At 33.6% G+C, this 144,179-nt stretch overlaps 1 long non-coding RNA gene across 2 annotated transcripts; it reads right to left on the reverse strand.

The window, feature by feature from the left end:
- Window positions 1-14,256: 14,256 nt before the first annotated feature.
- Window positions 14,257-71,746, reverse strand: LOC144291494 (uncharacterized). 2 transcript variants are annotated; one of them, XR_013358779.1, is made up of 4 exons: window positions 71,540-71,746; window positions 71,220-71,255; window positions 69,721-69,765; window positions 14,257-14,876 (listed from the first exon to the last, which is right to left on the reverse strand). It is a non-coding gene; the product is annotated as an uncharacterized LOC144291494 (long non-coding RNA). The 2 variants fall into 2 exon arrangements; XR_013358778.1 differs by lacking the exon at window positions 14,257-14,876 and adding an exon at window positions 58,971-60,606.
- Window positions 71,747-144,179: the final 72,433 nt, after the last annotated feature.

Below are 144,179 nucleotides of genomic sequence, written 5' to 3' on the forward strand. Positions count from 1 at the left end.
AATCTGAATTTTATGAGGACAATCCCACTGGATTTAACTGTGTCCTGGTTTTTGTTTCAAAAAAAGAAGAAAGGAAGAAAAGAAAGAAAAGAAAGAAAGAAAAGAAAGAAAAGAAAGAAAGAAAAAAAAGAAAGAAGAAAGAAAGAAAGAAAGAAAGAAAGAAAGAAAGAAAGAAAGAAAGAAAGAAAGAAAAGGGAAAGAAGGAAGGAAGGAAGGAAGGAAGGAAGGAAGGAAGGAAGGAAGGAAAGAAGGAAAGAAGGAAGGGAGGAAGAAAAAAAAGAAAAAGAAAAAGAAAGAAAGAAAGAAAAGAAAGAAAGAAAGAAAGAAAGAAAGAAAGAAAGAAAGAAAGAAAGAAAGAAAAACTACGCAAAATTGAAGCAAACTGGTCATTTATTTGATGACTCACTGAATTCCTGGAAGTAGGATTGACAAGGACACTAGTGAGGCTTCATGAGATTTCAAGAAAGGCAGAGCTGCACAGCAGCCACATGATGTCCTGGGGCTCCACAGTTGCAGCATATCGATCTCCTGAGAATTTGTTACTCAGTTTCTCAAATCCTCTCAATCATAGAAACTAATCTCTACCTCTCTGTGGTACCTTTGGTCATTGAATAAATTTGCTAAGGCTGCCATGACAACAGTACCAGAGACAAGGTGGCTTAAACAACTTATTTTCTCACAATTCTGGAGCCTGAAAGTCTAGAAGAGAGGCCTCAGAAGAAACCAACCCTATTGACATCTTATTCTTAGAATTCTTATAATTTGTATATGGCCATCTTCTTCCTGTCTCTTCACATGGTCCTCCCTCTGCATCTGTGACCAAAGGCCATTCTTATAAGGTATCGATCATATTGGATTAGGGCCCACACTAATGGTCTCATTTTAGTTTAATTATCATTTTGAAGGTGCTACCTCCAAATACAGTCACATTCTGAGGTATTGGGGGAAGGGACATAATTTAGCTCATAATAGTAACTCAGCTGAGATTTAAATTTCTTGAAATGTCAATCTGATTGACCAAGCACAGGTTTGCATTCCTATTCATGGACTTCAACTTTTTAAAAATATAGTATAAATTTTATCTTACAATTGGAAATGGATTCCCCATGTACCCAGGTGAATTAACCTGAAGTTTCATAGCTGGCATCATGTTCAGGATCTATGGATTGATTCTTTGTGTTTATCATGATCTTATCTCACTATTCTATTTTGCGTCTTGGAATCCATACTGTCACAGTATCTACTGCCAATATACCCTATTTAAAACAGCAAGGGGAAAAAACAAACAAAACAAAACAAAAAACCCCCCACAAAAACCAAAAGCAAAACAAAATAAAAAAACCCTGTGTACTTGCTTTCCACAAATATACCACAGCTTAGAAGGACATCCAGGTAAATAAAGTGCTGTTTTAGACATGTATTTATATATTCATAATTTATATTTACATCTTGTGGCAGACACTTGCAATGATTTATCAAGTAAAATGACAACTGAGAATTAAATTTGGATGTAGCAAAGTGGCAGTCACTAATGATCTTTAAAAAATAATGATTTAATATCCTATTATGATGGGTTTAAAAATAAAGTGGAATCTTATGTACAGTTAAATATAGAAAACTCTTAGGAGGACTTTTTTCTTCTATGGGAAAGAATATAGATGATTATCTAGAGAGAGAAATGAATTCAAATAAACATTTTATTTGTTTATTTTTAATAGTGGAAAAATTATCAAAAGTTTGAATGCTAATGGGAACCATCTAGTTGAGAGCAAAACCTAAGTAGTATGGGAGGAAAAAGGGGGGTCCTTTCTTTCTTTCTTTCTTTCTTTCTTTCTTTCTTTCTTTCTTTCTTTCTTCTTTCTTTCTTTCTTTCTTTCTTTCTTTCTTTCTTTCTTTCTTTCTCTTTCTTTTTCTTCTTCTTTCTTTCTTTCTTTCTTTCTTTCTTTCTTTCTTTCCTTTCTTTCTTCTTTCTTCTTTCTTTCTTTCCTTCTCTTTCTTTCTTTTCTTTCTAGCTTTTAACTTATTTACTTACTTTTTCTCAAAAAGTAGCATATTTATAGGGATCAAAATCCAGATGACACACAATAATGAACATTGAGAAGTCATTCCTATCCTTGTGCCCATATCCACACCATACTCTCACCCCTTGGAGGAAATAACTTTTGTTAGCTTTTAAAATATATTTGTTTGGTGTTTATTCATGTAGACATACAAAAATGTAAATATACATCTAAAAAGAGATATTTTCTGTAGTAATCATCTTAACTATGTGAGATCCTCCAGATTCTGGAGAATGTGTCTCCAGCACAATGGAGAAGGTAATACTAGAAGCCAGTGAGATCTACGTAAGGAGGTTTCATAGGGTTGTGTGCTTAGAAGAATACTTTAAGGTGGAAGAAAAAAAAGCTGTTTCAAGCACAGGAATAGAACAACAAATAATTCTTGACATTGATATAGGAACATCTCCAAAATATTTTCTGAAGGTTTTTACCTCGTCCATCTCTCAATCTGTAATCTAGGTGAGACAATTTTGAAACTAGAAAAAGTTAATTTTGAATAAATTACCTTTGTCCTCAGAGTTATTCTGTACAATATGTTTTTTTTAAAAAATCTATTTTATATCTATGGATATCTTTCTGATGTTGTCTTTCATTTGATTTCATGTGTTCTTTTGTTAAATATGGAATGCTTTTCTGGAAATGTTCATATGATCTTTTCAAAAAAACATGCATTTGAGAACAATGTCTGTAATTACTCCATTGTTACATTTTGTACCCCTTTCCTGAGTCTGACTCATTTTTTAAAATGTTTGACCATTGACTTCTTTGTAAGTCTAATGCTCCTTTTCTTTGACCTTACATCTGAAGGAGCCCTTGCTAGTCTCCTCCTTTGGAACTGCTTGAAAAATTTAAACCCTACAACTCTTTAACCCACCATAGCAACCTTTCCTCAGTCATACCCTCTACCTCCCATAAAGGCCCAACTCTGTCTCAGTCTTCACTCAAGCCAACCCTGCTTTTCCAGATATCTGCTGTGTGAAGAATAAACTTGATCTGAAATTATCTTAGTGGGTAGAGTGCCATCAGCCTTGACACCTGCTCTAAAAGTAACAGATCCATTTTACTTCTTACACGGTGACTGCAAAACACTGGGTATGTAAACAATTTATTGTTCTAGAATGTGAATTTCTGCTCTTAACCTGATAAATGGAAGAACGTTTTAAAAGAAACCAAAACCCCCAAATTATGTCTCTCGCATATAGCTATACAGTCGTGTGGTGTCTGTTGAACAACATATATAGAAAAACTGGTAATTACAGTGCAAACAAATGTTAAGATTTGGGATATTCTAACCCAGAGGATGAAATCAAACATTTTTCTTTAAAATAAAATTATATGTATTTAATATTTATATGTATTCAAGAACTGTATAGAGTGTGAGGTATAAGTAGGTGTACAATCATATTTGCATGTGCATATGTATATATATATGTGTGTATGTGGGTGTGTGGGTGTGTTATCCAAATGAGGGCACTTAAGAGAGCAAAGGAGAACTCTTCCAAAGTTTATGCTGATTCAAGAGGTATTTTGCAAAACTATCCAGAAAATCTGAATTTTGTGGTAATTTATACAAATCAGATTCAGATGTACCAAAACGCATATAATTTTGCCTAACTCTATCATCCCATGGTCTTTTCTTCATTTATATATTAATCCCTATGTTCGCATTAATTCATTTTAAAATGCTTTTAAGGTTTATTATTCCCTCTCTTTTACTACTGTCAACAAATACTATTCTGTGTCTAGATTACTAGATTGAATGAATATTTTGTCTCCTATCTTAAGTGTCTTTTTCTGCTTTCAAATTGCATACTACTTGTCAAATTTAATCTTCTTAAATTATACTTTTATCTCTTTACTCAAGAATAATTTCCCCTATTATTATATTATATTCCAATTCCATTAATCAAACTGAATTATCTTCCCCTTTCTGGCCTACCAATTCAAACCCCTTCTATAATTCACACCACTATTCAATTCCAGCTTCCCTGTAAGACCACTTCTTTATCTTTCCTGTTGCAGTTTCCATTAAATTCTCAAACATCTAGTGTCCCCCTGAGTATAGACTGTCCACCATACAACCAACCATTGTTGTTTCTCTCTAGCTCTCTTCTTTCTTTCTCTTCTTCCCTCCTTTCCTTCTCACCTCCCTCATTGTTAATTTCATCTCTCCAGTTTCAATCTCTAACAAATGTTTATTATTATTATTATTATTATTATTATTATTCTTTCAGCTAAGGCTCAAAACACAACACAGAAACTCCTTCATTAGAAAAAAAAATAGAGAGACTTACAGAATAATAATGTTAATAAAGGTAATGGCTGGGTTGCCTGGATGGCACATTCAGTTAAGCATCCGACTCTTGGTTTTGGCTCAGGTCCTGATCTGGGGTAGTGAAATCAAGCCCCATGTGGGCCTCCATGCTCGACAGAGTCTGCTTGTCCCTTTTCCTCTGCTTCTCCCTCTCCCTCCGCTCTTCCTCTGTGCTCTCTCTCTTTCAAATAAAGAATTAAATAAACTCTTAAAACACTTAAAAAAAAAGGTAATGGCTAATATTTATTGAACATTTACTATGTACCAGATTCTGTACTAAGACCTGTACAGGCAGCCATTTTGATTGCATTTAAATTCCATGGTTACTGTGATCATCTTCCTTTTATTCGTGATAATTTTAAGGCTTAAGGAAAGTAAGCATTATCCTCCAAGATCACTGAGAGCAAGCAATGCTATTCAAACCCTATTACAGTTGGCTTCAAAGACTGTGCTATTAAAATTGACAGCATGTTTGAAGATTATGTCAGTTAAGCCATATGCAAAGCATATGATGTAGGATTGGCAGCAAGTAGATTTTTGTTTTGTTTTGCTTGATTTTTTTTTCAAAACTGAATAGTAGGAGCTCAACTGATGCGTCATTTGACCAGACAGAGATGACAAATCTGAGCATTAGTTTATTTTCTAAATCATTTAGCATTCTTTTAGATTCAACTTCAAAATACATTATTGTCTAACTTTACCTTTGTGTTTAAATACTAATAAAGTTTAGTGAACTAGCCAAGTATCATAAGCAATGTAATAATGAAGTGTTCAAGCCTAAGAACTTAACTCACTTTGTAGTACAAAATTGCCATTATATCATCCCCTCCTATTTTTTCTCTTTTTCTTTTTTTTCCCCACTCCTCTTTAATATATGTTGAAGGCATAATGTTAAAACAGGTAGGGAAGTAATATTGGGGAGAATTAATATCTTATCAATTTTAAATGTATAGATTATGGTAATGGAAACTATAAAAGATGAGAAATATTGATGTAATACTATAAGCAAAATAGTTAACCATAATACAAATGACAACATAAAAAAATGCAATGTTTCTTAAACTCAATGGATATTCCTTCAGAAACACTGTCTCTGGCTATTAGCTGCTTAATTATTATTATTTTTACTTACTTTGATCTAATATTTTATAGAACACCTTTTTTGAAACATTTGATAAGAAATCAGTTGTGGTTTAACATTGGAGTGATTCCTCTTCCTGGAAGCATATCTTTTTTTAATATTTAGGCTAACCATACAATCATCTGGGTAATCTAACTTTTAAAAGTGGAAAATTATTTGTCTGTAGATGAATTAAAAAGATCACCTTATTCTTTGCATTGTTAAGAATTTTAATGCATATTTATTATTACAATCTGTGGTCCCTCATGCATTATTTAATTTCATTAGAGATAATAGGTAAATTGATACTCAGGACACTTTCTTTCATTCCACTCTGTCTCTATGCTGGCATGGAGGAAATATAATCAGCTTATAATCAGATAAGTATTATGGAATACATTGTCCTTTGTTTTAAATTTAGAGGTCCCTTTCAGCTTCTTTTCTGTACTGAAATGCAATAGCATTACTAGAACATTTTTAAAAAGAACATTTCAAACAACAGCTTAATGAGGAAAAGACAGCATTTAATATTTTCAGAAAAATCATTAAAATGTGCCTATGCTTTGAATTTTTCTCTCTGGTTTCTTATATAAAACATAATTAACTTTAGAATTATTTACTAAAATTTGGGCAATTTATAATTTTGTGGCTTTATTGATCAGGTCGTGATTAAGAGAGAAGTATCTTAGCTTTAAAATCATCACTACTCTTTGAGATAATTGAGTTCAATGCGGATTCAAAAGACAAATAACAATGAAAAAAACAAACACAACCTAAAGGTTAAAGCAGTAGTCTATCGCACTAAAGTCTTCAAGATAGAAATAACATTAACCAGGAAAGAACAAATGGTTATATAAGAATTTTTTTAAATGTACAGTCACCATACCCATAATTCTATTAAGCTTCATTAAAATGATAAAAATAAAATCATACTGTTATCTTTTAATATTTAGATATAATTTAAGACAATTTAGAAAATTCATTGCAAAAGAATTAGAAAATATACTTCTTGCAAGAAAATCTTGGAGGTTACTAGTACAACCCAGGAGTAGGGGGAGTAGTCCCTAGGTATTTTTAAAAAAATGTGTGTGTGTGTATACACACAAATACAGTTTATATAATTCTAGTAATATATATTTTAATTTTAAAAATTATCAATATTTTAAAGAGTTAAACATAATATAGAAATAATACTATCAAAAGTTATTTAATTATTTAAAAATATGCTAAGCAATAGATGATAGTCCACACTTCACACTCGTACAAATTCGAATAGACCATAGATATAAAAATTCAAATTTTCGTTTTGCTGTTTGAAATGCCAATTTTACGTGTTCACAAAGTTGTGGATACTTTAAATTGAAAACTATCAACATCTTTCAACCAAGTAAATTCAACCACATAAAAGTAAATAAACCCACATTCATACATATTCATATACATATAAATGTATGCAATTTATAAATATATATAAATTTATATATAATATCTGTGTATCCATATGCCTGTTCATTGCATAATTGTTCTGAATGATGAATTAGGGAACTGTTTACCAGTTGACCCATTCACACCATGAATACTATGTAGCCTTTATAAACATGAAGTAAACTTCCGTCAGCTGGTACCCAGATATATTTCAACATGTATTGTAGAGTGTAAAAAACAACATGCAGGGATCCCTGGGTGGCGCAGCAGTATAGCGCCTGCCTTTGGCCCAGGGCCCGATCCTGGAGACCCGGGATCAAATCCCACGTCAGGCTCCCGGTGCATGGAGCCTGCTTCTCCCTCTGCCTATGTCTCTACCTCTCTCTCTCCCTCTGTGACTATTATATATATATATATACATATATATATATATATATATATATATATGCAAAATAGTACTTATAAATATAACTGGTTTTGCCAATAAACGACCAAGAAGTGTTGTGTGTGTGTGTGTTTATAATTTTAAGAACATGGAGAAAAATAAGCCAGTCCTTATAAAGAGACATTAATATGAACATTCTATGTTTGAAGTGTTAGAAATTGGAATGGCAAAAAATAAAAGGATTAATGAAAACCTGTTGTTGATATTATATGATTGTGTTTGTGATATTATATAAATTATACACACATGTATGTATCTGTATGCTTAAAGAAAGGTAAAAAATCAAAATAAAACCAATGCATTTCAAACTAATCATTAACATTGCTCTTGATGACAATTCATGGAAAGCACTTCTCTAAATTTAAGAATTAAAGATACCATCTAACACTACTATTACCTAATATTTCTTGAAAGCTTTATTTCATAATTTTCAATATCAGTACTACTAACATTTGAGTGAGATTCTTTCTTGTTTTTGGGTTGTCTTGTGCATTGTAGGATGTTTAGAAGCATCCCCTCCTTCTCCAGTAGATAACAGTAGCATCTTCTGGTTGTGATAACCAAAAGTTTCCCAGCATTGCCAAGCTTCCCCAGGTATAAATATGTCACTGTAAATTATCACTCAGGTAGTATTAAGTAAAAATAAGAGTTGGGGTTTACAAGAAGGACAAAAAATTCTTCGCTGATTATTAGTGTTCTATGTGGAGAAAACCTGATCAACTATTAAAATATGAAAACTTCTATTAGTGCTGATATAGAATAAATAATTAAGAACTGGTATTTTCATGTTATATTTAAAAGCAGGGAGAAAATATGATGAAGAAAATATGCCTTTACCAAAAAGTTAAAAAAATATAATGGTGCTGTTGATGCAATGACGTGGTTAGAAATAAAATACAGAGAGATAGCTGTATTGGTACTAAGAGCTTAAGAGGTGACCCGATTCCTTCCCAGCTTCCTTGTATTAATGACATTGATTCCATGCCTCTCTAATGTGAGTTGAATGGACCACCAGAATGGTGGCATAACGTCATGAGAGAGAATGGGAGCAGGAGGATAAGAATTTACCTCCCATTTGTAAGAACTTATTGAGATATAAATTACATCTCATAAAATTCAGCCTGTAAAGATCATGATTCATTAATGTATAAAGTATTTACAGTTACATACCTTTCATCATAACCTAATTTTATCACATTTCATCATGCCCAAAACAAATCTTGTACCCTTGCAGATACTCCCCATTCTTGTTTTCCTACCACTAGGAATCATAAAATACATGACTATCCTCCTGCAATTAGCATAATAATTTTGGAATTATCTGTGTTGTAGCATGTATCAGTACCACATTCCTTTCTGTTGTCAAATAATATTCTATTGTATGGATATACCACATACTGCTTATCCATTAATTTGCCTTTTTTTAAAGATTATTTATTTATTCATGAGAGACACAGAGAGAGAGAGGCAGAGACATAGGCAGAGAGAGAAGCAGGGTCCATGCAGGGAGCCCGATGTGGGACTCGATCCCAGGTCTCCAGGATCAGCCCTGGGCCAAAGGCAGGCACTCAACCACTGAGCCACCCAGGCATCCCCCATTAATTTGTTGATAGGCATTGGTTTTCCCCACTTTTTGGCTATTATGTATAATGTTACTATTAATATTCACGTAAAAGTTTCTTATGGGCATGTTTTCATTTCCTTTGGGTAGATACTTAGGCGTACAATTCCTGGGTAATACAGTATCACTATGTTGAACATTTTGAGGAACTTCCAATCTGTTTTCCAATGTGGTTCCAAAATTTTATATCTCCATCAGTAATGCAAAGGGGTATCAATTTCTCCATATGTTTGACAATACTTGTTATTGTCAGTTTTTTTTTTTTATTACAATGATTTTAGTGGGATCTTCATTAGATCTGGTGGGATTCCATAGATTGGAATGTCCTGATTTTGATATTCACTTCCCTAATGACTAATGATATTGAACTTCTTTTTATATGCTTTTGACTAATTGTATATCCATTTTTGACAAATATATGTTGGATTCTTTGCTCATTTTCCAAATTGAATTGTCTTACTACTGAGTTTTAGGGGTTCTTTATACATTCTGGATGTAAGCCCTGTATTTGATATGTGATTTTCAGTTTTTTTTTTTTTCTCTCCTAGCCTTTGTAATGTCTTCTTTTGATGTTCTATGGAGCACAAAAGTTATTTATCTTAATATTGATTAAATCTGATTTAATAATCTCCTATTTTATTACCTGCACTTTGGGCATTATATCTAAGAAATCATAGCCTAACCTAAGTTCTCAAAGACATACCCCTTTTTAAGAGTCTTATGTTTTTTAAATAAGTGTTTTATACTTTTAACTTTTACATTCTACAATCCAGTTTGAGTTATTTTTTGTATATGTAAAGTAGCTATGTACATTCATTCTTTACTACGTGGATATCCAGTTGTCCCAGCATAATTTATAGCAAAGGTTTTTTTCTTTATCCATGGAATTTTCTTTGCCCTTACTTAAAAATTAACCATAAAGAGGTGTTTGGGTGGCCCAGTTAGGTAAGCATCTGTTTTCAGCTCAGGTCTTTTTCCTAAGGTCCTGGGATCCAGCCTCTAGGCTCTTGTTTCGTCCTCTCTCTTTCTCAGCTGCCCCTGCTTGTACTTTCTCTCAGTCTCTCAATCTGTCAAATAAATGAATACACAAACTCTTTCATAAATAAATAAGTAATAAAATTGACCATAAAGGTTAGGGTTTATTTCTGCACTTCCAAATCTATTCCATTGATCTGTGTCTATCCTTGTGCCAGTGTCATACTGCAGCTAGATAGTTAAGTTTAGGTATTAGGACATGAACTTCATTCTTTATTATTCAACTTTTATTATATTTTTATTTTCAACTTTTATTTTTCACCATATTACTTTATTCTTAACTTTATTTTTATTTTTCAGAAATATTTTGCCTATTACTTGATTTTCCACATGAATTTTAGTGTCAGCTTGTTAATTTAAGCAAACTAAAACAAAAACAAATGAACAAAAAAAGCCAAGGCTTTTAAAGGAATTGTGCCGGATCCATAGTCATAGATCAATTTGGAGATTATAGCTATTTTAAAAATATTAAGTTTTATGATCCTATTTGGAAATATTTGTAGTACTTAGATCATTTTTTTTGTTTCTTTCAACATATTTTTAAAATTTTTCAGGTACAGGTCTTACATTTAGTTTGTTAACTGTTTTCATTAATTCTTCATTATTTTAAAGCTATTGATGGAATTGTTTTCCTAATGTCATTTTCAAATTGTTCATTGTATAGAACTACAATTGCTTTTTGTGCATTATTTTGTATTCTTTAAGATTACTAATTTTATGATATTTAATAGTGAATTTCTTAGAATATTTTATATAAAATAAAGGTATAGTATTGACACACCCATTTGCTATTTACTGGTTTGAGAATAGACCCTAAAGAAGGAAAACTTGCATTCCATCTAAGCTTTTCTTCCTATGACACTATCAACCTAAGCTAAATTCTGTGACCTGCCTATGGCTTTTTTGGAAATAATAAAACAGGTGGGCCTGGATGACACAGTCAGTTAAGCATCCAACTCTCAGTTTCAGTTTAGGTCGTTATCTCAGAGATATGGAATGGAGACCCATGCCAGTCTCTGTGGTTGGTGTGAGCCTGCTTAAGACTCTCTCTACATAGGATGCCTGAGTGGCTCAGCAGTTAAAGCATCTGCCTTGGGCTCAGGGCATGATCCTGGGGTCCTGGGATCAAGTCTCCCTGCATGGAGCCTGCTTCTCCCTCTGCCTGTGTCTCTCTGTGTGTCTCTCAAAAATAAATGAAAATCTTTAAAATTAAAAAAAAAAGATTCTCTCTCTCTCTTGGGTAGCCCCAGTGGTGCAGCGGTTTAGTGCCGTCTGCAGCCCGGGGTGTGATCCTGGAGACCCATGATCGAGTCCCACATCAGGCTCCCTGCATGGAGCCCGCTTCTCCCTCTTCCTGTGTCTCTGCCTCTCTCTCTCTCTCTCTCTGTGTCTCTATGAATAAATAAATAAAATCTTAAATATATATATATATATATATATATATATATATATATATATATATATAAAAGACTCTCTCTCTTCCTCTACCCCTTTTTTCCTCTCTAATAATAAATAATCTTTAAAAGACAAAAGAAAGAATAAAATAAATATATTAACCTATAAGATAATAATAATAGTTCATGGAACAACATAATTACACTTAAATAAATTGAGCCAGAATCATGCTCCAAAATGAGAAGAAACTTTCCCCCAAAGTGCCAAATTTGATCAAGAGGTTTCTAACATTTTGGAACAAAGTGCATCTTAAATATGCAATGAATAGAGTAATGTTTATAGATACTGTTATTGTTCAAATAGTTAATCATCATCATTTGGAAGAAAATATAGTATCTGTATCTTATACTATAACCAAAGTGAATCCCCTGTGTAAAAAAAAGATGGCTTAATAACAAATTTGATGGACTAGAGTTCCATGTATAGTATCCATGTATTCAAAGGAGAATTTTATTGTATAAACATAAAACAAAGCAATTAAGTAGTTGTAAAAAAAAAAAAAAAAGAAACAACATTAAGAAAAGTATTCACAAAATATCTGAGTGACAAGGTGTTAGGGAGGAGGGGTCAGAATCCTAAAATGACCCACCTCAGGTTTCTTGCTTATTCCCTGGAAAGGTGAATATAGAGATACATAAGAAACACACTAACTAGGGATATTGTAGATGTAATTAAGGCAATTAGTCACTGAAGTCAGAGTTAGTAGAAGATAAATTATCTAGGAAGTCCTAATCTGATCATATCAGCCCTTTAAAAGTCAATGTTTTCTACAGCTGGTCACAGTTTAACAAAAAGTTGATGGTTTGAAGACTGGGGATCCCATTAAAAAGGAATGTGGTCACCCTCTAGAAGCTGAGTATAACTCCCATATGACAGATTGCAAGGAAAGAGGTACTTCAGTCCTACAGCCACAAGGAACTAAGTGAGTTTAAAAAAATATTGATTCCTAAACCTCCAGATAACATTCCTGAATGACTGACACACTGATTTTCCTCTCAGGAGATTTTTAGCAGAGAACTCAGCAAATCCTGTCCAGATTTCCAATCTACAGACCTGTGAAATAATAAATGTACCTTGTTTTAGTTTCCTAATGTAGTGATATATTTTAATTCATCAATTAAAAATAATAAAATGCCAAATACAGAACTATTATCAGTCAGGTGGGGCAAGCTGCTACTTCAACACTTTGCTTAAAAATCTCATCACTTAAACATCCAATTTTATCACTCACAAATTTGTTCTTTCACAAAACACTAAAAAAAAGTTTGAATTCTTTGCCACTTATAACAAGGATTATCTACCCTTCATTTTCCAACAACACATTTTTCTTTTCTGTCCAAGACTTCATCAGAATCATCCTTAACATACATATTTCTAGCATGCACCTCAAAACTCTCCCACCCTCTACCCATCACCCAATTTCAAAGCCACTTCCACACGTTTACGTATTCATTATGGCAGCATTCTACCTTCAATAACTGAATCTTAGTCAGCTTAGGTTGATGTAACAAATACCATAGGCTGAGTGCTTAAATACAGAAATTTATTTCTCAGTTTTAGAGACCAGGGTGCCAGCATGGTTGGGTCCTGATGAAATCTCTTTTCCTGGCTGGCAGAGGCTACCTTCTCACTATGTTCTCACAATACAGAGAAATTGGGAGAAGACAATATCTCTGGTGTTTCTCATAATAAGAGCACTAGTCCTTTAATGAGGACTCCACCTCCATGATTTCATCTAAACCTAATTATCTCACAAAGGCTCCATCTCCAAATACCATCACGATGGGGTTAGGGTTTCAAAATAGGAACAGAGAAGTGGGAGATACAATCCCATCCACTTGTCATGAAAATATCTTCCCCTAACTGCAATAATTCCTTACCAACTTATTTTTTCTTCCTAGCTCATATTTTATTTTTCTTCCATGCATTGCGTTTTATTTTATTTATCCCTGATTACAAACTATTTTCCTTAACTTTCCTTCTTAATGATACCATGGTGGGAGGAAGATCTATCAAACACATGCATGTGTCCTCCCTTAGAAGACATCAATTCGAATCAATGTACAAAGAGTGTTCTAGATTAATGAGGGCTGCACAATATAGCAACATATCCATACTATCCAGCAGTCATAACTGAGTGGTGGAGATAACATATATACACAAAAAATAAGAAACTCAAGATTGTTGTAAATGCTACAGAAAAGATATAAAGAAATTGCTATAGGAAACATGAAGGAAGGAAGCATTAATTATGCCTGGAAAAAAAGAGAAGAAAAGTAATATGTGAATTGAACCTTCAAATATTCTGATGAAAAATGAATCTGCTTCTTTTGTTCTTTAAGCTCTGTAGCTCCTCCTTCCCCCTCCCAAAGTGGACTCTCCATTTCCTCTCTAGTTCTTAGCTTCTTTATTCTGTTTCTCTCTGCTTCTATCTCTGACTGTTATTCAGATATGATCCACACTTGATCTGGCAACCAAACCTTGGACATCTTGGAAACAGCATTTTATCTATAAAAACACATGGAGGTGAAAATAGAAATATTTCTTGGAGACAGGAAGGAATTTACCTTCGGATAAGCTAGACAAGAGTCAAGAACAGGAATAAGTCCTCAGCCTGGGCTAGAAGTATACTTCAGTTTTTATGCAAAAATAGACATGGTCAGTCCTCCTGGTGGTTTGCCTCAGGAGTGTGGTGGAGTCTAATGAAAGTATCTGACTCAAGAATCCTTAGGAATCACATATGAAAAATAAAGAGCAGGGAACACATAAACTGAGCCACCTTAAGAAATCATTTTTTGTATTGTCTGTTTTAATTTCCTCATTGTATATATTATATAGAATTAATCTTTTTCACTTTTAAGATTTCTATGAAAAAAAGAAAACGATAGTAAAATTATATAAGAAAACCAATATTTTAAACATCTTTATAATTAATATACTATATAGATTTTTTTTTCCTTAGAGAATCTTATTGTGCTCCAACACACTGTGACAATCACACTGCAGGATTACAGGCTATTTGGAACTCAAAGGAATTTTATGAAATGTAAGCAGGGTGAAGAAAGAAATGTGTGAATCTGAAGTAAAAGTGATGACAGCATAATCAGATGATCTAGCAGGCCAGTGTAAGTTTGCTTTAGTAATACTTATAAGAGGATATGTGAAGGACAGAAGTTTAGAGAAAAAATACGTCTAGCACATAGTACAAATCATTACAAAAATAATAAAAATCTGTCATAATAGTTCCTGTTTTTCAAAGCTATTTTTATCAATTGAAAACATATGTAGGTAGGCCTGGGTGGCTCCGTCAGTTAACTGTCCAACTCTTGATCTCAGTTCAGGTCTTTATCTCAGGTTCTTGAGTTCAAGCCTCACATCAGCCTCCACACTGGGCATGGGGCCTATTTAAAAACAAACAAACCAAAACATATGTATGTCCACTACAAGGGTATATCATAAAACATCTAATTTTATAATAATATATACTAGCTACATGTGACATTAATAATATTAAAATCTTTCGAGCTTGCTTGTATAAACAATTTAAAGTTAAAATAAATTAATGCTAGCCACCAAAGAGTACCCCTTCTTTACTGTGTTACCATTCCAACCCTTTCAAGGAGTTTTTGCTGATCACTATTGTATGATTCATCTTTCACAACTGGATAACTTCTAATAAACTCATTCTTATTTCAAAAATCCCTTTTATGTTTACTTGTGAAAAATTGATTCTGAGCTTCCTTTTTGTTTTTCTGAAATCACAGGAATGTTAAATTAATGGCTACTTATAACAAGATAAATTACCACTGGTGATAAAACTATATAGATATTAATTTTAGAGATTCAAAATACATGCTTCAAAGCTATCTCATATAGATTAAAATATGAGCAAGCATTCATTTAACAACTACTAAATTATATTATACTAATTATAGTAATAATTCCAAGCATATATTTAAAAAAGAAAACAGGTTTCTTTTCTCGTGTTTTTAAAATAGAAATCATATTGTAAACATGATAGAAGTCTAAATTTCATTCTAAAAATAATAATAGTATGAAATCAATATCACATATTAAATGTGATAATACTCACAAAACAAACATTTTAAAAAACAAAAGACAGTATAAAAGTTATTGTTGGTTTAAACATTGCAGTGAACCAATCTAAATTAAAAGTAACTTTAATACTGAGGAAAAGAGTCTTCCACTTTCCTTAATTATGTAGGCAATTAAAAAGTCTTGCCTGTACTTAAGTAGTCAAAAGTTGATGAGTTTCTAAGATTAACAAAAATGGATCAGTATATGTATTGTGTGGTGATCCTTTTCCATTTCTGAGACTTTTAGCAGTATGCAGAAAAAAAAATTCCCTCGTGCTGACAATATCACATTAGAAACAAATTTAGAAACATGCTCACATTTTCATCTTTCTCGGGGAACTATTCTTTCATTGTGTGTTTAAGAGAATACTGTTTTATTTTGTAAATGAATCATTCTACCCATAAAACATCTATAGGTAAAAAAAAAAAACTTAATGTGTAAAAAATAAATAAAAACATACAATGTGAACATGTCGTATAAAGTGGTATTTTTAATTTGTTATTCATCAAGTTAGATTTGCCAAGGAATTGCAAATAATTCTATTTAGAGAATTGATTGTCATCTCTGATCTTCTGTTTCTTAGTTAATATTTTCCTAAATATTTCTAATCTGATTCAGAGAATATTACAGTTCTGCATCAGTGCTGAAGATAATCTTGCTTAACATTCTAATTTCTAATTTATTCAGCAAATATTTATCTGGTGCTTACTACATATTAGGAATCTTCTGAGCACAGCTAATACTATAATAAGCAGGATGACCTGCTTCTTTTTGGTCACCATTCCAGTGGTCACCATTTCAGGGGAAATGACAGCCAATGGAAAGTGGTAAGTGCCATAAAGAAATAGGAAAAAAAAAATCAGGGCCAACTACCAATATGGTGACATAGGAGACCCTAACTTTTCTGACTCCCAACAAAGATCAACAATTAGATAGCTATCCAGAATCAAAAACATCTCTAGGAGAACTTTAAATCTACTTAAGAAATTTTAGCAACACAATGGTACAAAAAAGTGAGAATAACTGCACAAGAAGAGAAGGAAGACAGCTTCATTTTGCCTGCACCATCCTATCCCTCAAACTGGCAGTACTCAATGCCAACAGGAAACTTTCCAGCTAGAAAGAGTATACATCTCCAGTAATGGAAAAGCAGGATGAGCAACCAGCTTTTTAGCATTTCAGGACACTGAAAAAGGTCCTACTTCAGTTTCACTCCTCCCATATTGGTGAAGCTACGATGTATAGGATGGCTAGGATCAGAAATAAAAGCAGGGGCTATTAATAGCAGCCATGCAGGGGAAGCAATTGTGGTCCACAGAGACGTGTTCTGCTAATTAATTCATTAGATTTTGCCATCGAAGAAGAATTGCCATAGCTACCACAGAACCCCTGAAAACTTCACCGGAATTCTTTTCACAAGTATCCCATTGAAAGACTTATGGTATACCATCAAGACAATGTAAGCATCACTGGAGTCTCCCAAAGAAAAGCATAGGAGAAAGGAGTAGAGAGCTTATTTAAATAAATAATGTCTGAAATATACCAAACATGGAAAGAAATCTGAACATCCAGTTTTATGAAGCTAATGGGTCACCTAAAAATTTCAGTCCAGAATAGTCTTCAAGACACATGATAATAAAGCTCTCTGAAAACAAACACAAAGAGAGAATTTTAACTCTCTCATATAAGAAAATACCCCTCACCACCACCACCAATAAGGCTATCAGTGGACTTTTCAACAGTAACCTTGCTGTCCAGTAGACAGTGGGAGAGTATTTTCAAAATGCTGAAAGAAAGAAAATGCCAACCAAGACCTCTTTACCCAGCAAAACTGTCCTTCAGACATGAAGGCAACATATTTTCCCTACTAAACAAAACCTGACATGTTCACCACTCTACTTGCCTTATAAAATATACTGAAAGTAGTTCTTCAAGCTGAAATGAAAGGACACCAATACCATGAAAACATGAAAATATCATACAAAGTGTTAAAGATAAGCATATGGTCAAATTCAGAATCCAGTAATGCTGTAATTTGGTGATGTATTAACAACCTAACTCTGGTATAAAGGTTAAAAGACAAAAGGATTAAAAATAGCTACAGCTACAACAATTTGTTATGAGGTACAAAAATAAAGATATGTAACTAATGACATCAAAAATGCAAAAAGAGGGGCAGCCCCAGTGGCCCAGTGGTTTAGCGCCGTCTTCAGCCCAGGGCATGATCCTGGAGACCCGGGATAGAGTCCCACCTCAGGCTGCCTGCGTGGAAGCCTGCTTCTCCCTCTGCCTGTGTTTCTGCCTCTTCTCTCTGTGTTTGACTGTCATGAATAAATAAATAAAATCTTTTTAAAAAATGCAAAAAGGAGGAGTTAAAAAAAACAAACCTTTCATATATCTTTGAAATTATTATTAGTATAAAGCAGACCATTATATATGTAACAGGTTTTATGTAAGCTTCGTGGTAAGCACAAACAAAAATGTACAGTAAATTCACATAAGATAAGGAGAAGGGAATCAAAGCATACCACTGAGGAAAATCATCAATTCATAAAAGAAGGCAGCAAGAGAGGAAGAAAAGAACAAAAGAATGTAACAAATCCAGAAAAAAAGGGGTTCTATTCATAAATTCTGACCTATCAATAATTACTCTAAATATAAATGAAATGAATTCTGCAATCAAAAGACACAAAGTGGCTGAATAATTAAAAAAAAAAAAAGCAACTATATGCTGCAAAAGAAGAAAACTGGATGACTTACTACCACTATACACAAAAAGAAATTCAAAATGATCCAAGACCTACATGTGAGACAAGAAACCATCAAAATCATGGAGGGGAACACAGGCAGTGACCTCTTTGACATTGGCCATAGCAACTTTTTTTCTAGGCATGACTCTAGAAGCAAGGGAAGCAAAAGTGAAAATGAACTATTGGTACTTCATCAGGATAAAAAGCTTTTACACAGCAAAGCAAACAATCAACAAACCTAAAAGGCAGCCTGAGGAATGGGAGAAGATATCCACAATGATATATCTGATCAAGAGCTAGTATCCAGAACCTATAAAGTACTTAACAAACTCAACACTCAAAAAACAAAAAATACAGTCAAGACATGAGCAGAAAGCATGAACAGAATTTTTTTGAAATAAAATATACAAATGCCTAACAGATACATGAAAAAATGTTCCACATCACTTGGCATCAGGGAAATACAAATAAAAACCACGATGAGATACCACCTCACACCAGTCAGAATAGCTAAGATTAAGAAGTCAGGAAGCAACAGATGTCAGTGAGGATGCAGAGAAAGGACAATCTTCTTGCATTGCTGGTGGGAATATAAACTGGTGCAGCCACTCTGGAAAACAGTACGGAGGCTCCTCAAAGAGTTGAAAATAGGGCTACCCTATGACCCAGCAATTGCCCTAGTAGGTATTTATCCAAAGGATACAAACATATTGATTTAAAGGGAAATGTACACCCCAATGTTTATAGCAGCAATATCTTCAATAGCCAAAGTATGAAAGGAGCCCAGATGTCCATTGACAGGACAAATTTAGAAGATTTGATATATAATATCGGAATATTAATCAGTCATTTAAAAGAATAAAATCCTATCACTTGCAACAATGGGGACGGAACTAGATGGTATTATGCTATGCAAAATAAGTCAGTAAGGGAAAGACAAATATATCATTTCACTTATATGTGGAATTTAAGAAACAAAACAGATGAACATAAGGCAAGGGAAGAAAAAATAAAATAAGATAAAAACAGAAAAAGAGGCAAATCATAAGAGACTCTTAACTATAGAAAACAAACGGGTGTTTGTTTTCCTTGGGTGGTGCAGCGGTTTAGCACCTGCCTTTGGCCCAGGGCACGATCCTGGAGACCCGGGATTGAATCCCACATCAGGCTCCCAGTGCATGGAGCCTGCTTCTCCCTCTGCCTGTGTCTCTGCCTCTCTCTCTCTCTCTGTGTGACTATCATAAATAAATAAAAAAACATAAAAAAAAAAGAAAAAGAAAACAAACAGGGTTGCTGGAATGGAGATGGGTGGGGAGATGGGGTAATTGGGTGATGGTTATATAGGATGACACTTGATGTAATGAGCACTGGGTGTTATATGGAATTGATGAATCAATAAATTCTATCCCTAAAACAAATAATACACTATATTATAACTAAATTTAATTTAAGCAAAAAATTAAAAATAATCAACAAGGAAATACTGGACATGACCTATACTTTAAATCAAATAGACCTAACAGACATACAAAACAGCCCATCTAACAGCAGCAGAATACACATTCTTTTTAAGCACTCATGAACATTATCTAGGATAGATGATTTGGTAGGTCACTAAACAAATCTTAGCAAACTTAAGAAGAATGAAATTATATGAAGTATCTTTTGCACCCACAATAATATGAAGCTAGAAATTAATGACAAAAAAATAGAAAATCCACAAATATATGGAAATTAAACAATATATTCCTGAACAACCAATAGATCAAAGAAAAAATCAAGAGGAAAATCAAAAGTATCTTGAGACAAATGTAAATGGAAACATTATATATCAAAATTTATGGGATGCTGCAAAAAGATCTTGCAAGAGGGAAGTTAAGAGTAATAAATACCTAACTTAAGAAAAAAGAAAGATCTTAATAACCTAATTTTACACCTCAAGTAACCAGTACAAAAAAAAAAAAAAAAAAAAACTAAAACTAAAACAACTTACTAAGCCCAAACATAGTCAAAGAAAGCATGAAATAACAAGAGGAAATAACAGAGCAGAAATGAGTGAAACAGAGACTAGAAAAAGAATAGATTCACAAAACCAAAAGGTTTTTTTTTTTTTTTTTAAGATCAACTAAATGGACAAACCTTTAGTTAGACTAAGAAAAAAAAGATGATCAAAAGAATAAAAATAGAAATGAAAGAAAGATATTACAACTGGAAACACAGAAATACAAAGGATCCTGAAACCAGTATGAGCAATCATGTGCCAACAAACTAGATAACCTAGAAGAGATACACTTGTAGAAATATACAACCTACCAAGAATAAATCATGAATAATTAGAAAATCTTAATAGGTCAATAATGAGTAAGACAATGGAGTCAGTAATCAAAAATTTCTCAAAAAAGAAAAGTCCATGATCAGATGGCTTCACCAATGAATCCTACCAAACAAAAGAATTAACATCAATGCTTCTCAAACTGTTGCAGGAGAAAGTTCACAATACCAGATGGAATTACGAAGACTAAACAGCAGTAAGTGAAAATATATTTTTTTAAGTGAAAATATTTTGCTAAAGTGATCTTACTTTTTACTTGAGATAGTATAAAATTCTTTCATAAAAGATGGTGTTAGGTTAAACACATACTTAAGCCCTAGAATAAATACATGTTAACACAGACACACACTTTTGGCTGTAAAAACAATAAAAGAGATAAAATATAATACTAAGAAATAATGAATTAATCCAAAATGTGTAATAAATAAAAGGAAAAAAGGAGCTGAAAATCAGAGGGGTCAAACAAAACAAAATAATAAAAATAAAAGAGTAAGACAGTATATCTAATCCAAATCATATAAAGTTACATTAAATGTAAATGGAACCATATCACAATTAAAAGGAAAAACTTGTGCAACTACATTTAAAAAGGAAGAGTAAGTATGTTAATCATAAGGGATGTATAAACATTTAAACAGTAGATTAACAGTAGAAGAGTGGAAATATTAATCCTGGCAAAATCTGAATGACTATAATAGTGTAGGAAAGTAGACATCAAAACAAGGACTCCCAGGAATGGGTATCAAGGGCTATTGTGTAATGATAAAATAGTTGATTATTTATGAGGATCTGCCAATCAAGTTAATTCCCCCTAATACAGAGATCTAAATATCTAAAACAAAATCTGAGGGAATTAAAGAGAGAACAAATTTATACCATTATAGTTGAATATTTCAATATCCTTATCTCTATACTTGATAGGACTCTGAAAGAAAAAAATATAGAACAGATATAAAACATCTGAACAATTACCAACTAACTTGACCCTTTGACAAAGAACATTAAAAACAATAACTGTAGAATGTACCTTATTCTCAATTGCACATGCAACATTTACCATTATAATCAAATGTGCATGAAACATCAGCTTGATCAATATAATTAAATGTGTTTACTTTCTAAAAAAAGAAATCCACATGTATATACAGAGTAGGTTTATTTTTAATAGACAAACTAAAACAGCTGGAATGCCCATCAAATGGTGAACCAATAATAAAAATGTGGCAAATTCATATGGAAGAATGTTACTCAGTATATGTGGGAATAAAATATAGATTTACACAACAACATGAATAAATAGGGAAAACACGTTGAAAAGAATTTAACTTTAAAAACTGTAATATTTCATTTATTGGAATTTATAGAAAAAAATAAAACTAGCTAATGTTGAAATAATTGGGGATATGAGTGTTTTCTGAGTGGAATTTTGACTGGGAGGGCCACAGGGTAGCTTCTAGGCTGACAGAAGTGTTATTTCTTGATAGGTTTCTATGTTTCACGAAGTCTATGCATTTTTTAAAAACCATTAAGATTTGTTCATTTCACTGTATGTTATATGAAACCTCAATTAAAATGTTTTTGTGTGTATGTAAAATTTTAAGGCATATGAGATTTTTTTTTATTTTTTTTAAAGATTTTATTTATTTATTCATGAGAGACACACAGAGAGAGAGGCAGAGACACAGGCAGAGGGAGAAGCAGACTCCATGCAGGGAGGCGGTTGTGGGACTAGATCCCGGGGCTCCAGGATCACACTGGGCCGAAGGCAGTGCTAAACCGCTAAGATTTTTTAGCAATAAAAATCTCTATACTGCTTAGATGTACCAGTTAATAATAATAACAGTATGACAGACTGATTCCTTATATATACTATATTAGTATCTGAGCAATATATATTGGTTTACATGTGCTATTTTCATGCATGTTTCAAAAATAGATATTGTGGATGTTTAAAATGGCAAATACTACACTAACCATATAGAATATTTTCAAAATGTTTTCAAATTATACATTAATACTTTTTTATTAAACGATCAGAAATTCAGCTAAATTATAGAGAAAGATACCCTAACTTTTAATGTAAAACCCAAGATAATATGCTACTATCATTTTACAAAAGTCTTTTTGGCAATTCTTTATAATAAAACCACTAATTTGTTTTAATTTAGATTTCTAAAATTAATTTAAAAATTTTTAATTGGTGGACTATGGCATCTTGAGAAATGATAATTACCTGTCCAATTGCAAAAGTAAAGTGCAATATTACATTCATTTGGCTTTCTTTAGTCTTGTTTCCTATATTCCTATTCACTCAAGCAATATTATTAAGTTCTGAAGTTGATTATATGGGTTGCTTTGTGAATAGGGACAAGCAGCATTTCAGAAAGCTAAAAATAATGTTCTATTTGGTTCTAAGTGAAATACTTACACCTATCATCCCTTCTAAAAAATATGCACTGAATATTAGAATTAAAACGTTCACTACTTTAAAACTGCTCTGGAAAACCAAAAATTAGCTTGGTGACAGTTAACATTTTAGATATTATCTTTAAAATAACAGCTTGAATATTGTGCTTCTCCCTTCACAAATTAAAGTCCTTTAAAAAGTTCTCAATCATTAACTTCGAGGAGAATAACAATACTTTTTCTCTTTTTTTCTTTTATGATTTGAGCTAAAACAATGTTAAAGCCATTTTCCCCCAATATATTATGTAATGTAAAAAAGGACTAAAATACAGAAACTAATTTTCATATGCAATTAACATTAGACCTTAAGAGTTATGTTTGTGAAAATATACATTAGTAATTGTAAGATAAAATGTAAATATTGGTTTTTCTTATTGACTATAATTTTGGCATGCATAACTGGAAATTTTTAATTAAACACTCCACTAAATTAATCTAACATATTCAATAAAATTTACATAACTTGGAAATTCTGTGAATTATGACATACATAATAAGTGGACTGCAGGCATAATGGAAAATCTTTTATAAAAATATGAAGTCTACAGGGTTTTCTTCTCACCCTGTCTCAGCAAAATCATTGTTTAAAAAATACTCTCAATTAAAATATTAGTCCTTGGCAATTTGTTCCCACAGAAGTAGTCTGATTTAGACTAGGATTGCCCAGGCGAATGTTTGTCCAGTATCAGCTACAAGTTCAGGTAAAGAATATGTGTAAGGTTCTCTAATACTGATGCCAGTTAAGCAGTTTAGATGAAGAGAAGCACACAATTGAGTGCTTTAGGACCTGGTTTCTTATCCTGTCCAGCAGGGCTTTCTATCCCATCCCTTCTAAATACATCCTGTAACATAATATAAAGCCATCAAACTTTTACAAATACAAGTTCTCTTCTTCTTCCAATCGTCCTTAGCCATCACTATTTTAAATATAACACCCTCTCTAATTCTCCGTCAGAAAGCACAGTGTCAGGAGGCAGAGATGTTAACTCCTAGAACACTTTGTTTATGGTAGAAGGGGACACTCGAATGTCAGGCAAGATTTACATTTTCCAGGTTTGTTTCTCTCTGCCAGCCTGCTCCAACCCAAATATCCTTCTGCCATCCTTCCACTGCCCCAATAACTGAACATCTGTTACTGTGTTCCTCTGTTTACTGTCTCTGGTCTTCAGTTTCAAAAACATAAGAATATAAAATCCCAGAGCTCAAAGAGGTAGACTGTTTTCCCACTAGGAAGTGTTGAAAATGTATTTTATAGGAGAGATAACTGAGAATTAAGTGTTAGAAAGGCAATGTGGAATTCTCAGTCTTAAAGACAGCCTAAAAGGATTAAATAGGAGTAACCATGAAGCAAGGGATAGGAATGCTTCTCACATTCTTTTTTGACCCATCTTAAAATAAAAAATACAAAACAAAACAAAACAAACAAACTTAAAACAACCCCCACTAGATTACTGGGAAAGTGAGGAGGAATGACTTTTGTGTCAAATGTTAAGCCTAATTATCCTTAAAAATTATCACTAACTGTGAAGTACAGTAATTTATTAGATATCAAACACATTCATCACAAAATTTAGGAGGTTTAAAAAGATAAAGCTGTAGGTAGCTAAATGAAGTGGTATAAACTGTATGAAATGGAAAAAAAAAATAAATCAAACTAGATTATCTGTAGGGAGAGATTAGAAAGAATGGGAACTTTGATATAAGGAAGACAAACTCATATTTCTTTTCATTAATTAACCAGGGCCTCTCTTGATGGTAATGGGAGCTGAATTCAGAGGAATTTAGCCTTCTGCATTAGGAAGCAGGGTAGTAAATTCAACAAATAGTATCCTTGTTACTAGTTAAGACATGGAGAAATTTCATTATATAGAAAATTATGTTCTTTATTATTATGTTTCCCACAATCATGTAAACCAACTTTCCTCATTAAATTAACACATAGGCCATATTTAAAAAAAAAAAAGGTTATTTATTTGAGAGAGAGAGAGAGAGAGAGTACATGAGCAGAGAGAGGATCAGAGGGAGAAGCGGGCTCCCTGCAAAGAGACCAATGTGGGACTGGATCCCAGACACACCCTGAGCCAAAGGCAGATGCTCAACCACTGAGTCACCCAGGCGTCCACACAGTCCATATTTTTAGGGAAAATTACCTCTCAGTTTCAGCTGAGATATTTTTAATATCAGCTTAGATATTTTTATTTTTATTCTTGTTGTTTCAAAATTTTATTTAAGTTCTAGTTTGTTAACAAAGAATGTAGTATTAATTTCAGGAGTAGAGTTTAATGATTGATCACTTACATATAACAACCAGTGTCATCACAAGTGCCCTCCTTAATGCCCATCTCCCAGTAACCCCATCCCCCAACCTGACTTCCCTCCAGTAACCCTCAGTTTGCTCTCTATAGTTAATAATAGATAAATTATATATATATATATATATATATATCTCCACACACACCCACATACATACATGTAATGGAATATTACTCAGCCATCAAAAAGAATGGAATCTTGCCATTTGCAATGATGTGCATAGTGTTAGAGTATATTATGCTAGGCTAAGTAAGTCAGTGAGACAAAGAAAAATGTCATATGACTTCATGCATATGTGAAATTTAAGAAAGAAAACATGAACATAGAAGAAGAAAAATAAAAAGGAGGGGAGGCCTGGAAACTTTTTTTAGATAGGGCTAGAACTTAAGATCAGTACTTCTATCTATTAACTGTAACATCCATTAGACTTGAGGATACAGGAGTTTCACTGGTGGCACAGAGAAGCAAAGAGATATAGATCCCACCTAGAGAATCATAAGCAGTTTAGTTATAATGAGATGCCCCAAATATAGAGCTCTATTACCATCAGCATAAAATTATTGGTTAAAAAGAAACTACTTAGAAGATAGGCCTAAGGAGATGGCCCTCACAAAAGCATGCTTACCACTGTAAAAACTATGTGGTATGTGCAAAATATAATGTATGAAAATAGTATAGGAAAATGGTGGTGGAATTATGGACTTAAGAGCTTCCTTTGAATCCAATAGCTTAAAGTCTAAAGAGTATGAGTCAAATCAATTATTTAACACATTTTCTATAAAATCAGAATTTGAAAACATACTATAAAATATTTTAGTTGCTTCAGAAAAACTTTAAATGATACATTTTTCATGCTGGACCTCATTTTATAATTTCTTGTATATGTATATACATTTTTTCTATTAGTCTATCATGGTTCTAGAGGCTAGAATTCTGAAGTGAAGGTGCTGGTAGGGCCAGGTCTCCCTAAGGTCTCAGGGAAGATCCTTCCTTGCTCTTCCTAACTTCTGGTAATTGTCATCAATCACTGGTGTTCTATGGGCTGTGGATACATCACTTCATCACTGCCTCCATATTACATGGCAGGTCTCTCTGATAATGATGGTTCAGTAGGTCCCCTGTTTCATCTAAGCTCTAATTCCTTTTCACCGAACTGCAGAACATTGAATTTATTTTGTCTGAAAGAAATGAAGAACTCTCTTTTGTGAGAAGATTGGTTATTCAGTAACACTTGAAAAGTCTTATTCTGAGTGAAAATTTGTCATATTATGAATTATCTATTAATATTGATCTCTCCGTCTTCCTTAATCTCTTTGTACTTTGAGCCTATAAGGACAGAGTACAGGTAAGGGTCTGATACAAACATCTTTTAGTCTGGCCCTGATGACAGTAATTTCAGAAAGTTATTTCAGACTGGTAGTTTTATAAGGAAAATTCTATATTGGGGTAAACTTAAACTTTTGAAAATGTACATTTTTGTTGTTGTTGTTTGTAAGAACTTGATTCCAGAAGAGATCTCCTCCCTATGTATCCTATCTACTGGGATTTAAAATTGGAGGGCGGATTGAAATTATAGACAACAAATCATTAGTTTGGGGCCAAGACACCAAGAAAGCAAGCAACATATATGACCAACCAGTACCTGATTCATTTTATGCCAAGTCCTTGCTACCTCTGCTCTAGACTCCTGCTTCTATAAGCTTAGATCATGTGCTTACTTTTTCTAAGTGGCATGATATTACTAAACATAATCTGGAATTACAGTGGTTACATTGGAGAACTTTTGATATGAACAAAATTGTTTATGAGATAGAAAAAAAGGGATCAACAACCTAACATAGAATGATCTGTATTTTCATTATGAGGGATCTTCCAAAGCAAACTCATATCATACCATTTTTAAAATATCTTTCTTTAAGATATCTTCAAAATACAACTTGAACCTGGTTTTCATCCCACCATTCCTCCTCCAAGTCTGTGATCTTCCATTATCCTCAATTTACAGCTTCCCTTTTACACTTTCTCATTTTCTCTTGGGTCAATCAGAAACATCCCAAATCCAATCTCCTCTTAAAGTTAAACTTGCTTAAAAGCAGGGCAAGACATTTATGATTTCAAGTCTAGTTTCAGCCTGAGCAAAGAGTCATTGTTGAAAATTTTATAAAACCTATACAAGAAAGGAAGAAATTTAAAAAGTATGATGTAATCAGTAAAGGAAGGCTCAAAAAGACAGAATAGTGACATTTTGCCATTGCATGGTATAAACAAGACATTTATAATACGGACATTACTTCTAAGACCACTAGAATTGTACAAGTTCCTGTAAATATATAAATACTTTGATATTCTTTAAGTTTCCCAAAGTAAAACATCTTTTAGTCATTTGTCAAGAACATGGTACATTATTTTCCAAGGAATCACTTTTCAATCTTCACGTTACTAAAATTTTTAAATAAAAATGTGAAATTAGAAAAGTGGGTATTTTTTTATACAGACTAGTATCAAATCAGGAAACTTCTCTCCAAATGGTGTGATATTTAGAAAGTAGGGTAGTTAGCTTAAATATACACTTCAGTCATTAAGTCTTAAGTATTATTGCATAGACACAGACCAAAAAATAATAATAATAAAAGATACCCCACTCCCAAAAATGATAATCCTACAAACAGAACTGGAATATTTGTTGTTCATAAATGTTCAACAACCATCATGGGGAACTTGATATCCAGTCTGCTGCTTCAAACAACAGCACAGATCTGGATCAAGCGCACACCTAGATAATAATGCCTGAAATTTCAATTTAGGAGAAAGAAAGAATGTGTGACAGAAAACTGAGATAATCTACTTAAAAGCAACTGATGGAAGTAAGAACTGTGGTGACCTATGTTGACATCACTTAATAGTTTGCACTCAGAATTCTTCAGCAGGATGATCAGATTTTAAACTAGTAAATAACTTCACTGTTTGCTTTAGAAGATTCTGCTAAACCAAATTTGTAGGCAAATAATGCATTCACTTGGCCAAGTGGTTTTCTCTTCTTGACAGCAGTTTCCTCAGCTGGACAAACTGTTCACTTTACAGGGCGAAAATTTGGTGACCACAATCCTCTTCAAGATTTTCACCCTACTGAGTTCACTGATCCTACATACTCTGTCAGGAATTTTCCCAGTCCTAATCAGTTTATGCAACTGCCCTGGAACCCCAAACTCTACAAATCTTTTACCAGATTTCTCCTTTGAGACATTACTCAGGCAATGTCATGGTAGTAATTCTTCTACATCACAGCAAAAATAATGAATCCAAATTTGATAAGATTTAGTTTAGTGATCTTTATTCAAATATGATGTGGAAAAAGATTATAATGTCCTATGGTGTTTTATCCATAAGAAAACTTAGCCAAAAATAAACTTCAGAGGCTCATTAAGAAAGCAAGGAAGTTTTCACTGGAGAGCAACATGCAAAAGAATGAAACTGGACCACTTTCTTACGCTGGAAAATAAAAATACACATACACAAAAATAAAGTCAAAATGGATGAGAGACCTAAATGTAAGATGGGAAACCATCAAAATCCTAGAGAAGTACATAGACAGTAACCTCTTTTACATCAGCCATAGCAACTTCTTACTTGATATATTTCCTGAGGCAAGGGAAACAAAAGCAAAAATGAACTATCTGGACTTCATCAAGATAAAAAGTTTCTGCACAGCAAAGGAAACAATCAACAAAACTAAAAGGCAATTTAAGAAATGGGAGAAGATATTAGCAAATGACATATCTGATAAAGGGTTAATATCCAAAAAGTTATAAAGAACTTACCAAACTCAACACTCAAAACCCAAATAATCTAATTTAAAAATGGGCAGAAGACAGGAATAGACATTTTTCCAAAGAAGACATACAAATGGCTAACAGATACATGAAAGGATGTTCAACATCACTCATCATCAGGGAAATACAACTTAAAAACTATAATGAGATATCACATCACACTCATCAAGATAACCAAAATGAACAATAGGAAACAATAGATGGTGATGAGGATGTGGAGAAAGAGGAAACTTTTTACACTTTTGGTGGGAATGCAAACCGGTACAGCCATTCTGGAAAACAGTATGGAGGTTTCTCAAAAAGTCAAAAATAGGACTACCCTATGACTTAGCCACTGCATTAGGAGGTATTTACCCTAAGATACAAAAATACGGATATGATGGGATACATGCACCCCAGTGTTTATACCAACATTATCAACAATAGCCAAATTATGGAAGAAGCCTAAATGTTCATCAACTGATGAATAGATAAAGAAGAGGTGGGATGTCTATATATATTGCTGGAGGGGAGGTAAGTGGGGGGATTGGTTAGATGGGTGATGGGTGTTATATCACTCAATCACTAAATTCTACTCCTGAAACAAGTAATATCACACTATATGTTAACTAACTGAAATTTAAGTAAAAACTTAAAACAAAAAAGAAGCTTTTCAATTTCAATATAATTCCAGTATGCTGTCTTAGGACTATTAGTTAATTGCTTATTAGTTAATTAAATAATTGATTGATTTTTTAGAGTGTAGGACTTTTGTTTTTTTTTAATAATTCACACCTGATTAAAGAGAATACACATTTTCCATCCTATTTATCAGTTGACTGCTGCAACCAACATAGAAATATTGGAATTATAGATTGCTCCAATTTCCTATACACATTCTATTATAACCAGTACTAACAATAGATGATATTCAACAAAAAATGAATTTTTCAATATTTTTCAATATAAGGCCTTTTCACTAGATGTATATAGATGGAGAGAGAGAAAGATGAGATAGATGATAGGTAGATAGAAAGACTTATAGATAGCAAGACAGAGAATAATAGTGTATTAATATATGCACTAATATATGTATACTTTATATATACATTATACATACATTATTATATACATGTATATACACACATACGCACACACATATATATATATATATATACACACAAAATACTGGTATAGATAATGGCATTTTTCATTTATACCAAGGCTTGACACTACCATTTAAGTTTGTTAGGGTGAACAGATATTAGCATGCACTGAGTGTCTAAAATGCCAATAATTTTAAAATGTAGATGCTGTATTTGTGTTCTATTTCAGAAGCATTAAAATGTTAAAACGTTTTATTATGGAGAATACACAGAAATCTAAATCATAGCTAATTTAACATAGCAATAGGTAATTAAAATTCCTTATCTATGGTCACGTAGAAGTTAAATGCTGATTTACAGTCAAGTAGAAAGAATAGTTAATTTTACATATAAGACTTCTAAGAGAGGGATCCCTGGGTGGCGCAGCGGTTTGGCGCCTGCCTTTGTCCCAGGGCGCGATCCTGGAGACCCGGGATCGAGTCCCACATCGGGCTCCCGGTGCATGGAGCCTGCTTCTCCCTCTGCCTGTGTCTCTGCCTCTCTCTCTCTCTCTGTGACTATCATGAATAAATAAATAAATAAATCTTTAAAAAAAAAAAAAGACTTCTAAGAGAAATATTCTGATGTTCTTTTGAAAATCACCAAATCTAATTTTTGACATGTAACTGATTTAAAGGGTTAATAAATTTGTAATGATTTGGTATAATAAAAAATACTTTTTGAAGCTTTCTCCTCTTCTTGAATCTGATGCTTATAGTAAAATGATTTCAAAGTTATAGGTTTTTTTAAACACAAATCACCAAATCGTATTCTTGTCAATATCTCTAATTGTTAACACAGATGAATTTCAGCATTTAATGCCACAGTGAATGAGGTGAATGTTTATTTGCTTTTGTGAAAAAATGCATAAATAAGTTAACCTATATGATATATGTCAGTGTTTGAATAATTCTATGATTCATTTTTCCAAATTTAGACACGTATATTTTCTAGTATCTCTACTTTTTTCCTTTGATATGAAAAATCTGCTTTGTGTCCATAGATTAAGAACAATACATCACTCATTGAAATATTTCTTTTACAGTGAATATGCAGGGGAAAAGAGCTTACTATAATGATAATGGCAAATGTTCAATTTTAGTTCTTATTCTTGGTGGAATTTATTTCTAATTACTAGCTTACATTACAAAATTTATTTAACATCATCAAAGTAGATAAAATAGGAGCTTTAATATATTCAAAATAAGAAAGGCTATCAGCCTAATGAGTAAAATAGGATAAAATTTGAGAACATAAAATGAGTTCATTATCAATGTTGGGGAGGAATTTTGCATATTATAAAAAGCATCAGCAATTAAGGCAGCATTCAATTGACAGAGAGTTAGGAGACATAGAACCTAAACCTTGCCATCATATTTTTTTTTATGAAAATAAACTTTCATTATAACAATCTGGGATGAATTATAAAATATTATGCAGTAGGACACAAGGCATTCATTGGAAAACAGTCATAACTTTACCATTATCTTAACATGTTGGTGCAATAGAAAGATGGCAGAGAGTTGTCCTTTAAAACTTTATTTTTTTAGAGGCCATGAAGTTTATAGGCAAATCTAAATGAAGTGAATTACAGTGATTTAGCTACTAATACTTAGACCTTTTTTCCTGTAAGAAAATGCCATTTAAACTCTGAAACCTATGAAAAATGAACACTGTTTTAAAGAAAATCATCATATTAATTAATGAAACTTGATGTGGTATGATATAAAGAATCTGTTTATGTCTTAGTTTGTGAACAACAGTTTTCTCTGGGATTAATCCAAGGCCGTAAGAATCTGGTTGTACCAACTAGGCTTACTTAATTAAATTATTTTAAAAGAGAACTACACAGCTAAGCTTGGGAAGAGTGATCATTGACCAACGCACAGCAAGCATATGGATGAAACTACAGGAATGGTGGTTACAACAAGAGGACAGAGATCAAGGAATTTAAGTTGGAGGACTGACAACATTCTACTTTTAAGCGATAGAAGTCAGAGGCCAAAATGGGTCTCATTGGGCTAAAATAAACATATTGGTTACACTACATGTTTTTCTGCAAGCTGCAAGGAATAATTTATTTTCTTGCCTTTTTCAGCTTCTACATTTCATCATCCTTCCATTCAAAAGTAAACAATGAATAACATGTTTTTCATATCGTGATACCCTTACATTGATATTCCTGACTCTCCCAACTTTATAAGGACTCTTGATTACATTGGGCACTCCCAGGTAATCCACTTCAAGATCCTTACCTTAATCATATTTGCCAAATCTGTTTTGCCATGTAAAGTAAGCATATTTATGGACCTTTTTTTTTTTTTTTTTTTTTAGAGGAGGTCATTATTCTCCCTACCACAGATATAAATGGGAAAGCAGATTTTACAGATCATAGGGTAAACATATGCTTTAGGCTTGATAAATACTTCCAGTTACCCAAGTTGTTTTGCTGATTTACATTAATTTACATGTGATTTATGGGATTCCCAGTTGCTTTACATCTTTAACAATACTTAATACTTCTAATATTTTTAATTTTAACTATTCTGGGTTTGTAATGGTACTTTATTTATTTTAATTTACAACTAACTTGAGAGAAATTACTTTGAGAACTTTTCATATGCTTAATGGAAACTTTTTGAAATTATATCTGTTCAAGTATCTTGATTATTTGTATTGTTTTTCTTATCTATTTCCCAGAGCTACTTATATATTATCAATATTATCTCTTTATATATATATATGTATGTATATATATAGCCTTATATATATGCTACATATATATATAGTAACTCTCTTCTCCCAGTCATTATAAATGCTATCTTTTGATGAAAATACATTTTAAATTTCATTAAGTACAAGTTGACAATCTTTTTTTTCTCCTTTACACTTACTGCTTTCTTTGTCCTGTTCAAGAGAAATTTGCCAATCATATTGTGACAATTTTTTTAGTCTTTTAATAAAAATAACTATATTTAACTGTACTGAATTTTCCAATTTGAAAGTAATTCTATTGTGTGTTTCCGTTATCAATGAAATTGATAAATCTCCACACTTGTTTTTTTCTCTGAATACTGTACATATTTCTCTTTCCTCTGACTATACTTTACATAATTATTAGCTTTCATACTCAGTGCCCTAAATATAATATTGAATAACATTTTATATCTTATCATTTTAAGAAAAATGCTTATTTTAATTAAGTTTTAAAAGTCCAGTCATTATAATTATTTATATCCATGTAAAGTAAAACATTCAAGGAGATATTACCAGTTAGAAATAAAATACTGATGTTCTTTTCTATTTTCTATTTTTATTATTTTTTTAGTCACTTTTTTTTTTTAAGATTTTTTATTTATTTATTCAGGAGAGACACACAAAGAGAGAGGCAGTGCACAGGCAGAGGGAGAAGCAGGCTCCATGCAGGGAGCCTGACACGGGACTGGATTCCAGGTCTCCAGGATCAGGCCCTGGGCTGAGGGTGGCGCTAAACCGCTGAGCCACCTGGGCTGCCCCTGATGTTCTTTTTTAAACAGCAATACAAGCTTCATTCCTGAACTCCAATGATGTGTTTCATTTAGTATGATTTTGGTGACAGATTACAGAAATACCATTTCGAAATAGCTCCAATAATACAAAACTACATTATTTCAAAAATGGCAAATGGAATACAGTCAGCTCTAGAACTGAATGATTCAATAACTCTTGTGTGTCAGTTTGGACACAGAGTCTTTCTTATCTTCTCAATGTCATCTTTTTTTTTTCTTTTCAATGTTATCTTTGGTTTTAGCTTATCCTTAGGTAATTGTTGATGTTCCAGTACCAATGGAAAATTGTTCAAACAAAAAGAAAACACTCTATGTGTTTATAGTCTAGAAGTAAATGGTGCTTGAGTAAACATACTTTTATATATCATTGACCAGAAATATGTCACAAATCCCCTTTTGAATCAATTTGCAATGAACAATATGGTAGTTGGGTGTATAGCTAAATATTTTAGGCATTTACCTATTAATTTAATTATAAATAGTAAATATGATGTAATAGACTCCAATTTTTTACCTAAACTCCAGCCAGTTCCTTATTCTCCATTTCTAAATGGATTCTGGGAAATATTTGACCAAATAAGATGCTATATATCTGTATCTATGTCTATATAATCTATATATATATATATATATATATATATATATATATGTAGTATTTCATTGAAAGGCACACACTCATAGTACTATCTAACATTATGTCCAGTTATTATAACCTGTTATTATTCAATAAATTACATTCATCCAACATTTTTACTTGATTTTTTATTTTTTTATTTCCTCTCATTGTCTTTCTTGATCATAGTAGAATTGGTTTCTATCTATAATCTTGTCTTAATCTATTTGATATTTTACTAGCATTTCTTCTACAGAAGAATGTATTTTAATCACTTCAAAAATTCTGAAAATTGTTAATTTGATTAAGTAAATATATTCTCAAAATTCACATGAAATAATTTAGATAAGTAAATAATTGCTAGTAAAATGATATTTTTAACAATTTTATTCACTGTTTTAATAAAAGCAACATTACAAAATAAAACCACATCTTATAAATCAGAGTGAAAGTGGTAATAATAAAAATACTAATAACAAAATATCTATTAGAGATGAACTGAAGTAATCTCATACATGGCTGGTGGAAATGTCAGCTATTACAATTGCTATATCAACACTGAGAGCATGCAGTAATAGCTGTTAAAATAAAAAAAAATTAAATAAATAAATAATTAAAACTAGAAATTTAACTATTGGAGATCTATGCACTATAAATAAAATCAGAAATATTGACAATATAGGCATTTTTATTGCATTATTGCTCAAATTAAAAAAAAAAAACAACCTAAATTAAGACACCTGAATGTTTATTAATAGAATCAGGACTGAGAAAAATATATGTTTGATATATGCTTTATACGATATGTACATATATAAAATGTAAATATTATAGTATATACTATTAAAGTATAGGAAAATATGTGGAGACCCAAAATTCTGGATTGGGTAACAAATCTTTTTCTCACAGAGATCTTATTCCGATTCTCTATGACCCAATTCTACAAGAACCAAGCAATGAAAACTAGATGTGCCTGTGAGTACAGTAGTTTACACCACACAGGGAGAACCATAAAATCAGGAAGCTCCGAGCTTTACAGGAGCCTCTAACTCCTGTGAGAAGATGTTTGTATTACCCTTTGTAATGTAAGTAAATATCTCCAGAGAAGATGTCACTAAATCTTACCAAAATACTCTGTCTTTAACTTCCAAGTACTGTTAGTCATTTGATCATCCTTTATCCTAATGCCAGAAAGTGGAGCTCTTTGAGCCAGTTCAAGGTATTGTTTTCCTTGCTTCTACATTTGAATGTAAACCAGTAAGTGATATATTATATGCTTGTACTTCACCAGGCCATGTGGGGATTAGCCAGAGACAATTATCTTAACAGCGAAAGAGCTACAGATAGCTGCTATTGAACAAACTCCACTCCCATTAGCCACTAGTTGGTAGATCAAGATGTAGCATGAGCACCTCTACTCTCTGATGTTCAAAATTTTTAGTATATGGTTGATGTGCTACTGGTGGTCAAGTCTGAAGTCGCAGTGTCAGAAGATCTGTGATGTAATTATATTTCTCCAACAGAGCTTCTTAAAAATCTCATTAAAATTCAGATTCCTCCTTTCCAATGAAATTGGGACTATGTGGTAGATTCACAATGCTGAATCTCTCTGATATTCAAGGGAAATGTTTTGTCTTTTTGTACCGCTGAGCACCTTATTGGATACCCTGGGTATTGGAGATAGTATAGCTCTACAACTGATGATTTTGCCATTTCCACTCTAAGATTCCCCTTGGAATTTTTTTTTTTTTCCCCTTGGAATTTTGGACTTAAGGCGTCCCTAATGTGGCTAATAGATGCACTACTTTTATTTTTTTAAACGATTTATTTTTATTTATAAATTTATTTTCTATTGGTGTTCAATTTGCCAACATATAGAGTAACACCCAGTGCTCATCCCATCAAGTGCCCACCTCAGTGCCCATCACCCAGTCACCCCCACCTCCCGCCCACCTCCCCTTCCAACACCCCTAGTTCGTTTCCCAGAGTTAGGAGTCTTTATGTTCTGTCTCCCTTTCTGAGATTTCCCACACATTTTTTTCTCCTTTCCCCTTTATTCCCTTTCACTATTTTTTATATTCCCCAAATGAATGAGACCATATAATGTTTGTCCTTCTCCGATTGACTTATTTCACTCAGCATAATACCCTCCAGTTCCATCCACGTCGAAGCAAATGGTGGGTATTTGTCGTTTCTGATGGCTGAGTAATATTCCATTGTATACATAGACCACATCTTCTTTATCCATTCATCTTTCGTTGGACACCGAGGCTCCTTCCACAGTGTGGCTATTATGGACATTGCTGTTAGAAACATCGAGGTGCAGGTGTCCCGGTGTTTCACTGCATCTGTATCTTTGGGGTAAATCCCCAGCAGTGCAATTGCTGGGTCGTAGGGCAGCTCTATTTTTAACTCTTTGAGGAACCTCCACACAGTTTTCCAGAGTGGCTGCACCAGTTTACATTCCCACCAACAGTGCAGGAGGGTTCCCCTTTCTCCACATCCTCTCCAACATTTGTGGTTTCCTGCCTTGTTAATTTGCCCCATTCTCACTGGTGTGAGGTGGGATCTCATTGTGGTTTTGATTTGTATTTCCCTGATGGCAAGTGATGCGGAGCATTTCCTCATCTGCTTGTTGGCCATGTCTATGTCTTCCTCTGTGAGATTTCTGTTCTGTCTTTTGCCCGTTTCGTGATTGGATTGTTTGTTTCTTTGGTGTTGAGTTTAAGAAGTTCTTTATAGGGATCCCTGGGTGGCGCAGCGGTTTGGCGCCTGCCTTTGGCCCAAGGGCGCGATCCTGGAGACCTGGGATCGAATCCCACATCGGGCTCCCGGTGCATGGAGCCTGCTTCTCCTTCTGCCTGTGTCTCTGCCTCTCTCTCTCTCTCTCTCTCTGTGACTATCATAAAAAAATTTAAAAAAAAAGAAGTTCTTTATAGATCTTGGAAACTAGCCCTTTATCTGATACGTCATTTGCCAATATCTTCTCCCATTCTGTAGGTTGTCTTTTAGTTTTGTTGACTGTATCCTTTGCTGTGCAAAAGCTTCTTATCTTGATGAAGTCCCAATAGTTCATTTTTGCTTTTGTTTCTCTTGCCTTCATGGATGTATCTTGCAAGAAGTTATTGTGGCCGAGTTCATAAAAGGTGTTGCCTGTTTTCTCCTCTAGGATTTTGGTGGAATCTTGTCTCACATTAAGATCTTTCATCCATATTGAGTTTATCTTTGTGTATGGTGAAAGAAAGTCGTCTAGTTTCATTCTTCTGCATGTGCATGTCCAATTTTCCCAGCACCATTTATTGAAGAGACTGTCTTTTTTCCAGTGGATAGTCTTTCCTCCTTTGTCGAATATTAGTTGACCATAAAGTTGTGGGTCCACTTCTGGGTTCTCTATTCTGTTCCATTGATCTATGTGTCTGTTTTAAAAAGTAGCTATTTACTTATAACTGAGCTTTTATTGATACCTGACCCCCAGAGTCCTTTTTACTCTCTGGCCTGAAATTCTCCTTTGTAGTGGGTCAGCTCAACTCTATAACTAACAAGCTAGGAAGGAACCAAATATCTTTGCTTGAAAGGTGAATGATACACTTAAAAAATATAGCCTGTTTGGCCCAAATAGCATCATGGCTTTACATGCTAAAAGGGTATCTATTAGTTCACTAGGGAGAATTTATGTTCTATCTACTGCATTGCCTGAAAAAAAGCTACTCGGTCAATTGGATCCCCAGTTCCCTAAGGTTTTCCTAAATACCCAGTGGCTTGCTGCTTGATGATTTTTTTTTTTTTTTTTTTTTGAGCTGAAATCCAAGTCCACTGGTTTTGTTTCAGCTGGGGGTGTGGGTTATTTGGCTCAGTGAATGTCTCTCTGACTCTGGGACTGTTTCAAAAAGTCTCCCTTTTTGGGGGCTATTACTGGAAAAAAACTTATTTAACTGTGTGGTTAAATAGATTAAAATATACCTTCTCTGAAGATTAAAACTGAATAAACAAATCATAGCTGCTGAAGGAATTGTCTGGAGCATTCAGATACTCATGGTAAAGATTAGTTCTCTGAAGAAACTGACTACAACCTAGTACTAAAAGAAATGACTGTTTCTGTGGCAGAGGTTACATCTATATGTTATATTTATGACCACTGCCAAAAACCGACCTGTTTGTCTCATGATGGTGAGACCAAATTGCAATTGGGAATTACTTCCTTCCACTCCTGGCAGATTGACTAACTATTCAAGTCTCATCTCTTTGTGGGACTGCTGGTGATGCCTCATAAGTGTGTGTGTGTAAGTATACATATGTACATATACATATATACATGTGTGTGTATATAAACACATATAGACAAAAAGTGAACAGCCATCAGTCAGATGCACTGCTTGGAGTTCCTCCCACTAGGAGAATTTCTCTTCACCATTGTTTTGTTTTGTTTTTTAAGATTTTTTTTTAATTTATTCATGAGAGACACAGAAAGAGAGAGGCAGAGACACAGGCAGAGGGAGAAGCAGGCTCCATGCAGGAAGCTTGATGCAGGACTCAATCCAGGGACTCCAGGATCATTCCCTGGGCTGAAGGCAGGTGCTAAACGACTGAGCCACCCAGGTATCCCCCCCCCCTTCACCATTGCCCATGGATGCCCCAGAATTGGGCTGTAGTACTACAGCTGTCCACCTTTCAGTGGTACCTATATATCTTGCTGAACCATCTGGAAAACAGGCCAGAATCTTCCCTTCTTTTGTCAAATTATCATAAGGAACTCCCTACGATGCCATAGATGCAGGCTGTGGGAGAGAAGGCAGTAGAAGGAAAAGGGGACCATGGGCATTTGGGACATTACTTTGTGTAACTTACTTGTGTCTTCATATCCGGATCAAGCCTAATCATATATATATATATATATATATATATATATATATATATATATATATATTCCATTTAATCCTGTAGTCCTACTGTGCACACTCAAATTTATGACTCGGTGAGTCAAGTAATACCCAGTTCATAAAGGGCAGCTTAGGTCCCATGATAACTTGCTGAGTCATGGTTAGCATCTAGTTTCTACTAAGGCCCAGTAGCAGGCCAAAAGATGTTTCTAAAATGAGATTAATTACTTTTAGAGGATGGCAGAGCTTTGCTTCAAAATTTGAAGGCCTGTGTTGTGATTCAACTGTAGGGATCTGCCAAGATGCCCGCAGCATCCTTATATACCACTGCAAGTCCAAACACCATTAGAACTACTGAATCATATTATCCAAGTGGTTAGAGTTGTTTGCACAATAGCCTGGACTTATTGCAGAGCTTCCTCTCATTCTCTGTTACACTTAAAACTAGTAGCTTTTTGGGTCACTTGGTAAATAGCCTGGAGTGATATACCCAACTGAGCAATATATTACCTCCGAAATCTAAAGTGGTCCACTGGGCTTTACACCCCTATTGATTATAGGAAAAGTCAGATGCAAAAACTTATCTTTCACCTTAGAAGTCGTATCTGGTCATTCCCCATACCTGGACCTCTAGAAATTTCACTGAGATGGAAGGCCCCTGAACTTTTTTTTGGATGTATTTCTTACCCTCTGACATGCAAATATCTAAGCAATAATTCTAGAATAGTTGTACTTCTTGCTCACTAGGTCCAATTAGTTTAATGTCATCAATGTAGTGGACCTGAGTAATATCCTGTAAAAGGGAAAGGAGATCCAGATCAATGTGAACTAAATTACAATATACAGTTGAAGAGTTGATATACCCCTGGGATAAACAGTGAAGGTACACTGCTGGTCTTGCCAGTTCAAAAAAAAAAAATTTGTCTAGTAGTTTTCACTAACAAAAAAAGAAGGAAAAAACATTTGCCAAATCATGAGCTGCCTATCAGGTACCAGAAGATTTGTTAATTTGCTCAAGAAATGAAACCACATCTGGAAGAACAGGTGCAAGTGGATTCATCATCAGTTAAGCTTAAAATAATCCACTGACAGAATGCCTGGGTGGCTCAGGCATTTAAGTGTCTAACTCTTGGTTTAGCTCAGGTCCTGATCTCTATTCTCAGGACTCTGAGATCAGAGGCATAGGGCTTTGAGCTCAGTGGGGAATCTGTTTGAGATTCTCTCCCTCTGCACCTCCCCGATGCTTGCACATTCTCTCACTCTCTCTCTCTAAAAATAAATAAATACATCTTTAAAAAAATAATCCACTGTGGAATGATTGATCTATCTTCTGCGGAAGACAAATAGGAAAGTTGTATGAGGATGTGTGGGAAATCACTACTATTGTATTTCTGGAGGCCTTAATGGTGGCAATAATCACTGCAATTCCTCCAGAAATGTCATACTGTTTTTGTTTTACCATTTTCCTGGCTAGAAGCAGTTCTAGTGGTTTCCATTTGGCCCTTCTCACTACATTAGCCCTCATGCCACAGGGAGGGAGGCAATGTGGGATTCCAAAAGCTGCTGAGTATGTCAGCTCCAATTATGTGTTTTGGAACTTGAAAAATATGATAGCACCCTTTGTAAGAGAGACATGAACTAAAAGTTCACTAATCACCTGACCTCCGTAAACTTGTATGATGAATATAGACCACAGTGACTTTTGAGTCTGGAATTAAACATCACATGACCTTTTAAAGGAATCATCCGCTGTATTTATTTACTTTCTTATATTTTTAAAATTATTTTTAATCACTTTACATCGTTCACTTAAGCTTTTATTTTATTAGTTTTTTCATTTTAATTTAATTTATAGGTTGTTTATTCCCTTATTTCTTAAAAAATCCTGAATTTTTTTTCTGTTTCTGTATGTTTTTATTTAAATTATTGAGACTTTTAAAGTTATACCAATGTTTTCCCTTTTTTTTTTAAACAAAGCTTTTGGTATAAAGCATTTTATTTTATATTACTCACTAGGTAGTTTACAGTTGCTCTTATAATATCTTCATTTGTAGAAATATAATTTCATACTATGATTTTCAACTATTCTTAACGTCTATGCAATTAAGACGTCTTTGGCCAACTTTTTGCTTTTATTTCAAATTATATTGGATTATGTCCTAAGTATATGATCTACAATGTAACCACTTTTATTCAGGTTGTTCATGTTTGCCTGTTGCTGAGATTTTCTTTAAGAAAGTGAGAATTATATTTTTTAAAAGAAAGTCTTTATGTATAAACAACATGGATTTCTTTTAATGAGTGGTATTACCTATTTTATCTCTGATGCTAGGCCTTCATTAATTGTGCATTGTGTGTGTGTGTGCCCACTTATTAGAGGTAGCCCTTTTTACCTGAAAAACCCTTTCAATATTTCTAAGCCTGGCTTCTGCTTGCTATTTTAATTTGCATAATATTATTTTCTCTATGTTTTCAAACTGCATTTCTTTAAGTGTTCTTTCTGTAAGAAAATTATTACTACTTTTATACTATCACTGAGAAATCCAGCCTATTCATATTTAGTGTAGGAGGTGGAGCAAGATGGCAGAAGAGTAGGATCCCCAAGTCACCTGTCCCCAACAACTTACCTAGATAACTTTCAAATCATCCTGAAAACATATTTAGTGTAATACTTGATGTATTCGACTATATTCTTCTCATCTTAATTTGTGTTTCTATTATCCACACTTTAATCTCTCATTTTCTGTTAGATCATCTTGCTAATTATTCCAAGTTGTCAATTTGTTTACTTAAAAGCAATTTTGCATATTGTCTATTCAATTAATGCTTATCTTCAACTGATACATCCATAAATAGAGCATAGTTCCTTATTCCAAAGAAGTTCTCACTTATTTCTGCCACCATGATAACCCCTTTCTCCTGGCATCTTGCTCTCCAATAAATTGATACCCTGACTGTGCTGACTTTGTCTTCTCTATTCTCCTCACAATTCCCCAAATAAAAGAATAAAAGGTCTTTGGGTCCTTCTTAATTCCTGTCCACTGGTATGAGTTTATGAGAGGTTTTTTTTTGTTTTTGTTTTTTGTTTGTTTGTTTTTTACTTTTTAGATCATTAACACATTTACCTTTGAATTTTTATTGCTTTTATGAAGTCCTTATTTAGCACTTATATTACATTTTCCAAGGAAAAATTTCTTTTTACCTTTAACTATATTTATATTACAAGGATTAATGACCTTCATTACGTACTACGTTCTTTATCTTTCAGTATTTTGTGGTCTTCATTCAGATTCATCTTTTGCTTTGTTAAAATAGCCTCTCATAGTTCTCAGTTGAGTTATTCAAGGGCTAATAACTCCAAATACTTCTGTTTCTCTGCTTTCTGAAGGCTGAATAATACTATGATTGGTTATATAATTATAAACAGAAGCACATAAGATCATCCTGCTCTAAGAATACCCTGAACTTTTTCATACGCTACAGATATCCAATTCTGAAAAAATAAATCATACTGTATTGTTAATTTAACTTTGAATAACTATTATAGAACTTTACTAAAAAAAAAAAGAAGAAGAAGAACTTTACTAATGAGAGTAGAAGACAAACTGATTTCACTCCGTTGCTTATCTGGAAAATAATGAGAAGTGGCAAAAATTCACAGATTATAAAAACGTCTGAATGCAAAGGGCTGGAGTAAGGAGGGGAAAATAAAATCTGCTGGAATTATAATAATTGTTCTTTCTTTGGTTTGTTTTAATATGTTGAATAAAATCTCTAACTCCAAACAGTATATAACCATCATTCAATAATACTTTGAAAAACATTGAATGTAAATTCAATCTTCATATTCTCTACCACTAGTCTAGATTTTAATTTCTAGATCTCTAAACATGATACAGACATTTCAATTCACACTTACATATTAAAATAAATAAGTATAAGGTATGAGGTTTTTTATTCACTTATGTATTTTATGTGAATATACATTATAACCTCAATTAATACCCCTATCTGGGCCAGATTCAACACACATATATGTCATAAGGCTAAAATATAATTCAAATGCTACATATGTCCTTTGCAAAACATTAAACCATTAGACTCTAGTTTCAAAATAACAAATAAAATGAAAACCAAAATTATTCTGTAGTTTTTCAGATATTCTATTTACACATTTTCTTTGGTTATGTTCAGTATGTACATAGACATAATGCTTTTAATGTTACTGTTTAATTTACTAACATTTAGATTTCCCATTCTGCCTCTTGGAAATATAGATACTTTCTTCAATATAAGAATCTACATTCCTTTTTATTAAATTACGTATAGTAAGGCTGATTAATTATATTAATTTCAATTCTATAAATTCAATTGCTTTAAAAGAAATAGCTCATTATTTTGTGTTTCCCCTAAGAACACCTTTTGGTTTCAAAAAAACTAAAGTGCTTATCTTTTTAATCTGTCATTTGAAATTGTAAGAGTTTTTCAAATCAAATTATCTTGATCATATGGAATACTGTATTGCAAAGAGTGTAGTGCCATCTATTGGGTAACATTATTCCCAAGTTGTACTCATGTTTTTCATTTTGTTTTCTTTTATTTTAAGTATATTTTAATAAAATCTTAACATACAATAAAAGGGGAAGAGAGCTCATCATTTACCTATATCTTCATTGTTTCCACATACACATAAGAAATTATGTTTGTTGTTTGTTTGATGATTCCATAGTGTTACTGAGTTAACTACCACCAGAGCTAAGAGTAGAGAAATGAGAGAGACTTCGTAAATAATGCCTAAGAAATTGGAAAGACTAAATTAGTGAATCTCTCTCATGAAGAATAATTAAGGATTAAATATATTTATGACATTGAATTCATATCTACAGAGATATGATCTTAAAAATGTGGATATTATTATCAGGCTTAGCCAAAAAAATATGATTTCATAGGGAAGGTCATACAGTAATCCTGCATGTAAATATGAATTTTTTTTGTATAGAAAAGGAGGCACAAAGAAGGAAAAAGATTCTAGGGTACGGAAATATTTCAGAAAGATAGAAAAATGTATATTCTTAGAGTTGGATCAGATCATCTCCACCCTTTATATGGAAATGTTAGCTATTTTTCTCTGTCCTTAATGTAAGAATTGAAAATAAATTATTTTGTTTTATGATTGTAATACCTTCTAGGCAGGATAACAGTTCTGGCAGTTTAGCACAACAGATGCTGACTGCTGACTTTGCTTTACCTGAGCAGCTTCATTCCTTGTCATACTACATTGAGGTTCTTATTTTATTGAAATCTTGAGATGAATAATGTGTCCCAAAAGGTAGGAAATGAAGAAGAATTCACATACTCTAGTAAGGTCTCTTCTTCTGTAATAGCACTGCAGCATAGGATTTAATTAAATAATGGAAAGAGAGTTGAAGTCATTGAGAGAGAATATAATTGAAGTGCATTACAGAGCCAGTCTTCTAGTCTAAATTCTTTATTTTGTGAAGTTTGGAATACTGCTGTAATCAATTGGTAGAGTTGCAGGGATAGTTAAGCATAGAGTGCAGAATACAGGCCAAATCTAAGAGCTAAAACATCTTGTTTTTAGAGCATAAATAGTTTGTTCCAAATATTTAAGATGCATACATAAAAAGCCAGAAAGAGAAAATTCTTCCTAAAAATGTTTACCATACCACCAAAGAGCAAAATAGAACTGTTTGTATGCTCCCACATATGAATTTCATCAACTTGTCTGAATAGTGTACACTTTACAGTTTAAATTTTGGTTAAGGGATCCCTGGGTGGCGCAGCGGTTTGGCGCCTGCCTTTGGCCCAGGGCGCGATCCTGGAGACCCGGGATCGAATCCCACATCGGGCTCCCGGTGCATGGAGCCTGCTTCTCCCTCTGCCTGTGTCTCTGCCTCTCTCTCTCTCTGTGTGACTATCATAAATAAATAAAAATTAAAAAATAATAATAAAATAAAAAAAAAATAAATTTTGGTTAAGTATGTTCCGTATTTACATTGGGTTGAGTATGATCACTGTCTACATTGAATTGGAGTAACATGGAGATTGACTATATAAATAGTGAAAGAGAAGTTCATAAAGATAGTTTCATTTTATCTAAAATTAGCAATAAATGTATAATACAATGCTTACATTATTCCTAATTAACCAAACACTGGAACATAACTAGGACATATAAACATACAGTTTTATTCTCATAATGATTCCCTTTGCTAGGCAAGTCACATTTATTATTATGCCATTTAACAGATAAGGAAAGCACAACATGAAATTTAACCGATTCTTCCAAATTTCCATGTGTAGTAAGTAGTAGAGGTTGTATAGGAAGTCTGGCCTCCAAGCTTCACTCCTGGGTTCTATATCTGTGTTAGTATGCCTCCAAGATTCCTGTTTTCCCCATTTCTCTGTGATTGCCTAGACCTGCACATTCTTACCAAAAAATATGTAAAATGTTTTTTGTCAGGGGCTTGGCCTATAGTACAGGAAAATTATATTATGGTGACTTTCAATGCTTTACATATTTTCTAGGGCTTTAAACATTTTTTTAATTCTGCAAATAAACAAAGAAATCAAAAGTACTAAAAAATAGCACTGAAGAAAAGAAATGACCAATAGAAAAATATTTCAATAACTTGTTATATAACTGGATAATTTTATTCTATCATCACTAAATATTTTCAAGCCACTCTTTATTTTTAGTAAAAGAAAAAATGCATGAAAGTGCATATTATAGAAATTAACCAAAGATATGTTGTTTCAGAACACAGATCTAAAGTTGTTTATATGATGATTATGGAAATACTTTTATGTGTATAGTTTGAAAACGCCAAGTTTATGGCACAATGAAGAAAACTACTTCTGTTTTTTTACTTAAAAGTCAAGTATCGAAAGTTTCAACGTGTTTCCAAATACAAACTACTCTTATATTACAAAGATGTAGGGCTATATGGAATCTAGTAAAGTATGAAATTGAAAAAAAAGTTGGGAACGGAGCTATAAATGAACTTTCCTCTATTTTTTATTTAAAGTTTATGTAATCAAATATATATATATACATATATATTTATACATGTTCACACGCATTTATGTATTTAAGCTTTTCAGATGATACAGAGATGCCAAATATTTTTTTAAATGCTTACTCTAATAATGAACCTCTGAGCTGATATATATATTCACAAGTGACTCAGGTAAAATTAAAAAGCATACCTGCTGTGAAGATAGATAGCCCTATTTCTTGTTTTTGTTTTGTTTTGTTTTGTTTTGTTTTATGGGATTTTTTGTTATCTTATTTTTTTATATTTTAAGTGCTTATTTTAATATCAATTACTTAACATAAAATGTCATATTAGTTAAAAGTGTACAATATAGCCAATCAACACTACCATACAATACCCCGTGCTCATCATGACAAGTATACTCCTTAATCCTCTTCACCTACTTCACTCATTCCCATATCCCCCGTCCCTCTGGTAACCATCAGTTTGTTCTCTATACTTAGGAAACTGTTTCTTGATTTGTCTTTCTCTTATTTCTTCCCTTTTTTGTTTGTTTCTTAAATTCCACATCAATATGGTATTTGTCTTTCTCTGACTTATTTTGCTTAGCATTATACTCTCTAGGTACATCCATGTCATTGCTGTTAGAAAGATTTCATTCTTTTTGTGGCTGAATAACATTCCATTGTCTATATCTACTATCTCCTGTGTATCCATTCTTTTCTCAATGGACACTTGAGCTGCTTCCATATCTTGGCTATTGTAAAGAATGTTGCTATAAACAGAGAAGTGTATGTATCCCCTTGAACTCGTGTTTTTGTATTCTTTGGGTAAATATCCAGTAGTTTGATTGCTAGATCATAAAGTAATTCTATTTTAAAATTTTTGAGGAACCTCTACAGTGACTACACTATTTTGCATTCCCATTGAAAGTGCATGAGGGTTCCTTTTTCTCCACATCCCTGACACCATCTTTGTTTCTTGTGTTGTTGATTTCAGCTAGGTGTGAGGTGGTATCTCATTGTAGTTTTGATTTACATTTCCCTGATGATCAGCATAGATGAGCATCTTTTCATGAGTCTATTGGCCATCTGGATATCTTCTTTGGAGAAATATCTCTTCGTGTCTTCTGCTCATTCTTAATTGGATTATTTGTGGGTTTTTTGGATGTTGAGTTTTAAAGTTCTTCATATATTTTGGACACTAATCCTTTATTAGACATGTCATCTGCAAATATCTTCTCCCATTCCATAGGCTGTCTTTAGTTTTGTTGATGTTTCCTTGACCATGCAAAAGCTTTTTCTTTTGATGTAGTTCTAATAGTTTAGTTTTGCTTTTCTTTCCCTTGCCTCAGGAAAAAAGTTGCTATGATCAATGTCAAAGAGGTTACTGTCTGTGTTCTCCTCTAGGATTTTGAAGGTTTCTTGTCTCACATTTCGGTCTTTCATCCATTTTGAATTTATTTTGGTGTACAGTGTAATAAAGTGGTCCAGTTTCATTCTTTTGTAGGTTGCTGTCTAGTTTTCCCAGCACCATTTTTAGAAGGGACTTGTCTTTTCTCCATTGGATATATTCTTTCCTGCTTTGTTGAAGAGTCATTGACCATATAATTGTGGCTTCATTTCTGTGTTTACTTTTTGGTTCTATTGATCTTTGTGTCTATTTTTGTGCCAGTATTATACTCTTTTCATCACTAAAGCCTTGTAATATAACTTGAAGTCCAGAATTGTGATGTCTCCAGCTTTGTTCTTCTTTTTTTGAGGCTGTTTCGTTCTTCGGGGTCTTTTGTGGTTCAGTACAAATTTCAGAATTATTTGTTCTGGCTCTGTGAAGAATGCTAATGGTACTTTGATATGGATTGCATTAAATGTGTAGATTGCTCTGGGTAATATACGCATTTTGACAATATTTGTTCTTTCAATCCATTGACATGGAATGTTTTTCCATTTCTTTGTGTCATCTTCAATTTCTTTCATCAGTGTTTTCAGAGTACAAGTTTTTCACCTCTTTGGTTGGGTTTATACCTAGGTATCTTATTGTTTTTGGTGTAACAGTAAATGTGATTGATTCCTTGATTTCCGTTTCTGCTGCTTTGTTATTGGAATATAGAAATGCAATACATTTCTGTACCTTGATTTTGTATCCTGTAATGTTACTGAATTCATTTATCACCACTAGCAGTTTTATTTATTTATTTATTTATTTATTTATTTATTTATTTATTTTTTATTTTTTTTGGTGGAGTCTTCTGGGTTTTCTATATACAGTATCATGTCATCTGCAAACAATGAAAGTTTGACTTCTTCCTTGCTAATTTGGATGTCTTCTATTTCTTTTTGTTGTTGTCTGATTGCTAAGGCTAAGACTTCTAGTACCACGTTGAATAAAAAGTGGTAAAAGTCAATATCCCTATCTTGTTCCTAAATGTAAAGGAAAAGCTCTTGTTCTTTCCCTATTAAGGATGACATTAGCTGTGAGTTTTACAGATACTGCCTTGTGTTGAGAGAAGTTCCCTATAAATCTACTTCATCGATGGTTTTTACCATGAATGGATGTTGTACTTTGTCAAATGTCTTTTTTTTCCTGCATCTATTTAAAGGATCATATGGTTCTTATTTATCTTACTTTTATCTTACTTATCATATGTACATTGATTATATTGTAAATATTTAATAACTGTTGCAGCCCAAGTATAAATCCCAGATAATCATGTCAAATGATTTCTTTTTTTTTAATATATGATTGGACTTTGCTTCCCTAATATTCTGTCAAGAATTTTTGCATCCATGTTAACCAGGGCTGTAGTTCTCTTTTTTAGTAGTGTCTTTATCTGGTTTTGATATCAGGGTGATGTTAGCCTCATAGAATGAGTTTGGAAGTTTTCCTTCCTTTTCTATTTTTTGGAATATTCTGAATAGATATTAACTCTTCTTTAAATGTTTGGTAGAATTTTCCTGGGAAGCCATCTGATCCTGGACTTTTGGAGGGAGCATTGGGGGTATTTTTGTTTTTGATTTTGATCATGAATTTAATTTCTTTGCTGGATATTAATCTGTTCAACTTTTATATTTCTTCCTAATTCAGTTGGGTAAATTATATGTTTCTAGGAATTTATACTAGTTGTCCAATTTGTTGCCATATAATTTTTCATAATATTCTCCTAAAATTGTATTTTTGTGGCATTGGTTATTATTTCTTCTCTCTCATTTATAACTTTTTTTGTCCTTTCTATTTTTTTTCATCAGTCTGGCTAGGAGATTATCAATTTCATTATTTTTTTTCAAAGACCTACCTCCTGGTTTCATTGAGCTCTTCTATTACTGTTTCTTTAAATTTTATTTTCTGTATTATTTATTTCTGCTCAAATCTTTATTATTTTCTTCTTTCTGCTGGCTTTAAGCTTAATTTGTTGTTCTCTCTCTAGCTCCTTTAGGTGTAAAGTTAGGTTGCTTATTTGAGATTTTTCTTGTATCTTGAAGTAGGCTTGTATTGCTATATACTTCTCTCTTATGACCACTTTTGCTGCATCCCAAACATTCTGGACTTTCATGTTTTCATTTTCATTTCTTTTCATGTATTTTATTTTTTTAATTTTTTTTAGTAACATGTTTAACCTCCATGTACTTGTGGTTTTTATTTTTTCTTGTGACTGATTAGTTTCATAGTGTTGTGGTCAAAAAGGTTCATGGTATGAATTCAATTTTTGTGTATTTGTTGAAGGCTGTTTTGTGACCTAATATGTGATCTAATCTGGAAAATGTTCCATGTGCATTTGAAAAGAATGTGCATTCTGCTGCTTTAGGATGGAATGTTCTGAACATATTTGTTAAGTCCATCTGGTCTAGTGTGTCATTCAAAGCCATTGTTTCCTTGGTGATTTTCTGTATTGTTATCAATGAGTTCCTTTGTGTTTGTTATTGTTTTATATATGTGGGTGCCCCCATGTCGAGTGTATATATATTTACAATTGTTATATTTTCTTGTTGGATTCTCCCCTTTTTCATTACATAGAGCCCTTCTTTGTCTCTTGTTATAGATTATGTTTTAAAGTAGTTTGTCAGATATATGTACTGCTATTTTGTCTTTCTTTGAAACATCCATTTGCATGACAAATGTTTCTCCAACCCCTCATTTTCAATTTACAGGTGATTTTAGGTCTAAAATTAGTCTCTGTGAAAGACAATTATCATATGATTTCACCTCATATGTGGAAGTTAAGAAACAAAACAGAGGAGCATAGGGAAAGGAAGAAAAAATAAAAATACGAAGTTGTATAGAGGGACAAACAATAAGAGACTCTTAATCATAGGAAACAAACTGAGGGTTGCTGGAGGGATGGGGTTGGGGGCACATGATGTAATGAGCACTGGGAATTACATGAGACTGAAGAATCACTGAACTCTACCTCTGAAACTAATAATACTCCATATGTTAATTAATTGAATTTAAATAAAGAAAAAGAAATAAATTGTGTCTCTTATAGAGCATATAGATGGGCCTTGTTTTTTATTCATTCTGACACCCTATGTCTTTTTTAAAAGATATTATTTATTTATTTTGATGGGGGAGAGAAGAGATGGAGGGATAGAGAGAATTTCAAGCAGAATTTCATGAGTGCAGAACCTGACTTGGGGCTTAATATCACCACCCTGAGATCATACCCAATCTGAAACCAAGAGTCAGATGCTTAACTGACTGAGCCACCCAAGTGCCGCATGATACCCTATGTCTTTTGATTGGAGCACTTAGTCCATTTGAATGTAAATTCAAAGTAACTATTGATAGATAATTATTGCTATTTTATTACTTATTTTGTGGTTGTTTCTGGAGGTTTTTTTCTAATCCTTTCTTATCTTTCATGATTTGCTGATTTTTTAGTGATGTATTTAAATTTGTTGCTTTTTATTCTTCGCATATTTATTAGTGGTTTTTAATACATGGTAATCATGCAAATAGCAGTCTATATTAAGTTGATGGACATTCAAGGTTGAGCCCATTCTTTTCTTCTTTCCTCCCCACATTTTAGGTATATGTTATCATATTTCATACCTTTTATATGTGTGATTTCCTTGACTGATTTTTACAGAAATATTCAATTTTACTACTTTCGTGTTCCTGCCTTTAACTATAACCTTTGGTTTCTCCTTTGCACTCAGAGTCCTCTTTAAAAGAGTATTTTTTTTTTTTGAGGTTGTTTAGTGGTAATGAACTCCTTTAGTGTTTGCCTAGGAAACGCTTTATCTCTCCTATTCTGAAGGATAGCCCTGCTGGATAGAGTATTCTTGGCTAGAATACTTCTTGGATAGACTAACTTTTCACATTCAGCATGTTGAATATATTATGCCACTTTCTTCTAGCTTGCTAAATTTCTGTTGAGAGATCTCCAGCTAGCCTTACACGTCTTCCCTTGTGAGTTAGGGACTTCTTTTGTCTTGCTCCTTTTAGGATGTTTTCTTTACACTATATTTTTCAAATTTAATTACAATATGTCTTGGTGTTGGCCTACTTTTGTTGATTTTGATGGGGGTTTTCTATGCCTCTTAAATTTGGATGTCTATTTCCTTTCTCAGATTAAAGCAGTTTTCAGCTATTATTTCCACAAATATATTTTCTGCCTCATTTTCTTTCTCCTCTTCTTCTGGGACTCCTGTGATATGAATGCTATTACATTTGATGGAGTCACTGAGCTCCCTAAGTCCATTCTCAAGACTCACAATTCTTTCTCTCTTTTGTTCAGCTTCATTATTTTCCATTTTATCATCTATATCACTTATTCATTCCTCTGCTTCTTCCAGTCTTGTATTGATTGCATCCAGTCTATTTTGAATCTTAGTTATTGTATTTTTCATTTCTGATTTTTTTTAACTCTTTTATCTCTGTGGTAAAGTTCACTGATTCTTTCCATTCTTTTCTCAAGTCCAGTGAGTATCTTTATGAACATTGCTTTAAATTATCCACTAAGCATGTTACTTATATCTGTTTCAGTTAGATCTCTGGCTGTGGCTTTACTTTGGTCTTTCATTTGGGATAAATTTTTGTGCCTTTTTTTCTAAGTCTCTGCCTTCTTCTCTGTGTTTGAAAAGCCAGTATGTCTCCGTGTCCACCTGAAAGTAATGGCCTTATAAAGCAGAGGTCATATTGTGCCTAGGGCCTGGTGCTTTCAGGTAGTGTCTCCAGTGTATGCTGCATATGCTCTGTATTGTGCTTTGGTTGCTCTATCCTTTAGGTTAGTCGTCTGCAGAGGTTCTCCTTATAGGCTCAGGCAGTGTTTGGTCTCTGGCCTGAATGTGATGAGTTTTAACTAGGTGTGGTCTCATCTGCTTGTGAAATGAGATCTGTCACCACCTCCACCAGAACAGAGGCACTGCAAAACTCTGTAGTCAAGAGACATGATGCGAGCAGGGGTTTGTACTCATCTTCTCAGGGAGAGGCCCATTGTTCCAGGTTAGAGGCTGGGTTAACTGAGAAGGGCAGTTCCACCAGAGCATAGAGGGGTGGAGTTTAGTGTACACAAGTTAGTCAGCCAGTGTTGGCACTGAGCTGTTTCCCACAGGTGGCTCTGTACTTATGTTGAGAGGTGGGGGAGGGAAATGGCACTGACCAGCTTCTTTGTTCCCAGCTTCTTTGTTTCTCCTTCGATGCTGACTTTCAGAGATGTGCCCCCAAGAAGAGAAAATAATCTCTTCACTGCATTTCCCAGACACTCTTCAAAACTGCTGTTTCCATGCTGTTGCTGTCTGCCCATGTGTTACTTGCCTGTCTTCTCTCCAGGAGCAGTTCAGTCCCTCTAAGCTCTATCCCAGCCAAGTGTGCTGACATCTAATACTCCAGACACTAAACCCCAGCAGTTCCAAGAACTCACAAAACTCACCCCCCCCTCCTTGTTTTTCAAGCCATTGGCTTTGGGGAAATATTATCTTTGTGCATTCCCGTGTGCTCCTCTCTCCCATCTTTCTCATTCCTCTCTCCCTTCTGCAGCAGCTGTGATCTGTTTATTGTCTAAACAACGTCTCTGTACTTACTACCTTCTTTGATATGGCTTCTTCTCTCCTTTACATGTGGAATTTGTTCTCTCAGTCTTCTGGTCATTTTCTGGGCTATTTAGTATGATTTGATCATTATCGAGCTGTGTTTGTGGGATGAGGTGAGTCTAGAGTTCTCCTAGTCTGCCACCATCTTCTTGCTTCCCAAGGATATTTTGCACAGATGTCTTTGAATCTGAATCCCAGAACTCTCCCTGAAAGCATCTCCTGAATGTTCTCTTATTAATATGCAGCAAAATAAAGAACCATTTACTGTTCATTGACCATACTGTGTGTTCTAATATATTACTACCAATTTTATGGAATTGTCTCTAATCTTATTAATCATCCCATGGGGCCCTCATCCTTCCTCTCCTTAAAAGCCATGCTCTGGGGCAGCCGGGATTTAGCACTGCCTTCAGTCCAGGGCCTGATCCTAGAGACTCAGGATAGAGTCCCATGTTGGGCTCCCTGCATGGAGCCTGTTTCTCCCTCTGCCTGTCTCTGTCTCTCTCTCTCTGTCTCTGTCTCTCTTTCATTCTGTGTCTCTCATGAATAAATAATAAATAATCTTAAAAAAAGAAAAATTCCATGCTCTGTCAACATTCCTTCCATGCATTCTATGAATGGGCATTCAGGTCATAACCTATCCAAAGTCATTGACAAAGGTGGTGGGAATTAGTGTTGAAAATCCAACTAGCACTACTACCCAAGTTGTGCATCCTATGAAGCCACACTGTTCTGGAGGAAGGCATGCTTTTCTATAATAAGCTTTCCTAGAAGGGACATTGTTTTTAAATGTATTCCTTCATAGGATGTAGTAAAGGGTGTCAATTTTTTGATGCTGTAATGGTGACAACTTTCAACCACATCCATCTCCTTTTCCCTCCCATCCCACATGTAGGAAACTGATAAGAAATCCTGGGTGCTTCTCCTTCGGTGAGGAGGTCACACAACATGACCTTGTGTCCACAGGCAACCCTCATTCGGTCCCATATCCTAATCATTGTAAAACTCCCAAGTCAGCCTCATTCTCTGACTTTCTCAACACATTTTCAGTCTTGTTTGGACACTACCATATTTACAGTTATATGGATTATAATAAGTATACTCATTCTTTCTTGGTGCATATGTGTGTCATCAGTCTGAACATTTAAACCGAATTTTAAGTATGGGTCCATTCTCTTTCTGTACAGTGATCACAACAGAGGAGAAACTTTTTTTTTTTCTCAATTCCCCACAAAGTCCCAGTATATGCTGCAAGTGCATAATGTGGTTATGTTAGGAACAATGACTGCAAAAGGGGAAGACAAAATGCTATAGAAATGAGCAAAGAGAACAGGCAAAAGTAGCATAAGATAAAAGCAAGTGTGACTTGGAAACAAAACACTGTGTCTAAAAAAAAGCAGAATCTGCCAATACTTGAATTACAGGAGGACCCAAGTGACAGTTAAGGCAGTTGTGCTGCTTATTGCCAGAAAAAGGATTCCTTCCCTCATGTCCCTCTAAAGACATTGAACATAGAGAGTGGTGGAGCTGAGTCCACTGATTTTGCTGCACTATGAAGATTCCAAATTTTTTTCCAAAGTCTTTTCCAGGTTTGGCCAGGTGTATACTAATACATTGTTATAAAACTTTTCATATATTTTAGGCACTAGTCCTTAATGTATTTTTTCTCCAATTTTCAGTCTGTGGCTTTAAGCTATGTAATAAGAATTTTTATTTTGTCTTTTATTGGGTACTTTTTTCTTACTGTATTTCTATCTATTAAAAAATAAATCTTGTTAAAAGACTGATATATAGCCTGTGGGTTTTCATTGTTGAAGCAAATTTATTTTCTGGTTCATTTAATGATAATCAAATTATAGACACAGATAAAAAGTGAAAGGCAAGTTATTCAATCTAGCATGAGCAATACTGCCACAGTCCAGACCTGAGGATACAAATTACTTCTGTTGAAGTGATTTTAAAAGGTATCCCTTCCTTTTATACTTGAAATTATATTGTACAAAGTCCCCCTCCCACTGACTTTGATCTCTATATAGATGAAGATAATAATTAGAAAATTTAAACAAATCTATAAAAAAGGGAAATGTGATGTTGGGACTCTCTAAACAAAATAATTGAATGTTCATATTTCAACTACATACTAATCACTAAACATGTAATCAATATTATTTTCTAATTGTAGCTAACTATTAATCCCTCATTTACCTGAATAAAAACTAGAAATTAACTGCACATGTGATATAGTGACAATTTTTTTTTTAATTTAAAACTCTTCTTTTTGTGCACTTTTCAATTACTAGGACAGGAAAACTATTCTAATACATCTAAAGATGTATTATTCATGCTTCTCCTAGCCTAACTTATTTGTGCTTTGTTAATTTCCATCTGTGTTTTCAATTTAGTTTAGTCATCTATTATGCTCATTATCTTTATTCTTGTACAGTATATTACCATTTTTGCCAATATCTTAACCCTTTGTCATTTTAAATCACCATCCATCATCATAACCATCAAAATTTGAAGAAAAGGAAAAATTTTAAAATGTAGAAAACAGTGTTTGCTTAAGATCCTTGAACTAGGCATCAAAAGATATGAGTTCTAGTCCAGTACACACCCTCAAGTAATATATATGGTAGGTAGAGTAAAAATTTGAAATCCAAACTATAAAATTTAAGGTAGGTTAACTATTCTACTTTATCCATTATATGCTAAATGAATCTGAAAATAATACCTGTTATATAATAATAATACACCTCTTTTAAAAGGGCTTTCCATCTGGTAATTGATATATTTTGTAAGACAAACCTAACTTTGATGATGATGACGAGAGAGATGCTTTACATGTACATTATTTTACTGTATTTATACCAGAAAATGCATGCTTTGTTCTACTTTAGCTATTTTCTATTCAACAAGATCCTGCTATCTATTGATGAGAAATTAAAAAAAAAACTTGAAGAGACAATAATGGATGGAATATTGACTAAAATAAGTAGACTCTCTCTGGATGATCTGAATCAATAGCAACAATCAAGATACTTTGCAACAAGGAACTCTTAGGATTTTAAAATCTGGCCTAAAATAATAATTATATATAAATGAGATTAAATAATTGATAATTAAAAAATAACTTCTTCATATAAAATGTATGTGTATATGAGAATTTATAACCTATTATATTTCATTGAATTCCATGAGATTTACAAAATATCCTTCTAAGTTTGAGATTTACAAAATATCCTTCAGGTTAAAATTAAAACCATTTCATACCTACACATAGACACACACACACACTCACACACAGTAAAGAAAGTCTTATGAACCCAAACTTCTCAATCATTAGGTGAAAGCTAGAAACTGATGTCTTAAATTGCTTTTTGTAGTTGGATTGCCTTTTTTTTTTTTTTTTTTTTTTCAATTCTCTTACTTAAATAGGGAGTGTGCATGGGCAGAGAGGTCAACATTACCAGATCTGGTTGAACAGATCTTCAATTTTGAAGCATGATATTGAACTCTGGTTATAAATACCAGAATATTGCATCATACCTACACCCCTTTAGGTCATCTTCTCTTTCCTCAAGGGGTCTACAAAGTAAGTCTAAGTCTCTGCAAGTTAGAAGGTGGAAACAAATGCTATTTGTATGGCTATGACTTTAAAAGAATGAAATCAGATTTATATGCAGTAAAGAAGATATAAATAACCTGGATGTCTTCATTCATGTTTAGATTTAAGAAATATCATTTAATAATGTGCAACTTTGACATATGTTTATTCACCTGTTTCTGCGTTGCTTATTTTTTTTTAAGATTTTATTTATTTATTCATGAGAGACACACAGAGAGAGAGAGAGAGAGAGGCAGAGACACAGGCAGAGGGAGAAGCAGGCCCCATGCAGGTAGCCTGATGTGGTACTCAATCCTGGGACTCCAGGATCGCACCCTGGGCTGAAGGCAGGTACCGAACCGCTGAGTAACCCAGGGATCCCCTTTCTTTTTTTTAATTGTTCCAATTTCTTGAACTTTCCAGTCCATTTATACAGCCATACTATACTTCGCTTTCTCTCTATTTCTATTTCCAAACCTGTTGCTCTCTATTATGTTGTCCTTATTGCAATTTGGATCTTCAGAGCAGTTATATTTCAAAAGATATAAATGATTCTGTATCACCTGCAATACTATGTTTGTGACAATTCCTTTGAGACATGGTAAAGAGGGGTAAACTGTATCATTATACCTTAAAAATGACAAACAGTAAATCATTTTCTTTCAGAGGTGGTGCCACTGAATTTTCAGAGAAATTATATTCTTTCATTCATCAACTATTTTTTTGGTTGACATCAGATAGTTCTGAATCATGAATTCCTGGCCTAAAAACATAGTTAACATATGTTAAGGCATCATTATTTAGTGTGGTTGTGAAAAAATAAAATTCCATAACATCTAAGCTGTTCATACACAAATACTATTTGCTTTAGCCATGAATAAGGTCAAAGTATAGGATTTATGTATAAACTGGGAAGTTCACGAATTGTATTTATTTATTTATAGTGACCATAATTTAAATAATTACTTCAGATAGAATTGCTTGGACAAAGTATTCACTTCTTACTACTTAGTACAAATTGCCAAAATGCAATCCAGCAGAGCTGTGTTCTTAAAGGTGGATTTCTCCTATATATTGTCCAGGAATAATAATAATTTTAATAAATATTCTAATCTTGAAGTAGGCATCATGTTAAGCATCATACTGTATTAATATCTTTTATTTTTACATTACATGCTATTACTGTCCCCCATTGACCAAAGATAAAACTGAACCTAAGAGAAGTGATGCAATGTTAAGGTTATACAGTTAAATAGGTAGTGAACCAATATATTTGAAGCCATTAATACCTGATTCTAAGATTTTGGTTTTGATACCTTCCACTTAACACTAAGATTATTATTTTATGATTTGAAAGTTGTTTATGCACTAATTCACTTTTTAAAAATATATACATACATATCATTTTAATTTTATGTGTGTTTTTATGAAAACTTTTAAAGAGTAAATTAATTAATCTTTCCTTATGTTTTATTCATTGTGCCTGTAATGTTCTTTTCTACCAATAAACTACGTAAATATTCAACAATATTATTTTCCATATGTTTTCTCAACTGTTTAATCTACTTTAAATGTGTTTTTATCACATTAAACATGAAATGACATATAGTAATATAGAGATATTAAAGCATGGGAGAAGTATCAGGATAACGGTTCCTTCTCACTTAAACAGAAGGCAAAAAATTGGGAACAATCTAATATTTATATGGAAAATAGCTTTTGAGACGTTAATTAATTATGACCCATTCTGACATTATTTGAAACAAAGATCATAAAGAAAATATCTTAAAAAAGAAAAAAAGAAAAAAAAGAAAATATCTGGCTTTCCTGAAATGAAAAACCATATAAAAACGTATGACATTTAATATCATAATGTATAGTCCTAGTACATATATTATATACTTTTTTATTTTTGTTTATTTGGGATATCTAGTTTCTTTTTCATTGTTAGTTTTCTGGAAATGCTGACTTTAATGACCTTTATAAATAAAGCTCTAAATACCATTCGTATATTGGTAAATACCTGTTGAAGTTTAAATCAAGCACTACTAATCTTTTCACTCTTCCTATAACCCAAATAACTACAGTATTTTTATTTGATCATAAATTATTTTCTGTATTGCCCAAGATTATTTTTACAACCTCTTGATAATAAAATGCATCTTATCAAGTTCTTCTCTCACATTCTTCTCTCTGACACTGACACATTCATCAACATTAATTTATCAAACATTCATTCATTCTCTCAATGTTTTATGAATGTAATAGAAGTGCCAAGCGCAGTACTTGGCACTAGCAAAACAAAGATGAATAAGACAAAACCTTTACCTTAATTATCTACAAGTCTCTGAAAGAGATACAGACTTGCAAAAAAATAACTTGAGGGATTTAATCAAATTCTTATTAAATCACAGAGAAAAAAGTTTTAAATCTGGAAAAATCAGGAAGTGTCTCCCAAAGTAACAATATTTTAATGTGATCTTAAGATGTTCCAGGAGGAAATGCATTCCAAGCAAAGTGAACAATAGGTGCATATGCAGGGAATTAGTCCTGCTAACTATAAAAGAGGCAGGAGATGACAGATAAAATCTATAGAGGTCTAAATGTTAAACACTATATATCAGACTTAACCTATTTGTATAGATATTTTATTATTAATAGTAAAATCATTCAAGTTAGGAAAAATAATTAGCATATAACTTGGGAAAATATATACGAGGAGTAAAAATTATTATATAGCTATTCTAATAGTCCAGATGAGAGAAGATGAGGTCAGAGTTAACACTCGGTCAATAGATATGAATCAAATGATATTGAGATGCCAGATTTTATAGCATTTAGTCACCAATTTGTAAGAATGAGATGAAGAGAAAAAAAGAGTACCAAAACTGAGTAATGGATATGAAACAATAACACAAAATTTGGTTTGGTTGACCAAGTTGTGAAATAGCTAAAGATGAGAATCCCAGTAACTAAGGAAATTAAAGGTTTTCATTGGAAGTGTTGGTATTAGTTCAGTTTTCTACATGATGAATTTGACATTAAACTACAGCTTCCGGATACTTTTTTTTTGAAATGTATATCTGGTATTTTGGAGTGATTTTGTGGTTTCAAGATCTATCATCTATCTATCTATCTATCTATCTATCTATCTATCTATCTATCTATCATCTATCTATCTATCCATCCATCTATCATCTATCTATCAATATACATATTTATTGAATACCTATCATATACCTTGTTATGGACTAAATGTTTATGCCCCTCCAAAATTCACATTTTGAAACCCGAATCCTCAGTGTGATGGTATTTGAGGGTTGGTCATTTCTAAAGTAATTAAGTAATGAGTGTGAAGTCCTACTGAAGGGTTAGTGTCTTTATAAGAAGACACAGGAAAGAGTCTTCTTTCCCCCATTCCCACCATGCAAGGATACTATAAAGATGGGTATCTGCAAACCAGAAAGAATCTCTCATAGGACACCGATCTGTCAGCACCTTGATCTTGGATGTGTAGGCTCCAGAACTGTAAGAAATAAATGTTTGTTATTTAAGCCACCCACCCCATTGTATTGTTATAGAAGCCCAAACTAATACATGTTTTTCCTATATTAAATTCAGTGATGAACAAAAGAGATGGATTCTCTTCCCTCCAGTAGCTTATATTCAATTTGGGAGGAAAAATAATAATACACAAATAAATAAACAAGGTAAATTCAGATTGTGTGATACACATTTAGAAAAAAAATGAAAACTTTCAATGTGGTACAATATGAAAAAAAAAAAAAAAAAAAAAAGCAAAGACCCAACTCAACAACAATGAAGGGATAGTTTACTCCAAGAGGATCTCTCTGGAGGTTACACTGGAACTGATACTGAAATCATGATAGAAGGTTCTTCTGGAAAGAAGCAAGTGCAAATGTAATTGTGTGTGAAATGTGATCTCGGAACAGTTACCTTAGTTCAGGTTCCCATGAAACAGATATTAGAAATGCAGGAAATCACGGAGAGTTGATCTAAGGTACAGCACATGTTGGGGAGTAAAAGAAGAGGAAGTGTGCAGTGAGAAGTTGAACTGCAATAGAGTTAAGAGCTCTGTGAGGAGCTATGAAGCTAGGATGGCTTGCCTGTACAAAAAAGCCAGGTCTGTATACACCTGTCTTTGCACTTGGGTTTCATTCAGAAAGGACACAATCTTGAGTGAAGTGACTCTCTCTGAATGAAGGCAATTTCTGGAAGAGGCTAAGCTGTAGGCCTTAGGAGCCAATGTTCACAGCAGCTGAGAAAATAGGGACCTAGTCCTGAAGAGGGGCATAGAGAGCACCATAACATCCACTACAGCAGATGAGGACCATGGTGAAGTGGCTGGAGTCTATGTTTAGTATCTACATGAGTATTTCAAGCAAGTGTTTGTTCTGATCTGAGTTATAGTTTTAAAAAAACGTTCCTGGCTATTGTGTATAGAAATCTGAGAAGGAATTAATGTGAAATATGAAAGACAAGTGAGGAGTAGAATATTTGAGTACTCCAGGTGTGTGATGATGGTGACTTAGTCAAGGGTAACGAGAGTAGACAGGCAATAATTAGAAGCTAAAGCTGTGGGCTGGAACTAATTGAATCTCTCAGAGAAAGTGTTAAGCCAAGAGAATTAAGGCTAGAACTCTGGAGAACAACATTGCTTTAGTCAGCAGAGAAAGAAGCAATAAAATATAAAAATAAAAGGACTGGCAGAAGGTGAGTAAACTGAGGCAGAAGGTAAGAGAGAGACATCATGTAAATATTAGAAGTTTTGTGTTTCAACAAGGAGAAAATGATTAACTATATCAAATGCCTCAAGATAAATATAAAATAAAGGCAGAATTTTCCACTTGGTAAATTTGCCCATAGTAGTTTCATACATGTGATGGCATGGAAGACACTGTAGTAGTTGGAAAAGAAAATGGTAAGGGAAGGTAAGAGAGAGCACTGGCTCTCTCTGGAGAGTAACCAGCTATAGGTGAATGGAAAGCAAAAGATTTAATTAAAGTGACAAAGCAAGGAAAGCATTTTTAGTTTACTTTTATGTGTTTGTTTTTTAAAAAATAGATATCTGACTGGGTTTTCTAGCACACACACGCACACACACACACACACAAACGCACACACCAAAAACTCAGAATACAAAGAATTGATGAAGGTTAAGTTAATGACAAAACAACATTTGTCTCCATAATATGATCTTTGTGGTAAAGATCAGGGATTAATTGGATATATGTGGGGTTGGGAAGGATTATAAGGGAAAAAAGTTCACATCAAATTAATCCTATTTCCTTGGAGAAGTAAAAGACAAAATTGAAAGGTTATCATAAAACATTATGAAATGATTATATCATGATATAACGAGCAGTTGGAGTTTTACAAAAACATTAACACTAAGGATGATATCAGTTATGTTAAGATTTGCAATAAAACATCCAACCCTCAACAAACTAAAAAATATCATCTTTATCCCGAGAAAACTTGTAAGCAGAGATAGAAAGTGTGGGCAAAGACTGCCTTTATATGCATGAGCCACTGTGCTCACTTATTAAATTATCTAAGACAATTAAAAACTCATTCAAAATTTGCATTCTTTGTTTGATGGAGTCTCCTCTTTCCATTGCTTGATTACTTTCTCAGCAGTCAATACTGGCTTTCCATAGTCATAACACATATAAACTCAGTAAGAGATAATAGCTTCTACATGTAAATGTGCATCTACAACTTCCCTATTCATTGCATAATTTTATTGGTATTTAGGATAAATAGTAAGTTCAATATGTGTTTACTAGACTTAGAGTAGTCTAGACAACTCACAAAATAGAGTTATATCAGAATATTTGTGATTTCCATTTAAATGCCTGAGAGTTCACTTGTAATGGGAGATATGGATGCATTTTAGTATGGCATTTTTATTTCGTAATTTTTTAGTAGAATCATTTCTTTTCTTAGCAATATAGCATATTAAAGTACTGTAGCATAAATTATTACACATAAAAGTTGATTTAAAAGAGCCTATGGAAATGATAAAAACTATTTATCTCCTTTGGCTCTTAAAACCTTGAATGAGCTATTAATATTGGCTGAAAATTCAACTATTATGCTACCAATAATTTCTGAGATATAAAAACAACTTAGATGGTATGATTTATAACATAAAGCCTACCTGATTATAAAAGTTACTTTAATATCAGATATTATATATTAATATTAAAATGCATGGAAGAATGACAGAAAGACCATTACAAAATTCTATTTTGGATATTATAATAGAGATAATATGCTGCAATTTAGTTTAATGAGTTGCAATTAAGAAACTGTTTTAAGAGTTGCATGTGATTTCTTTTAATTATTAGTTATTAGTTGTTCCTGCATAAGTGTATTTAAAATCACAGTATTTGAACTGTGCTACATGATAAAAACTCTTTAATATATTAACATCTCTTATGGACTATAGATCAGCAAAATTTAAAAAGAAACACAGTACTTTAATTTCCATTACTTATGAGAAGAATATGATAATTTAAGGAACCTATTACATGTCCAATGGAGAAAACACATTCATATATATATATATATATATATATATATATATATATATATATATATAAAATTTGGGGATATTTTGACAAAAACTAAGGGTATATTGAATATTTATCCATTCAAAAGGTAGCTCAACTTAATAGTCATCTCAAATCAAATATTTAAAGTACCTGATTAACTAAATGACTTCCTATTTTTGTTGGTTAGGGTTGTCTTAACAGAATATCTCAAATTAGGTGGCTCAAACAAGATAAATTTATTATCTCACAGTTCTGGAAGGTAAAAGTCCAAGATCAAGATGCTGTCAAGATTGGTATCTGATGAGGCCTCTCTTTCTGGATTGTAGATAACCACCTTCTCTTTATGTCTTCACATGATCTTTTCTTTATACATGTGTAGATAGATTGTCAGTGTCTCTTCCTCTTTTTATAAGAACACCAGTCCAAACAGACCAGTATCTATGACCTCATTTGGCCTTAATTACCTCCTTAAAAGCCCATCCTGAAATATAGTTACCCTGGGGATTAGGGCTATAAAATATGACATTTGAGAGAAACAGCATTCAGTGGATAACACGATGCTAAATAATTTTTCACAGCTAGGTGAAGAAAATATTATTATAGGATCCCATGACAATCAGAACACATTTCTATTTCGTCTCAGAGGAAGAGGAAAACCCACTGAATTAGCTTTGATTTTGGAATTGAAAAAAGAAATATTTCTTGCCTTCATCCTATAGTGCACATATAGCTTTGAAAAGTTAAAAAAAATGTGTAAAAGATAAAAGCAGTATTGTTATATTTCATGTTGTTCAGATATATAATAAATCATGAGCTGACTAACTGCCAAAGCAAAGACACAGTTTTACTAAGTGGGGAAAATATCTTAATGCCTGAAAGACTAAAAATAAAATCTTGATTAAACTTCCTGTGAAAAATTCTGTCTAATTTAATATCATACTAGAATATTTGATCACAGATATTGATAGAAGACATAAAATACTGCAATAAAGCATTTAATACTTTTTAAAGGCAGACTGACACATGCAGCACTTCATTTGGGTATGTCTGGAGTCTTGGAGGCTTGACTGCCCTACTTTGTCCTACAAATGGACCCTTAGAACTTGTTTGGAGGTTCTATCATGAAAACATGGCTACTGTATACCATTGACCAAAAAATGGTCCTCTTCTATCAGGGAAGATCTTCCTCTTCCACCCAGTGCAAAACTTTGGGAGAGACACACACAGAGGTGTGAGAGAAGAAGGGGACACCCACTTAGCCAGCCCAATCAGCTGATTCAACCCTGGTGATCAATGGGGTGACACATGTCACAGCCAAACAACCTCACTTCTACATTCAACATCCTTAATGCCATATATTTACCATTCATGCTATATTTTATACTAAAAAGTGTATACTTTAAAATTCATATAAAAGAAAACTTATTATACAAAACCATCTTTCCTCAAATTATAGTTCTATGAAAAATTGTGTAATTCCTTAAATTATAGTTATATTAAAAATTGTGTAAAAAGTTGTTTAAATTCTTTCCCTACAGCTCTCTTTGTTTATTGAGGCATCAGAGCACTTAACATAGACCTTTATGCATACTGAAAACTCAATAAACATAGGTTAAAAGATGAATATATTTTGTCATGACTACGTTTATGTGATGGGTCATGCCATTTGTACCCATGTGTTCTAGAACTTTTTGAAAATTATTTCTTGCACCATGCACATTCCTTGATATCATCAACTGACACTGTACATTTTGTAATTTTCATATGGAGATGCTTCTTATTTCCTCACCTAAGTTAAACTTTCTTTGTGATGGTGTCTCCAAATAAGCTCACCCAATTATGTTAACGCTTCTACTTCATATAACATATTGCATACTATTAATGTCCACAGAATACTGTTATTATTAGCATTGGTGCTATTAACTAGATTAGTACCCCTATTACTAAATACTAAGTAGTATTAATACCATGTGTGTATGTGTGTAAATCCTCACCAAAGATGGAAGCTGTGATATCTACTCATTCATTTTTTAAGATTTTATTGATTTATTCATGAGAGACACAGAGAAAGAGAGAGGCAGTGACACAGGTAGAGGGAGAAGCAGGCTCCATAACAGGAGCCTGACATGGGACTGGATCCCGAGTCTCCAGAATCACACCCTGGGCTGAAGGTGACTCTAAACCACTGAACCACCCGGGCTGTCCATGTTTTTTTGTTTTGTTTTGTGTTTAATGCTACTCAATTTTATGTTCTACAATGGCTAGATATTCACTAACAGCTACCATAGCAAAAGTTTCAATTCAGTTATGTAAAGTTTAACATGAAAGGAGATGATTTAGAAGAAGGGTCATAATAATGCAAGAACAAACCCATCAAACACAGCCCTATTTCCTATGCATCATTCTTCGAGAGATTTGGTTTTGTTTTGCTTTCCTCCTCAGAATTTTGCTGAAATTTCTTTTTTTTTTTTTTTTTTTTTTTTTTTTTTTTTTTGCTGAAATTTCTAATCATTCATTACCTTTATTTCTACAGTTGCCTTTTGAGTCAAATAGCGTATTTCGAAGAATACTATTCCACCAGCATGTGAACAAATAATAACATCATGATATAATCATACTCTTGAGCACATGACTTAACTTATTTAATGTGATGTATGCCAAAATAATTTGCTCATATAACCATTTCTGATTCTTCAGAACCCATGTTTTGAGTAACATATTTGAGAAACTATAGGTATACAACTCAAATCCATTTCCTGCATTATGGTACATGGATGAAGAACATTCTGCTGAATATAATAGAATTACATTAAATTAGGCCTTTCCAAGACCACAAAACCTTCAACTTATGCAAAAACACCTTTCAGCAAATTATTCCATAAGACAGGGAAAATTTCAAGGTAATTCGGTGCATAAATAAATACCAGAGAGTGAAAGCTTGAAGTGGACAAGACCTTTCTCAATGATAAAGTGCATGAAATTTCTAATACTATGTATGTAACATCCTAATTCACTTCCTTCTCAAAACATATAAAACATTTAAGTAGGTAAGGAGATTGAATTAGAGAAAAAAAATGCAAGTCCAGAGTAAAACTACACATCTTATAATGAATGAGGCAGTCATTTTTGTACAAGTATAGAATCATACCATTTTCATGGTATGTTTATCGTGGTAAATTCTCTGCAAACTAAAAAACAGTAACAAAACAATAATAATTGTTTTCTCACCATATGTGTAAGACTATTCCTAAATGTATAAGTTAGCAAGGATATTCTATGTGTGGAATGATGAGAATTAGAAAAATTAACACAATCATAAGTTTTAAAGGATTCACTCCGGCTGCTGTGGGAAAACTATCAGGAGTCAGTTGTGTGAGAGTTTGAAGCATACAACGAGTTAGAAGCTAAGCAGCTCTCCATGGGAGATTTCATATTTGCTTTTACTAAGATATTAGATGTACAGGAAAACAAAAATAAAAACATGTAAGCACACATGGGCTTTATTTTAAGAAAAGTCACCAGTATTTTTTGATGGATTGGATAAATAAAGTGAAAACATGAGTTCAACATGATCATTCTAAAGCTTTTCACATGAACAACTGGGTGAAAAGAAATGACAGTTACTTAAATGAGGCAGTCTAGGGAAGCAATAGCTTTTGGAGATTAAAGAATCAATTACATATAATTTTATTTATTAATTTGAGAGAAAGAGAGAGAGAGAGTGTGTGTGTGTGTGCACAAGTAGGGGCATGGAGGGACAGAGGGAGAAGGAGAAGAAGACTTTCTGCTGAGCAGGGGCTCAATCCCAGGACCCTGGGATCACGACCTGAGCCGAAGGCTGACACTTAACCCTTAACCGATTGAGCCACCCAGGTACCTCAAATCGAGAACATTTTTAGCATGTTTTAAACATATTATGTTGAAGATACCTTTAGGAATCATAGTCAATCAAACACTAGATTTATAGCATATGATAAAGGTGAAAATATCATTATAGTTTTTAAAAGAAATTTCACAAATATGGATTTAAGGAATTAGTTCTAAACTCAGATATAAATAGGAAAGCTAATATTTCCTTACAAAAGAAAGGAAGATGTTAGTAAAAAAAAATTGATATGCAATAACAACTGGAGTAATTTGTTCAGTCACTCCATACATGTGGCTACTATGGCCTATGTATTATATTAACTCTTAGTAATTCTAATATAGGCAACACTGATCAAGAATTTCCCCTTAGATATCAGAATCTAGCGATAAAAACAAAAATTTATTATATTCCTTGATAAAAACAGGCAAGGATTTATAAGAAAGAATAATAATGAGAACACCCCCTTCTCATGGTGGAAGGAGAATAATTTGGAGGTGACCCCATCATGTAGGAGGGAAGAGTAGAAGGCAAAGACTCTGGGAGGATTTCATGGGGCAAAACAAAATTTTATCACTCAAAAAATGTAGTGCTGAAGTGGCATGCATTTAGTTTTGCTAAAATGTTCTGATTTGAAGCTAGGTAGTAAAATGCTTAAAGGTAGATTCACAAGAGAAAGAATTAAGAGGATATGTGGTAAATGTGGGAAGAGAATGGAAGTGGAGAGGCTACGGCTGCAATTTTGCCAGAAGTGCAACATGCTCCTTACTTCCTTAGGGTGAAAATAGAATGTTCGTTTTAGTACTCATTGTAGAGTTAAAACCCAAAATATGACAGAGGCCCCTTAATATTTCTTTTTAAAAGTGTATTCCCTTGGTCCTTGAAACCCTGCTATAAAATTACTAATTAATATTTGGCAAAGAATTTGGAAAGGTGTATATTCCCAGACATGCCATAAAACATCTTGGTTAGAATGTAAAATCAAGGCTACAGTACACCCATTAAAAGGATTTATAACTGCGTTTTAACTTAGAGTGGAGATGGAAAGAACACCAGACAGCTGTTAAGGGGTTGAGAGCAGAAAATATGCTCCACTATTCATCAAAAAAGAAGGCGCTAGGGGTATAGAATTTGTTTTAAGTTGCTGGAAGATGTTAAGCATTAAACAAGCTTAGAATTGATATTTTGAAATTGGAACATAATTTGTGATTCAACAGATAATCTAATATGGTGAAACACCAAGGAATATTTGTAATAGAGATGTTTACTTATGAAACAATGATAGAATTATATTTGATATTTTAATATATTACACTAAATTGGGAAAGAGGAGAGTTACTCCCCCAAAAGAAGAATTTTAAAACAGAAAGGCATCATTGAAATGAGGATAGACAGGTACAGCTTGGAGCCTTTGATACATAATTTAAGTGTCATTTTTCAACTCCAATGGTTGCTCATCAAAAGAATTAAGTGTCGTTTTTCGACTCCAATGGTTGCTTATCAAAAGAATTGCTTGGTTTAGGAATAAAGATACGTTACAAAGCATCAAATATATAATAAAATTTTACTCAGGAACTTGTCATTTATAGATACAAAAAAGTTAGCATAAATGTTTTTGCAGAATTAATATATTTTATACACACAAAAATAGAAGTATATGCCATGGTTGAATTTCATACAAGTTATCTTTCTGTGTCATCTAAAATATTATGTGTTACCAGATTTCAAAGATTAGCATTAATTGAGAAAAGTTGAGAATTTTAAAATACATAGTTTTTAACACTTCAAATTCTAGAATTAGGTAGAAAATACCTTTTTGCAAGGAACTGACCAAATTATGAGCTTCTGTGAAGGAATTTTCATACTACTACTACTACTACTACTACTACTATTACCATAGACATTAATACTATTACTGCTACTCCCACCACTATTAATATTATTACATCCATTAAAGATAGCAACTATAATAGCAAACATCTCTTGTGTTCACTGTATTTTCGATACTATGATGAAAATTTTAAGTATGCTATTTTTTATAAAAAATTCATTATCAGGTGGAGATTATTATTATTTTCATTGTATAGGTAAAGAAATGTGCCCAATCATTTGACTAGTAAAGACCAAAGCCTGTATCTAAACCCAAAAGTTTCTTTTATCATAGTCTAAGCATACTCTCCACTACAAGACTGACCTTTCATTCATAGGCCACTGTTGAGAGGATGTATACCACATTTTCCTAATGCAAATCAAAACACAAGGAGAAAACGGAAGAGGTCACATCAAAGTATTGAGAAGTATTTTGAAGTTTTTGCATTTAGGTAAATTTTGCTAAAAGATTTCTTTTAATAATCAGTTAATATACATTTCAAAAAAGAAAAACACATTGTTCTCTTAGTATTAAAATGCCAAGAACTGCTGAATATAAGGCTAATCAATACACTTAGACCCAACTGCCAAACTTTATAAAGTTTGTTTAAATAGTTCAACTCATTATATAAATATAGAGAGCATCAAACCAGACTCTGTTGAGCTATCCCACTGATTTAGACAGTTATCCGTAATGAAGCAGTAATATGGGATTATGACAGGCAAGGTATTTTGAGATTTCTGACAAATTCTCATGAGGATTAAGACCCTATTAATCAAACATAACAAAAATTCTAGAATATCAAAGGTGAATGGCATTTCCAAGTGAAAGAATGTCCCACATAATTCTACAGAGCTTTGTCACATATACTTTGAGAGGATTCCAGAGTCACATATGTTAATTGGTTACTATAAAGGCAGTAGAGACTTGCTTCTTTTACAAAAGAATATTTCATTGGAAGTCAGTCCTTCAAACACTCACTGTAAATTATCTGTGGCCAAAGCCACAATAGTTTTTCACCCACTCATGTCATATCCCTGAAAGTTATAGTCATTCCTCAAGTGATATAGTTACTAGGAATGCACATTTATTTGTTTAAAAAAATGGATAAATCACATATAGCTGACACACATTTTAACAACATTCTAGCTCATTAAGTATCTTTAACAAAGATAAATGGCATTGAGGTTTAAAGGTGTGTAAATTTTAAAAATATGTTTCTCTTTATGGATAGTTAAAATTAATTATAAGAAGAAATAAATGTAATGGGAGAGAGAAAGGATACGAGGAATGAGAGAAGGAGAGAGGGGACAGAAGAAAAGAAAGAAGGAGGGAAAAAGGGAAGGAAAGAACTGAAGGAAGGAAAGAAGAGAGGGAGGGAAGGAGGAAGAAAAAAAGACAGAGAACTTGAGATTCTAGTGAGTTTCCAGATGCCCTAGTCTTTATACTCTTCAATGGACTAAAGTCAGGTCAAGGCAAAGACTAATAGGCAATTAGCACATGCTTTTTAAAAAGCTAAAATTCAAATCTATATTTTACTAAAATCAGTATAAAAATCCAATAAAATAAAAAAAGACATTGGAATATCTATTTATGGGACTATACTTCCCTGACTAACTTAAATGTCTTACCTATTAATTATTTCCCACATTTTTTAATTGTTACCATTATTAATTTTTTTAAAGGAATCTCTATGCCCAGCATGGGGCTTGAACTCACAAGCCTGAGATAAGTCACATGCTTCACCAACTGAGCCAGCCAGGTACCCCCCACATATCTTTTTTAATTAACTGCAGTTAATGTTGACATTTCCGGGTATTTACCTTTTATTCTTCCATAGTGTTTAGTAAGAGGTCTTGCTATTAAAAACAAAACAAAGATTCTCAATATATTTATTAATTTGATCATTCAAAATTAAATAAAAAGATTTCGTACTTTAAGTAGGCAATCCTCTAGAATGTTCTATTTCGGTTTAATTGTGTTAGTCTTTAAAGACATTATAAATCTAGTTTCTTGCAGGTTGAACCATCTGTTAATGGGTCTCAGATTAAGCTAGGAATTTCCTTCATAGGTAAGGGATCACAGGATGCAACAGGATACAACACAGTAGGTATTTAATAAAAGCTGAAAGATTATATCTCACTTTTGTAGAGATTGGCATGTTATGTCTTCAATCCGTTTCCTCTTCAATAGTAATAAAAATTCTGGAGAGTTCTGATTTTTCAGTATTAAAGGATACACTTCATACTTTCTCTTGCAGTAAGTATGATGATGTCACTATGTAACAGTGTTTGGTGGAACCATACAGGCATATCTATTAGAAAACAGCTAAGAGGGAGTATGTGCCTGGGAGGCTCAGTCCTTAAGTGAGTGACTCTTGATTTCAGCTTAGGTCATGATCCTGGGGCATATTGAGCCCCGTCTTGGGCTCCATGCTTATCATAGCTCCCTAGTCAGGACCTGCATTTGAAACTCACTGCTCAATTACATCTATGTTCTCCCATTTACCATCATATGTATCTTCTGAAATATTTTAGACACCATTAATCATATTTTCTATTAGAAACATAACATTAATAATAGTCAACATTGTGAACTGTTTACATGCAGATCTACCTGAATTAATGTTACCTAGCTTCATCTTCACAAATACCCAATAAAGTATCATTATTATATCCTTGATGAAATATTCTTAAAAAAACGTTAAATGACTTCCTAAAGATCACATACTCCTTGGAATTAGCAAAACAATGATCGATTAATTAAGTCAGCCTCTCTTTCCAAAACTTTAGATTCAACAGAAAATGTCTTTGGTATTATTTACATCATATGGGATATGATTTTAAGCCAAGGCAGTGGCAACAGAATTAGATATGAGAAAGTTTTTTGACTCTTAAGTGATTTACTGAGTGACTAAGTTCCTTCAGATTTATGATGATAAAAACATGTTTGGTACGTACAAGGGAGCAAATGATGAATTGTGAGACTCATAAAAGATAGCCCTTAGCAGGTGAAGCTGATTATTATTCAAGGGGATAAAACATGACACATCTTTTGAGCTATATATGTTGAAGTCTGAGCATGTAACATTCCGATGCTATGGCATTCATCTATGCTGTATAGCTGGATTCTTTTCTTACTTTGATTAATATTGTTAAAATGATGATTAAATAGATAATGCAATGTAGACTAAAAAAATACTGGCTGATTTGTTCTTAAGTTGCTCGTATCTTCGTAACAAAAACTGATGCTTGACCTGGATTTTGTGTTAGTTGTTAGCAGCAATGAAGATTGTCATCATCTGGCATTCCACATTTCCCCAAGTAATCAGACTTACTGTTTTTAGTACATTCATTTTTTTAATGTGGTAGGTAGTGCAGGATCCATCTTTCCTTTCTTATTTTTTTTAACTGACACGCGTGGTATGAACATGTATACTCTGAGGCAGAGACTGAAGGGTTGAAGGGACTAAAGTTAATTTAATTGCAGTATGGACTATGAAATCCTTAAGAGAAACAACATAAAATTAAATTTTTAATTTTAAGTATATAGGGACTTGAAAGAAGTCTGTGTAAGTTAGGAGCCCGGAAGCTTGAGCTTCATTAGTTTCATGGTAAACCCACTTCATTGGAACAATATACTTAGATACATCATATACACAGCATATATACATCTTATTAATAATAATGGATTCTTTCTAATAATATGGCTTCTGACACAATCTGTGAAGATATCAAACTCCACATTTTTTTTCATTTTATCTCTTCTAATCATTCTTTATATTTACATACAAATGTATTTATTTGTCTCCTAAAATTATTTAACATAATAATTTACTGTACCAGCCATTGTTCTAAGCATTTTTATATCCATCAATTACATTGTGAAACAGTTCTACCACCTATGTAATAAATATTAACAAATAGATTAATTTAATTATAAACTATAAAATGAGAAAAGATGAATTTAAAAAGGACATCTAAGATGTGATGCAATTTAAAACCAAGTTAAGAGATAAAGCATTATGTTAAGTTTCAGAAACAAGATACCCCTTTCGTGTAACAAAGATCAAAATTTGGTAAGGAACACAGACATCTAAAAGAGGAAAGAACTTAAAAAATATATATATATATATTTTTTTCCATAGTGGGGGAAATAAAAGGAAGAGAAAGTGATTACAAGTCACAATAGAAATAAATGTACTATTACATATTTTGAGGGTTTTGTCAGTGCATTTTGACACTGATTTGCAGATATATTTTAACAGGGCATATAATATAAATAAAAACATAATCCTGTTGTATCATGCTTATCAACACTGATTGGTATTATTCCTCCTCCCCCCACCCCCCACACACAAAGGCAATCTGATAGGTAAAAAGTAAAAAGTAGCTTCTCATTTTTATTTGAATTATTATTTTTAGCTTTAATTTTGTATAAATTCGAAAATTTTCACATTGATTTGTAAATTAAGTATCTTCCCTTAGATGTTAACTTTTCACTATTCTTTCTCTGTGTTCTGGGAGGTATAAGATGTTTTCTTAATTATTTGTTAAAATAACAAAAGTCACAAATATTCCATTTATTTTCCCTTTCCCTTTGTAATCGTTTGACTCTTCTTTTTGCAGTATTTTATGGAACATGTTTTTTTTTTTAATGTTACATAGATGGATCTTTTAGTATTTACCCTATAATTTGTAAATTGAATATAATGCTTAAAGAGAATATGTGAATATTTAATGTTAATATTTGCTAACATTTCATTTCATACTTCTATTTTTTAAAAAGATTTTATTTATTTGATATACAGAGAGAGCTTGCACAAGCAAGGGGAGCTGCAGAGGCGGAAGGAGAAGCCTGATGTGGGGCTAGATCCCAGGACCCCAGGATCATGACCTGAGTTGAAGGCAGATGCTTAACCTACTGAGCCACTTAGGTGCCTCTCATTCAATACTTTTAGAAGTTGTTTTTACATTTAATAAATACAGAATCTATTTACCAGTGGTTGAATTAGGTTATAATTTCATTTTTCTTCAAACATGTATTCAGTTGTGTACAAAATAAAATCATGTTATGTTTAGATATATTTTACATATAAATGCATACATGCACTTAATTATACACTTGTTTAAGCTTCAATTATCGTACTATAAACTATCAATCTATAGATATTCCCTAATCATTACCATTATAATTAATATTAACATCATATAGCAAGTGACCACACAACACACACAAACACACATGCTTTATTTGTCCCACAACATGTGGCTTATTATTAGTCTAATACTTTCAGTTGAATTAGTTTTAACTCTTTTGTGACTAGAGAAGCAGGATTTTGCATTTTGGAAGCTCGAGTTCCTAAAGAATGTGGATAAATGAAATTAATAAAATGGTACCAGGATGAATACGTTGTTGCCTGCTGAACTAATAAATTAACTGGGTCGTGTTATAATATACTGTGCTTTTCATGCAACCAAGATCCTAATAAGGGGGTTGTTTTCAAGAAGTGATATAACCTCACATAAGTGGGTTGTCTATGGAAGTGCAAATAATAGATTCTTTGAAAGGTAATATCAAATCTGAGAATGAAGTTTCTCATTTGCCTGCTGAAGTATCCATTCTTACCTTTGGAATCAGATAATGGTCACTGTTCTTAGGGAGCATGGATTTCAAATAACTATTTTCATTTTCTGAAATTCACATCCCTACATGTGCTTGGTTGTATTCAGGTAACTAGGTCCATTCCACTGGGTCCAGGAGTGTCGATTCTCAAAAATTCAAAACTCCAAGTGAACCTTAGAATACAAAGGTCAAATTCTAGTAGAGAATCCTGTTGGGAGTTTGATTAAAATTGCATTAAATTAAAAGATTTAGTTTAGAAGAAGTAAAATATTTATGAGATCATTTTTCTTTCCATGTATTTTGACCTGCCTTTATGTTCTTTGTTCAAGTGAAGTTATAGCATCCATGTGGGTCTATCCTTACATTTCTTATAAAAATTTTAAAAATAACTTAATAATTTTGCTTTATCGACAAAACATTTTTCTGACATGTTTTCCTATATAAAAATGCTTATGATTTATATATACATATATATTATGCTTATATATTAATATTTTTAAGATATTTTAACATGTATATGTAAATATTACATATATGTAAATATATGTACTTTTTAATATATACATATATAAAACTTTATTTTAATAATAGGTTGACAAATATAAAAAATGCCAATTTTTGATCTGTACAATTTGATAATTAGAGGTTTTTTGTTTGTTTTACATGGCTTGTACTTCCGAATAATGAAAATTGAGATTTGTGATTCTTGGGGAAATGTTAGAACACTACATGAAAAAGAGAATCTGGGGATGCCTGAGTGGCTCAGTGGTTGAGCGTCTGCTTTTGGCTCAAGTCATGATCCTGGGGACCTGGGATCAAGTCCCACATCAGACTCCCCACAGGGAGCCTGCTTCTCCCTCTGCCTATGTCTGCCTATCTCTTTCTGTCTCTTATGAATAAATAAATAACAACTTTAAAAAAAATAAAGAAAGACAATCTGCCATGAACCCAGAGCATCCCTGCATAACCGTATGCCAAAACTGCAAGGTTTGAATATTTTTGTGCCTGGGCTATTAATCAAGAATGTGCTTGCAGTGACCAACTTTGAGGGATGAGGTAATGTCACCCTCTGGGACTAAGAAGAGAATTCCTTACTGCTATCTCTGAAAGAGTGGACTTCCTAGGTCAATACTCCTTAGCTTTGATGCACACCCACTGTATGTGCAATATCCATCTAGCAGCCCATTCTCCACATTGCTTCCACGGGACTTGATGAGAATGGGAATTGATGTGCTTGCTGATAGTCATGCTATCTCTTGTGCTATCCTTTGACTCTGATCTGGGAGTTTCATGTCTCCTGCCTAATACTGAAATAGCAATAAGCTAACATTCTAGATTGGAAGTAGGATAAAATTGAATCTTAGACCCAACAATTTGGGTTATGAATATGGGAAGATGATGATTATGGGATGTTTAAAATGGCTTTAAACAAGGAGATGACCAAGGGCCCTACCATTTGGATTTGGAGATATGGGCACATTCCCTGGGACTGGGTAGTAAATGCTCTTGCCCAAGTGATGTGCTGACAAATGTAAGGATCTCTTGATACCCCATGTGTTAATGAAGCTGAACAATGAGAGGTAAAATTGAAACAAACCCATGAACAATAATTTGGTTTTTGCTTATTCTCCTTTGGATAGTAGAAGGGAGGAATGCTGTGATGACAATGCAAAAGCAAGTCCTACAGCCATAGCTGGAAGGCAATGTTGTTTGTCACTGTGCAGTTCCCAGAGTTGAAATCAAGGGCATAAGCAATAAGGGCTTTCTTATTCAATATAGAGCTTGGGGTGAGCCAAAAACATTAGAAATTTGTTTGGTTGAGCAACAAACATGTGGACAGCCAAATGCAAAAATGAATCAAACTTTTGCTTACTAACATGGAGCTGTTCTCCACTGCTGGGTAATCAGCAATGAGGCAGAGCCATAGAGGCATGTGCAGGGCAGAAAGAATAAGGCCATTTTGTCTAGGAGCTTGCCAGATATTGTCAGTATACAGAGGAAGAATTGACACTCTCCCATGTGCCCTGAGTTTGGAGCTAAACATAACGGAGAAAAAATTCTCCCTACTGATCCTGCCTATTCCCACAGCTAGCCTTCCCCCTTCTCCCTGCACTCCATGCATCACAGACCCAAATTATCTGTGTACCTGGTCCTATAGAGAGAACAAGCTCCTGAATTCAGCTAATTAGATTTGGGAAGAGTTCTTGGTACGGGTGGGAAACTAACTTGACCTCAGACGTGAGACCCTCTGGGCCAATTCACCATATTTTTTGTGTGCCTTCCACTTCTGAATGTATAATTAATGCTGATGTTTAATGTGCATGTGCTGTGAATGCCCAGCCGTATCAGAAGAAATTCACCCATTCAGGGACAGCCACATATAGAGAGATAATTCCTGTGTCCTGCTATGGGGTCTAACAGAAGCAAAACTAGAAATTCAGAAGGCGGAATCACCTTATTAGTTAAATATTTGATTGTCAACAGTACTCAGAGGGACCATTTCCCAGTATAGTAGCACCATCTGTCTCATGTAACCTCTGAGTAAACCTTTAGAAATCAAAGACAAAAATTAACCCAGCTACTAAGTTCTTATGGAGACCAAATGTTTGACCCATGATGATTTTGATTCTCTAGCTTGACATCAGCATTTTGGAGATCTTCAACTCAGACTCAATGACTAACAAGGAAGGGACCTAAGAGGCCTCACTCTTCATATGAAAATGGTGCATGTTGAAACTGTAGCTGGCCTGTTGTTGCATGAGAAAGTGGTGCTGCACCAGTAAGGAATACTTCACTTTCCCCTCCACTACTTGAAGCAAAGCCAATTGCTCCATGAAGCCCTTGATTTACAAAGACCTCCCTAAATTTCTGGCATGGTTCATTCATGGTCTGGCCAAGTGAAAATCTAATGGTGTTTATCAGAAACCAGGCATCATCCAACATGAGTGGCAACACTGGAAAAACAAGAGGGACATCATAGACTTCTCATTTTGGTTTGGCTGCAAACTGCAGAAACAAATCACAGCTGCTTATTAGACTGGGGCATATTCATGCCATTTTATGTTTATTTTATGCATCTTATCAAATCCAGGATGCTGGCATTATTGAATGCTAGAATGGACTTTAAAAAGTCTACTCTTGGGCATCCTGGGTGGCTCAGTGGTTTAGCGCCGCCTTCAGCACAGGGCAAGATCCTGGGAACCCAGGATCAAGTCCCACGTCAGGCTCCCTGCATAGAGCCTGCTTCTCCCTCTGCCTGTGTCTCTGCTTCTCTCTCTCTCTCTCTCTCTCTGGCTCTCATGAATAAATAAATAAGATATTAAAAAATAATAATAAATAAATAAATAAATAAATAAATAAATAAATAAATAAATAATAGTCTACTCTACATCCCTCAATTTTTCTGATCCAGATAATTCAGAAAGGTAGTTTGAGCGGTGAATATGGTTATCCCCAGAAAGGTTTCATTTTCTCTTCCCACCTCCTGGGTAATTATCAGGATAAGAAGTGTATATAAGTCTATCTATCTATCTCTCTATATATATTTATATATACATATATGAATAATTTACATATATATATATATATATATATATATATATATATATATATATATACATGAGAAATTTATAGTTTCACCTAGTCCATTCCTGGGCATAATGATTCTGTATTTTTCCTTACTGAAACCCCAGGCCAGCCTGGTTGGTATACCCTTTAGGTACCAACCCAGTCAAAGGAAGAAATAGGACATTCAAACTCAATTCTGGCTCAGCCACATAGATTATCGTGTTGGACTGACATAACTTACATTATGAAGACACTGACACCTTGGCTGAATATACTGTTCATTGAGTCTCCCTAGAGTGGCCCTCATGGGCAAAAGTGATGCACATAATGGGTCTTTGAAAAAATTAGTTATTGTAATAGTACATATTAACTTTGTGTTTGTTCGGAAAGAGCAATGACATTGACACACAGGGAGGGAATACCTTAGAGTAGCCAATTTGGGGATGGGGTACCATTTATATATCTTTGTCTCTGAGATCTAGCATCACAGCCTTGAGAAACAATCACAGTCTTCTTAAGTAAAGCAGCAGCTGCAGTTGACAATCTGAACTTTTATGTGGTTTGTCATTCCTGTCTATGTGCTACAAAGAAAAATTTATATGGACATGGCTGGTCCAGGACTATTAAGATATTCTTAACACCATCAGTGGCAGCTCCTGACATGCAGTCCACCTCTCTTTTCACCGCTGTATGTTTACCAACAGGCCAGCAGCCAGTACAACATTTTTTTCATTCTGACTCTTACAACTTCGTATTCTTTTGCTGATACCCAAGTGGCCTTGGGTTATGCTATGGATGGTGACTGAGGTAGTAAATACTTGATAACACTGCCTACCCTAAACAATGTAATGGTGATCCAAGTTGAGTTTAACAATAAATTGCTAACTGGTAAGAGTTGTGACTTTCAGGTTAAATGTTTGTATTTGTGGGAAGTGAGTCTCAGAATGTCCTCCAGTGAGGATGGGAATTGGTTTTTGGCAGATCTATTGGCCCCTGGGATTAACAGGTAATGACACCAAAAATCAGTAGATGAACATTATCTCTCCTGTATGTGTAATAATGGATTATGGACCAATCTTAAAATACATCTTGTCTGTCTGAAGTAAGACCAATTGGTTCTCCCTGAGGCATGTTCACAGTTGCCTATTCTGCAACCCGGGGAGCATGGTTGAGGTCACTATCATGGTTTGATCCCATTATTCTGCTTGGAGCTCTGTTGAAAGTTACAGGCAGTATGAGAAAATTAAAGATGGTATGAAATAAATTGAACATATTTGATCATAGCCTCTGTCATTTAATCAGAGTAGACAACAGAGTAGCACATTTATGTGAAAATTAAGTTCGTTCAAGAAACTGTAGAACCAAGAGTGAATTGTTGAGAGAGGCAAACCTGCCATGGTTCCAGAGCATCCCTGCATACTTTTGCTGGGTGTATCAAGAACACAGGCCCTGGTAACTCTTTACCTGGGACACTTCCAAAGCTTTGTTTAAAACAGCAATCTTGAGGGATAGGTAACACTATCCTTTGGGACAAACAGTAGGCTTACTTCCTGCTTCCTATGACAAAAGTGGATTGCCTAAGCTTAATGCTTCTCATCTGTGATGCAAATCCACTGCATGGGCGGTAACCATCTGTGCCTCTCCACATCATGCCTGTGGAATGTGGGTATTTGGGGGATCAATACACATCTTATATTCATGCTGCTTATGTGGCACAATAAATGAGTAATAACCAACAATAAATAATAAATACAATCTTTTGTCTCCTACCCAGGGGTCGCACATTTTCGGCAAGCATCCACGAGACAGTAACAGGCTTTCAAGTAGGTAACTAAATCCCAGACATAACTACATACTCTTACGGAAATTCACAGCATGCATTATTAACCTTACATCTCTAAGGAATCTGGTCAAGAAACCTTTCTAAATATTTTAACCTGTGTTTTCAAACACTCACATATGACATACTTTTGGAATACACTGCTATAGGGTTCATTTTTTTGTACCTTTAAATGTTTGATACATTCTAACATTTCTTCATTATTAGACATAACCTTTTTTGCTTCATTAATGAAAATGGAATATAGTTTACTACTTCATGGTCTCAATGAGAGCCCTTCCCAACTTCCTTCTTTCTCCCATAAAGGAACTTGCTCTTTTGGTACACAACTTGTTGTCCAGACTTGCCTATTTTATGTCCTGGATTGCAATTCCTCTATGATTCCTGAATAAACTCATTTTACTGATAAACTAACTTTAGGCTATTTTTACTATTCAAGTTGACAGTATCATGTACTTTTGATATTACCATTTTTAAAACTCTTATAATTAATTCATTCAACTTTAGCCAGCTTGACCATACTTAAAATCCCTTTTCAAATCCACTTTCCATTAACATTCTACACCTTTTTAGATATTCTTTCAGATTTGTCCTATGTTTTTCCCTTTTCCCATTCTGGAATAACCAGTCTTACATTAGAACAAATAACTTTTTTACTCTCAACAAAAAATATATCTCTATTCCTCATACTTTCTCTTAATAAAAATACATATCCTATTCTTTTTGTCTATGGATTTTTTTTATTATTTCAGATAGTTCAAATTACATAGATTAGAATTTTTTAACCTTTAAAAACCTTAATTTCTAGTAAAAAGTAAACAACTGTGGACTATCTCTCACACCATCATTCTGTGGGTTGGCGGGCTTATACATATATTTCATAATTTCTAACCATATTCTTCCTAATTGTAAATTCTTTTTCTAATGTAGCATAAAACGTTTTTGCTAATAGACACAAATTATCTTAAGGTTCTCAGTAATAAGAAGCTAATAGTAGATAAAACTATGTTCAGTAATTACTGTTTCAGTATTTTATTTATCTGGATAAAAGACCTCAAATTTCAAGGATTCCATTGTTTAATCAAATTTAGCAAAACCCTGAGGTTTTAAGTTACCAGAAAGATTTGGAAATTATTTAAATTGATATACCAAAAATATAATTATTGCTGAAAAGTTCACCTAAAAACTTGTATCTCACTTACATCTAATGGAAAATAGCACTAGTACTGACTCAGGTACTCATATAGGTAGAGGAGAAGACAAAGGAACAATAAGAGTCACATCAGTCTTATAATCTTCTATTTTAGGTATAATAGCAGATAGATATAATAGTATATCTTTAATCTCATTAATCTTTTGAAATGAATCTGTCAATTAAGCTACTTTGGAATTTTGAAGCTTTTTGGAGACATCTGCATATCAATTAAAATAGGTATTCTGTTTTGTTTGATTTGAGAGCCCTTGCTTTCAAGTGCATTTCTTTTTTTTTTTTTTTAAGATTTTATTTATTCATTCATGAAAGACAGAGAGAGAGAGAGAGAGAGAGAGAGAGAGGCAGAGACACAGGCAGAGGGAAAAGCAGGCTCCACACAGGGAGCCTGAGGTGGGACTCGATCCTGGGTCCCCAGGATCATGCCCTGGGCTGCAGGCGGCACTAAACCACTGAGCCACCCAGGCTGCCCTCAAGTGCATTTCTTAAATCATCTTATTTCCTTAAAATGTTGCTCTTAATGGCAGTTGTAATTCCCCTGAGGGAGAGCAGTAGTTTGGTAGGACTCTAGCCACAAATGGAGTTCAATGTACATTTCTGTCCAGTCATACCTAACTGTAAATGAAATACACCCACATTTCTGTCTGGCCATATTTTGGAGCCCCCAACCTGAGAGTTACCAAGCCACATTCTCAAGATACAAAACAAGTTCTATGTACTAAAATCTTGCCATTTTTGTAGATATCTACACCTTACAGGACTATAGTTTTCAGACATAAAATAAGTAAGTGTACTGGAAAGGGGAAAGTGGCATATTCAACCTTTTGGAACTTAAAGATCCAATTTTATTTTTAACTAAGCCTTAGGTTTCTCAGAGCCAAATTTATATCTAAGAGAGACTGCCACTGGATGGGGGGGGGGGTTATATAATGTTTTACAGTACACCTCATGACACAGACATTTTCTTCAGACTGGCAGGTGATATGGTGTCAATCTAGACCAATCCATGACCAATTTATCCTAACATAAAAGTCTTAAAAAGTTAGGTGGCAAATGCTGCAAAAGCTTTTCAGTGCTTGACCCAAACCCACCAATTTGCAGCATTTGGCTTCCAAAATTCCCATCAGCAAGAGCTTTTACCTATATGAAATAAGACAAGTATGTGCACATTACCACACCAGCAGTAACCAGAGAGATATTACTGTGGACTGGCCAATCAAAGGCCTTATCTGCAGCACCAGCAATTCGCAATATATAGAACTGGTGACTGGGGAAAAGAACAGAACTAATAGACACAACAAATCGGGGCTAAAGACTGGGACAAACTGCTTATTCAATCTTAAAACAAATCTTTATCCATCTATGGTATCATACAGACCGATTCTAGCTTAAGTTGTACCCAGTCCGACCATGGACCCAGTGGGATTCTAAAGCGGACCGAGTCTTAGCTAGCAGGCATCAGCAGTTCTCAAAGTGAAATATGGTGGGACATTCCAAACAAAAGAGGAATTATAGACTGAATCAAGGGCTAGAGACTTGAGTTATGGATGGAAAAAGTGTCAGCTCAATCTGACCTGCCATGCCCTAGACTTGAAAGTTAGTTTTATCAGGAGCTCAACTCAGACTGCAGAGCTCAGAACTGAAAGAAACTTACCCATGACCTCAGAAATGGCGGAAATGCCACAAAACTCAAAGGGGTCTTAGAAACCATGTCTGCTTCTCCACGAAGCTGTCAAAAATTTCCCTTGATTCTTGACATTGTCACCAAATCTGTTTAAAAAAAATCAACTGAGCAAATTTTAAAAATCATGTAGGTTTTGTTTAATGACTCATGAGTTGGGCAGCATACCATCTAGCAAACAGAAAGGGTTCAAAGAAGCTATACAAAGTGGAAGACTTTTATATGCAGAAGGGGATGGGAGGAAGCAGTTACTACCCAACAGTGGATTGTTTGTGTCAAGGTCACCTTATTTGGGGGTACTGGTGGAGTCTATTTGGCAGATTACCTCACTGGTGCTGACAGGTAATTTCAGATTGACATGGTTTAAGATTCCATTCCTGTGAGATGTTGAAATTGTAATTAAGTAAAATATTAAGTCTGTTTGGTGACATGGGTTTAGCACAAGTACTCCATTTGGGGCCTGTTTTTTTTCTCTCTCTCTCTCTTTTTTTTTTTTTTAACAGATTATAATAGATTGTGTATGTTGTTGGGGATATCAGCAAGGAGTTTTTAGGGAGGAATAATAATTCACATTGATAAATAGGGAAGGTAATGAATTTCAGAGAAGTGAAATAATATGTTCATAGGCAGAAATTTGGACAAGCATTCTACATATTTTAGCAATAAGGGGATGCTGCAATTTGAATAGCAAACCATACAAATTAGAGAAATATCAAAAGAAATTAAATGTAAGGTGGTTGCTGACTTTAGTGCTTGACTAAGAAACTGGTCCCTGATATCGCTGAACAACTCGTATTATCAGGTGATATATAAGATAATAAGAATAATTTATATAAGAATAATTTATACAAGAATAAAAATTCATTTTATCTAGTGGCTGAGGCTATAGGAAGATATTAAAATGATTGTGATTCTCACTTTGTCAAGTGGTGAAATGTGCATTGCAATTAAAAAAAATAATAATCAGACTCTGGAAGTATATAATTTGTTGTTTTAGATTTTTCCCCCAAAGTCTTTGTTAAACATACAGTGTGAAAGTAGAACTCAGCTAAGTATTTTATATAAATTTTATTATTTGTTCACTATAATAAAACAGCCCTATAAAGTAAATTCTAACTATTATTTTCAAACTATACAAAAGGTAAGTGAGGATTGGAAAATTCACATGGTTATTAATTGACAGAGCAAGGATTAGCAGAGTTTTGAGTCTAACATCCCCACACTAAAATACTTCTCCCAAGTGACTCCCTAGAGCATTTGGGGCTATTAAAAGCTTATGGCTACATGTCTTATATTTATTCATTTTATTATTTTTTTAATGTCTAGCCTCTCATCTAAGGGCAATAAGAATTTTAGTCTTTGAAATGATATTTAAATACAATGACAAATATGAATCCTGGATAACCATACTTATAAAGTGGGCTATTGGTGGAGAGATTTCTAGTAGTGAATTATGAGTCAAAGCTATTCTTGAGACTTATTAACATAAATATAAGTAGAATGGAATAATAATGGAATAATAATGGAAACCACATTCCTATAATTGAAATAATCCATATTCTGTAGTAGTCCAGGTTAATTTGTAAAATTAGTATGAAATGATAAATGAATAGAAAGTTACTGTGCTACTAGACAGTTTAATTTTCTGAGGCAGTGTTCAGTTTAGTGATTCTACCTCACAGTTGCTTTTCTCTAGTTTTTTTCTGGTATTCATATTGCAAAATGAAATGAGTGATATTTAAAAAGCCCAAGTTCGGGATCCCTGGGTGGCGCAGCGGTTTGGCGCCTGCCTTTGGCCCAGGGCGTGATCCTGGAGACCCGGGATCGAATCCCACATCAGGCTCCCAGTGCATGGAGCCTGCTTCTCCCTCTGCCTGTGTCTCTGCCTCTCTCTCTCTCTCTCTCTCTCTGTGACTATCATAAATAAAAAAAAAAAAAAAAAAAAAAAAAAAAAAAAAAAAAAAAAAAAAAAAAAAAAAAAAAAAAAAAAAAAAAAAAAAAAAAAGCCCAAGTTCTTAGTGTAACATGCTATTCTATGTGGGATGATTCATTCCATTTTATTTCCCATCATATACTTAGAGTGTACATATTCTGCTTTTTGGGTTCTAGGTTTGATGATTTTTATAGCATATTATGTTTTATGGAATTCTTTGCTCTAATAATTTGGACTTTTTCGATGTAAATGATGTCAATACAACATTAATATATGTTTTAATCTAAATAAAACAGCTAATTTAAGATTATTTTATTTTAATCATAAGAATTATTTATGCATGGTCAAATATCTGTCATCTGCCAGCATACAAAAATATGCATTAATAGACATAAAGAATACAGGTTTAAACAGGAGTATCAAGACATACTGGGCAGCCCGGGTGGCTCAGCGGTTTAGTGCCACCTTCAGCCCAGGGTGTGATCCTGGAGACCTGAGATCGAGTCCCACGTCTGGCTCCCTGCATGGGGCCTGCTTCTCCTGCTGCCTGTGTCTCTGTCTCTCTCTCTCTCTCTCTCTTTCTCATGAATAAATAAATAAAATATTTTTTAAAAGACATACTATGAGAAAATATTACTACTGATATTATTACAGTATTATAATTATTATCATAAAATATATCCAGGGACGTCAAATATTTATAAAGATATCACCATTGAGCCATTGAAGTAACTTTTTCTTTTTTTTTTTGAAGTAACTTTTTCTACATGTATACACTCTGTAAAAACTATATTTCCTGATAAAATGTACAATTTATAAATGGATTAATTCACCTACAGGCTGAAAAGTTCCATACTAAAACTTTGATAGTCCTTGTATCCCACTTCATCTCCTTGTATCTCCTGAGAACTCAGCACTTTTTAAGGCAATGGAATCATTTTTAGAGAATGAGAATTTACCTGATATAAATAATCAAAATCATCTACAATTGTGTCACTTTCATAGGATTTATATTGAACATTAAACTGCCTAGTAACCAACTACTCTCTATGTGGAGGTTCTGCAAAGGACAGAAACTCAGCAACTCTCCACCTTCCCCCTGTAGGATCAGTGCTAGCATGATTCACAGGAACCTGCAAAGTTTGGCACACGCAAAGGTGAAGATTGCTTATCTCTAAGGGTTTATGGAAGAGAGGGAACCACTATCTTTCAGCTCTGGGGTTGGAAATTGGGTTTGGTCATTTTTATTTTCATCCTCTGAAGATGTACAGAAAGCCTTCAGGGAAAAAAAAAAAGCCACATTGAGCCACCAGTAGCACTTCACAGTGAGTCTGCCCTTTGGCAAGGGATGTTAGAACTCCACCCAGGCAGACACCTGAGAATCAGCACAGCAACCCCCACCCCACCCCCTCAAGACCAGTTGGAACAACAAGTGAACACCAAGTTTACGGAGCACATAGGACTGCAAAACTTCAGCACTAGGGGAAAATAATATATAGAATTCAAAAAAATTTTTTCTTGTGATTTGTTTATCTTTCAATTTAAAATTTTCCTTCTTTTCTTACTTGTTTTCAAACTAGTTTCTTATTTTTTTAAAGATTTATTTATTTATTTATTTATTCATTCATTCATTCATTCATTCATTCATTCATTCATGATAGACATAGATTGAGAGAGAGAGAGGCAGAGACACAGGCAGAGGGAGAAGCAGGCTCCATGCAGGGAGCCCGATGTGGGACTCGATCCCAAGACTCCAGGATCGCGCCCTGGGCCAAAGGCAGGCGCCAAACCCCTGAGCCACCCAAGGATTCCCAGTTTCTTATTTTATTGACTTTGTTTTTAAACCTTCTTAAACTTTCATTTTTTACATTTACATTTTATAGATATGTTCATCATTTTTGACTGTCTTTAACTGTATTCAATTTTATTTTTTGCTTTCCAAGACAAACAGAAACTAAAAGAATTTGTGACCACTAAACCAGCCCTATAAAAAAATATTAAGGGGGATCCTGTAAACAAAGAGAGAGCCCAAGAGCAACATAGACTGGAAAGAAACAGATGCTCTACAGAAACAAGGACTTTACAAGTAATACAATGGCACTAAAATCATATCTGAATATAAATGTGCTAAATGCTTCAATCAGAAGACACAGGGTATCAGATTAGACAAAAAAGCAAGACCTGTCCATATGCTACATGCTATCTACAAGAGACTCATTTTAGACCTAAAGACACTTCCGGATTGAAAACAAGGGGATGGAGAACAATTTATCATGCTAATGGGCCTCAAAAGAAAGCTGGGGTAGCCATCCTCACATAAGACACAGTAGATTTTAAACCAAATACTGTAGTAAGGGATGAAGAGGGACACTATATTCTACTTAAAGTGTCTATCCAACAAGGAGATATAAAAATTATAAATATTTGTGCTCCTAATGTGGGAGCAGGCAATTATATAAACCAATTAATAACCAAATTAAAGAAACACATTGTTAATAATATAATAGTAGAGGACCCTACTCACAGCAATGAACAGATAATCTAAGCAGAAGATCAAGAAGGAAATAAGGTTTTGAAGGACATACTGGACCAGATGGACTTCACAAATGTATACAGAACATTCCATCCTAAAGAAAAAGAATACAAATTATTCCAGAGTGCACATGGAACATTCTCCAGAATAGATCACATACTGGGTCACAAATCAGGTCTCAACTGATACCAAAAGATTGGGATTATTTCCTGCATATTTTCAAACCACAATGCTTTGAAACATGGACTCAATCACAAGAAATTTTGAAGGAACTCGAACATGTGGAGGTTAAAGAGCGTCCTACTAAAGAATGATGAATAGATCAACGAGGAAATTAAAGAAGAATTTAAAAATTTGCAGAAAAAAATGAAAATGAAAACACAACTCTCCAAAAACTTTGGGATACAGCAAAAGTGGTCCTAGGAAGGAATACATGTCACTCTCAAAAAATTAGAAAAGTCTTAAATGTACAAGCTAACTTTACACCTATAGCAGTTGGAGAAAGAACAACAAAGCCTAAACCAAGGAGAAGAGAAATAATAAAGATTAGAGCAGAACTCAATGTAATAGAAACCGGAAGAACAGATCAATGAAACAGAGAGCAATTCTTTGAAAGAATTAATAAGACCCAAAACTCCTATCCAGACATCAAAAAAGCAAAGAGAAAGGACTCAAATCAATAAAATCACAAATGATAGAAGAGATCAAGACCAACACCAAGGAAATACAATTTTAAGGACATATTATGAGCAAATATATGCCAACATACTAGGCAGTCTGGAAGAAATAGATTCATTCCTGGACTTATAAACTACCAAAACTGACACAGGAAGTAGAAAACCTGAACATACCCATAACTAGCAAGGAAGTTGAAACAGTAATAAAAAATCTCCCAACAGGGCAGCCCGGGTGGCTCAGTGGTTTAGCGTCTGCCTTCCACCCAGGGCATGATCCTGGAGACCCAGGATAGAGTCCCACGTCAGGCTCCCTGCATGCAGCCTGCTTCTCCCTCTGCCTGTGTCTCTGCCTCTCTGTCTCTGTGTGTCTCATGAGTAAATAAATAAAATCTTAAAAAAAAGAAAATCTCCTAACAAAGGTCCAGGGATGTCTTCCCAAGGGAATGCTACCAAACAGTTAAAGAACTAGTATCTATTCTTCTGAAATGGTTTTAAAAAATAGAAATGGAAGGAAAACTTCTAAACTCTTTCTATGAAGTTAGAATTCCCTTGATTCTAAAACCAGACTAAGATCCTTTCAAAAATTAAAATTATAGACTGGTATCCCTGATGAACATGGATGCAAGAATTCTCACCAAAATACTAGTTAAGAGGGGTGCCTGGGTGACTCAGGGGTTGAGAATCTGCCTTTGGCTCAGGTAGTAATCCCTGGGTCCTAGGATCGAGTCCTGCATTGGGCTCCCCACAGGGAGCCTGCTTCTCTCTCTGCCTATGTCTCTTCTTATCTCTGTGTCTCTCATAAATAAATAAATAAAGTCTTAAAAAAAAAAAAAAAAAGATACTAGTAAGATTACATTAAAAGGATTATTCACCATGACCAAGTGTGGTTTATTCCTGGGCTGCAAGAGTTTCAACATCCACAAATCAATCCACAAAACCAGACTAAGACCCCATGAAAGGAAAACTACCAATGTATATATTTTTCCATGCAATGGAGTATAACTCAACCATCAAAAAGAATGAAATCTTGCCATTTGCAATGATGTGGATGGAACTAGAGTATATTATGCTAAGTAAAATCAGTCAGAGAAAGACAAATACCATATGATTTCACTCATATGTGGAATATAAAAAACAAAACAGATGGACATAGGTGAAGGGAAGGTAAAATAAAATAAGACAAAAACAGAAAGGGAGGCAAATCATACTCTTACCTACAGGAAACAAACTGAGGGTTGCTAGAGGGGATATGGGTGGGAGGATGGCATAATTGGGTGATGGGCATTAAGAGGGTACTTGAAGTAATAAGCACTGGGTGTTGTATGCAACTGATAAACCACAAAATTGTACCTTTGAAACTAATAATACACGCTATGTTAATTAATTTGAATTTAAATAAAAAAATAAAGAATTTCATGCCTTTGTATAAGATCTAATACAATCAATACTATGCAATAAGCCAGTGTAATAAACTTATCCTGCTATTAAAAATAATAAAAAAAAATATTATTCTAAGCTGAAGGCAATTGAGACCCAAAGGGCTCAAGAGAAACTTTGACCTTCTCTTAACTACATAGAAGAATCAAAATCGGGGGTTCTTTTTCAGAATAAAAGTGATTAGCAGAGATAAATTGTAGCTGAGTGATCCACCTGTATGGCAGGGCAAACATCTAATTACCAAAATATCCACTCTTCTTATTGTTGTTAGGTGGACTGGGGGAGACCCCTGAGGCCCTGAGGCCTCCTCACAGCCCATTTCTGGAATCTCACCGAAGGCTCTTAGTTTTATCACAAGAAAGAATTCAATGATGGATCAGACATAGTGGTTGAGGGGTGCAAATGGGAAAGTTTATTAAGGGGAGAGTACACTCTCAAGATATGAGAGCAGCCAAGTTTAAGGTGAGCTGAGCCAGGATTTGGGCCTCTATCTTTTATTGGCAGTTATTAACTAGGAGGTGGAATATTTACTATTTAGGGAGAGGAGTTCTTTGGGAGCAGAGTTTAGCATCTTTTTTCCCCTTTCTCCTTTACTTGGCCAGGGTCTCAGGCCTTCTTTGTCTTACCCTGTCTGGCTTGATATGGTTTCTCATGGCTTTTTTGGGGGGGTGTGGGGGTGGGGAGTGCTGCCAGGACAAGTCTCTAACTTTCCCCCACAATGGACCCTGACTCTACCTTTGCTGACCTCCTGGTATCCTGTTCAATTAAAAGAAATAAACTTGGCTAAAAAGAAGTAGACAAACAGAAATAAAATTTTAAAACATTTAGAAAAGGAGGACTCATCTTGCAGTATTCCCATACTTCCAATAAAAAGGAAGACAAATTAGATAAAAATGATTGCCCACTAATAGATTTGTACAAAACCTTAGTCATTAATTACTATAGTTCCTAACTCTGTGTAGGGGAGCAAATTGTGCCATCCCAAAATATGCCTCTTTGGCATATGATTATTCTAAAAAACAACAAACACAAAAGAAACTCTGAAAATCAAGTAGAAGTTATGCTTCTATAAGAGCCATTTACATGTATGAGGGAAATCTCCATATGTAAGAATGCCTCCCACAGTACCCTGAGAGGAGGATGACTCCAAAACTCTAGAAACTACTGTCAGTGGAGAAGGCCTGGACTTAAATCAACATAACAACCTTATCCTTGCTTACTGTGCTTTTCCTGGTAACTTCTTATAACTGACTCCTCATTCCCAACATCTTTTGTCTTCAGCTTAAGATGGTATTTAAGGTTATGACTTCAGTCATTTCAAAGTTAACTCAGTTTTTCTGGGTCTCTTCATGTATATCAGAAATATATCATATATATATATATTTATATATATATATTTCTTTATATATGTATAAATATAATTATATATATAATTAAATTTTGTTTTTCCCTGTTAATCTGTCTCATGTCAATTTGATTATCAGGGCAGCTAAAAGAATCTTAAAGGGAAGAGGAAACCTCAGAAGACAGTTTTTTTTTTTTTTTTTTTTTACAAAACTAAATATACTCTTGCCATATGACCCAGCAATCACAACACTCCTTGGCATTTGCCTAAAGGAGTTGAAAACTAATGTCCACACAAAAACCTGCACATGGAGGGTTAGGTTGGCTACGTTCAGGTTAGCTATAGTTGCCAAAACTTGGAAGCAACTAAGATGTACTTAAATAGTTGAATGGATAAACAAACTTCGATATATTCAGACAATGGGATATTAGTTGTCACCCAAAGGAAATAAGCTATCAAGCCATAAAAATATATGGAAGAAAGTTAAATACATATAACTAAGTGAAAGAAGTCTATCTGAAAAGGCTACATATTCTATGATTCCATCTATAGAATGGAACATTGTAGAAAAGGCAAAACAGTGAAGACAATAAAAAGACCATAGCATGTGATACTCTAATGCTGGCTATGTGTCATTATGCATTTGCTCAAACCCACAGATTGTACAACACCAAGGGTGAACCCTAAGGACTGAACTATGGATTTTGGATGATTACAATATGTCAGTAGAGGTTCATTGATTATAAGAAATGACCATTCTGCTGTGAGATGTTGACAGTAGGGGAGGTTGTGGATATGTAGGGGCAGAGAGTGTATGGAAAAACCCTGTACTTTCCAATTAATTTTGCTGTGAACCTAAAGTACTCTAAAAATTAAAATATAGTAAAACCAATAGCAACAAGAAAACTTCATTGGCTAATCTATGATGTTAATCTAAACTACTTACTATGTAAACTACTGTTCTTAACCCACTATATTAAAATGCCCTAGAATTTCCCCAATATTCTTGTTAAAAACTAAAGTGATACCTGTCAGCAAACACAGAATTTAAATTTTCATGTGGCAGACTATGAATTAGGGTCTGAGACCACATCTAATTTAACTGAAACCTTTCATAATCATGCTCGGTACTTTCAGATGCGTTTTTCCTTAGAAACCCTGAGACATAAAGTAATAACAACCTAGAAGGACTCTTGGAAATAATTCTCTTGTTCCTACTGACCAGGAGATTTGACTACCTGAAGGGTGAAAGTGTTCTGCAAGAAAGATTAGATGGGTTTTTACCATAATTGGAGAGACCCTTTCAAGTGCTGATAATCACCCCTGTGACGCCTCAGTGGGGTGTCTCTTGATCCGATGGGGGGAAGTGAAAGAATTCACCTAAGGACCAGCAAAGGAGATAGTTTATTGAATATCCAAGGGAGAGGCAGTCAGGAGGCTGGACAGTAGAGGAGAGGCTGACAGCAATTAGACAGTGGGTGGGGACTGTTTCTGAAGGGGGGAAGAGGAGGAGGTATGCCCACATGTGGAATCTTCCCTTTCTGGGGGACTGTACCTAATAAGTATCCCAGTGGGTCATTTTAATTGCATGAAGAATCACATTTACTAGAAACAAACATCTAATTTGATACTGATAGGAAGCAGAATACAAGACTTCTGGCCCGTGGATTATTTTGGGTTGAAAGCAATCAAGGCTTAAAAGATCCAGTAAGAATTGTTTTTTTTAACAGTTCCTTTAACTTCCTAAAAAGAACTAGATAGGGAGCCTGTATTAGCAGAGATAACTTTTTACATCAGACTTGTCTGAATGGCATGGCAAACGTTTATTTATCGAACATTTGCTTTTCCAATCATCCTGTAAATTGTCTTCTTCCCTTTTGAAGTTTTAGAGCTCTACTGCCTCCTCCTTAGCTCAGGATACCATATAAGCTTCAATTGTTCATTAGTTTTTCTCCTTTTGATCTCTCTTTTATTATAGGGGGTGTCACAACCAAGAACCTGAAAGGTAGGTGGAAATTTATTTTTCCTCCCCAAGAGATACAAGTTCTCTTCATTCCAGTATAGATTTTATTTTTTATTCATGGATATTTAGTTGAATGTTATAATAGTATAGACCCAATGCAAATGAAAGAAAAAGACCATAAAATGGGTTTGTCCTCAAGACTGAAAGTAATTTGAACCACACACATTAAACACTAAACATCCATGTGTACCTTTCAATAGGTACCCCATAATACTTTGATACTGGATGATCCCCATAGTATCTTGTGTTTCATATATGGGAACAATTATTTGGGAAGATAAAAAAAAATGTTTTTATAATTAATGTGTAGAAATTGATGAGTTTGGATATATACAAACACCCATACTATCACGACCATCAAGACTCTAGAGCTCTGCTATACAACATTGTTAACAATATAGTATCCTGTACTTCAAGACCTGTTATGAGGAAATAGTTTACGTTAAATTTTCCTTCTACAAAAAACAAAAACAATGGACACAAGCAAGAGAATTTTTGGATGTGTTAATATTTACTTTTTAAAAAATTTAGTGATTTTCTTATTCTATCTTAATTTGGGTAATTGTTTTGCTTGTAATTTAATTTGGACTTGTTGGATATTTATCTGGGCTACAACTTGACCAGAGAAAAGCAGAAACAGAAATAGAAATAACTGAAGGGGATCATTGGGTGGCTCAGTGTTAAGCACCTGCCTCCGGCCCAGGGTGTTGGTCCTGGAGACCCGGGATCCTGGGATCGAGTCCCACTTCAGGCTACCTGCATGGAGCCTGCTTCTCCCTCTGCCTCTATCTCTCATGAATAAATAAATAAATAATCTTTAATTTAAAAAAATAAATAACTGGAAATATTAAAATGTTACTATTTTAAAACACAGGGAGGAGATTCTGGGTAAATAACAAATTAAAAATAAGAGACTAATTCTCCCTGTTGAAAATAAGAGACCTCTCCTTCTTTTTCTTAGAACATTTACATATATATATATATATATATATATATATATATATATATATATAAAGTGCCTTTTTTCCCTTTGGAATGTATACAAACCTTTTTAAAAGCTAAATCAGCTTCAGAAGCCAAGATTTGTCTTTCCCAAAGACCTGAGAACTGTCCCTTTGAAATGTAATATCCAGGAAGATAGCATCAGTTTCTGTGAAAGGGTAGAAGCTTAGCCTCAGAGGGCTGCTCCTCCAAGTTACAAAACTTCTTCTCATAAAGATATAATAGGTTTCTTTTTCCTGTGGTTAAAACGAATTAGCTAACACAGATGGTTACCCCAATTTAGGATGAACTGAGTGTGACAAATGGTGCCATAAAGACCTTTTACTTGAGGACTAATTATTATTTATCTTAAGGGCATGTGTATAATGGGTTGTGTCTTGGCTTGGTTATGTTAAAAGAGTAAGATTTCTTTCTGTTCTTGGAATCTTTTAGTGGACTGCCTCTGATGTGCATCTCAATCTAGTTTGGTGATTTCAATAATAGTATTGTTTTCTTTTCTTCTATGGAAAGAAAGAAATCCCTTCTGTGGGGAAAGAAGAGGATTTTGTTTTTAATTATATTTTCCCAATAGTTGTCCAGTAAGCAACTGTATATAAAAGTCTGGAGTCAGGGAAGTGTTCCAGGCTAGATACATATAATGGATTCTGTAAATGGTATATAAAGTCAGGAGATAGGCTAAGATCACTAAAGGAGTGAATCAAAACAGACTTGAGAAGACATCAAATCCTAGTAGTGGGCTCTAATGCCAAAAAGAGAATCCAGAAAAGAAGACAGAACAGCCCAAGAGGTGAAGAGAGTGAAAAAGTAGTAAAGGGAGGTAGAGGTCAATTGAGAGTAATTAAAAGATTATGGTTTTTAAATTGTGTTAAATGCTGCCATTAGAACAATGAGATACAGGAAATGAAAACTGGATTTAACTACTTGAAACCATTAGTAATCTTACTTAGCAAGCTTGTTTTGAGGCTAAAGTCCCACTGGAGTAGATTTAATAGAGCTGTTTCAAGTATAAACATTGATATGCCAGAGCTGGCTTTTAAAAAGAAAAAAATAAAACAAAAAAATAAACAACAAAAAAACAAATGTGAGGAAGCCAACTGAAAATAAACACCATGTTGGACAATTTGAAATCAAGCTTGGTTGGATTACATATTTATACTCTGAATTTCAAAAAAAAAAAAGAAAAGAAAAGAAAAAAAATCCTTAAAATCAGGTTTGTTCTCCAAAAAGCTGGTTGTTATAAATATTTACCAGCATACCAATGAATCAAAATCAGGTGGAAGTGAATTTCAAACATTGAAAGAAGAGGCAGTAAGTAAAAATAATGTCCTCAAAATAGAGAAGCAAAATAAATAAACACATATACAAATAAATAAATAAACAAAGAAATACCAGGCAGAAGATGGGGGAAAAAGTGTGGTGGCTAAGAGGCATGTGTTTTGTTGTGTTTGGTGTGCTAATTTTGTTTTGTTTATCATACAGAAGGAGTAAAAGCCATAAGTAAGCAGATCAAATACTTCAGTCAAGTGGAGACAACCTGAAGACATAGAAGAGGAAAGGAAGAATCAGAGTTACCGCCTTGGGTCTGTAAGAAGGAGATGGGATCTAGTGTGTGAACAATGGGACTGGAATCAGATAGGAGGCTCTGGAATTATCAATCATAAAGGGGAAGAGGACAGAGCATCTGGATATACCAGCAGACAGGAGGATAGATAATAGTTATGGTGGGTAGGTGATAGTGATGGAGGATCGTTGAGTTACGTTTTTCCTCTAGGGACATTAAATTTTGAACAAAAAATACTTGTATGACTTCATACTTTCACATGAGAACTTGAGAGAAAAAAATAAAGTTTACAGTCTGGCCACTTGAACATACACATTAAAATACATCACATTCAAATCTTAACACACTCTGTTAGGTTCATATATTTACATAGGACTACAAATTGTATCACTTCAAGCAATTCATAAAATGATGAAACTGAAAAAGCCATATGCTACAACTTGTATATATAGTTCAAAAGTTCTCTAGTTATGGAACTCACACCAAAAATAACAACACCAGCAATGATCTTTCTGACTTAGCCTATAAATGGTCATCTCAATGAACATCTGCTGTGTTTATTACATGACAGCCTATACAACGTAGATGTTCAGATGAGTTGACCCAAGTTACAACATTTTGGGATGCAGATCATTTTGAGCTGTAAACAATCAAGGTTCAAAAGATTCAGGAAGAACCTTTGATCTTTTCTTTAAATGTCAAAAGAATTTGGATGGAGGACATGCTCCAGAAAGTGAACTATCACCATAGATAACTACAACATAACATGAATTATGGGTGGTAAGATAGGGAGGAATTTAGCGAATTCTGGTTGTTAAAAATCCCTCTCTGTGTTCATTGCTTCTGTATGCCCTCAGTAAACATATATTCATCAAATATTTACTTCTTTTCATCTTCCTGTAAATTGTCTTCCTTCCAGACCCCAACCTGCTTCTCCTTAGTTTAGGTTGACATATATATGTGTATATTATATACGTATATATATATATAATTATATATGTATAATAATAATTTTACATGTCTTTGGAATCTCTCACGTTCATGTGGACTCCTCATACATACAAACTTACATTTGATTTTCTCCTGTTAATCTGTCTCATGTTAATTAAATTCATAGACTAGTGAGAAGAATCCTGAAATCTACAGAAAAAAATTTCCTCCCCAAAATAATGGTTGTTATATTTGCTAACATACTCTCTGGACAAATAACTGATGTCAACTTTAATGTCAATTGAGAGCAAGAGAAAAATCAAATTTTTCAGTTCTAGTGTGTATAGGAGCAAAATTTACCAACCTAAATTTGTCTCTTGGACATGTGGATTATTTTGGGATGATTATTTTTAAGAAACAAAAGGCTCAAGAAGAACTTTGACTTCCCCCCTAACTGACTAAAATAATTTAGATAGAGAACCTGCTCCAGGAACAAAGCTATCATCATAGATAAGAACCAGAGCATAATATGAACTAGGTAGGCATATGACATAGACAGTCTGTTTCTTAAAATTTCTCTCTATGTCCTATTGTTTCTATATGGCCCCAAAACAATTTCTCACTATCTACCCTTTTCCATCTTCCTGTGAATTGTTTTCCTTTCTTCTGAAGTCCTAGACTCCTTCTCCTTAGCTCTGGATAGCATGTAAGTCTCAATTGCCTGACTGCCTATAGGCCTCATACACTTATGGTGCCCTTCTAAGTATGTAATAAAATTTCATTATCTCCTATTAAGCTGTATCATGGCAATTTAGTTCTTAAGACCAGCCAAAAGAACCTTGAAGGATATAGTAAATGGTTCCTCCCCAAAAACTGCATGTCTTTTTTCAAGAATATGTATACAGTATATAAAATTTATGTATATGTATATGATACACACACATACGTCCACTTAAATAAATGGGGTTACTTATTTTATTAAATAAATTGTACATAACTAATATGGTCATTGAAATAAGCAGCTATTTTCTCCTTAGAATATATAATACTTACATGCAGATTAAACATGTTTTCAAGAATTACTTGGATCACATATTAAGTGTTGCTTTCACAAAATATATATATTTGTTTTTGAAGATTATACCTATTGCTGAATATACCCATACTGATTTGTTTCTAGTAAAAGAAATCTAAAAACAAATTTAAATTTTTCTTACATCTTCATGTCCATTCAATAAATCCAACAAGTCAAAAGGGGAAGATTTAAACTGCTATTATTGTCACCACCTATTCACATGCTTCAATAATATCCTATTCAACTGACACAGTGACAAGCCCAGCATCTTTATCTTATCCTCATAATTTAATTTGCAAACAGCCAGCTTGACTCCCTTACCCTCCAGGCCCAGTGTCAGAATTATTGAATGAAATTTCAATTCTCACCAAAGGCCCTCAAGGGTAATTACTGGTCTATGGTGGACAGTTCTGCATTAATAACTCTAGGTGAAATCCAAACAATGTCTCTCTATAGTGATAAAAATCCTATCTCCCTGGATTTACATTTCCCTCCTCTAGCAAAGCAACCTAATGATTTGTTTACTTTCCATACTTTTTACAGCAGGCACAAGGTATCAGTATTTTTTCCCCTAAATTATCCTTAGTTCCTTTTCCTGGTCAGTTTCATAGTATATTTCAGTTTTTTAGAATTTTTGCTTTGTTTAAGAACTTGCAATTACAGAGTGATATTGATATTTATTTGATTTTTAATGTGCAAAGTAAATTTCCTAAAGTTCTTAAATAGAACTGAGTGAATTTTTTGAGAAAATGCTTACTCAAAAAACAACTGATTAATAACTACAGTAAAAATAATTGAGATTAATAATACAGTGTTTGGTAAAATGCTTTGAGAAAATGAGAAAGCCACAAGTTAATGTTTTATGATCAAAAGTGAAAAAGGTTTTGTTTCTCTTCATTCAGATATCTCTAAATCTGCAAGTCAATTCCAAGATTGTCAGTTAATGTAAAAAAATAAAAAGATGAAAATAAGCCTCCTTGGTACTTATCTAAATAAAATAATAAAAAAGATTCTGTTCAAGGACTCTGTGTGGCAAACACTTTACACGTTTCCCCATTAGTTATCCAGTCAATGTCTACCTAAAAAAACTAAACAGCCAAAAGAGAACCGCGTAATCAGTTTGAACTCATGAAAATAAAAATATGCTAACTGTAAATATAAAGATACCAGATAGAACCTTTTCTGTCATCCACAGTTACATTTCCTCTGTTTCCATCCCAAAATGATGAGAAATAATATCATCATTTTATAAGAATAATATCATCTATTGTTCATTTCAAAGAAACACCATTTTGTTCTTCAGATTATATGGTTGGAAAAGTTTCTGTTCACAATTGAACATCTATATTTCAGTTTGGTATTTAAAAAGTGTTTCATTTGAAATTAATGTAAGTTTGAACCTATTTTGCTTTTGAAAACTACAAAGTATAAGTATGCTATCATTTGTCTCTTTTCTCAATATATCTTTCCTATTTGTATTAATTATGTATGTTATTATGATTACAGTTTGGTGCTTTTACTTTTAGGCAATATGTAAAGAACTACTTTTATTTATTTTTTTAAGAGTTTTTTTTTTTTTTTAATTTATTTATGATAGTCACACAGAGAGAGAGAGAGAGGCAGAGACATAGGCAGAGGGAGAAGCAGGCTCCATGCACCGGGAGCCTGACGTGGGATTCGATCCCAGGTCTCCAGGATCGCGCCCTGGGCCAAAGGCAGGCGCCAAACCGCTGCGCCACCCAGGGATCCCAAGAACTACTTTTAAAGATATGCACACGTATCCGCCAGCAGTAGATGCAAATAGATTTATTCTGGTAGACTGATCCCTTAAGAGGAGGTTTTAAGACCGCTAAATTCCTGCCAATACCAAAGGACAATATTTAGAAAATAGAACTACTGCATTTTCTTTCAAAGTAAAAAAAACAAAACAAAACAAAACAACACAAACACAACCTTTTCTATAGTATGAAAGTCTGTCTATGATTTGCCATACCAAACTTCCTTTTTACAAATTCACTGAAATTTATTTTAATCAATTTTTAAAAGTTTATTCTGTATTTCCTAATGGCCTCTTATATTTATTTACTGAAGCCTAGTACTTTGTTCTGTCACCTTCACATATAACCTCAAGGGCATTGACATTCTGATGACATTGTGATCACTAGACTTTAGATGACTCTATACTGCTATCTTATTTTTCATCCTTGTCTCATTTCCCAACCACATTAGGACTAAGTATATAATAGCCTAGGCTCCTTGTGGATTGTTCATAGAATATGTCAGGAAACAGCCTGTGTTACCTCCAGGAAAAGAAGCCCTTTCTTATCAATGCCATAATTGCCATCCCAGTCAATATTAGCTAATTGAAATACCAGTGATTAATGATCTAGCCTTTTAAAGGCTTTTCTTATCTCAGTGAGCTTTTCAAACCATGCCTAGGAGGTCTATATCATTTTCCAGTAATCTCTTTCTTTTTTATTATTTCTCTCTTAGTTTTAATTTTCCTGTCTTTCATCTTCATCGAAACTGTCCCTACTCAGGTGTCTAAGCTACATGTGTCATTTATTTCCTTTGTCACAGTCTCCTTCCTCATTCATATCGCCATACGTCTTTCTGTCCTGTGATGTCTATCCCTTTAATAGTACATATTTATCATAGTATTTTATCCCCTTCCTCTGACTAAATATAGTTATAAAACGGGCACCAAAAAAAAGGGAGTCCGATTAGGTGGTGACAGTTCTAATTGTTAAGATGTTAGATATATATGGTATTAGCGAGGTTGGTTTTATCAAGTCATCAAAACCTAGCTTGTCTTAAAAAAAAAAAAAAGACAAAAAGTTCAAGGACTTTAAATCACAACATCATGGTGTTATAAACAGAAGAGTCAGATGGAGTTAATGCATGTTAATCATTTGTTGTTTGACATTATCCTCACAAATAGTATACCAAAATCTGTTTTATTCTGTGCATAGTCTAAAAAAAAGAAAAAAGATATATGTTCAGCTAAATTGTAACTTCTTCTAGGTCAGGATCTAAATAAAAGTAAACAATTTCATCACAACAGTACCTAATACAACACCAGTGTTTACAGTCATCACTCTATACCTGTTGAAATAATGGCAAAACTATAGTTCCTTAAAATTTACCTGCTATAAATGTGAGTTGTGGACCTTCATTTTGTTTCTGAGTGTGAGGATGTATAACTAAGGAAAAGCTGGCAAAAAATATCTCCAGAATATGCTTTCTTCCTTTAGATTATTTAGTAGAATGAAAGCCATATCCAAAAGAATACAAGATAACACATTTATTCCAACATTACCTTAATATAATTTCGATATATCCATGGTATTTTTGAACTAAATAACTATTATGAATATGTAATGGGAAAGTTCAGTACTGAGAATTGGTTTACATGTCATTTGCCATTTACTTGCTAGGTGTACCTGGTTATTAAAATTTGACACTTAAGATAATGTTTACCAAAAAACATGGATCCCTGGGTGGCGCAGCAGTTTGGCGCCTGCCTTTGGCCCAGGGCGCGATCCTGGAGACCCGGGATCGAATCCCACATCAGGCTCCCGGTGCATGGAGCCTGCTTCTCCCTCTGCCTGTGTCTCTGCCTCTCTCTCTCTCTCTCTGTGACTATCATAAATAAATAAAAATAAAAAAAAACCAGCTTATAATACAGACCACTTAGTAGACTTGAACAAAGACATGAGTGAAACCAGTTTTGGGATTTTTGAAAACTTCATGTGCATTGAGTTAATAAGCATTTGGGGTTAGAGGAATCTTATTTTAGAGAATGATTCTAGCAAAGAGCTTCTTGACTGTAATACATCTCATCACCTACCCCAAGGAAAAAGGTATGATTACTATTTTTATTTCAAGTCAAACAGATTATCTGAAAATAACCCTAAGAGCTTAAAATGTGTCCCTTGAAATTTGGAGTGAAAGAAGTCAAGCTCTGGGTCATACCTGGGTATGTAAGAAGCAGGTAAGATGGAGGAACCAGCAGGGGGTAGGAATAGAGGGCTGATATTTGGGATGTAGCTACATTTCCAGAATCCTGTGGAAAAACGAGTGCATAAATGTTGTTGGTGGATTGGGTATAGGTCATGTATATGCCATGTGTGAGAGGCATGTTTCTCAGGGCTGAGCCAAGAGGAGCAAGACATAGTCCAAAGATACTGTGATATCCACCTCAATAAATCAGCAGATGAGGAAATCCCAGCTAATGAGGAGGAGCAAGAGGCTCCTCAAAACTCTTCAAGAGTAACTCATGAAGTGGTAAACTTAAACCCCTACCAAATCCAGATAGTGAAATATCATCTCTAAACATTACTAGGCAAGAGAGAATATTGCCACACATTATTCCTCTTTTCTCTTCTTGCTCCAACTTTGAAAAGTAAGAACTGAAACTACAAGCTGGGGGAGAAATTAAAATACACAGTGGGAAATGAAAGCCAAATCAGTTTATAGTGGACTCATGCCCAGGGTAGGAATAAAGTCTCAATTTTAAACCAATTTCTAAATTTTGAATATTGCATATGGCTGGGCTTCATAGTTACTAAGTTGATGATGTAGTGACTAAGAGTAACCGGAAATGTACTAGAAATATCCAAATTTTCATGATAAGGCAGGCTAATCCACTGAACAGCTTTAAAGGCAGAATGGTCTATAAAGTAGGCAGTTGCATTAAGATTAGAATCCAAGTTATTTCTTATTAATAATTTTGGTTACACAAATTGTATGACTTTGGTCAGGTAACACAACTATTTTGATTCTGTTTTATATCAGTAAATGGTGACAGATGTGGTGACCAGCCACGAGATCTGGGGACAGGAAGAAAAAACCTGACAACATTCACAAACGGAGGCAAGTTAAAACTTATAAAATCCTTTAAAAATATTATACTTATACTTTATAACTGGGAATAATCTGAACAAATTATAAACAGAAATTTCAAGGAAATAACTAATATTTTATTTGTTTTAAATAACTAATAAGAACTATTTTTATTAAATAGAACAAACTGCAACAAGATATGATTCTTATAGTTGAAACAATTCTGCTCAAACTCTAATCTTATATAGAAAAAATAATTTTTGAAATAAAATACAAAAATATATTAACATCTGTACTGGGAGAAAAGTTCAGTGAAAGTGCTGGGATAGTTCTATCTCATTCACTAACACCCAAATAATTTGAAAATAATATTACTTTTAAAAAGCAAAAGGCATAGCATAATGTGTATGCTCTATACATTTATAGGCATAGCTCTATAAAGAATTATGTCCTATAAATCTGGCAAAAAATTGTTATTGTTGCATACACATTATATTCTGAAATGCTTATGGCTCGGAAGTCTAACAGCAAGGTAATTTGGTTTCAGTATTCAGAAGTATAGATAGAGTTTCTACAGAAATGCCCCTTTGTGAGGCTGTCACCTATAATAAGGGCCATAATAGAAGATATATTATTAAGAAGAGAAATATGATTGTTTGATAGTGACAAACACAAGTGACTTTTTTCTTCTTTTTTCCTTTTTCTAAGTGAATTAGGTATCTGGAGATAAAATATCCCATTTATTATTGATCCTGATTACTGATACCTTATCAATAGAGCAAAGAGTTATCTTTGCTTTCCAGAGCAGAGAATCAACAATATATTCCACTGAATAGAATAGTTTTTAAAACTAGAGTTCTAAATATAAAACTCTATAATGATAACTAAATAACTATTCTCCATTTACTGGAAATTATTGATGGGAAAGAGGTATTTCATAGGTCGATGGGAGAATTTATCAACTTTCAAAAATATTTTTGAAAGATTACTAAAAAGAATATCATGGGGCATCTGTGTGGCTCAGCTGATAAAGCATCTGGCTCTTGATTTTGCTCAGGTCATGATCTCAGGATGGTGAGATGGAGCCCCATGTGGATTCCATGTATGGAGCCTGCTTAAGATTCTCTCTCTTCCTCTCCCTCTGTCCCTCCCTCACCCCACTCACACGTGCTCTGTCTCTCAAAAAAAAAAAAAAAAAAAAAAGGGAAAACAGAAAACAAAAAAAGAATACTGTGATAAGTATGTATGGTATGGGCAAAAATACGAATATAAGCTTACAAGTATAGGAAAATTGTATTTGATTCTATCATATAAAAAGGATCTAGTATGTAGAATGTAAAGTATAGCAAATCTAACGATAAAAAATGTTTCTTTATTAAAGTATAATACTAATGAATATATTTGAAGTACAATATGTAATCACAACATTTTCTTGTTTAAAAAATACTTGGGAAATCTCTATATATTCCTCTGTTTTATAAGCCTAAAATTATTCTAAAAAAAATAAGGTCTTAAAAAATTATGGATAAATCTAAACATTCTGGAACTGCATGCACTGTTGTATCAGTGAAGACTTCTTTGATCACAATGATCAGAAAACTCAATTTGGAATGTTTAAAGAAAAATATATCTTTTACTTAAACAGTTTCATAAAAGGGTGAGAATGAAATAAGGACCTGATTTTTTCTTTCTTTCTCTGAACCTCTCCACTCCACCTCAACTCCAATTGCACACAGAGGGCTCCTCCTATGTATCAAGAAGATAGCAGTTAATTCCTAAAAATTTCTCCAAGAGAACTCGGAGAAATATTTTAGAGAAGAAAAAATAGGTCAAGTGTCCACCCTTAAATGAGACACCACAACAATGGAAATATGGAGTGCTAATTGGCCAGATTTAGGGATATATGTTTACACTAGAGTTAGGACCTAACCTGAAGTTCACAGCCTGAGAGTGAGGAAGACAGGATTCCTTAGGGGAAATCATGGTAGAGTCAATAAATACAGTCAATAAGCAAAGGTGGCAGGAAGAAAACATAAAGCAAAAATCTACTATCCCAACATTTTAGAAGTGACTGTATCATTGGTGTGCATCAGTCCAAATATTTTTTTATTTGTGTATACTTTCTCATTGATCTTAGAGAAAAACAAATAAAGTTGGTCTAGGTAGTATTATTCTTATTTCCCAGAATGAGAAACTAAGGTAAAAGTGTTTATGGCTTTAATGAAGTCAGATAGCTAGTGAGCAGCAGAAGCATGTTTTTTAGGTGTTTTGTCTGAATTTTAAAATATAAGCATTTTATGTTATTCTGAAGTGTCTCTAGTAGACACCTAATAAATTTTGAATGAAGCAATGAATAAATGAATAAGGAACTGCCTGAAATAAAAGCTATAGTGTCCCTGAGGCAGACAGGAAGGCCTACTGCCATGACCTGACCTAACCACTTGTTTGGTCATGAACTATGTACTCTGGAAAAGGACTCAAATGATCATAACTCCCATCTCTTCCTGTGTAGTCTTTCTTTGGAGAGTAAAAATAACTAAAATTCACTGAGGCTTAATAAACAAATCCTCAGAACAGACCAAGACAAAATTGAATGTCAGAATCATAACATCTCATGGGCAGCCCGGGTGGCTCAGCGGTTTACCACTGCCTTCAGCCCGGGGTGTGATCCTGAAGGCCCGGGATCCAGTCCCATGTCGGGCTCCCTGCATGGAGCCTGCTTCTCCCTCTGCCTGTGTCTCTGACTCTCTCTCTGTGTCTCTCATGAATAAATAAATAAAATCTTAAAAAAAAAGAATCATAACATCTCTTCATTAGAAAAATTCAAAGAAAGAATTTTCCTAGACATCAATAATGAAATTATGTTTATGGATTATATATTTTTATCAGTAACTTTAAGTATGTTATACACATTTATTCTTCAAACTTTCATGGAAATAAAATAAATGGCAAAGTACACATAAGTTCATTTTGTTTTTTTAATCCAATGATATGGTGGGAATTGTTTTTCCTTTCAATTTTATCCCCTTGTCTTTTTGTTTTTTAAGATTTTATTTATTTATTCATGAGAGAGGGAGAGAGGCAGAGACACAGGCAGAGGGAGAAGCCGGCTCCACACAGGGAGCCCAATATAGGACTGGATCCTGGGACTCCAGGGTCATGCCCTGGGCCAAAGGCAGGTGCTAAACCGCTGAGCCACCCAGGGATCCCCATCAAGTTTATCCCCTTGTCTTTATAATTAAACACTACCTCTCTTCTTTGTACACCTCCAATTTTCAACTATGGGTAGTAATTTCTTGAGCATATAGAAAGTAACCAAGAAAACACCATTTAATGAGTCTCTAAGACTTGACAGACTAACTCAACAGAGTAACTGCTCTTTTTAGAGTAATTCCTTATGAAATAGCATTTCTGGACACTTCTCATTGGTAGAAAATAAAACAGCAATAAAAAAATTATACTCTGAACATAACAATAATACTGTTATGTCAACAGCTAATATGGCAAAGGTTAAAAACATCTAGTTACAGATCTATCACTTCAGTAAATCTTGAAACCTGATAAAGTCTTCAGTACCTGCATAATCATGATCCATTATGCATTTAACTTATCTTTAAGAATGTTGTAACTCGAGGTGCGTGGATGGCTCAGTCAATTAAGCATTTGCATTCAGCTCAGGTTATGATCCTGGAGTCCTGGGATCTAGCACAGCATCCAGCTCCCTAGTCAGCAGAGAGTCTGACTCTCCCTCTCCCTATGCATCTCCCTGTTTGTGCTCTCTCTGTCTCTCTCTCTAAAATAAATACAAATCATTAAAGAAAATGTTATAACTCTAACAAATAATAATCTGAGCTGCGATTTCACTGAAAATAATTTTATCTATCCAATATAAATTATACATGGATTGCAGGATATCACTAAGATACATCGCTATAGCTTAATACTGTGCGCTACAAGGGTTAAGAAGGTCTTTTAAGTTGTCTTTTTCAACAAGTTGTCAGTGGCAACCAACTTAAGATCATGTCTATGTCAAATGTAGTTTGTACAGTAATTTAATTTTTGAGAGTTCTATTATTAGCATCTTAAATGCTATCAACAAATACTTTTAGGAAAAGAAAGAAAGAAAAAAAAGAAGAAAGAAATAAAGGAAAGAAGAAAGAAAGAAAGAAAGAAAGAAAGAAAGAAAGAAAGAAAGAAAGAAAGAAAAGAAAGAAAAAGAAAGCATTTCCCCAGACCTTTTCTGAGGTTTGCAACCAACATATGAGATGCATGAAAGGCATCTGCCAACATAAAACTGTAAGTATTAATTGTAGTAAATATATGGCAATTTGAATTACAGTCTTCTAGAAGAATATGATCACTTCAGGCTGGAATAGTCCAGGACAGCAATCTGGCAATATAGGTGACACAATTTTGTGAAGAAGGGCCTAGGTTTTGTATTTAGCCTCACCCAGATTAAATTCCTTCCTTAGCTATTGTATGATCTAGAGAAAATTATTTACCACTCTGTTTATCAGTTTCTAATTATTAAATAGGCAGTAATCATAAAAATATCCTATATTATCAAGGTATAAATATTAAATTACATAATAAATAAAAAGCACTAGCACAGTTAGTAATCCATAAATATTATATTAGCATCACTATTTGATTGCTGAGAGTTTTAGTAATTTATAAAATTGGAAAATTAATGTAGTTTCTTTTAAAAAAAGATTATTAGATATTTCTTCTCTAAAGTATTAAGCCTATACTCTATAATGTGTTATACTACACCTAAGCCAGCTGCAACTATCCTACAAACGTAATTCTTATGAGAAAAACAAACAAACAAACAAAAACATTATTGGTCAATTGAAGCGCATCTTAAAATCCATAAAATTCCTAGACAGACTCATGTTTACTCAGAATTTATCACAGTCAAGTGTACTTATTGAAATAATTGCTAGGACATCATTGCCTCTGCAGGATAATGGTGTAGTTTTGTGTGTGTGGGGAGGGAGGGGGGGCATTGTGCTGATATGAATGAAACAATTTTACTGAAATTAAGGTATTTTTAGTCTGATAAATAGTGAGTTAAAAATTGTTGGTTTGAAAGTTCACTATATCAATTTTGTTATGTTGTTCTAAGGCCCTAGAATTTTCTGTTTATTTCTATAGGAAATGAATTTCACAAAACTATTGTATACTTCCTGTGGAACAACTAAAGGGATTTAGAGTAGAAAACAAATTAATGAGATTAAAAATAGCCTGCAAATTCAGAAAATTAATAATAAAATAAGGGAAATAACTGATGTCATAAGCTTACCAGGACTTTTAGTTGTTTCATTATAGGACGTTGATTCATGAGCTTGAAGATATACAAGGTTTTTAGGTATTAAAATTAGATGTGTCTTTCTGATCCCTGAAATATGGATTGAAAGAAGTAGGTCTAGGAAAAATCTTCCATATTAAAAAAAAAGTGTGTATGTATGTGTGTGTGTATTTACATGTATACATATTTATAAGATATAGCTTACAAATAATGGTGGATATATTTATCAAACGTACTCAAAACTACTATTGATTTTTTTGAATATTTATTTATATATATTTAGGGAGAGAGAGAGCATGAACAGAAGTAGAGAGAGAGGGTAGAGGAAGTGGGTAGAGGAAGAGGGAGAGATAATCTCCAGCAAACTTCACTGATGCAGAACCCAACATAGGACTTGGTATCACAACCCTGAGATCATGACCTGAGCAGAAACCAAGAGTCAGATGCTTAACCAACTGTGCCATCCAGGCAACCTCAATTATTGACTTTTATTACAATATCTCTATAACTTTCTGAGTCTTCTTTTAAAATTTATCCAAGTTGTAGTTCAAGGACTATAGCCTAACCAACTAAAAAAGAATTTCCCTATAGAATCCTTAGAATTGTAATTTATCAATTTTCTCACTTGACACTGTCAAGACATGCATCACAACAGGAAGATTTTTATTTTTTTTTATTTTTTTTATTTTTTTATTTATTTATCATAGTCACAGAGAGAGAGAGAGAGAGAGAGAGAGAGGCAGAGACACAGGCAGAGGGAGAAGCAGGCTCCATGAACCGGGAGCCCGACGTGGGATTCGATCCCGGGTCTCCAGGATCGCGCCCTGGGCCAAAGGCAGGTGCTAAACCGCTGCGCCACCCAGGGATCCCAACAAGAAGATTTTTAAAGAATGATCTAAGTAATGGGGTTTTCTGATACACTTATCTCGGGGCCAGTTAAAAGATGCAAGAATCAGTAAGAACTAAGATTTTGAAATATTGTGAATGTCACATATTAAAATAGTATGACCATTTTCTTGGATATCTTTATTAAAGAAGCCAAGAGAAATTTCTGTTGACTTTTAACAATTTTCCTGAATTCTAACAATGAAAAATATCCTTATTTATTAATGGAAAACATTGATAAAGATCATAAAAGGCATAATAATCATTTTAACACGTATCAAGTGCTATTGAGTGGCTTAGACATGATCTAGGTGCTCACTAATAAGCATTTTATAAGTACTAAATTAACACTAAAAAAATGGTATGAGAAGGTTACTATTGTCACGTCAGCTGAGGACACATGGGGTACCATATACTAAATACAGTTGTAAGTAATATTGATAAAATTTAGCTAATTTGTCCATGATTTATATTAATCTAATAATACTTTAAAGGATATTTCAGAAATTCTTTAAAAAGATGTTTTTATTAAAATAATGCTAGCTTATTAACCACAAGCAAATCAGAGGAAAATCTACTAAAAGGTAAGAAATTGATTAAAAATTAATATACACACCTTTAACATTCATATACAAATAAGTAGTGAAAATATAACAAGACCGTTTGCACTAGAAAAGCTATAAAACAAGACAAAATGCTGAAACTTAAGCTTAAAAATAATTTCTCAGGATATACATTTTTAAAAAATTAACATTGTGAAAACTCAGAATAACAAATATTTGCCTTGTTCTTAGGTAACTTAATATTGTAAATATGTAAACAAGTCATAGTTTGAAAATGTTATAGCAAGCCAGACATGTCCAATTACAAACACAGAACTGCACAAAAGAAGTGATGGAGAGGTTTATAGAAGGCTATTGACTCTATGTCTCATAGTGGGGATAGGGTCATGGTTGCTCATTAGAATCAGCAGACAAGAAAAATCCCTGGACCTAGAGTGTAAAGAACAAGAGCAACTTAGACTCCTACCAACATTTTTGTTTCTGTCTCTCACCAGGGGATTAATAAGGGAAAGAGGAAGTCTTTCACCACTTTTGCATGTCAATAGTCACATTTAAACCAGACAGACATCTTTCAGAAAGTGATGGCTGCTGCTTCACTTCTGCTTTCCATCTGACACAAATTTCTCTTTTGGCCATTTCTAACTTGATACACAGTTAGGGTAGGATTCTAGGTATCATACTTCCAGTTTTGTCATATTTATCCCCTACAAAATGTATCCCTTACAGTCTATTCTTTGTCTATTTAGCTAATACACACCTTCTTTAATTTTAATTTCCAAATAGAATATCAAAATCATGCCTACCTCCTAATATGATGCCACTTTCTCTTGTAGCCAAGAATCATACTAACCCTCTGCCCAAAGAAGCCAATAAATCCCATATATCACAATCTATCATTGAGTGAGATTCATTCCTCCATTAGCTGAGCTAAAGTCAATTATTTGTGACTTAAATACAGAGATATTAGATTGCCAGTATTCATGCATTTTGTAATAGTTAATAAGGGAATGAGAGAGAAGGGAAAAGAAGATTAAAAGGGTATATATTCTGAAATGGGATAATATCACTACAAAATTTTCATTTCTGTTAATCACATTGCCATAGCTGGTACTTATAACCTCCTTCTTTTCTCTACCTATTCCATATTATCTTTGCTCTCAGCAAGTGACTCAAGTGCCCATGGTCCTTTAATTACTAGTTAAGTTTCACTTTCATGATGAAAAAGTCCATGCCATTAGCAATCTTGCTTATACTAATCTTTATCACAGGATGTGGAAGTGATAAGAAGTATAATACAGAATCTCCACATAGAAACATCCTTTCTCTTCATCCTCACTGTATACTAGTAATCCAATTTCCTCTTGATAATTCTCTGATCCAGTATAGTAATACAGATTTTTGACAATAGAATCATTAAAATGAGAAGCTCAGAGGATCCAGGTGTCAAACTAAACATCCATTTTTAAAAATATCTTGGTGACCGTATTCCTCTCTTAGAAACTAAGTCCTCTAAATGAAAAGGGTATAAATTTGTAAGGACTAGCATATTTCATCATTTATTTTGACCTGGAGTACAATAATATTCCTTTATTAAGGAACTGTTCTGCTTATGGTAACTGTTCTCAATTCTTTTTCTTTAATTTTTTTTTTTATTTATGATAGTCACAGAGAGAGAGAGAGAGAGGCAGAGACACAGGCAGAGGGAGAAGCAGGCTCCACGCACCGGGAGTCCGACGTGAGATTCGATCCCGGGTCTCCAGGATCGTGCCCCGGGCCAAAGGCAGGCGCTAAACTGCTGCACCACCCAGGGATCCCCCAACTGTGCTCAATTCTTGTCTCACTTTCTTGGCTATGGCTCTACTCACTGATATATCCTTCCTTCTTCAGAAGAAAATTCATTTTCTGCTACGTAGCTTTTATTTTTTTTTTACATTTTTATTTATTTATGATAGTCACAGAGAGAGAGAGAGAGAGGCAGAGACACAGGCAGAGGAAGAAGCAGGCTCCATGTACCGGGAGCCTGACGTGGGATTCGATCCCGGATCTCCAGGATCGCGCCCTGGGCCAAAGGCAGGCGCCAAACCGCTGCGCCACCCAGGGATCCCGCTACGTAGCTTTTAAAGGCTGTTTCTTGTCTGTATGACATTGAGGGGACAAGGCATATTTGGATTTTCTTTTTGTTGTTGAACTACGTTCTTTATAGAACCTATATAATTACTATATAATTATAGTAATTATAATTATAGCCTATATAATTACTCTAAAAACTTGTTTTTTCTGTTTTTCTGTGAATCAATATAATCTACTCTATTAGACAAATATTTCATCTGATAATCTTCTTCAATGTAGGCAAAATAATATCTTGGAAAAATGCACTTAATGATAGTAAAAAATCTTTGCTCCTACAGGACACAGTCTAAAGTTTCCTTAAGAAATTCAAGTTTCTCCTTAAGTTTCTAAGAGCCTTTTGAAAAGTGGTTTAAAATGTCTATAAAACCCAAAACAATCTGATACACTTAATGCAATTCCTATTAAAGTACCACCAGCATTTTTCACATAGCTAGAACGAGCAATCCTAAAATTTGTAGGGAGTCACAAAAGATCCCCAATAGTCAAAGCAATCTTGAAAAAGAAAAGCAAGCTGGAGGTATCAGTGTCAGACTCTGAATTATATTACAAAGTTGTAGTGATCAAGACAGTGTGGTACTGGCACAAAAACAGACACATAGATCAATGGAACAGAATAGAAAACCCAGAAATAAACCCCTAACTATATGGTCAATGATACGGTCCTGCTTCAACAAAACAGGAAAGAATCTCCAATAGAAAACAGTCTCTTCAACATGTGGTGTTGGGAAAACTGGAGAGAGTAACATGGAAAATAATGAAACCAGAATGCTTTCTTGCACCATACACAAAAATAAATTAAAAATAGGTGAAAGATCTACATGTGAGATAGAAAATCATCAATATTCTAGAGGAGAACATAGGCAGCAAACTCTTTGACATCAACCATAGCAACTTCTTACTAGATATGGGCTCCAGAGACAAGGGAAACAAATGCAAAAATAAACTACTGAAACTTCATTAAGATAAAAAGCTTCTGCAAGTGCAGGAAACAATGAACAAAACTAAAAGGCAACCTTCAGTATGGGAGAAGATATTTGCAAATGACATATTTGATGCACTCACACACTGAATATTATTAAGCGATCAAAAAGAATGAAATCTTGCCATTTGCAATGATGTGGATGGAGCTAGAAAGTATTATGCTAAGTGAAATAAGTCAATCAGAGAAAACAAATGCGAGTTGATTTCACTCATATGTGAAATTTAAGAGGCAAAACAAATGAACATAGGTGGGAAAAAAAGAGGCAAACCATAACACAGACCTTATCTACACCAAATAAACTGGGGTGTGCTAGAGGATGGGCTACATAGATGATGGGTATTAACAGGGAACTTGTGATGAGCACTGAGTGTTGTACGTAAGTGATGAATCACTAAATTTTACTGCTAAAATTAATTTCGCACTGAATGTTGACTAACTGGAGTTTAAATAAAAACCTGAAGGTAAAACAAATAAATAAATAAATAAATAGCAGCTTATCTCTGCCTACCTTTATGATTATGATATTGAAACCACATATCCCTGAACGTCCTCTGGATTTAATCTTGGGGCCATTTCTTACTTGAGATTCTTTTGATAATACAGACTAGAATTTAGAAATAGTATTATTTTGACCATCAGCAAGTTCTGAATCTGAAGTATTTTCTCCATATTTTCTTAAGAACAAATTTTTCTTTTGGTTAGCTTCTCTTTCTTTGTAGTGTGATCATATGAGGCTAAAAGAAACCAGTTGGCATGTTCAACAATCTTTAGTCAAATTCAAAAGTTAGGTATATTTTCTTTTTTTTTAATGTTTTCACAGTGAAATTATTGCCAAACTTTCTGCTTGTATGTAAAACAGGCTGCATGTTTTTCTAGCTTTCAGTAACCATTTCCTCATTTAAGCTTTCCTTAACAGTCTTCTCCAGTATCTTTCACATTCTACTCACTGCTAAGTCCAAAATGAGCACATATTACGCTTTTGCTTCAGCAAAACTTCTAAGTGCCATACTCTATTCTGGTCATATGTTGCTGTATTATAAATCACACCAAAACTCAGTGGCCAGAAACAATGACCACTGCATTATCTCTTAACATTCTGTAAACTGACTTAACTAAACTGATTTTTTCTGTTCCACAGGCTAGAAGCTGTGACTCCAATGATCTGAGGGGCTTAGCTGTGCTCGTACATCCATGCTGATAGGACTGGAATCAACATAGAATGGAAGGAAAGGGGATCCCTGGTTGGTGCAGCTGTTTGGCGCCTGCCTTTGGCCCAGGCCGCGATGCTGGAGATCTGGGATCGAATCCCACGTCGGGCTCCCGGTGCATGGAGCCTGCTTCTCCCTCTGCCTGTGTCTCTGCCTCTCTCTCAATCTGTGACTATCATAAATGAATAATAAAAAAAAAGGAATAGAAGGAAAGGATTGAAGACAGTAAATACAGACTACCTTTTTAAAAGAGGGAAAGTAAAAACTATGTAGGAGAATATGTAACAGGATGGTTAGTTTGATTAAAATATATTTTTGTGAGAAAAAATGGGAGACTTATTGAGTAGGAAATAGTGATGTAACATGAAGCATGAATGAACTGGTCTCAGAAAGGGGAATGAAATTCTAACTGATATTAAACTCTATTTAGGTAGGATTTTTGTTTTGTTTTGTTTCATTGAGTATAAACTCATTTATCTAGAATGATGCTTAGTGCTTAGAAGATGCACAATAAATATTTATTAAATAAAGAGTAGTAATTGGATAGATGGCAAAATACAGTGACACTAATATTGATCATATGTTGCTAGGTAACATTTTGTGGAAAGTCTCCTTTCAATGCTTCTATTTTATCAGGGAAATAGGAAACATGGTCATCACTTGAAAATCATAATTGTGGAGCAGGTCTTAGAAGTTTGAAGTGAGACAAGTTATGAAATATTAGATTTATGTCTATCCTGTGTGAAATATTCTCCAAGACATATTACTTAAGAAAAAAAAGGTGGGGGGGGGCAGCCCAGGTGGCTCAGCAGTTTAGCGTTGTCTTTGGCCCAGGGTGTGATCCTGGAGACCCGGGATCAAATCCCATATCAGGCTCTTTACATGGAGCCTGCTTCTCCCTCTGCCTGTCTCTCTCTCTCTCTCTCTCTCTCTCTCTCTGTGTCTCTCATGAATAAATAAATAAAGTCTTTTAAAAAAAGAAAAAAGAAAAAAGGGGAGAAAAAGCAAAATGTATTGCATAAATTGACTCTATTCATGAAAATTTGAAAGCCTATTTATTTTTATTAAAGATGTACAAATAATTTTTGGTTATATTCAGGTATGGTTTATTTAGAGAGACTTATCAGGACTATTGGAGAGGATGCTTTTTTTTTTAAGTTTGTTTATTTATTTATTTATTTATTTACTTATTTATTTATTTATTCCTGATAGACATAGAAAGAGAAAGAGACACAGGCAGAGGGAGAAGCAGGCTCCAAGCAGGGAGCCTGATGCGGAACTTGATCCCGGGTCTCCAGGAACACGCCCTGGGCCAAAGGCGGGCACTAAACCACTGAGCCACCCAGGGTCGCCCGGAGAAGATACTTTTTAAAAAAAAATTAAATTTAAACTATTCTAATTCAAAATATATTTTTAAAAAATCTCATACAACCCAACACACACACACAAAAAATCTTAAAAATGTGAGAAGACTTGAACATTTTTTCCAAAGAGACACAGATAGCCAACAGACACATGTAAAGATACTGAACACTAATATTCAGGGAAACGTGAATGTAAATATACCACTTTATATCCATCAGAATGGCTATTATCAAAAAGATAAGAAATGACAAAGATTGGTGAGGATGTAAAGAAAAGTGGACCCTTGTGCATTGTTGGTGGAAATGCAAATTGGGGCAACCGCTAAGAAAAGTAGAGAGGTTCCTCAGAAAACTTAATGTTGAAATATCCTATTATCCAAGAATTCCATTTCTTGGTATTTACTCAAAGAAAATGAAAACACTATTTCAAAAAGATATAAGCAGCTCTTTGTTTACTGCAGCATTATTTGCAATACTAAAGATATGGAAGCAGCCTGAGTGTCCATCACTCAATAGAGGGTGCTGGGTCTCTCAGCTGGTTAAGTGTCTGACTTCAGTTAGGGTCATGATCCCAGGGTTCTGGGATAGAGCCCTATGCCAGGCTCCCTGCTTAAAAATAAATAAGCAGAAAAGAATCTGACACGCACACACACTGGAATATTACTCAGCAATAAAAAAGAATGAAATCTTGTTATTTGAAACAACATAGATGGACCTAAAGAATATTATGCTGAATGAAAAAAGTCAAACAGAAAGACAAATACCATTTGATTTCACTTTCATGTGGAATCTAAATAAGTCAAACAAACGAAAAACAGAAACAGACTCAAATACAGAGAACTGGTATTTGCCAGAGGTTAAAGTCTGGGCAAAAATGGTAAAAGAATTAAGAGGTACAAACTTTTAGTTACAAAATAAATAAGGGGATGAAAAGTACCGCATAGGGAATATAGTCAATAATACTAACTTTGTATGGTGACAGATGGTAACTACCCTTAACGTGCTAAGCACTGTAAGGTATATAAAATTTGATCTGTAATGGAGGGCACCTGGGTGGTTGAGCATCTGCCCCTGGCTCAGGTCATGATCCTGGGGTCCTGGAATGGAGTTCCTCATCAGGATCCCCAAGGGGAGCCTGCCCCTCCCTCTCCCTTTGTCTCTGCCTCTCTCTCTGTGTCTCTTATGAATGAATACATGAGATGATCACCATGTTGTACATCTGAAACTAACATAATATCGCATGTCAACCATACTTCAACTTTAAAAAGTTAAACTATTCAGTATGGTTTGAATATTTGCCTTTGGTATATATGAATTTTTAATTGGATTTTAAGAAATGATTTTATTTAGCCTGTGCTAGATTTTAATTATAAAAACAGCAATATTGTCAATACATTGTAGATGTGATTGGCTTTTGAAATTTTACCTTCAGTTTTCTAAATGAGTATCTGAGGTTCAAGGAGGTAAAATAATTTGCTTATAGCATATGACTAATAAGCAGTAGCATTTAAATCAAAGTATATTAGCTATAAAGCCATTTCCACAAATATGCTGATACTTGATTTTGAAAGTACTATTAACATTTTAGATAGATTTCAAAAAATCCCTAGGAAATGCTAATACATACTGAATTTCTAACAGTTAATGTTAAATAGAAATTGAAATAAAAATATTTAATGTTTCAATTAAGAATATATGGAAATATTTTTTATCTATCAATACCAAACACACCTCAGGTACTTAGCTGTGAAAAATAATTATCTTTTTCTTCTTCCTTATGGTGCTAAGCTGACAATTTTACTTGTTTGGTTCTATCTAAACACTGATACTAAATTATAATACCTTTTTAGTTGTCATTTCCATCTTTAGGATTCCTGTGTTCAAAGTTTAACATGACTAACATCTCAGGTCTATGTTAGCAGCGGGGTAGGGGTGAGGGGGACTATTAGTGCCGCTTAGTCATTAAATCCAGAAAGTTTAAAAAGCATAGTAATTAATACTCATAAATACTGAGACCTTTCCCAACCATATAGGTTGAAACTTAAGTTTCTTTAACTACATCAATAATTGTCCATCCTTTAAAATAAAAAATTACATTTGTTTTTGTTTTTAGTAATCATATTGGTTTTATTTGGTCTTCATCTCGTGTATTTCTAAAATATGATGTTCTAGAAAGTCAGAGGTCTCTAAAGCACTTGGAATTATCAAGTACCATTATAAGACATGCTAATTTTATGTGCCCATCAAATTCAGCAGTTATTTAGCTTAGGTTCAGTTATTGATACAGCATATGCAGAGCACTTACCTGGTAATTTGAAATAAAGACTTGACAGTAAATATTTTATATATATAAGTAAGGCAATGATGGAATACAGTTTTAAGGTCATAAATCTTAAAGACTATAAAATCAACAGTTAATAATGTCTTGAATTCAAAAACTATTTTCTTTACCTTGAATTTAATAATTAGCATGTAGAGAATGACCTTGATACATTGGATGTTTGTAACTATTTTAATCACTAATAAGAACCATCCTACAGCCATCTATTGTAGACAGTAAAACTATATTATGTAACATCTGTAACCCATCTGTCATCAAAGCATTTTCTTTTCTTTTTATTTAAATTATATAAGCCTAATATTTTAGAAAGACCAGACCATTGCATTCTCTTATTTTTTACTACTTTCAGATCTTTTGAGGGTATAACTCTTTCCTTAAAAATAATTTAGGAGAAAACAGTGTAGATTAATTCTTCATAGTTTCTAAAGTTACATATGCAGTTATCAAAAGAAAACAAAAATTGAAAAATAACTAAATGTAAAGTAAAATTCTGTCACCTTTTATTTTTTTTTCTGTCACCTTTTAAAAACTGATGTTCATAGATGCATAGATAAATTACGGTGAAAAATAAGTCTTAATACCATATTTCAACATTAGAATAAACATCAAAGTTTATGTCCTTTAAAAATCATACAATCCAGTAACGGACTTTGACTACATTTTTCTCAGTAGAGAATATAAATGTTGAGAAGTTAAGATGGGTATGCAAGATTACAGAATAATTCAATAGCACTGTCGACAGCATATTTTGTATCCTGGATGTAATATTCTTCTAAGATATTTGTTCTTATTGTCAATACAGTTTGTTGTCATTTATCTCTCTGACACTATGAAATAAAAGGAACTGAAATAGCGACTACCTTAAGCTCTTTCCTGAGGATTACGATATACAGAAGAAGGAGCCTCAAAGATCTTCAAGCCCTAAATCCTGGAATCCGTGGATAGGTTATCTTACATTGAAAAAAGCGATATTGCAGATGTGATTGAGGTTAAGGACTTTGAGATGGGGATATTAGCATGGATTATCCACACGATCCAAATTAATCAGTAAATTCTTAAATGCAAAAAAAAAAAAAAAAAAATTCCTTGCTGTAGTCAGAGGGAAATGTGACTACAGAAAAAGGGTCAGAGATGCATTGTCGCTGGCTTTGAAGATGGATAGAGGAAATGATAAGTAAAGGAATGTGAGAGGCTTCTAAAACCAAAAAAAGCAAGGAAATGGATCCTCTATGGATTAAATAAGACATCAGCCTAGGGGTGCCCAGGTGGCTCAGTCAGTTAAAAGTTAACATCCAGCTCTTGATTTCAGCTCAGGTCATGATCTCAGCATTGTGAGATGGAGCCCGGTGTCAGGTACAGACTCAGCTAAAAATTTTCCCTCTCCCTCTGACTTTTCCCCTGCTTGTGCAGATGTGTGCCTGCACACATATGTTCTAACTCTTAAAAAAAAATACATTAGAGTCTGTTGATACTTTTTAATTTTAGCTCAGGGATACCTATATTGGACTTTATATAACATAAGAAAAGAGATTTGTTTTGTTTCAAGTCACTACCTTTGTGGTAATTTGTTACAGTTTTCTATAACTACTACAAAACTACAAAATACTAAAAACTACTAGAAAACTACTACAAGAATTTATTACCTCTTAGATTTTAAAAATATAGTTTTCAAATATGTATATCACATTAAAATATTTGTATTACATGTTGTACATCATTTCTTTAGCAGTAGGAACTATCAAAATTTTTCTCAAATTTGAGTATTCAGATAAAGGTGATAAATAACATACCATATTCTATAAGAGAAATATATGATTTGTCTTAAAGAAGAAAAATAAATAATATGTCAATGGAAGCACCATCATTTTGTCTCATTATGGATGCCACGGTAATTTCTTGTAAAAATTCAAAACCTTTAAACAATTTTATTCAATATTAACAAGAAAAATTTGAAGTACCATGTTAAAAATATGTGTTAACATTTTAGAGCACAGCAATACATGTTATTTAATAAAGTCACACTCGAAGGGTATTTTCTTTTGATAAATTTGATAACGTGCATTTTGATTTAAGACTTTTTTGCAGAACAATATTTTGTAGATATTTGTGTGAAAATATACACATCTAAATACTGATGACTTAATTGATAGAATTTATCATAACTTATTTAACCAAATTTTGGGAATTTATAATGTTTTCAATATGTGCCATTACACATAGTTTTATAACTAATATTCTTGTACTTGATATATTTTTTTAGATCTCTATTACCTTAAGAAAAATCCTAGAAGTTAAATTCCTTGCTCAGAGCGACAAACTCTCAAGCCAAACATTACTGTTTTCTAAGTTAAACTTGAAGTACACACACCTTTTCCCTTAATCACATGTAGTTTCACTAACGGGAACTCATTGAAAAAAAATTAGTCTGCCACAAAGTAAGTTTATAAAGACTCAAAATATTTAGAATTTGTACAGAAAATCAAATAACACTGGAGTCTAAATACTTTGACGTGAGACCTCAGAGTAATAGCTATCACAAGTGTTTTACTTTTGTACTTTTACTGTGATTACTGTGATTGTTCTCCCTACATCAGGTATAATGATTTTGTTCTTGTGCATTTAATTCCTCACCTTATTTCAGTGAACTGAGAAAAGGTGAAGAAAATGTTTTTATAAGCAAATAACTAATATGGAACAACAACAACAAAAAAAGACTTCTATATTAATTTCATTGTGTATTATTTTCTTTGGTAGTTTAAACAGTGAAAATTATTTAGAATAAAGCTACACAGGCAAACAAACAAATGAAAAACATGGGGAAAGTTCTGTATCCATATATACACTATTACAAGAACACCATAATTTCACATTAGAATATGGAGATGGATATTCAATCTTGTATGGAAGGAATCAAATAGAGTAGAGAAACTGAACATCTATATTCAGCTTTCTCATTATTCTGGCTTCCTCATATCATCTAGCCAGCTAACTAAACATTCTGTTATGTCCAAAATATATATCTTCAACTTTTGGAAGATCAAACATTTTCCTCCAGTCGAATACACTGACACTGTTCTACTAATAAAGAGAAAATCTCTTCTCCCTCCTTGTACATTGGAAAACATTTCTATGACTTATTAGTGATGATAATGACAATAAATAATAGTTTAATATTAAGTAGTGAAAGAACATTTGGTCATAATGTCTAGGGGAAAAAGAATGGGTGACGTAATAATTTATCAAATACAATTTTCAAAAATAGATTTGCCTTCCTTCCCTAATGCAAGACACATTTTACTAAGCTATCCATTTAAAATATTAAAATTAAACCTAAAAAAATAATCCTAAACCTAGGAAGCAGACAAAATTCAACAAATTTAGTCAAGATTATCTATCTGCAAAATTAATTTGTGTTGGATCTTCAAGATTATATTAGATCTCCAAAATTTATTCATATTAAATCCGCAAGTGTGTCTTTTTTTCCCATTTGTATTCATGGAATAGTTTTCAGTATGAGATATCATGGTTTCAACAGCCAAGGAGTTTCAGATCCTCTTGAATTGAAGAATCATCTATCATTTTCATTTAAGATAAACCAGGTATAACTTGAACTTTTGAGGAATAAGCAAGTCTTTTGCCATTTATAATTGGTTGGACAAAGACAAAGAGCAAAGAAGGTTGAAAAGATAAAGATAAAAGATGTGACACCAAAAATAAAGCCATATAGAGTAACTGGTATGCTGCATTTTTTAAGAAAGTTTTCCATTCTAATTAATTATTTTTCTTGTTTTTTTGACTTTATTGTATTGCTATGCCCTAAAATGTTAAGATTTATATTTTTAACATAAGTGTTTTAACATAGTTCTTAAAATTTTCCTCATTAAGAATTTAATATCTTTTCTATAATTTTGAATATTTATAATAAATTACATATTTTACAACTTAACATATAAAAACATAGCATGCTACTTATCAGGCACCTGCTTACTTATCCTCAGCTTTTCTTATAGCACCTACCTTGATTGCTGTGTTTCAATCACAAATATCTCCTTAAAAATCCCCTAAGTATGCACAAACTCTCTGAGCAAGCTAATTGATCATAAACAGTATCATAACCTGAGGGTAATGACGATGATTAACCTTACAAATTTGAAATGTGCAGGAATAGCAGTCCTCTCACATTCCTGTTTATTTCACTCATCTGGTCCCTACAAAAATCAGATAGATTCTGCTGAATTAAATGATTACATATAGCAGCTTTCATTCCCTGACATAAACTACATCTGATAGGTTTCTTAAGGTTCTAAAGGGAGTTCATGACACAAATATTTGGGAATATTGCTATAGAATTGACCATCATGATGCAATCCTAAATAAAAGCAACATAGATCCCTAGGCTATGAAACAAGATCAAGACATCTACAGGAGATTAAATGAGTCATTCAAAAGGTAGCTCCTGGGTTATTTCTTTTTTTCCTCCTACAGATTTCATTTATTTATTTGAGAGAGGGAAAGAGAGCACACATATGTAGGGGCAGGGTAGGGAGGGGTAGTGGGAGAGGGAGAAACAGATACCCCACTGACCAGGAAGCATGGGGCTAGATCACAGGACCCTGAGATCATGACCTGAGCCAAAGGTAGATGCTTAACCAACTGAATTACCCAGGCACCCTAGCTCCTGTGGTATCTCTGAGCGCGGTGGAAACTGAACATACGACCATGGAACATCAAGTGATTATATAGCCAGAATTGAGAGCATCATAAGTTGAATTCTTTCAGAACCACTAAACCAATGTCAAGTAGATCCATCATCATTCTATAGTAAAATGGATGTGCATATTAGGGATTCCGCATGAGCAGGTTCATAGGACACAACCAAGTTGCAAAGATAGGTAAGCAGTATCCCCATATCATTCAACATTGCATTTAGGTCACATCCATGATCACAAGAGGGTTTCCCCGGGACAAGCTGACAGAGAAAAAAGGTCAATTTCAGCTAATGGGTAGACTGACAGAGTATATTAGTGCAAGCAAAATAGCAACTACTATAGCATATAGCCCAATCAGAGGTGCCTGAAAAATAGTAAGAAGGAAAAATTGTTGCAATGGGCAGAGCCTTGGGCAGGGTACTTAGCCATCTCCTTTGTCTGGAAAGGAAATGACTCAAGATAAAAATATAGACAGCCTTTCAGGCATTGAAAAATGATTTGGCTCTTTGATCCGGGGCTGAAAATAAAGAGTAATTAAGGGATCAGCATTTGAGATAGTGACATGTGGTATGACCTATGGGGGGGGGGGACAGAGGTCTGATGATCATTGTATTACATATTATGCCCATAGGGGAACATCTACTATGGATGGCCCACAAAAGTACTAAGTAGATGGAAAGACTTAGTCAAATAGTGTCATTCAGATTCTGTCGTTAGCCACGCTATTGCTGGCACAGTGGGTATAAGAACAGAGTAATGACAGCAGGGATGAAAGTGAGAGATGGGCACAACAGGTGTCTCACAAAGGCTGATATAGCTTTCTTCTATTGCTGAAAGTACAATCTGTCAGCAACAGAGACCAGCGTTGAACTGCAGCACAGATTTAACCCTCAAAGTGACAAAATGCTAACTTGCTGACAAATTGAGTCCATTACATCAAAGCCTTCTCATTCTGGAAAGGACAACGATTAATATTGTATAATATCTAGATATATTCCTGAAGTGAGTGTTTCTTTACTATCTTTAGGTCCTCATCCAGAATCACTATCTGGGAATGTATAGAGTATGATCCACCAATATGGAATCTCATATATGTTGTCATGATCAGGGACGCCTGGGTTGAGAATCTGCTTTTGGTTCAGGGTGTGATCCTGAGGTCCAAAGATCATGTCCCACATTGGGTTCCCTGTGAGGAGCCTGCTTCTCCCTCTGCCTATGTTTCTGCCTCTCTCTCTCTCTCTGTCTTTCATGAATAAATAAATAAAATCTAAAAAAAAAAAAAAATGCCTTGATCCTAAGTACTCACCCTATAGCAAAGCAAACATGGTGGTGACAATGTGGTGCCATGGGATCCACTGAGATCTAACATTTAGTGCTCATGGGTTACCAGCCTAGTAGACGGAAGGACCTTTTCAAAGGCCTAACCAGGTGCCATCTTACTGGTATCATCTCCCAAAATGTGCTATATACTTTGAACTGTCGATCATTGATGGGTGCTATTTCCCTCATAAATTGAAACCAAGCACTGAAAGTAGGATTACTTTGTTCTACCATTAGTTTCAGCAATCAAATTAAGAAATGTATGATTTCTTTCCCAAGAAATTTAGGTTCTATGTATGTAGAGATCCAGGTTCTCAGGCAAGACATTCTTCCAATAGGGGATGTAATGTCAATTTTAAGCTACAGCTGCCAGCCAGTCACTTTGAGCTTCTCATGTGAAAAGGCAACTAAGCAAATAAAAGATTCACCATCCTGGCAGAGGTAACTGGCATTCATCATCAGTAGTAGGCAGGGCTGAGGTTATACAAAATGGGGAGATAAGAAAATGTTTGGCATTCGGGTGGTCTGCTTTTTGTACTCTCCTGTCCAATCTTGATATTAAGTGGCCAGCAAGTGCCATTATGAACAAGGCTGAGGTTCTGGGGCATTAATTTGGAGTTTTCCCCACAGCAAACTACAACCAGATTCTGACCTCTTCAGTCTTATCATTCCCACCAGCTTGATTTAACTTTAGATGGGCTTCTTTCCAACTACAGGCGCCTGACCTACTTTTTCTTAGAGTATTCCTGAAATTGCAAATTATTTCTCTGTCCTTTGAGATGCAAATCTCCCTGCATCCCCCACCCCCCTCAGTTTAATAACCCAGGAACATCTTTCTCAAGGAACTGAGAGGCATCCATTTGAAATATAATCATCAAGAAAAGGTAAGGCTCCAGCCTCTCTGCCTCTGTGGGTGGATAGGGGCCTAACTTTGATAAGGTACAATTAGCAAACACAGTTGGTCTAATTGCAGTGACTGACTTTCCCCTAATGCCTTCTGCAAGTTTTCCTTTAAAATTGTTTAAAATGTTTAAAATGTCTCTTCTCTTTTCTTTCAGTAGAGTTGAGTTGACTCATGATCGCGGTAGTCTCTTGCAGTAATCTTGAATAAAGTCCCAGGGATCCCCCTTCCTGCCTTTAAAAATTTGACAGCTCCTAAGAAGCACATCTCACATGGGATGAACTTAGGTGAGTAAGTCAGTGGATCTGAGTATCACAGGTGGTTGACAGTAGTGGATATTATAACACAACATGTAGATTCCCCTCTTCCATTGGCACTCATTTTCAGGTCTTCTGGGAATGCTGACTGCTGACTGCTCACAGCAATGTCTCTGGAAAACACCTTCATCTGAATGTAGATGTTTCCTGCATCTAATGGTCAACCAGTGGGAGTTTACATATACCTAAACCCTCTTATTTTATTTTGGGAGAATTCTAAAGGGCTGTGGTAGCCTCAGAAGCCAACTGAAGCCTCTGCTGCAACTGCATCATAGCTCAAACTTCTCTTTCTGCATAATTCTGCTTTCTTCACTCTTACAGGTGTTGTTCCGAAGAGCACTTCCCAGAAAATCTCTTGCATCCACATTCCTTGTGTCAGTCTGTTAAAAGGAATCCCAATTTATGAAATCCTATATATACAGCCACTCTTTAGACCACATACATTACTACTATTTTGGAACTGTTGAACTTCACCCCAGCCCTATAATGCTGGATTGGATGACTCATTTTCTTAATGGTAAGAACATTGTTTCATATTAATTAAGAATGTCAAGATAATTACTCAAATGGAATTTTTATTTATCAGATTATATTTTTCTTAATTTAATTTTATTTTTTTTAAGATTTTATTTATTTATTCATAGAGACACAGAGAGAGAGAGAGGCAGAGACACAGGCAGAGGGAGAAGCAGGCTCCATGCAGAGAGCCTGACATGGGACTCGATCCAGGGTCTCCAGGATCACGCCCTGGGCTGTAGGAGGCGCTAAACCGCTGCGCCACCAGGGCTGCCCTTTTTTTTTTTTTTTTTTTCTTAATTTTATATTGTCAACAGCTTTGACCCAACAGTCTTTAATGATAAGAAATTTCTAAATGCACTGTTACTTTGAATATTTATACATGTACTTCTCAGCTTTGTTTTGTTGCCATGTGCATATTTTAGTATTTTGAAAACTGTAAGCTGTGAGAACGAGTTAGAAATTCTCCATTCTATTAATATCCAGAACAGTTCATTTGCTATTGCATATTTTAAAACTACTGATTTTACTGATTCCAATGTTTTGTATCACGTTCCTTTAATGTTTTCTGTACACTCCGACACATCTCATTTGTTTATCATGTAATTATTGAAGGGTGTTTATTTCTCTGTTTATTTCTTACTCTACCTTAATAACAAAGAAAATATGAGCACATTTATTAACTAGTTGTATAATTTTTGTCATTTGAACCAATGGTACTACCATGCTTTTCTCATGGAGTTAATTATTTTTACATGAGGTATTTTGTATGGGGCAGTGACAAGTCATTTGGTGCTATAAAGTTGTCTAAGTATCCATAGCCTTTTGTTTCCTTCTTTCATCGGACTATGCATGAAACTTAATGGTCTTTTGTCTCTTATTTCTATTGTTTTTGCCTTGATGTTTATTTTTCCAAGAGCAGGAAATGTGATTGGATCATGTAACCTACATGTCAAATGGTGTTTATTTTTACCTCATCTATGAACAAGAAGGACCTTGTATTTCAATAATCCCCCAAATCTAACAATGTATAGGACATAGAGTGTTTTTTTTTCACATCTTTAACAAATGATTGCATAGGGAGATAGTATAAACTCCATAAATGTGGAAAGATTATTTCAATGCGTTTTAATTTCATAATGGGTGCAGGCTGTACTTCCGACTGGGTTCTTGATTTGGCAAGAATCTATTTGTAATTTTGGTGATACCTCGGGGTTAGAGTTTGTGAAAGCTTAGGAGCCAAGAACTTGGTTATTACATCACAAGAATTTCTAGAGCACCAACACAAGTGCTTAGAAAGCATCTCTGCAAAAACAATATAATTTCAAATGTAGTTTCTGATAAGGCTCATTTTCCAACAGCTCCCCTGCTTTGCTAGAATATAGTGCAAACCACCCAAAGAGAAAGATATAGTGCACACATTTTAGCCTCTAATTTTCTTTTGCAGAATCTTACGTGAAACTCAAACGCATTGTCGGAAATATTTGGCATCAATACCACTCAAGTGACTGATAACAAACTCCCTTAATGTCAAGAGTCATTCCATTTTTCTTTCAGGAAGAATAAGGCCATACCTAAACATATTAAAATATTATTCACTTTGACAATGGAACTAGTTCCAAGACATGAACTATTGCTATATTAGAAAGGAGAAGCAATCAGTATTTTTCATCGCCTAAGAATCTCTATACTACAAAAAAATCCATCACTTCTAATAAAATTGGTAAGTACCTAGGAGGCAAATGTCTTCTTTTATTTCTACTGTGAAATCTGGGTTGAAATGAACAGTTATAGTTAACTCGCATTCCTATTAACCAGAAAAATTTAGCCAATACTGAGCATATTTATCAAAGCTTTTTGAAAATGACGTGAAATTTCCATTAAGATTGCAAGAGCTATTATTGTTCTATTTTAAGTAGATCTGTAGATTGTTCTTAATATTAAAAACTGTGAATAACAGTAAATTCATTTTACTTAAACTACATTGATTAATCAACAAAAATTTTAGATTAACTTATTTAGAAAATAGTTATATATAGTTATATATAGTTATATATAGTTGAGGTTAAATGTGAGTTTTTAAAACCAATATCTTCAATTTCTGTTTATAAAATGATTAGGTAGTACAATTTATGCTTTCTTTATTGTGTAATTGATTTATCAGTAACTTGTGTCAACAGCAAGTCATATTTTCTGGTGCATTAATCTTAAATATTTTTCTTTCTTGACACACAAAAAATAAAGGCGCATGAAAATTTGAAAGAAATAAAAATGGAATAAAAAGTTCTCAGTAGAGTTTAGATGTATTTTCATATTAATATCAGAGAGCAATATTGTTTGGCTTCATATATATGCTTGCAATTAAATTAAGATATTTATTACAAACTACTCAGTGGTACTAATTTACTAAGGTAAATCAACTTAATGGTAACTTAGAAATAAGTGGAAAATATGGAAACAATTTCAGGATAATATTCCTCAGGAGTTTTTTTACTAAAAAGAAAAAATCCTTAAGTGTTGTTTTGAATAGTAAAGTTAGTAAAGAGTAAAATTCTATTAATCATCAAGACAAATTGCACTTGGAATAAATCAAAAGAAAACATAAATTTTCAGAAAAATAAATTGGCTATATATTTCACTTTGTATGGCTAGATTTCAGTAGTCATAATTTTCCTTCCTAACTTTATTTCAATTTTAGATATATTTACCTGTGTGATCACTTGATTAATATCAGTCTGTCTCATTAGAGAGAAAGCTACATGAGAGATGAAAGCATGTCTGTTTTGTTTTCCATCTCCAAAATTACACTTTGTCTGGTATGTGGAGTTAGATTAATATATTTCCAGAATAAATTAAAAATATATGGATAATATTACCTGAAACACTGACTCTCATTAAATGGTTTGTAGGTGACCAGAAACTGGACCAAGAGAAACAAATAAAAAACATATGAAGTGACCACATGAGTTTAATAAAAAATATGCATAATGTTATGCTCAGTATTATGCTTAAGGGTATTCTGAAGGTATGCAATTTAAAGAAATACATAAATAATAGAAAGATGAGAGAGACAGGAAGACAGAGACAGATGACAGATCAATTGATCTGGACACTTCTGGCCCTAAGTTCCCCAACTCCATTTTAATTTCCAAATTCTATTCTAATTTTTCTAATTTCAAATATGATTTGAAATAATAATTTTCTGGATTTATGATCTTTTCTGTAATATTAACTAATCATAATCTATGACACTATTTTTTTTACTTCAGTGAGATTTTTTGTTTTACAATTTGCTATCTCTTATGAAACTACAAAGTACACTGATAACAAAGAGCAAGAAAAATAATTTTATGGCAAGTCTTTTATTTTTCCACATATTTGATAAAGCTTAAAAACATGGTATTTGGCAAGATTTACAATCTAGATGGCCATGAAAACAAAAAAATTAATAAAATTGCCCTACAATCATATTCATCATGGATGGCTTTGAACCAAAACTGTTCTTCAGTAATCAAAAAGTTGCTTTGTTTTCACATAGGATCCAACATATACATATTTATGTAAATTATAAATGTGTTTTTGGAACCTATATGGATATAATTTGCATAGCCATATTTTTTATGAGTTCATTTTGACCTAAGTTATAGAGATAACAAACACAAATTTTCTACTTTCTACCTACATGTATGGTAATTTTTTTAAGATTTTATTTATTTATTCATGAGAGTCACAGAGAGAGGCAGAGACATAGGCAGAGGAAGAAGAGGCTCCATGCAGGAAGCTTGATGTGGGACTTGATCTCAGGGATCCAGAGATCACGCCCCGAGCCAAAGGCAGTTAGTTGCTCAACTGCTGAGCCACCCAGGTGTCCCAATGTATAGTAATTTCTTCATCAATTTCTACAATGTTTTTTTAATATTTTATATGAGATTACAATATGTCCATATGGTATAGTTGAGTGATGCAACATGATATTATGCAGTACACCAAAGCTTTTGTCTAATTCTTATTTAATGGATTTTTGTTACGTAAGTAACATAAGCATTGAAAACATAGTTTTTGTCATACATATACATATTAGCCTGCTTTGGCAACCATAATAAATTACCACAGACTAGTTAAAACAATGGAAATTTTATTTGTTCACATTCCTGGAAGCTAGAAGTTCATTATTAAGATGTTGGAAAGTTTCTGGTAAGAGCTCTCTTCCTGGCTTGCAAATGGCTCTCTCCTGCTATGTCCTCACATAATATTTCCTCAGTGCATTCATAGACAGCCAGTGAGCTGTGGTATTCTATAAGGATATCAGTCATATAGGATTAGGACCTCAATCTTACCACTTCATTTAACCGAAATTATTACCTTCACAAAGCACCCATTATCAAATACAATCACATTGGAGGTTAATGCTGCAATCTATGAATTTAGGGGGAACACAATAGCATCCAAAACAATATGGAGGTCCCTTTATCTTCCCAACAGGTACTCTGTAAGAATTTCAACTGTAGGTTTTATTACTGTGGTTTTGTTTGTTGTGTTGTTACCATTCAAGTATATAAGCTTCAGCCACCTAAGTGTAGTCACTACTAAGTATAGTGTAGTATTATGTACTATGGATAATGTATCTTTTAATAGTGCATCTTGAGCAATTTTTAAGTTTTAAGTTTTTTTCTCCTTTTTCTCCAAAATACAAAATGTGAGTTAATGCTCTGCTGATCTCATGACTAGTAAAACTTTCACTGTGAAAATATAACACAATCCAACTTGGCATGTAACTAAATCATTGCTATGGAAATGATATGAAATATGATCATCAATATTTTTTAAATCATTACTCCATTTATTAAATTTGATAGTACAATGTATTTTTAAGTCTATTCAGTTATTAATAGATCAGCTGCAGTTTTCTGCTACTGTAAGGCAAATGGCAATCAAAAAGGTATTGTAGAGCTTTAACAATATTTCTAGTGTGACATGGATTAAAATAATCAATACAATCCATAACACCGTATTTTAAGTTAAATGCTAAAATGTTGATTCCTGGATTATCTTCTGCTAATAATGGTGCCAGATTTCATGCTGATAATAACCCATCATGGTGAATAAATATCATCAGTTAAAGTGTTTCAAAATTCAAACAGAGTTGTATGACAGGAGTTGTTTACAGGATGGCACACTGTCTATCTCCTATAACACTCTTCTGTTTACAGTATGATGCTTATCATTCAAGATAATATATACAGGACTTCTGGAAGCTGGGCTTATGAATATTTTCCTGATGTGATTTTTTAATGGAAAAATGTGTCATTTTATTAGATACTCGATTAGTATAATAATCATACTATATGGCCCATGTATAATTATAAAAATGAAATTCATTTAGCTTTATTCTACATTTTGTACCATATGCAATCATTGTCAAGGACAGTATTGTTATAATTATGTCAAACACTATTATAAAAGTCTTAGAGTAAAAAAAATGTCTTAGAGTTGAAATGGATTTTAAGTATTATTTATTGAAATATGTTATCCCATACACAATTTTACTTCATTGTATCCATAATATGATATCCTGGAAAGGGTAGTGAAGTATACATAAGGAGACCAGAATTCTTTTTTATTTAATATTTTATTTATTTATTTGAGAGAGTACACAAGAAGGGGGAGGAGCAGAGGGAAAAGGAGAGAGAATCTTAAGCAGACTCCGCACTCAGTGCAGAGCCTTACATGGGGTTCGATCTCATGACCCTGAGATCATGACTTGAGCCAAAACCAAAAGTTGTGTGTTTAACTGACTGAGCCACCTAGACTAGACACCCAAGGAGACCTGAATTCTAATTTCTTCTCTACAACTGATTATGAGTTAAATTCTCTGAATGTCAATAACCTTATTTATTAGTAGTGCTATCTAGTTTTCCAGGTCTCAGTATCAGTAAACTTCATATGCATGATTTCTCTATATTCATACAAGTCAGTGAGACACTGCTGAAATAGTCAGGGGCCTAGCTTGAGAGTAGTTAGTCTTCCCTCCACTACCCTATTTCCTTTTCCTTTTTCCCACAAAGGGTCCCCAGCTATGAATACATCTTGAACTCTCCTCGAAAGGGCTTTTTGGAGTTCTAAGAGTTATTTGTTACTGAGATCTTTCCAATGTCCCATTTTGTAAAGATATATTTCAGATTCAAAATAGAGAGTTATGTGTATTATGCACACCTGAGTGCATGCCCATGTAATTTCAATATCCTATTATCAGTTGACCATTAAGTGGAACATGGTATAGACTACCAACTACAAGGAATTTCTAGGTACTATATCAGCTGGAACTATTTTTCAGGAAGAGAAACGAACAAGTCTTTTTCTTCAAAGTTTTAACTTTTGGACACTGAAGCAGGCCACCATTTCCAAGAGCCATGATTTGAACAGTAACAATTTCATATGCTAAGTGGAACAACCATCACATAATTTGTTAGAACACCTCAAGCAATTGATGGGTGATGTCAGGAGGTTCATACCTCCTGTGTTTGCTTTTTCTGAAAGGATGGTTACTTTCTAAAGCTGGAGACTAAATGATGTGGTTCATATATAGTGGTTCATATATACCTAGGGGGAACCTGATGTGTTTTAAAGCCTGTGATGCCTAAATATCAGTCGACTTTTTCACTCCTCCAGTATTAATTACTGTGAGAGTGAATGCTGTGGACATCAAAGGTTTTGTTTGTTTGTTTGTTTGTTTTGAGAGAAGTCATTTCTTTCTTTTGGGAGAAGCCATTTCTTTCTTTGAAATAACTATAGATAGATATATTTGGCAACATTGACCCAAATGTCTTCATGAAATATTTGGCAGTGATTCCACATGTATCTTAGAAAAGATAGTCATTTGGAAATATTTCTTAAAAGTAATTAGGTTTATAGCCCATAAGAAAGATAGAGCTTCAGTATATCTTTTTCCTAAGGAAATAACTAATATTTTTTTTACTAATATGTTTTCAAGAATGCTTTCACTGAAGCTTTATATGCCAAAATATGGTCAAAATAAAGCAAAATGTAACAAAAGTTTCAAGGCTGAGAAAAATCTAAATGTTGAGTTAGTGTTTTGAAAGTATTACAACAACTTCAGAGATAATATGTCTAATATGGGACCCCAGAATGTTTTCTTCATTCAATTGTGCATATATGTATTAATTACATATGTGTGTGTAGGTGTGTGTGCACTCTTCATGATGATATGAGGGCAGTTAGTTTATTTAACAACAAAACTTATAACTTCAAAACCAATGAATTAAATAGATACTCAAATGTAAAGAATTAATTACTGGCAGGGGAAATAAAAGAAAATGTAAGAGACAGAAACTGCTCTTAGACAAAAATTACTGTGCATCAGATGTTAATGTAAGTAGAAAAATGCAAACGTTTTCCCATTTCCTGCTAAAAAGAGGCACCTGAGCATAAGTGAAGCACTAAGAAAATACTAGACTATGATACACAGAACAGAGATGAGTGAAAACTAAAAGAGAAAGCTTTACAGAAAGTGGAAGAAACAAATGAATACCATGAACTTTATATGACAAATGTTGATGGAAGATGAAAATGCTAGAAAATGCCAAAAATGATATTTAATACAAATACGGGTTATTATTTTTCAGTGTGATTGTTTTTTAAAGGCAGTTACAATTAATCTCTTCTACATACAGCATGTGGGAGATGTAGGCTCCTATTAATCAATCTTTCTGTGACTGAATCTAATTATATGCAGAATTTGTTAGGGCTTAAAGTTACTCAGAGATGGTAAAGTTGATGAGGTTCTGAGTCAACTCTGAACAAAAGATTATTATATATTTACCTTACTCCATTTCCTTCTGTATTTGGGCACAAAGCTAAAGTGCATTTCCCAATCATTTTGGCAGTTTGGTGATATCATATGACCACACTGCAAATGAAATGTCAGCAGAATGATCTATACCATTTCCAGTCTTAGCTAACAGAAACCTACCAGAGACTCAGAGTATTTTCCACCATTTTAGGTTAAATGTAGGAGAGGATGATGTCATAGAAGTTGGCAGAGCTCATAATGAAAGAAGCATGGGTTCCCTAAACGATTTCTTTTGAACAGAGCATCTTCTACTAACCAGCATTAAACTAGTAATGAGGTAATTGTGGAGGACTTTGGATAATCTAATCTTCAAATAATGGCGGTTTGCCAATCAAAGCAGTGGCATTTCTAATGATGAACAGTCCAGGAGGAAGCACTTAGTTGAAGTTTTTGAAGTCTCTAATTGTCAACTACAGGAAATCGTAACTAGCAACTTCCCAAAACATTTTCTTTTTTTTTTTTTTAAGATTTTATTTATTTATTTATGAGAGACACAGAGAGAGGCAGAGACATAGGCAGAGGGAGAAGCAGGTTCCTTGTGGGGAGCCCGATGCGGAACTCAATCTCAGAACCTTGGGATTACGACCTGATCCAAAGGGAGATGCTCAGCCACTGAGGCACCCAGGAGTCCCCCCAAAACATTTTCAACTAGAACTATAGCCTCTTCAGAGGACCTAGATGGGAAAATATTGTAGTCTGGCTTAAATAATGTGGTATCTGTAAGCCCTATCTCTCTAGAGCATTTAGAATAATTCTACTGTCCAATTAATCCCCAAATCCAGTAGGTTCATTAGACGAAAAACTTACAAAACTTTAACCCACTACAGAGAATTTTACAAACCAGGAAAAGAATGTGAGCAGGGTTCTCTCTTAATCTCTCTGCCATTCTCTCATTCTCTCTCTCTCTCTCTCTCTCTCTCTTTTCCTCTCATCCTCCCTCCCTAAGACACACATACACACGCTCATTTGGAAAATTTCATTATTCATAAAATATACAACACAAGAAACTACACTTTGGAACAGAGTTCCTTAAGCTGTTAAATTTTATACTGATAGCAGCCTTTAACCATAAAAAAATGTACTTTGTAAAGAAAATTAATATTTGAATGGAGTTGCTTTCTATCATGTGAAACAAGGTAGTAATAGTCCAGACTCCCGAAAATTAGTAAGATTCAGTAGAAATGTCAGAATTCAGTGCATATGATATTAATGATGTCTCAAACTGCATCTTTGTCATATCTCAATAAATTGTTTGCTTTAAAGTTTAGAGTCAAGATTCAGATGGAGAATTATACAGAAAACAAGACAGCTTTAAAGCTAAGAAACAGCTATAGGTATATAATGGGTTAAACAATTCTTATAAATTCTCTTAAAATTAAATATAAAAAAATAAAAATGACTAACTCTAACATTCTTCAAAACTTTACATTTTTCCATTTCAAACAAGTGAAAAGGAATTTGATACTAGAGAAGAATATTAAAATAATATATGGGCCATGTATGATGTGACCTAGGAGACCACTACTCAGTTATTACATTGTCACCATTGACTATCCACACCAAGTTGGACTGTTACAGCTTCCTGTAATTTTTTTCTGATAAAATCTTTTATGTGTTCCTTAGTTAATTGTGATTCTACTGACAGACACTGAAACCTCCTTTCCTATACTTTAATCATCATCAGAAAAGAAACACTACACAGCACAGGCAATCATTGTTATTTTTTTTTTCTTCAGAGACAAGTATCCTAATTATTCTTATTGGGAATCAGATTTTATACAGCTCTAGATTATCTGTGGAATTAGCAGGCAACCGTCAAAATACAGGAAGACCAGATGTTTCTCTAATTGGCACTGTGGCTCTTTTTTTTTTTTTTTTTAATTCAAAGAATTAAACTTATCCCATCAAAAAGAAAATGGTTGTAAAACTAATAACTAAGTAAAACTAAAATACAACAATCTGGCAACCAAACTTTAGTTGATGTCTGATGATAGGTTATTTTAACCAAGGCATTTTCCTATGAGCAATGGCAGCAAAATTACAAGTGTAAATTCAGATACCTGTGAAAAGTATCCTAGTATTTGAAGACTTGTTATAAAATAATCCCTTCTACTGTATGCTTCTGACAGGACAAATAAACTGCAGAATATTTTAATAGAAATAATATTTTCATGACAATTTCAAAGTCTGCCATAATTTTAACCAATATACTGCAGGCAATCGAATTAATCTCTGCCCGGAGCAATCAGAATTTCAAGAACGATACTTCTTCAAGCTTGGTCATCCTACTAGGGATGAACAAACAAGTCTTGGGGACTTTCAGTCATGCTAGTAAATCTATAATGCTCTGTTATTATTGTTGTTGTTCATGGTTATCTTACTTTCATCTTTAATATTCCTCATATAGCATGGGCTTTCTCTAATCTCCTCAATTAGAAAAGCCCATCCATCTTGATTTTTCTCTATCTCAGCATTCTATCTCATTTATAGATTTTGTATCCTTTCTTATATTTACTGCATATAAATGCATATGATATGGTATACTTGAGAGCAGAGGCCATATCTGTCTTGTTCACAGCAGTCCATAAAGCCTAATAAAGTCTCAGACACATAATAAGCAATCAATAATATGTGATGAAAGAATGGATGAGTATAATAAAGATGAGCTATGTGAGCACAGTGAAACAAATGTGAAGAAAAACTTTTAGCACTGTAAATATAGTCAGTAGAAAATAAATTACTTAAATCAGTTGAAAGGACTTCTGTTTCCAAATAATTACCAAAGTCACTAGTTACCACTATGCATTTTTAGTAATCCAAAATGTATTACACATGAGTCACTAATCATTTTCCCCTAAAATTCATTTCCCATATGACATCTTATTTTGTACATAAATTCCCCTTCTCTCCCAGCATCTTTCTTATACCATAATTTAATTTCCCTTTCTCTGTAACGATTAATCCTTTCCTTTAACTCTAATAATTAAATATGCTTCATCTTTTAGTTCTCTGTACTATTTGCAATTTATTTGAAGAGTACTATGAAGACCCAGTTAGTATATTTTTTCTGTGCTTCCCTCTTTCTCTACTCCATGTGAGAGAGAAAATCCTGAAAGAATTTGAGTAAAGAAATTTATGCTTCCATTATTTGTTACAAAAAGCAGCTCATTCTACTATCTATTCAAATTTACTGTTCAAGATTATTTTCTTTAGCTCCATTTTAATTACATATGAGTCTATTTCATGTATAACAGCTTCATCACACACACCACACATTTTCTTTTCTTTCTTTCTCTGCCTGACTTTATTTCTCATGTTAATTTTCTTTGTTAAGAAAAGCACATATAATAAAGCATTGTTCAATTTCTATATGTTAGCATTGATTATTATTTTTTTGTAAAATGTATATCCATAATACATTAGAAATGGTTTAATTTCTTCTCAACACTACTTTTTTTTCAAATTCCTTCTTTAATTATATTATCTTCCTGACTGTGAGTCTGCAATGACTTCATATGTACATTAACTGTTGTAAGCAGTAGTATCTACTTTTTATACCAAATTCAAGAGCACGTGCACACACATACACATATATACATACATACAGGATTATGAAGCAATCTTAAAGGTAATAACTGATATATAAACAGGTTTGGATGCAAATTAAAAACAGTATCTCTAATGAGCATTCAAATTCACACAACAAATACTTGTTCAAATTCAAATACATCCAAAATAATTACACAGACCATATCCTCATTCGTTAAATTCTGATGGTATAAGAGATATATTGACTTTTATAGAACAGTTTGCATATATCATTCTTTCAGCTCATCAGGTAACAGACTGTTGTCATCTTCTTAGAAAAAAAAAATATGTCTTTTATGCTATTGTTAGTAAATAGCTAAACATAGGTCTCCGAAAGAACTACCTTAGAATTTAATTCACGTACATTTATTATTCTAGTCAAGATACTATATATAAGATTACCAATTGTTTCTTAACTAGAGGACTAAGAAAACTGTCTAGGTTTTCTATCTATTGTATAGCAGAAGTGATGGTTATACAACCTATTTTACTCTTCCCTGCTTTATTCTTATCCTGGAAAAGTGACAGATACTTTGTTTCAACTGTAGAACTATTCTCAAAAACTGCAAGAAAAAGACAGTCTTCAGCATGAGAATGACATTCCAGCATCATTTTTTCTTTTATTTAACAAAGTTCTCTTTGGCAGAGTTTCATGACAATCATAAGTTTGTTTTTTGTATCTTTAGATTTAAAAATCTGTTGAGTGACAGTATAGAGAGACAGTTGGCAGCCAATAAAGATAAATTTTACCTGTCAAACTTTTATAGGCTGTGTAAGTAAAGAAATATAGACGATTTGGGCAAGTTAATAAAAACAAAAAATTAACTCAAAGAATACCCCTCAATGAATACAATGTAGAAAATACTGAAGTAACACTACATTAATAATTCTAATACAGTACATGAAGTAGAATCTCAAAAATATCTTTGAAATTAAAGAAATAAATTACATATACATAATTTATATTAAAATTTATATATATAAAAATATATATATATATATACACACACACACACACAGACATATATGCATATGTATAGAGATAGAGGTATAATCTGGGTGATTTTACTGAAGAACAGTAGTAAGAGAAGGCTGAGTATAAGAATAGAGTTCCCCAGAAATTCACCAGGCTGGGATGGCCAGAAGTAATGGCCATTATATACAAGGGAATGTAATGACTTTAGATTCCATTCATATCAATGACATTAAACAAAAGGTTCAATGTCATAGTCAAGGATAGTAGAACCGGGACACCTGGGTGCCTCAGTGGCTGAGCGTCTGCCTTTGGTTCAGGTATGATCCCAGGTCCGGGGATCTAGTCCCATGTTGGGCTCCCTGCAAGGAGCCTTCTTCTCCCTCTGCCTGTGTCTCTGCCTCTCTCTTGCTCTCTCTCTCTCTTTCATGAATAAATAAATAAATCTTAAACAAGAACAGCAAAAAGGACAGTAGAACCCCTCAGGGACAAATAACAATAAGTTAGTAATCTAACAGGTAAAATCACAATTCCAGAGTAGTCTGTTGGTACCAAATAAGAACACAGCCAGTGCTTTGTGCCAAGGACATTGAACAGTTCCTTGGAAAGACAGCAGCTGACTAAGCACAGGTTGCAATTCTTAGAATGGCTACAATATTAACAGAAAATCAAAATGTAATTTCACATTTAGGTAAGAAGAACAGGCACTCCATGTGAATTCATTATTTAACGCACTTTTTGTATTTTGTCAAAATGTTTGAGATTCCTAAAATACTAAGCTGTTAGAATTGCAGACTTTTAGACTGGGACAGTTTCTCAAACATTTGTTACTTTTGATGCCTTGACAATCTTGAGGAACATGTCAGATACTTTGCAGACTTTTTCTCAATTTGGATTTGTCTGATGCTTTTTGTCTCATGATTAGATGGAAGTTAGATGTTTTCAGGAGGAAAACTACACAAATGAAATGACATTTGTATCATATCAGCACAATCAACTGTTGATATTATCAATGCCAATGTTAACCATGATCACTTGGCAAAGGTAACGCTTGTCAGGGCTTTTTCACTGTTCACTTATTCTTTTGAATTTGTACTCTTTTAAAGAAGCAACTATATGAAGTCTGCATTAAAGAACAGGGTGTTGTGTGCCACCTTCTTGAGGAGCAGCATTTTTATAGACTATTTGGAATTTTTTTGTAGGTGAGATTTGTTTATTTTCCCCCATTCATTTACATATTCAATCATTTCTTTGTATATGGGCTCGTGGGTATTTATTTATACATTGAGTTATCATTTACTATTACTTTACTATTTATTTTTAACTATTTTGTTACTATCTTATGGTTCAAATTGTTCTAGTTTTGGTCTTCAGAAGCTCTTTCAGTTGGCCGCTGTGTCTTTTAGCTCACTGTGTGTGTGTGTGTGTGTGTGTGCGTGTGTGACAGAGAGAGAGAGAGAGAGAGAGAGAGAGAATGACTTCCATACTTTATAACACTTCAAGATTCCACAGATTCATCTGGTATATCCCCTTCTCTGACCAGAAAACAATCATTTCTTCATGGAGATCTAGAGTGTTTATTGAAGAATGGTATTAGAAATGATAATTGAGGACTGCTACTGGAGTGTCTATTTCAGGCTTCTCAGCTATCTGAACAAGGAAATAAGAGGTTGATATTAATAACTTATGTATAAACACATATCTATAAATATTTCTCTATAAATCTGTAATTTTATTAAGCATTTTATGAGTTCCTATTGTCACCAACTCTATTCCAGTAACACATAAATCATTCTAATCTTCCATGCTTTTCTGTAACTTCCCACTCCAGGGGAAACATAGGCCCCACCATCTTGCATCCACTGACTTAAAAGTGCTTATGTACAGATTTTTTGCCCTTAGTCTTACAGTTTTCTTTTCTCCCACACCTTCAGTGAGTTATTTTATACATTTGTGAGAGGTTTGTCAAAGTTTTCATTTTATTTATTATTTTTTCATTTCATTTTTGAATTTAAAAAGTCCCTTATATATTTGGATAAACGTTGTGATTTACAAATACTTCCAGGGAAAGACTTGCCTTTTCATTCTCTTAAGAGTATCTTTTGCAGAGCAAAAGTTTTAAATTTTAATAAATTTAAATAATTTAATAAAATAATTTTAATAAAATCCAACGCATTTTTATTCATGGAATATTCTTTTGGTATTGACGATTAAAAACTCATTACCAAAAGTCTCATAGATTTCTCCTATATTTTCTTCTAGAAATGTTACAATTTTGCATTTTACATTTAGGTCTATGTAGTTTGATTTAGATTTTGTGTAAGGTATACTGCCTGGGTTCATTTTTTTTAAATATGTATATCCAATTACTTCAGCACCATTTATTGAAATGACCATCCTTTCTCCATTGAATAACCTTTGCGACTTTGTCAAAAATCATTTGACTATATTTGTGTGGGTCTATTATCTGGGTTCTTTTCTATACTAAATGATCTATATGATGATTCTTTCTCTAAAAGCACACTGTCTTTTGTGGCTTTATAGTAACTCCTGAAATCAGGACTAAATCCTCTCACTTGCTGCTGCTTCTCAAATATTTTGTTGAGTGTTCCAGGTACTTTGCCTTTCATATAAATTTTAAAATAGTTTGATGATACCTATAAAAGAGCTTTATGAAAATTTGAAATTGTGCTGATCTATGGATCTATTTGGGAAGAATTGAAATCTCAACAATATCTGGTTCAATCCATGAGCACAGAATATATCTATCCACTTATTCCAAACATTTTTGGTTGGCATCTTTCATCAATGTTTTCTTGCTTTCCATGAACAGATACGACATATTTTGTTAGATTTATATGCATTTTTAAAAAATTTGGTGCTGCCATATTTTTTTTTGCAATTTTAATTTCAAATTCAAAATATCCTATATAGGAATGCACTTAAATTTTATAAAGGGACCTTGAATCCTGAAACCTCATTATATTTGCTTTTTTAGTAATTTTGAAATAATTGATCCCATTATTTTAGTAGATATAAAGTTGGTCAGGTTATCTATTTCTCTTTGAGTTATTTTTGGTAGTTTGTCTCTTTCAAGGAATTGGTACATTCCATCTAAGTTATGAAGTTTGTAGGAACTGTTCATAGTATTCCTTTATTACTCTTTCAACAGTCATGGTGTCAGTAGTGATAAACCTTGCTTCATTTCTAAAATTGGTAATTTTTGTCTCCTTTCCCTTTTTCTTTTGATTAGCCTATTTGAAGGTTTATCAATATCCATTTCTTTCTTTGAACCAATTTTTGGTTTCATTGATTTCTTCTTATTTTTCTCCTTTCCTCTTTTCAACTGTGTTGATTTCTGCTCTAATTTTACTTTATTTTCTTCTGCTTACTTCATCTTATTTTTCTTATGTTTGCTTCGTTTAATTTTTCTCATGTTTGCTTCAAGTTTAATTTGTAATTTTTCTAGTTTCCTAAAGTAGCTTATGCTATTGATTTTAGATCTTTCTTCATTTATAATATATGCATTTAATGAAATAAGTTTTTTTTACATTGCTTTAAGTACATTAAAAATTTGGATAAGTTTAATTTTCACTTTTATTTGGTTCAAATTTATTTTTTTAATATATCTTGAAACATCTTTGGTTCATGTGTTAAACATCTGAAGTTTAAATTCCAAGTATTTGATATTTTTTTCTCTTTACTATTAGTTTAATTCTATTATAGTCTGAGAAAAGGCTTTGTATAATTTCTATTACTTTAAAAATTTTAGTGTGTATGTTTCATCTTCTGAATGGTGATATACCTTGGTGTATGTTCCATGTGACCCTGAGAAAAATGTGCATTTCTCTCTATATTTTTTTCCAGGAGTATTTTTAAAATGTCAATTAAAACAAATTGATTGATAGTGCTCTTCAGGGCATCAATAGCCTTACTAATTGTCTACTTACTTGATATATATACTACTGACATAACCATTTTGAAGTCTTCAACTATAAAGTGGCTTTATCTATTTTTCCCATGAGACTTATCAGTTTTTTTTTCTTTATGAATTTTGGTGCTGTGTTGTTAGATGTATACTTATTTATGATTATCATATATTCTTAGAAAACTAACCACTTTATCATTAGGTTTTGCTCTTTTATATCCCTGATAATCTCCATTGTTCTGAAATGTGTCTTGTCTTAAATTAACATAGCTATTCCAGGTTTGTTTCATTAGTGTTTGCATGGTACATATTTTTTTTTCATCCCAATATTTTTAATCTGTTTATCTATTCAAAAGTTATTTGTTGAGTGCCTAATCAAGCCATAAACTCCCCAGTCACCTTCAACCAGATCCAAGTGACTTGTTCTAACACATGAAACATGGATAAAAGTAATAGGTGAAACTTTTGGGCCAGTTCTTAAAATGTTCTTAAAATATTATTTCTTACATAGTCTCTCTGAGATTGTTGGATGGTTGGAAAAAAGGATCTTGCAGATGGCTTCAAGATCCTAGAAATGGGGGACACTTGAGTGGCTCAGTAGTTGAGCGTCTGCCTTTGGCTCAGGGCATGATCCTGGAGTCCCACATCAGACTCCTTGCATGGAACCTGCTTCTCCCTCTGCCGGTGTCTCTGCCATTCTCTCTCTCTCTCTCTCTCTCTCTGTGTGTCTCTTATGGATAAATAAATAAAATTTTAAGAATAGATCCTAGAAATTGTATAGCCATTTAGTATCAATATAATAAAATATCTAAATATAGATATTTAATTTTGCAGTGGCATCGATATACAATACTTTTGCCATAGGAAGCTTTCTAAAAATAACATATTTCCAAAATTTCTGCTTGAAGCCAAGGTGGTTATTGTGAACCCTTCTAATATATAATTGTAGCCAAAGCAAGTACCTTCTCTGATCATTTGTTCTGTTCTGAATTTGTTGTAATTAGACCACTCAATGTTAACATCTATTTAGAAATTATTAGAAATAATGTTTTGATGTTATTTACTTAATAATTTGTTCCCACTTTGCCCCTAAATCTACTGCACATGGCCAAATTACTTTCTGTGACCTTTGTTTCTTTTCTGTATTTCTTAGCTATGCTATACAGAGGAACGATTATAATAGTCTCTTTGTCAGACATTTATATCATTTTTATTTTCAGTGGTTTACAAGAAAACCTCAGAGATTGCTTCACGGAGAAAAGGAAGGTTTGTCGACTATAGTGTCTGACTATTTTATTTTATACCTTGCCTTGCTAATTCCATATCTTATGTTCCTATCATAATTTTTAAACTCTGGATCTTCTTAGGCAAAAAGAAAGTTGCAGCGAAAAGAGCAAAATGTCTTCAAATTAAAATGGCTTTCACTAAATATTGACAAGTTTTTTAAGTTCTGAAATTCCATTTTCTGGTTTGTTAAAGATAGATTCCCCATAGAATTGCTATTGATTAAATAAATAAATAAATAAAGTGAACCAAGATCAGTGTACTATAGATATGTGGTAAATGTCTAGCATTTTTTTAAATTAAAAAAACAAAAACAAAAACAAAAAACAAAAAAACAAAACAAAAACAAAACAAAACAAAAAAACGGACCTACCCTGGCTTAGATTCATGTCTCTCACACTTAATTATAGTCTAATTTGGATAATTTATTTAACTGTCTTAACCCAGGTGGGTGATTTATCAGATGTGAATAACCCTACCAAATCTATGTCACCTTGATATTTTGAGGCAAATGACCCTCAAAATAATGCATATGAATATACTTTGTTCATGGCAATGTTCTATCTAATTCCAAAGCATAATTATAATAAAGCCATCATTTCACCTATGTAGATGAACCTATTATGTCCTGTTACCTTTTTTGGCTATGAGTCTACTTTACTTTTCAACATAAGTTTTAACTCAGAGTTTAGTCATGGATTTGGGGTTATTCTAAATCTGTAATTTTATAGAAATGAACTTGTATCTGCTAACATTCTTTATTGAATAAATGTTTACTTAATTCATTCCTATTTAAATTTAGTATTAATTGTTTAATCAGTATCAAGATTGGAAAGTTTGGCCACTGAAACACAACATAAAACTTTAGTTTCCTTCAGTGCTCTGGTAATTGGTTCATTTAAGCTAGTCCTTTTTGTTCATTTATATGATGTGATTTCTTGAAAGTTAGTTCTAGATCATTAGTAATTATTGGTAACAAGTGCTTTTCTGGCCACTTCAAATTATTTTAACTTTTGTTGATATCTGAATTATAAATATCTCAGGTGATTTGGGAATTAGAATACAATTATTTTCATGTTATCTTCAGTAGGTCTAAATAGATAAAACTGAATCTAGTTGAAATTGATGGAGCTCTTTGAGTGATATGCTTTTAAATTCAAAGAGAGCATCCTATTGAATGATCTTCTTAGAATTTTATATTTTATTTCATAGTTAAGCTCTTAGACTCTGTCTTTTCTACAAGATTGGTGTTATAATTTGCTATTGTGGTGATCCTTTAAAATAATATCAGTAGAAGATTTGGCACAGT

This window comes from Canis aureus, chromosome 20 (assembly GCF_053574225.1).
Source record: "Canis aureus isolate CA01 chromosome 20, VMU_Caureus_v.1.0, whole genome shotgun sequence".
Classification (NCBI taxonomy): Eukaryota; Metazoa; Chordata; class Mammalia; order Carnivora; family Canidae; genus Canis; species Canis aureus.